This window comes from Cinclus cinclus, chromosome 2, assembly GCF_963662255.1.
Source record: "Cinclus cinclus chromosome 2, bCinCin1.1, whole genome shotgun sequence".
NCBI classification, from domain to species: domain Eukaryota; kingdom Metazoa; phylum Chordata; class Aves; order Passeriformes; family Cinclidae; genus Cinclus; species Cinclus cinclus.
In genome coordinates, this window is record NC_085047.1 from 90,202,126 (window position 1) to 90,346,304 (window position 144,179).

Consider the following 144,179-nt stretch of genomic DNA (forward strand, 5'->3'; position numbering starts at 1 on the left):
CAAACCTTTGCATGCACATAAGAGCTTGAGGGACTGCATTTGGTATTTTTCTTTCTGGATAAAGAAATACCTTCTCCTCCTCCATTTTAATTAAGGTGAAGCCAGGAATGAAACTTCAATTGGTGTAGATTGACTTCATGTGGAGGAAGACAGAGTTCTTCCTCTGGGAAGCTGATGCAAAAGACATGTTTCACCATGCATTTTCTCATGTGAGGAACTTTGCTAGGAAGGTGCAAACGACCTTCTTTATGCTAAACTGTGAGCTAGGGAAAAATTGCTTAGAACATCCAAGGACATGCAAACAAATGGAGGTTTCTGTTAAAAATCAGAGTGAAAACTGAAAAGAATGAGAGATATTTGTTACAGTTCAAAACAGGAGGAACTGTTCGTAAATTATGTACCTGTGTTTTGGTCTTTGTGTGGAAAGAGTTGTTTGGTTTTAACCATTTGTTTTATCTTTATTTTCAGAAAGATACCCATTGTCAGAGGAAAGGAGGGTAGCTGCCACTGGCAGGGCTGTCTATTTACTCTGAAGGAGAAGACCATGCTGAAGCATCTTTTTAAGATACCTTTCATTCTGAGCATCAAAAAAGATCAACTAATATTATCCTAGGTTTAAAGAAGAAAGATGAATTTGAGGTAATTGCTCACTTGGTTCTGCTGCCCTGGAGTTACTGCAGAGCAGACCCCTGGAAAGACACAGTGCAGGAAAATAATCCTATGCTGCAATAGTGTTTCACACCTGCATAACCATCTAAAAGAGATCTCATCTGAGCAAAGATCACAAGGCTCCTGAGATGATTTAATCTGTGATGGAATGACATCTGGGAAACTGCTGGAGTACTACAGCAAAGGGCACCCAGTGTCTCTGTCCTCACTGTTCCATTACAAAGTCCGAAATGAACCACACTTGGATGTATAACCTGAGCTTTGGTGCACCTGCGGATCCTGTTGAGCCAAGGGCTGGACTCTCACGAAGTGGGCACACAGTAGTGGCTGTTTTTCTTGGAATAATCTTGTTTTTTGGTTTCTTGAATAACTTGATTGTCCTCATCCTCTTCTGCAAGTTTAAAACCCTTCGTAACCCAGTCAACATGCTTCTCCTGAACATCAGCATCAGTGACATGTTAGTGTGCATCTCGGGCACTACCCTCAGTTTTGCATCCAACGTCCGCGGCAAATGGATTGGAGGGGACCATGCTTGTAGGTGGTATGGCTTTGTCAATTCCTGCTTTGGTAAGAGTTCAGTGGTGATTCTTAACTATTCTTTGTAACACTGGTGCATAAAGCAACGTGATTAGGGAGCTAAATGCTCTTCTGTGGTGAACAGAAGGATAATTTTATTGCCTTGTTATGGTCAAGCACAAGTGACCTGCATAGTTTAAAACATTTTGAAAAAAAGACTTTAATAAAAAGAGTGGCATAGATCTAATACATATTTCCTAACATATCTCATTCTTCAAAATTACTTATTTCTTAAGAGCTAAAAATGGAATCTAAAAAAAGCAAGCCACTTGAGAGTTTGATTAACTGTATGAACATATATAATACTTCCCTCTTTTTCAGGAAAATATATGCCATTTTGGACTACAGGTCCCTCAGGTCCCTGTGGTTTCTGTCATGAGCAAAGCCTCCTGAAAGTAGTCTATTTACCATTTTTAATTATCTCTCAATCTATAATATGAATTCCTCATATCCCAGATAGTGAGTTCTCATCATTAAATGATTTCTCTTCTGCAAAGCAAAAGCTTTATTTTAGAATTGCATGCTTGCAGCTTCAGTAGAAAATTAACAGCAAGAATAGATTTGTCAGAAGTGACAGGAAAAGTATTCAGTGTTCTTCTCCTGTCCAGACAAAATTCTTTTGCAACTGTCTTCTGCAGTGCTAGATATAAGTGTTGTAACTGGACTTTTTTATTATTATTAAAAGAAGATAAAGGACAATGAACAGAGGGCAGCCTTCATCCCTCCAAGGATGAGGCCTGTTGTATTACCAAGCAGTGACCCTTCCTTCATGTATTCCTACATTCATAAAAAGATCCACCTAAAGCATGAACTGGCCTGTGGGTGCATGTCTAGATGTGATCCTTACCTAACCCAGACCAGGCACAGCTCCCTCTTCTCTACATCCTTGCTTTTGTGCCTCCAGGCCACGAGGACAGGACAAATGCATTCCTGGCTCTCCTACCACCCTGGATTGCAGAACATCTTGTGTAGGCCCTTTGACCCAAGAAGTGCTCCCACAGCATATTTTGATGAAAAATCAGGATATGGATTCAAACACGTGTTCTCTACCTGACTTATAAGCTCTTTGCTATTTCCAGTGGTATGGTACCTGTCCCTTCCTCAAATGTGCGCTCTACTCATGACCATTAACTCATTCTGGCAGCTTCCTCTGGGAAACTTCTGCTTTGCCCAAAGTGAAGGCTCAGGAGTTAACAATGCTGTGCAATATAAGAACACTAACTTTGGCCATCCAAAAATAGACTCTATGGTCAACAATGCCTTGGCTTGTTTTGGTAGTTTTTTTTCAGGTGGGTCTGTACTGAGCAGAATGATGTCTTCTTCCAGGTTTGTTTCCATTTTTTGTGTGTTTTATGAATTCCAGTATTTCTGTAAATAGTTTTCTTAGGCAGAAAGAAGTTAGGACTTTTTTTGTCTCCATACTTTGAGCTTTCTTTTTATTATTTACCAGTGGGAGGGGGGAATAACATTTGAAGGGGGGGGGAGGAAGAGGTGGGTGTTCAAGGGCTTAGAAAAAAAGGTATGTTAAAGGTGTCCTTTTGAGCCTGCTGGCTTCTGTCTGGATACATGTGAGTTATCATCCCACTGACTGGGGAATTAAGCCTGCAAATGGGTAAGTTTCTTCAGGGTGTTCTGTTTGTGGAATAATTCTTCAAAGTCAGATCTATATGAATCGGATGCATGGCAGGAATGCAGATTTCTGTGCTATTGTTATACCTGTTTCCATGTGATAGTTTCTGCTATAATTCTTAAAATTGATTAGATCATCAAAGGACACACAAGCAAACAAAGCAGCAAAACCCAGAGTGCAAAAGGTGACCTCAGCTCCTCCAGGTGATGCTGGTGCTGTCCGTGGGGTGTCCTGGGAAGCTGAGGCAGCCTAAATGCAGGTAGTTATTAAACTGTGCATAGCTCATGTGAAAGTCTTGCAGCACTCACATTTTTTCTTTCATTAGTGTGTATAAAGGACATAATGAAGAAGTTTGCTTGCAGAGTTATAATTAAAAATGTTGATTGGGATATACTGTGAGTAAAAGCAAATAACAATAGCAGGTTGCCTAACACTTATGTGTCTTTACAAACGAATTTTATCTGCTGATAAATATCATTATTTGTCCTTTAGCTATTCCTAAAGAAATCTCATACATTTATTAGCTAAAGAATTAGATTTCCCTCCCTCATGTCTGATTTTGACCCATCAAAGATAAGAGAAAGGGCCCTAATCCTCAAGATCCAGAACAGAGATGTGCAATAGAAAAGGTAATTAAGACAAACTGAAGTTCATCAAGTTTGGTAAGAATAAATGCTTCAATATTCTTATTTGTTTGTTTGTTTTGTTGTTTTGTTTTACTTTTTTTTTAGATGATCCTGCTAGGACAAATAACAGTATAGGAACATACTGCTAATTAATGATATTAAGTGTTTAGGGATATGGTTTTGGGGTAATTATAGTGGTGCTAGTTTGTTGGCTGGACTAGATGATCTTGAAGATCTCTTACTACCTTGATGATTCTACGATGCTCTAAGTTCATTGACCCCACTAGAATTGCACTTTCTCATACTAAATGAAGGTATGTATCTTTTTTTTTTTTTCTAACTGCATTAATTTTCTAAATCAGGAAGAAACTTTAAGTGCAACTAATCTTCATGGCTTGGTGATTATTCCATGATGTGTAAGACACACCTAAGCCAAATACAAACTGTTAAAATATCTATAAATACAGTTCATTCTTACAAATCTTTGGAAAGGACTGTATTTTAAAGTTCATTTTTTTCCCTCTCCTACTTGTTTTATGACATGGTGAAAGTCACTTTTGTGTTTTAAACCAAATGGAGAGTGAAGGTGTTATCCTTCAGGTCTGTAGCTTGGATGAAACCCAAAGGAGTGAAGTAGGAAGCCAAGATTTGTGAGAGATCTCTCTCTATTTTTTTCTTTTTTTTTTTTTTTGTGTTCCTTTTGTTCCTTTTTTTCTTCTTTTTTTTCCCCCCCTTTTTTCCCCCCTCTAAACCATCTTATCTCTTTTTAAATCACATGCCTGGGATGTGATCTGGAAAGCAGATCCCATTCCCCTGCCAGCAGTATTGACAGTGTAATGTATGTTGATGTCACTTAGTGGGAAATTGAGTCAACTATTTACCAGGCAATCCATTGCCTACCCCAGGCACTGAAAAAAATATGACCCAAGAATGAGCACCAGGGGGTTGCCATGGGCACAGTGGAGAAAAGTTATGGATAAAGTATAGTCTTTTGGTTTAATTAGTTGCTGCTATCCCTATATCTGCCTTGTGATTTCAAATCATACATGGAAAGCACAAGGTGTGGAAGCTAATGGGAAGTGGAGATGCTGATCAGTAAGCACGTAATGGGGATTTTAAGGAGAAAATTAACTATTGTGAGATCTGCTATGTAAGTATGAGCTGTTGGGTCTTGATCTGGGGAAGCACCAGGAATGGAGCTGGAGGAGAAACAGCATGGCCTGTTCCCAGAGCAAATGATTTTACGCTGGTGCTCGTCCTTGATTGCAGCTCTGTTAAGTAGGTCACTGCAGTGGAAATCGCACACGTCACTGAGCTGGGAAAATGGATGGATTTTTAAAATTTGCTGCCATTACCAACCACTTCATCATGGTTTGATAGGCTCATGGTTATACATTTAAGCAAACATGGAAAATGACACAGGGATAGGATCTATTTTCACAGCTGAACTCTCAGTAAACTTTTCAGGCAAGGTGAAAAAAAGGATGGTTAAATATATAATAAAACTATTAAGCATTATATTTTAATTTAGGGAAAAAATATTATTTTTAAGGCACTCCCATAGAGACCACATACACAGGAAGTGATATGCCATCCTAGGATTAAGTTTGTTTTACAGTTTTCACCATCTCACATGTAATCTCTGCACAGTGCCTTACTAAACATTTCAAATCTCTGGATAGATGAAAATTTTCAGAAAAAAAAAGTCTTTTCCCAAGATACTTGCATTAATGTAAACTTCCCAAACATGTAGGACAGGCAGAATTTGAGCTCAGATGACTTATGGAGTTCATTCTTAGAATCACTATGCCATGTCATATCAGGATAAAATATTAAATAAATTGATACATATGAGAAAGACAAAGCTGCCTCTGGTTCCAAAAATCCAACACTAGATTCTAATGCTGGAAAAGTTCCAAGGCACATTACCAGCAGGGAAATTTTTGTGCCTGTTGAACTCTTAGCTCTTATTTTCAGGTGTCTGCTGGTTGTTTTCTCTTTCTTAACTTTCATGGTGGTTAAAATACATGGCAGCTTACCTGAGAAGTTGTTTCCAATATTTAATTGTAAAAAATGAATTCTGAGTAGTGTTGTGTAAAAGAACATCACTATTCTAGAAGAGCCAGGGATGCTTATGTCATATGAAAGCTGTGTGACTCGATGTCTGTCTTCCCACACAGCATCCTGTCAGTCCTGGGTGTAGCAGAGAGCTACAGTCCCATTTGAACTGAAGAAAGGCATGTAGATGTGTCCTAAGGTCCATTGATAACTCAAGGTCATACTTAAATGAGGACTTTAAACTTGTTAGAAACCCTGTACTCAACTCTATGGGTAAATAATCTTTACAGTCATATAAAGCAGTTATCAATTTATTCCCTTGTAAACTGCCAGAGAACACAATGAATGAGAAATGGAGCTGCTCGTGATTTTGCTTTAAAGTTCAGCTGCCTCATGACCTTAAACAAATTATTTTCTTCTAAGTATTTTACCTTGATTTTATATGCTGTGTCTTAGACTCACTGCATTAAACTAAGGTACTTACCTTTAGAGTAAAGACTTCCAACATATTGGAAACTCTCTGTTTATGGGATGCAGTTGAGGTCTCAAATGTAATAAATGACTCTTCTTTGGAAAGATATGGGTTTTTTTCCACAGAAAAGACATAATCTCACATGACTTGATCCTGCAAGAACTCATCCAATGTTTTCTGAGCTTCGATGCAGCAAGTACTCATCTCCCAATGCAAAACCACTCTCAGCAGCTCCTCACTGCCACTTAATCACTGACTGCTCCTTTTCCAGTGGGCTTGGGATTAAAGGTGATACTCCTATAAATAAAGCTGGTAGCAAGCACAACTAATCTGTAATGCTTAGGGAAACATAGTTCTACAGCAGACCCTGAAAACATTCTCTGTTCGAAGTGTCTAGACTCTGTTATGCCTGCAGTCACTGTGACCCATGCAAGCTTTCTTCAGTAGTTGGTCAGTATCAGAAATAATCGGATGGTTCAAAGAGGGGGGAAACTAGTTCCTGACTCATGGGAATAAGAAAAAGTTCTTGTATCTAAAAAAAAAAAAAAAAAAAAAAAAAAGGAGAGAGAAATGTGTCATGACCTATAGGGCTTTAGTTACTTTAATACAGTGTAATAATTGACAATTTGTCCTGAATTTTTCTATGTAATTTCCAGCACCTGATATACATTAGAATTTTATAGTAAACAAAAATACAAAAGTAGTTATTAAGAAGTAGTTATTTCTCTTTTGGCATTTTCTCTTTAGAGAAACTGAAATTAGCCTGCTGTATTTTTATTTATATAACTAATCAATGAGGTACTGTATATTATTAAATTCATTTCTCAGGTCCATACTTACATGGAAAAAATGCTCAACCCCTTAGAGACAGATGGGAATTGTCTGACTAAAATCAGACATTTACCAATCCCCAAGGCTTCTTTTATAATCAATAGAAACCAAATCTGTACTGCCAGCATGGAAACTGTTTGACAAATCAGAGACACTCTCTTCTGGGTGATATGTGTCCTAAGGAGCCCAAGCTCAGGGTTCCTTTCATAGATACCTGCTCTGTATCTTTCTGAAGTCACGGCATGGCCTTCACAAATGGGTTGTTTATTACTTCTTTTGTCTTTCTCTGGTTTTCTTTCTTTTGCTTGCAATTTGCTCCCCACAGAAAAGCAGGACCATGTCATTCAGTTTACACATTTATAAGGTGTTACAGACTATAGCTGTTGATGTTAACAGCATTAAGACCCTGTGATATGCACTAGGTGTCTGTATTAGCAGCCATGGTTCTTTCTCCTTTCCCTGGTCTGAGTAGCTCCAGCTGGGCCCTATCTCCACACCAGGGTGCAGTAGGACTCTGGAGTGTACCAGAACCCCCACATTTCCCTCCTCCCCTCTCTCATCTTTCATCACTGCAGAAATTCAAGCAATGGCTCAAACAGGAGCTGGAGAGTGCTCTGAAAAGATCCTCAGGAACCCTCAGTTTGCACCAGCATCCACATGTAGATAGAAACACTTTTTCCATTAACTGTCATCCTGAATGTTTTCTGCCATGTTTTGTTGTATGATCTAGAATCTAGAGTTCATTTTCCTAATGCCTGTACAAAAGAAAACAGCAAAAAACGCGCAGAAGAAATAACAGCGAAGGATGGACAAATGGGTTTCGTGTGTGTGTGTCCCTGAAAAGAGGGACAGAAAAACAAAGGACTTTTGTAAAGAAATCGATCACCCTTTGGCATTTTTGTGTACAGATGTGAGCTGTCAATGCAAAAAAAGTGTTCTGCCTGTGCCCAAGGTATGTTTCTGTGCATGTGCAAGTGACTGCAGATTTCTGCCAATATTTGATCCTTTCCAATTGAGCAGCCATGCTTGCAGCACAGTCACATACTTTTGGTTCTGTGTTATGGCCACACATTGCAGAATGCTGGAGACTATGCAATGAAGTACACAAACAACATCAGTTCACTTGGACATCTTGAACAGGAGTTTAAAGATAAAGACCATGTTGGATCTCTTGCAGAATTATCCTGATGGTGAATTGAGTCTAAAAGGTCTTGTCTATAAGCCCTGCTGGAGATGATGAAACAGCATTTCTGTCAGAGCTCAAGTTTAATCGTTGACATTTCCAGGTCCTTTTCCCTAATCCTGGGTCATGGCATTAACCCAGACAATGCTGTGCCTGATGCTGGCTTTCTTTTAATTTAGGAAAAAGCAGAAGCCAGCTCTGTTGGTAGTCAGGTCACATATGTGTGAAAACGTATGTCATTAAAATGCAGCTGGCTTTTTGGTCCCTCAGTAGATATAATGGAATAAAATAGAGCCTAGTAAATAAGCAATATTCACATTACAGAGCAATGGACTTTGCCTGTGAAGGGCAATTGAATCATATTATTTTTAACTATATGTTTAACAATCTCTAGGAACTGTTAACACCATTCACATCCTGACACAGCTGAACAGAAATTGGTATTTTTTGGGAAACTTTCAAGCTTCCTTTGTAGGCCCTGAAATATGCCAGAGAGAGGATGCTACCTTTGGCTGTTCACATCCAAGTTACCAAGTGACAGTTTCTTAACTCATGACATTCATTTTCTGTGTCCTTTTCTTTTTGGGAAGCATTTAAGCAGTCTTCCAGACAAATAAGCAAATGAAACTTAGAGAATTTTCAGGAATAAAAGGGATACAGAACTATTGGCATAGTTCCAAATAACAACAAAATAATAGGTGATAACTATAAAGTCTTCTTTCCCCTCAGCTGTGGCAAATACTTAAAAGTAATCATTAGAGTTTGTATTCTTTTTCCTTTTGCTTGGGGCTTTTTATGTTAATGTTTCTAATTTTAAAAGTGTATTAAGTGAGAAAATAATTTTGTTAAATTAGTTTGCTGACACTAAAAAAAGAAAAATAAGTTTCTTTGAAAGCTGAAACTGTTCTGCTTACATCTTTGATTTTCTACATATCAACATTAGCTGAGAAACTGCTTCTGAAACTGAAGATTCAGTAATGTCAATGAACTACAGGCTCTACTGATTCACAGACCACTTAATTGCTTCTGTGGATTTCTCAGCTAATGTGATTCACTTCTTAAATAATCCAAATGGCTTCCAATACTGGGAGATTTGTGGATTTGGTTTTGTTATGGATTGTTTTTAAAACTAACTCAGAATCACCTCTGTCCACTATAGACTTTCCTGTGATTGATAGAGGTGGGAGGAACATTTGGTATCTGCAGACAGCAAATGCAAGGGAGCACCACTCCAAGCAGGCATTTCATCCCCATGACATCCCCCCATCCCATTTCTGTGCTTTCCCTCCTGAGCAGCATGGGACCTGCTTGCCCCTCTCTCCCCTCCATGCTGTTCTGGCCCAGCGAGCATCAGGGGATCTGATCAGGGGATCACCACATGCAAGGGTGAAACCTCAGGTTCCTGGGGCTGCTTGGCTCCCAGGCATCTCTCTGTGGTCTGGATGGCAAAGCCTCTTATCAAGGTCACCTGGGTACCATCTTTTCTACCATTGTGACAGACTTCACCTGCTTCAGCTGAAGGTTTCCCGTGCCAGCTATCAGCATTAAGCTCAATTGCTCTGGGCTATTTCAGCCAACAAGTCCTGCCAGCATGTTACAAAATTATGTTAAATTTGCTGTTTGTAGTTCCTTAAGCCTATTTCAGAGACAATGACAATATGATGGAAGTACAGTCATCCTGTGGCCAGATACAAACTTCTGCTGTTCCTTCAGAAAGTATAGTAGCCACAGAGCAGCAGGCTAATGACTCACTGGGCTAAGCTGGCAATCTTTACATCTTTATATTTCACAGTGTTTTATTAGAGGCAGACATTCACTACCTGCTAATTTTCTATTGCTGCTTTTCAGTTATATCTTCTGTTGTTTCTTTCCCCCACTCCTATTTTTTATTTTTTCATTGGTTTCACTGATGCAATTAAGAGCAGAATTGGTGGATAACTATGGCAAGAAGGAATCAAGTTAATAGGCTTCAGATGAATCAAAAGAAGGAAATTTCTTTCTGATGAATTATTTTTGTAGAGATTTATAACAGTAGAAATTTGTTCAGGACCAAATGACTATCAGAAAGTAAGGTACCAAAAAGAAGACTTGATTGTAAAAAATTTTCGTAAGGAATAGATCATCTTAACAAATCAACAGCCATGTAAAACTTTTCTTGGATTAGGACTTTGGCAATTTCTAAAATTCAAAACCATTAGTTAATTCACATATATGGCATTTTATTGCTTAATATCTAAGCGTTGTCTGAGTCTAGGACAGACCTCTGAGTACTGGAATAACACATTAACATCTGGCAAGATTTGCTTCCAGCTAAGAAATGGTATGAATTTTACAAAACCATAGATAATCCTGTTTAACTTGACCTTACGGGGATTTTAGGAAGTGCAGTGGTTAGACTTAATCTGCATGAGCACATTGAAGCACTGTTGTTTGCCAGATTTGCAGTTTGGGGGTTGTGTTCTGCATTTGGGCTGTTTGTGGAGTTACAGGGGATGTCTTTAGACTGATGGTTTAATCACCCTAATGAAATGAGGCAAGCTGTTTGGGTGCTGCACAGCAGGCAGCCCAAGGCAGGGCAGGGCAGGCACTGCTCTCCCCTTCACTTCTGGCAGCAGAGCCAGCACTGCCTGGGAGGCCAATGGCCATCCCTGTGGCTGATCTGTCTGCCTCAGTTCAGCAGGAGCTAATTAGAAACAGTTCTAGGGTAGGAGTTAATATGGTAGTGATGACAAGTTCCAAATTCTGCCTCTCAGCGAAAGACTGGAGTATGTACACTGCATTTGCTTGTATATTATCTATATGTTCTGTATACTAACTATGGTGCACCAAGGAGCTCTTCTCCCTGAAATTCTTTGTAACGAATCAAAGCAGTTTGTCATAATTTATCCAAACTTCAGAATTCTGCTCTGTTTTTAAACTGCTCAATTTTCAGAGAAAAGACATGTGGCAGTGCAAGAGGGCCAAGGTCCAGCAGTGGCTACATGAGTTTGTTTAGGACTGGTTTACTACATGCACTTCTTAAAATTGAAAATGTTTTTCTATTTAATATCCTTGAGAGAGGCAAAGATCACATCACAGGAGTACGATGTAAGGCTGCCAGAAAAATATGCTAGCCAGGATTTAAATAGGCTTTTTCTAATGGGTAGAAAGCAGGTTATGAGGCAAGACAAAGCCTTAGCTTAAAATATTTTGAGATAAGAGCAGTAGACATATCACATTCTGGTTTGCTTCATGGAATATTTTCTCTACTGGTCAGTTTACAAGTTAATGTCTTTTCTAGGGTTGTGGGCACTCAGACCTTTGGAAAAGAAATACTGGTATCAGATACAAGCAGGTATTAGCCTCTTACTGTTCTGCAACTGTTTTTTTCTTATCATTTCAAGAACTAAGTTATGCCTTGCAAAGTGTTCTTCATATAGATATCAAATATATGCTACTCAAAGTATTTTGCCTAGCTATTCTTCTGGAATACTAAGCTGAAAGCTGAGATAATTTTCAGCATCCAGTGATATTTTTCCAATACGTAGTACCACAGCCTGTGATTTGTGCTGTAGGGATACCTATCTCCCCTGAAGCAGTACTTTTGAATCTAATAGGTCTTCCTGCAGTTATCTCCCATTCCACTGGCTCTCAGGAAACCTGCAAAATTTTAGTATGCACAATATATCAAGGAATTCCACTTATTGACTATGTACTATGCAAAGAGAATTACCTTCTCCAGTGTTCTGAGTCTACAACCTGATGATTCAATTTGAAAACCTACTTAGTGTAGGAAACACTAAATAATTTCCCTGTCTACGTTTTCTCTTTCCTTTCTCTGTTTTCCTTTTCTGATGCGTACTGATGTTTGCTTTTCTAAATGCTGCTGAGTGTTGCTGCTTAGGGGCAGTGGTTTGTGTAAAGTTCTCTATCATTACTCTCTTTACAGAGCAGTAAGTCAGAAACAATTATTTTGTATTTAAAGCTAGGCCTGTTTTCCTACATATATGGCAGTTTACATCAGTATTGCACCTCATCTGCTTAATGGCTCTGTTTCATGTGGTTGTGCTGCAGTCAGATTTTGTTGGTTTTGAGTTATTCTGTGTAGTATGATCACAAAACTTGTTACTTTCCCCCCATCTTTTCCAGATCATTTATTAATGTAATGAACAGCCTAGCACAGATCCAGGGGAAATTTCCTGTCCACAGTTTTAGTAAGAAAACAAATTTTTCTCCTATTTTTTATTTCCTACCTCTATTTAATTATTTATTCACATGAAGATTTCTGTTATTGCATGGCAGCATACTATCCTTAAAAGCCTTAGAGTTAGTCAAAGTTGTTTGAAAATCCAAGTAGTTTTTATCCAAGTAGGCATTACCCCTGTATGCATGGTGCTGTCAAGGACCTGTGATGAGTTAAGTCAGGGATGGCTTCCCTCCAGGATAGCCACACTTGCCCCAGTTTATACCAGATACCTCCACCACTATACTTTCTAGTGCAATTTCCACCCATCTATCCAGTGTTGCAGATTAGACATATCGATTGGGTGAAAATGTATTGCAAAGGATTTCTGTTTGCATCAGTTACATTTAATTTTTTAATGGATGTGGCAAAAGATGTCCTCTTTGATGTTCTTTGGAGTGGTTAAGGAATGGGGAATACTGCTTTTCCTTGTCGCACATCCTTCAGCCATCACAGTGATCTTGGACAGAGACAGGAGCAGCCTTCTCTAGTACTTCATCTAAGTCCACACTATGTGAGATTGTGGGGCTGTAAAACTGCTCAGGAAATTCTGGCTCAAAGGCAGTGTAAAGCCTGGTCATCATATTTTGAGACTGCATTCATGGTATCAGATATGACTACTTATTGACCAGTTAATATCTAATTAGAATAAAAACCAATTTGACCTCTAGACATTATGAAAAACTTGACTCAGAAGAGTTAGTATTTGTAGTGTGCTCCAACCCTAGGAATGGAAACTGCCAAAAAAACACCCCAGATTATAGAAAGTCTCTAGAAATATGCTCTTATTATTGAAAAGAAGCAGTTGGGTTCAGTGAAAAAGAGGGGCTCGTTGGAAGGATGCTGGCTGTGTGCTCTGGTGGATGCTTGGCTCATTGGCTGGCAGATGCTAACACCCTCATTTCACCTCTCAGCTTGTCTGGTGCCACGTCCCACATACAGAAACCCTCTGAGACTGCAGGTTATGTATTACAGCTGCGCACATCCTCAGCACGAAGGAAGGTCCTGGGGGTGCCCCCACGTTTCCAAAGGAGCAATTCTAGCAGGAGATGGCGTGGCCATGGGGAGGCAGAGTGAACCTGACTGCCCCGAGAAGGTCACATCCATTTCTGCTTTTCTCACGCACACGAGCCCCTAAGATTTCTCCCGAGTTGTTGCTGTACAGGAGCTCCATCTAGTGCTGACATGTTTTATTCCTATTCCCTAAGGCGGCAGAATGAATGTACTGGTGCGGAGGCAGCCAAGGCAGGAAGCTGAATTTGCCAGGGCCAGGCTGCTTTCCAGATTGCAAAGGGGTCCTGCATAACATAGGGAAAGTGAGACAGAAGTGAACGTTCAGGGATGCTTCTGTACTATGCTGGTATCACTGAGATGCAAAAGGTAATTCTTTGCGCTGTTTATGCCACTAGGAGTTTGTTGTTTGGATGGATAAGCATATTAATAACATTGCAGAAAAATACAATAGTACTCAGTGATGCACATTAAGTCACCAGATACAGCTAGGAACTAAGACCACCTTAAATTACAAAATAAACACCTTCTAAAATTCAGCCAAGGAGGAGGAAAGAAAGAGGAAATGCTGAAATGTTTATTTCTTATTAAAAGTAATACATGCTCTCTGTATTGAAGATACCACCACACACAAAGGAAAGGGTGTGTTGCCCAAAGGATGAAACACAGAAGTAACCATTGAGAAAAGAGCAAGTAAATTTATTGAACAGGACCAGTAATGCTTGTTGTCATATTTCTCCCAGCAGGGTTGGATCCAACAGTGATTACTCAGTGATTTCTTTCAAGTGCAAAGTTAAACTGAGACTCCCATTGGAGTTAAGCAGGAAAATAATTCTTTGGAGAAGAGAAAGATTGCCTGTTCTAATGGACTCATGATTCCAAGTCATCTTAGCAAAAGAGAACAGACAATTACAGGCATTAGATTAATGGCAATTGGTAGATTTATTTCTATTCAAAGTGAGTGATTGATATCTGAGATGGCCTGTATTCAGAAAATGGTTGTAACTGTTAATGTTCAACAAAAGATTGTGGGAAATATTTTCTCAATTTCAAATAAGTAGAATTGCTTTTAATGCATTAAAAATCAAAAGGAAATTGTGCTCTGAACACTAATATGTAGGAGCAACTTGAATAAGAGTCACCAAATTAAAGAATATTTTATTTTTGACTGTTTTTTCTAAGTTTATATTATAAATATTTAATAGGCATATCCAAATAAAGCCAGTAGTGTTTCGGAAGCACACCCCATTCCCAGCCACTTCTGTCAGTTTATGAGGTATCCATCCACTCCTCTGCAGTTCATATCCTTTCTATTAGCCCTGAACTGATCAGTTGTTACATCCATATTGTGGTTTCACTATCTCATGAAAAGTTCTGCTGTGATTTCTGCACTTGCTGAACTTCAGACAAATCAGATTAGTACTGGCTGGTTGTCCACCAAGACCAGGCCTCGCTTTGAGTCCATTCATCTTACTCTGAAATATCCTCTAGGTTCAGCTTTATTTTTAACTCTGGAAAGGTTTGGGTTCTTCTGCCAAAATATGCTGGCAGTCGGATGCAGGCTCAAAAAATTTGTATCTCTTTTTTTTTGGTTTGGGACAGAAAAAGAAAAAGTGGACAAAATTCTGGAGGTTTAGTGAAGAAGGAGCAGTAGCCATATATGTCTGCCAGTCTCCAGATCTGTTTGAATATCTTCTGAATATTAATTTGTATTTCTCATCTCAAAAAAATGAAAAAAAAACCGAAACAAACACCAACCCCCCAAAAAACAAAAATTGAAACTTTTGATAATAATATTTTGTGAAATCCCATATTCACAATCTCTCACATGCTTCTCTCTCAGATTTGCTCATTTTATGGTACCTTCTCACTAGCCCTGCCGGCAATGAAAGTTGCTATCTAATTTAACAGTGTTCTAACAATTTAACTGAATGCATTGCATTCCAGGCTGCCTATCCCAGATTTCACACACCACTCAACATTCTCACTGTCACTTTTCTATGCATAACCTCAGTGGAGACTTGTATATGACATAGATTTTTCCCTAGCAATGGAAATGTCTATTATGAGACTCAGAGCTAGAAGGCAAAATGGAGTTCAAATTTCTATTTAAACAATTGACAGTTTTTGTTCTTTTGTTGTCTGTGATGCTCTGACTTAGGAGTTCTTTATATTTTACTAAAGTGTATATGTGTCCTGGTTTAGGGTAAATTTGGGAGGAAACCTCCTAAGGGGTCCCTCCAGGAAGCAAATTCAAGCTCCCCCCAGCTGGTTCGGGAGACATAAATCTCCTTCAAGAAAAGTGGAAAAGACTGTTTATTTAACAAGCAAAGTATTCACAAACATGAGGAAATGAATAATATTAAACAATGGAACCTCTCGTTGTTCTGAAGAGATGGCAAATTCAGAGAGATTCCTTTTGTAGCTCAGAGTCCTTTCCGTGGGTATGTGCTCAGCTCTCTCCCAGTCTCTCCGGGGCTCAGGTCCAGTGTCCCGACCTCAGTGCAGCTTGGGGGGCCCCCAGACCATAGTCCTGGTGTTCCCGGACTCAACAATGGCTGAACAGTGCCCAAAAAGCCTGGCCTCAGCTAAGGAGAGAAAAAAGAGCAAAAACAGCAAGGGAAAACTCCCTGTCTCTCTGCAGAGCTCCGAGAGCACTGCTTATCTCTATGTTTTGAATACAGCTGCAAAAAAGATTCCACTGCTTTTCCTTCTCTCCCCACTTCACTCTCAGATCTAGTTTTAAAGGTGCAGAACTTATTCCTGAGCTAAAAAGATGAACGGGGATAGAAGTCAGCATCATATAGTCACCCCAGGACAATATGCTATGAGAAAATCAGGTCAACAAATAAGCGAGACAGCTTTTGAAAGTTTCTGCTTTTATCATTACAATATTCTTACCTCCTCACCTACAAAGAAATTTCTGATGGCAGCAAATACTGGAGTGAGTGCCACTGTATTTTTGTGGAAGAAATGTATTGGTTTTAATGGAAGCAGAGCCCGATAGTTTTAGTTATTAACATTAACTTGTATATAAAAAATGGAAACAAAGATGATGATAGAGTGGATTGCTCTTACAAAGTCTCTAATGCTGTGGCAGTTTTTAGGTAAGATACTTTCGCCCAGAGCAGCAAAATTGCTCCTGAAGAATAAGCAACCATTAGAAAAAGACTGCTTTTTTTTTTTTTTTTTTTTTTTTTTTTTTGCCTCTTGCTGCATCTAAACCTCTCTTACAAATACTAGACCTACAAATCATATGTCATGCATAGTTCCTGGCAGATAATACTAAGGTATGTTTTCAGCAAGACTTCTAAGGAGATACAGAAGTACAAATAGATTGGAAATGTCATAACTTTTAAGTTATGTGCTTAAATTGTTTATGTTTCATTGTCACATGTGGAGTGTTTTATTTCTTCAGAGAACTATCAGAAATGCTCTCATTTAGATTCAGGAAAGTTATTTCCCTTGAAAACAGTACTGAATCACTGATGAAACTAGTTTTGTGTAACTCAATAACATATTTATGTGATACCACTCAGTAGAACAACTTGAACTCAAAACTTGAAATTTGAGGTATTAAGAGGCTTAATTTGAAGAGAGCTGTTTCTTACTGCTGTTCCTCTGTGTTTAAGTCCTTGGGCAAGCACAGTAAAAGGTGCTTCATCCAGAAGAAAGAGTTAGAATACCTCAGCATAGGATTCCCCAATATTCCCAACTTGGAGTGTATCTCCATCTTACCTCCTCCATCTTATTATGCCACAGAGCTTTTTAGCATATTCTGCAGGTAAGAGAAAAGCTGATTTAGCAGCCGAAAATTGAAGGACTAGAAAGAAGGGAACACAGATGTGTTAAGACACATAACATTCCTGAGAGACCCTACCTGTTGCTCCTGTTAGGTATTTACCAGCACAACCTTTGTAAGTGGAGACCAGAGCATGCCTCTTCCATCCCTGCTAATGTCCTTCCAGCACGGCACTCCTCCTTGCTCGCTGCCTCTCCAAGTTCACTGTTCACCACTGCATGGTGGCCTGGCTTCAAAAGGAGAGGTGCAACTTTTGGTGGGTCCCAGCCTGCCAGCTGCTGGTTCACGTTCCTTTTGTACTTCCAGCTGCATGATGTCCTTCCCAGGTGTCCTGGCTGTGGAAGGGGGGGCAAAGCTCAGCCTTGTTTGGATGTGCTTGCTATTACATAACGCGCACAACATTGTTTTTGGCGTGGTTTTTGGGGAAAGCCAAAAACTGTCACCTCTGCCTGTCTCCTTCCCAGTTCCTCCAAGACATGGCTTGGAGACATTCTGAAAAACTGGCAGCCTTTGCTCCAAGACATTGGGCTGGAAAGCAGCACTGGTGCAGGAAGCATCTGTGGAGAACAAAGGGGTGGAGAGGAGTCTGGTCCCAGTCAAGCTGAGCTGAAAGAAGCAGAGTGGAACCAGTTGAAGCAGGGTGGAACAGGTCAAAGTGGCCATGCCACATGGAATTGAACCAGTGGAACACAGCGATCTGGAAAAAAACAGGCATTACAGCACAGCCTATCCAGATTTTGGGGGATTTGTCCAACATGATTTTCATCATCTCAGGCTTGGGAACAGGAGCACTGACTGCAGGAAGGGCCCACCATCTTTTCTTCATCTGGAAGAACCAACAGCCACCACTCTTTGTCCTGGTGGCCACACAGAACTAAGCTGAGGTAATGAACAGCTCCTTGTGCATAAAGCACCTTCTCTTCCTGTATACTTTTTGTTATTAATATTGCTGCTATTTCTGTGCTTTTCTTATTCCATTGCTGTTTGCTTTCAGTAAATTATCTTAACCTATAGTCCCTGCCTTTGTCCCTTTCCTGCCAGAAGGGCGGGGGTAAGAGGAGTGGCTTATTTAGAGATTGATTTCTGGCTGGTGTTAAATCACCAGACCAGATATTATGTGAAAGCTGCCCCCCAGGAGCGGGTATTACATGCACACACATATATGAATGGAGTCTTGTGAATGCTTGAAGCATCACTGTTTCTCTTCATTCAGCAACTCATTTAAGCAGCAATGGTGGGAGCTGCTGTTGGTTAACCTCTGCCACTTGCAGGCCCCTCTGGAGTAAATAGAGGGTCCTGTAGATGCCATGTGGGAACTTATTATCCCCCTGATTCCCCCTCTGCATTTTTGTACATTGCTGGCTGATGGGTGCTCAGCTTGCACCATCCTGCCATGGGGCTCAGCAGCAGAACAGCCAGGCACACCCCAGTTCCATGCCTTGCACCAGGCTCCCAGCTGCCTTTTGCCCTGTCTCTGGCTCAGCAGCTGGGTTTGGGCTGGATGTGGGCTGCAGTGGTACTGGGACGTGTGTGGACTTGCTGTGGGGTTACTGAGCTCAGTACAGACGATGCAGGGAGGGAAAGGTGATGTAAAGGCCCGAAGACAGCACAGCAGAAGAGTGTGAATAGCATGTGCAGGTAACAGAGAATTCTGTTTCCAGCAGTAAAACGTATTGACTCAGCCAAGCCTGAAGGATTGTGTGCTGATAATAACAGAGTGTGAGAACTCATGGGTGGAGTATTCTGCATCCACTGATAGGAGCATGACCTCAAGGAAATGCCAACAGGGAGCAGCAGTCTTGCCTCAGACATACAAGGTTTGTACGGGCAGGATTTTGGGCAGGATTTGTAAGCAATGAAGGATTTAATGACAGGGGACTCCTGAAGTGTATAAAAGCTCTATCCAAAACCCAATTTGTTGCCAGGGAGATACATGTAAGTAAGGGGTTTTATGAACTGATAGCTGGAGTCTCTTGTTCTCTCTGTTGCACAAAATAAATTCTAGGCAAGACTTCTTAAGCACAGACCCTGTGGGTATGACAGTGAGTGAGTGAAAACTGTGAGACAGTGCCTGTGAGTAGGTAAAATCAACCTTCATGGAGGGTGTCAGAAATCCATCTTGGGTTTTTGCAAGCCCTTGGATTTTGTTTTTCTTCATTAATTTCTTGTTGAAGAAGGTGCTATTGTATCCCTCCATTCTCAGTCTGCCTAAGGTTACCTGTGTTTTCATTGCCCCTGGTCCTTGATAATTGGAACATAGTGCAGGATATCCCTGTCAACGTGCAATCAAGACTGGTCCAGGAAGCCCCAGGACTCTAATCATGATGTATTGTAATGACCTTCAGATTCAGAAGGATTTGCTCAGATGGAGCAAATCTCAGTTTAAGAGGGCAAATATGTCTAAGTTAGTAGTCAAAATGTTGATCCAGTGTAGGCTGAGTTCCTGGGATTCTCAGTTTTTCATAGCCTCCAGACCATGGGGGAGCTCCATCCCCTTTCCAATTACTACATCAGTGAGCAGCATAAACCATCAAAAACTAATAAGAAAATGTAATGCTTTTAGCTAGAACCCATGGGAACAAAGTGTGATGATTTGCTGTGCCTTTCACAGCATACTCTGTGCTATGCTGCCAGGGAAAAATGTACAGATCCTTAAATAAAAGTAAATAATAGATAATGTCTCAGATGATAGCCCTATAAATAGATGTCTGCCCTGGTTTATGACTTGAAATTTAATTTCTTGCACTGTACTCACTGCACCCAATTGCTGTGTAGCAAGGCTTATGCTCCACACCCAGCTAGTCTCAAAGTCACTTATTTCCATGGTTAACTTTTAAATAATTATCTATTCCTGTAATGCAATTTGCAGTGGAATTTTTGACATTTTTCAATACTGTTCAGTGAGAATCTTTTTATTGTTCCTATATATGCATGAAATGTTGGGGGAGCAAATTACATTTCTCACTGTGATTGACTCCTGTGGAGTTATTTGTCTGGGTACCAGCTTGAGGCTCTAAATATTTGTTGAAAGTAAATTCCATTTAGATTTGCAATTTGTGAACCTAATTTCAGTTCAGTTTTAGAAAAAAATTACTCATTTGAAATGAATATACACAGTCTACACAGTCATAAATGTTGCTACTCAATAAGAATGAAACATTGGCATAAAGAATTATAATTATTTTCTTCTTTTCATAGCTTGCATTAATTTTTTAAATTTGCTTTTTACTTATTTAGGCCATGGAGATTGTGCTCAAGTCTTTTCTTCAGGGACAAACCAAAAGTATTTAATTGCTTTTTGTTTTTAAGCCAAGATTCTCACTAATTCCTCTGACTGCAACAGTCAGTGCATGAAATACAATACCAGATAACAGCAGGATTTCTAACAAAGGTCACAACAGTTAAATGCACCTGGATTTAAGAGAACTCTGCTTGCAAAGCTAGGAGGAATAACGAAAACTGGGAGGCTTTATTGTAGACTCTGATCCTTCCTAGCCCGGCTATCATGGCCAGAGGCTACAGAGAACTCGATGATTTTATGCAGAAAGAAAATCTGACCTGGTTGGTCGGGAACTAAAAAACTTTAATACTAGAAAATACCAAGCAGCAAGCTGAACAGTTTGTACTGAACGAACTGGGAAGGATGGTACAGGGAGGTTAGTTCCATGCACGAGGGCAAATGGCAAAAAGGCAGGTGTTAGGGCATGTCAGGGGTATTTATAAACTTGGAGGAGGGGAGGAATTAGGGTGGAGTTTAGGGAGGGGAACCAATAAAGAAGGGCAATTAGGAATATTAAAATTATTGCAGCAAAAACGAACCAATGATAACAAGGGAAACAGGGAACTTTCTGGCAATCATGAACATACAAGAACTGGAGGATTCTGGGGGTGATTTTTACTCACTATTACTGCAAGGGTTTTCCCCATGGCATTAAGTCATGATCCTCTGCACTTTTATTGGAGCTAACTCCAACACTTTATTCTACTCAAAAACAGTTTGCAAGAAGAGCGTGAGGAAGGGCTGAGGAAACTACAAGCCTGTTATTCTAAAATCAGTACCTGGAAAAATTATGGAGAGGATCACACTAGGTGCTATAGACAGGTATGCAAAGGACAAGGCAATCATCAGTTTTTTACTGGCAGCTCATTCACTGCAAGCTGACAGGTCATGTACACCTGATCCTCTTATTTTATTTCCGGCTGTGTCAAATTAAATGCTGAACACAAAACCCGGTTTTGCTTTTTTTACGAAATTATGTTGTTTCAGTCCAACAAATTATTATCTGTTGTAATTGATGAAAGGATAGTGGTGTATTTCTAGGATTCAGTTATTGAATTAATAAAAGAGTGGGACTAAAAAACCTGTTTGGCTGGGGGGTTTTTGTTAATTAAAATGCTGAGGATATTCTCAGCAATCAGGGACATTGGAGCTGCTCCGTCCCAACACTGGAACAAGGTTACTCTTGGCGTGGTTTGGTTCTGACCAGACTTGGCTTCTGTGTTAAGGTAAAATGCCATCCATCAGCAAGGTTGGATGGAGCTGCAGTGTTGGGGCACATCTTGTGACTTTGTGTACACTGCCCAGTGTCACACAAAGTAGACTAAGAGGGGGTTACAGTGGCTCCTGTATTTCCTGTTTCTTCCTCACCTGAGTAAGAGGTATCTTAATTAATTTCAGCCAATTCAATCAAATGTATCTCATCGTTGGAAAAAGCTACTTGTTAAAATTTTATTTTGATTTTGGCTTTAAATTTATATTTCTGTCTTTCAAAACACCAGTTCTATTTTTTAAAAGTACTGGTTTTTTTCTGAAAAGGTAACGGGACTTACTAAGTTTGAACCATATAAAGAATGTTGAATTCCTGAATCTCTTATAAACTACCTCTTCAATGTACTCCTCATTTCTCCTTGTCTTGAAGGTATTAGAAGTCAATGTATAGTGTTATTAATTGTAGTGCTATTAAAAAGTTCAAACCTTGAAGTTTTACTGTGCCAAACCCAAAAATAATGGCATTTTTTCCTGAGCTTTTGTGGTCTGAGATTCCATAAATTACAACTCTTGTCCTCCAGAGAAAAATGTAGCTTGTTTCATGTCAGTGGAGCTAAATAATAATAAGGTGAGTGAAGATGAATTGGCTCCTGCCAAGACGTGTAATTAAGCGTCATGAATTTTCTTCTGTATAGAGAAGAAAATAATTTTCTATAATTTAAAGGCAACTCTCATGCTTTTGTCTGATTGCTAATATTTGATTTATTCTTGGCTGACATCACCATGATCCTAATTTAGTATCTGAACAATTATTCTATGCTGGTGTAAGACAGAACTTTTCTGTGTCTGTAAAACAAGTAATCCTGCATTTATGGTCAGTTGTGTCTTCAGAGCCACACCGTAAAGCCATCCATCATAAATACCAGTGTGAGAAAAGCTGAGCATCTTCCTTAGGCAATAGGTGAGGAGGAAGTGTAAAGGTATGCCATAAATCATGACAATACAAACCGGAAGAAGCTGCTGGGCAGTAGCACAGCAACAGGGATGAGCAGGCAGAGCTGGCAGCCAGGATGGACCTGAGAGCCCGGCGGTGAAAGCGGCAATTCAGGAAGCAGGGTCCTGAACAAGGGAAATCTGAACAGCCTATCTGGGTTTTCTAGGCAGCCCCACACATGCAGGAATGTAGGAAATCCTCAATAAAAGTACAGCTCACTTGCCATCTCATCAAAGTAGTGAAAATGCAGTCTCAATTGCCATCAGAGGTAGAGCAAGAACAATAGATCCTTGCTGTAGAGCACCCAGCTGGGACAGGAGAGATTTCTTCTTCCTGAGACACTTTTCTGTTAGTCCGTGACTGTCTAATGTAAAGTACAGAAATAGATCTGTAACAGCTGACAGAGGTCTAAGTTTCAAATATAAAATCTGGATTTTTGCCTTAGGTACCTGCATGAACTAAATGTTTTTGATAGAGAGGAGCTCTTTAGTGGAGCAGATAAAAAACGTAGAAAGAGGCAACGCTAAGAAAGTGAAGATAATTAAGTGTGGGCTGGGAGCATGAAGAGAGCAGTAGATTCTTTGCTCTTGAGTCCAAGGGCTTTCAAGAGCAGTGTTATGTAGGAAATTAGATTAGGTGAGGGATGATGAGAAAGTGTCCCCTGTCTCTAAAATAGCCTAGCCTTAAAGCAAGTTTATAAGTCATCTGAATTTAGTGGAGCTATTACAACTGTAAATGTATCTACTCTTTAGGACTGACTTCCCAGTAATGTATGGAAAAAATTTATTAGACTCTTGTAGCAAGGAAGACATTTTCTTCTTCAAAAGTTGCCTTATTCTCACACCTTAACTTTCTTTTCCTCTGAGAAATAAGGTATCCTATTGTAGGAAGCAACGCTTGCATTTCCTACAGGTCCTTTGCTGTACCCAGCTCTGCACAAAGTAACTGCAAATTGTTGTCAGGATGACAGAAATAGCTGTGCCTGCATCCAGTTAACTCAGAAATGAGCTGCTGAATTGTAAGGAAAAGTGGAGCAAAACATTGTGCCTGAGGAGAATATCCCACTGCCCCCTCTGTAGGTTTGTGTGTGGGGTTTTTTGCCCAGGTAAAGGATAGAGTAGTGCTATTCCCAAGGGAAGTCTTTGATTCGCCTCTGTTCTGTGCTGGGGAAGGAGCTACACGAGAAGCTGACAGGTAAATGGGGAAAATGGATTACATCTATGGATTACCCTGAAGAACACCTTTTCTTTTAACCCATTTGCTGGGAGTAGGTACCACTCAAAATCGGAGAATTTTGGCAGGCTATATATTTCAGTGCTACTGTATAGTTGATCTTTGCTAATAGCAAAGATCAAGGAAAAACTTGAGGAAGGATCTGGACTGACATTAATCTATTCAGGTTTTTCATCTTAGAAGAGCAAAAGAAGGGGACTGGAAAACATTGGAAAACACGGTTTTGAAGCTCTTCAGACAAGTTCCTTCTGCCATAAATCCTGGAAGTGGTATCCAGTGTTGAGTCATCAAGAATTACAAGGAAGCTTTAAGAAAAACAAAACTATAGGAAATAACAATACCCTCTCCACTGAGTCGTGACTAAAAACATGCCATAGAAAACTGCAAAGATTTGTAGAGGGGGATGGGGCCCAAACATTGAAAAAGAGAATGGGAATATCCTACAACCCAAATTTTAAAGCCTTCCTCTACAAGATATAATGTGTTTATGACACCTAGGGCTTAACATTAACCTAAATTACATTTAAACCTGATTGTGTAATATATTTGTAAATAAAGTTGCAACTTGCCATATCCCATTCGTGATGTGGTTGTCTGCTTTTTCTGTATGAGTATTCACAACTGAAGGTTCAGCTGACTGAGAGAGCAAAAGAGGTAAAAGCTTCTTTTGCTTTGAAGCTCTCAGTCTTGAATATATGGGGGATTTTTGCTTTTTTTTTTTTTGCTTTTTTTCCTCCTGTAGAAGTCAATGCACAATTTGAAAATGCTTATGGATTTTAAAAATTGAATAGTTCTTATCAGGGGAATCTTTTGCCTTTTTCTTAATTTTATTTTTTATTCAGATAGAAAATTGACTTCCCCCTGAGTAATGCTAAAACAGATAAATTTGAAAGCCTGGCTAGAAGATGAATATCTGTCAAGTATAAAAATCTTCCAATGTAAGATAAATCTGAATTAAGCAAAATTTTACATGATGGAGAGAGTAACCAGGACCAGTGAGGATTAACACATAAAGAATAATGGAAATAGTTTTCACTGTTGCTTCAAATATATAATAACCAAAAAAAAGAAATTTGCTTTCTTGGGATTTGGAATGGATGCATGCAAAATAATGGAAATAAACATTTATATTGCTTGGTTCATTGCAGGCATCGTGTCCCTGATCTCCCTGGCTGTGCTGTCCTACGAGCGCTACAGCACTCTCACCCTGTGCCACAAGCGCAGCGATGATTTCCGCAAGGCTCTGCTGGCAGTTGGTGGCTCTTGGATTTATTCCCTGGTCTGGACCGTGCCACCTCTGCTCGGTTGGAGCAGTTATGGGGTAGAAGGTGCAGGCACAAGCTGTTCAGTACGCTGGTCCTCAGAGTCAGCTGAGTCCACATCCTACATCATCTGTCTCTTCATCTTCTGCTTGGTTGTCCCCGTGATGGTCATGATGTACTGCTACGGGCGCCTGCTCTACGCAGTCAAACAGGTAAGCAGCTGCCTGATCTCACAGTGCACACTGTTCTGAGGCATGTTCTGCATTTCTCTTTTAGCAAATTTGGAAGTACTGGTTGTAGAGAGCAAATCAACAAGCCAAAATGAAATTGAAAAGACTGCAGCAATCCTCAAACAAGCAGCACGAGGCCTTCACCAATCTTTTTAATTCTCCTGAAGTTCCAGTCATAACAAAGAGATAACATCATACAGTTACTGATTTTGTGGTTGGTAATACAGTGGAAAACAGTATATGGGAAACCAGCATATCAGAGTGGAGTTTGCACTTGCAATGAAGTAAAAATACGTGTTTACCTGTTTATGAATTAGACATCCATGCAAATACTTCTTCCTGGGTTTGGAGTATAACATTTAATAATTTCTGCTTCTTAATTGCTGGAATCTTAACTCTACAGTAATGTAATTCTACTGTGATTTATTGAGTTATGCCAAGGATCAGTTTCTCCTTGTAATTCTAGGCCAACCTTAAATTTTCCTTCTAACTACAACCACCATTACCATTACTCCTCCTCCTCCTCCTCCTCCTCCTCCTAACCATTACTACTAGTACTACTACTCCTCCTACTACTACAATGATACTTCTCTCAGTGGTTTAAGGTGCACTGCAGATATTCAGAAATGGAAGAAAAGATCCTGAAAAGCGTATTGTGAAGTTTAAATACTCTTAAGACAGTAAAATTTAATGATTAATAATGAGAGAAGAATTAATGGATAGGTGTTCTCTGAAAAGCAATTATCTAAAATGTTCAGATGAATTAACTAAGGGTGTTAAAAGGGGAAAAAAGGCAATAAATCCCTGGATTGAGGCTCCCCTACAGAATTAAAGTGAATGTAGTTTGCTTTGATTAGTCATTAGGAATTAAGTTTGATTCTTTTACACAATTTGTCAAAACTTTGAGAACACTTAAAGCCCAAATGGGAAATCTCCTCTTTAAGTACTGAGTGGGCCAGTAAAATCCCCTTGATGAATCACACATTAGTGCTCTTCTTAAAAATTGTGCAATATTAATATGGAAAAAAAAAATCCTGTGATTGTAAACATTTGAATGAAGCATCAGTTCAGTCCATATCTGATCTCTGGACAGAAGTTTCTTTTGTCATTACCTGAAAAGAAGAAGCAGGATCTTGGAATAAGTGGTCCTAAAACCATGCAAGAGAACACATGTTTCTTGAAATTTTGGTTTCTTTTTCCTTCAGCTCTCATTGGCCTTGCTGACAACAGTCATCATCCACAATATACAAATATCTGTGTGGATGAAACTTCTGCAGCACATACTTTATCCTCTAGTGCTAGATGTAGACCTGTGTTATTCTGTTGAATTTTTTTTTAAATTCAGTTATATCAAAGGCATTCATAATCTCACTGATCTGTCTGATGGGTCTCAAGAAGTTGTGGCAAACATACTGAGAGAACAAAGTATTGTAGAAATTATATGTGCACTCTGTAGCCATTTTGTATTTGGTAATGAAAACTGGGTAGACTAGGTTGATTGATTTAAACTGTCCAGAGGGGGAAAAAGAAGAGAGAAGGAAGACCATTTTCCACAATCCTCTCTCCTTCATTCTCCTCATGTCTTCCAGAGTGATCTGCAAGCCTGTGGGCTGCTGAGGTTAAAGGATCCTGAGAAATTTTGTACATGGTGGAAGAAAATGGAGCCCTATCTTGTATAGCCTGTTGGAGGGACAGGCCTTAGGGCACTAATACTTGTTAAATGCAAAGGAACTTCAGTGAGGATTAGACCATACCTTTTAAGTTATGACTAGGGCTCCGAAGAGTTGCCTGAGTATCTGTGAAATCTTGAATAACTAAACTCGAAATTTTTACACAAAATGTCTAATGATTTTCTGGTATTTGTAAAAGATTTTCTTGATAAGTTATATTCACCAAAGAGAATCTCAAACAGAAAACTCACCAGTCTTCAGCTTTCTGTGGTGTATCAGGATCTATTTTCACCACCATAATCCTAAAACCTTGCATTTCATAAATTTTTATAACACATATATATATATATATATATATCAAATGAACATACCATGACACAGTCACATATGCAAATGAACATATAGTAGTTCTAATATAAATGCACAAAGAGTAGGTAGGATAATTTAAAAAAAAAGTTAAGAGAGTTACATTCATTGTAATACTGTAACTTTCTGGTGTGGGCAAAAAAGGTAATTATCTTGCTATTTTCTGGACTTGTAGATTAAAGTCCTTCTGTGACTCTCTGTGTATGTATTTGAAATAATATGGGAGGATGGCAAACATAGTAAGTGCATGATCCCAAATTCAGCTCCTTGCTACATCTTCTGACTGCATTTCATAATTTTGCCAGATCTATAAAAGTTTTTTATGTTAGAGCATTTTAGCAATAATGGTACTGCACCGTGAAATCAAGAGTGCAGGAGTTATGCCATTATTAATAGTGCAGTGTAAATTCATTGAGGTGGAAGAAATATCTTAAGATATTTGGGATGGCTAATGCAAGAATTGGCACAGTGCCTTCGTTTTTTCTTTGTGCGGACAGTGATTACAGGTCTGCCTTTCTCTTTTTCTTCTCCAAATTTAGTCAGATGCTGTAGCATTCTATCACTTGAAGCATTAATAGATCCCACAAAGTCATCTGCAATCTGTGTAATGGTAAAAACGATTTCAGTAATGCAGGTTTTATGAAAGACCATAATTTCAAGGAATTAGAAGTCAATAACATCCTTGTATAAATGATGTTAATAGCAAATGCCATTAAACAGCATTAAAACACAACTCCACCCTTATCTCAGAGCTCTTGCCATTTTTCACCTGAGGAATTACATTTTTCTTTAAAGTTATGGAGGTTTTTTTCCAGGCTGACTTTATCTGGATGGTTGAGTCTGATCAAAGGGGCAAAGCTTTCTCCCTCACAAATTTATTCATGTGTATCTTATTCTAGCACATTCTACAGCACAAGGAAATTAAATTGAGAATGGTTTATTTTTCCTTCTACAATCATTATTTTTTTCCAGTTTTTGGCTTATGATGCTTCTCTGTGACTATACTCTTTCATTCCCTCTGGAAAAATGTTCTTTGTGAAGTCAGTGTCAGTTGTTTACACTTTGAAAAGTGAGCTCCCAAATGTGGAATTACAGAGATTAGCATTGTGATCACTGTAGCACAAAAGACACAACGTGATTAAAATCCTCCACTGAGGCCCAGAGAACTCATGTGAACCAGCCTAATGAAAGTCAGCAAAACTTTTTAAAAAAGATCTCTTCAGCCTGCATTATCTCCTACTTATATGCAAAAATGCTTCCCAAGGACAAGATGAGTCCCAGAAGGATGTTCCAAGAAAAGTTTTCAGTTTGGTTTTATAAAAGACTCTCATCTCATTGTCAGTCTTCTTTCATTGAAAGCAAAGCTTAGCAACTTTTTGTGAAACATAGGTAGGACATGGAACACAATAAAAAGGACTGTAAGCAGATCACAAAGACTTGAACATGAAATCTTACTCTGCAAGAGACTGTGTGTTGTAGTGGGCAAAAGGCCAATGTTTTATGGGATTCTGGAGTAGATGGACTTACAATGTGACATCATAGCCCTATAGTGTGATGGTTTTTGTTTGTTTGGGTTTTTTTTTCCTGCCATTATTCCAGTTCTACTGTGAGTTTGTATTTGAAAAACAAATGAGAAAGAAGGCAAAAAATATTTAGGGAAAAATTAAAGATTACATGAGGCAAAAATTGGCTTTGCCAGTATGTATTTTCCTCCATCCTGTGATGCACCTGTTATTGTTTAATTCCTCAAAAACTTCTAGTTTTAACTAGTGACTAAAATGTCAGTCCACGTAGTGGAATTACCCAACTATTTTACTTTAACACTTTTTAAAAAATTTCTTTTGAAAAGTGCCACATGATTTTTGGCTTCCAGATACCATAACCTGGTAACCTTTTTTTATCTCATCTCCTGATTTTATGAGTCTTGTCATCTTGTTGGGGGACTGGGAAAGTCAAAGTTACATAGTAGGGAGCTGTCTATTCCTCTTTCTTACTCCTGTTCCAGATTTCAAAGTATCAAATTTAGTGGAGGAAAAGTGCTTCCATCTCTTGTGTAAGAAGTTATACCGCAGAGGAAAAATATAATTTGTTTATAAACCCAAAGAAACTAATTTTTAAATCTGTATGGTGAGATTTTGGCTCTAGGTTATTTTTTAAAGATTTGAATATAAACACCAGTGGTGGTTTTGAAATCTCCTGTGCCCACACGGGAAGTCTAAGAGATAAAGGAAAGGAGAGAGGTACTTTTTTATAGTTTCTGATTCCTTAATCTTGTTTTATATCTTTACTATTTGGAACAGTTAAACAATATCTGTAAAAGCATTTATTGTATCATTATTCATTAAAACAGTCAGGAAAGGACAACAGAGATTGGAAGGACCATGACTGTGAATGTTTCCAGTTTTCCATCTCTTTTGGAAATGATCATTTGGAGGAAGAGAGCACATTAGGGCAGAATGTTTAGTGATTTAAACTGAGAAAAATCTTCATATAATACAAAGAGTAGAATAGAAGCATAATTATTGTTCCATCATTCTGTCATTTGCTTCTAAGCCTATTTATAGAGAAACTTGATTTTCTGAAACTTAATCTTTGATGGCACTGAAGTTACAATTTATCTCAAGAAAACTGATAAAGCAATTATGCACCATTAAATCTTCTTAAAACCCTAAGCAAAACCAGGTTTGTAGTCACAGAAGCAAAGTTCACAATATTTTCTGGCTGTTTAATTAAAAAATTAAGTCCTAAGAAAGGTAATTCAGGTAGAGATGATGTAGACCTGGTTGTATGGTTCCTGTAGGTCATCCTTTTCAAATGTCATTAAGAGCATTCAGGATTTGACTTAATTTCAAGTATGTTTTACTCTTGCTGGTATCAAAGCCTAAGCCTAAACAGTCAGCTACACTCAATAGACAGCTTTATCTTGTTATTTTTTACCATATATTAATAAATTTTATTTCTCCTTTGGCTCTTCATAAACCCTTTCCCTCCTAGTTTTTGGTGGCTTAGAAGAAAAATGATAAATAGTTTTGCCTTTAATTTTTAAACCTTGCCATAAATATATAATAATTACATCTCATTCAAAGCAAAAAGAGATTTAGCTTGCAAATGAATTGGTGTATGTTTTCTTTCACATCACCACAGAGAAAAGGGAACTTATTAAAATAGAAGTCTCCGGTTGAGAGAAATGTAATAAACTTACAAAATGTAATGAAAAGCATCAGCTGGATTATCAACTGTTATAAAGTAATACAACCTATCATTAAAAAAAAAAAAAGTATTTCCAAATTTTCTGTACAGCATTCAACAAGTACCTAGCAGTAAATATTCAACATCTGCTTACCAGGCAGCATGATCTTTGCCAAATGCTTCATGTGCAAGGCACTCTACAGCCAGAACTCAAAGCTCGCAGCAGACCATTTTTTGGATTCTGTGATAACAGGAATATTTTTGTGATAACAGACACTTTTAAAAAAATTGTTTGATTCTATGGTATTTGTCATAAGAATGGGCTTTAAGAGAGCAATTTACATTCCTGTGTAACACTGTATTTTTTTCAGAATTTCTAGATCATAGCTCCAGTAGAAAATCTGACTGCTTTGTGTTGTTTCAAAGTAGAGGAGCACTGAAAGACAGACTGCATATACTATGTATCTGTGATCAGTTCTTTGAAGTTCTGATTATTTTCAAGATTTCTTGGCTTCTAAACATGATCAAAATTATTTGAATTCTGTAGATGAGGTGATATCTGGGATTAAAAAGCCATGTAATACTTGGGGGGAAAAAAAGACAAAAAGTCTTATCTCGCTCTTTCTTAGTAAGTTATTAAACTCTGTTAAATATGTAATTTATTTAGACTCAAGATTGCAATCTGCAGATGGTAATACATACATAAGAAATCCTTTCATATCAACTCTTTCTGTTTAAAAATTTTCTGATAATTTCTGTAGCCACTCTCATCTTCACAGACTGTGAGTCCCATTGCTTCTTTTCTCGTTACCCTCACCCCATTCTTTACACAGACAGATCTCTTCCTTCCTTCCTGCAGTGATTTCCATACATTTTTTTCCTTTGATGTTTTGAGGATGCTGTAAATATACATGGATTTTCCAAGGCTTTGCAAAGCTGATACTACTATTCCTATTGTACTGAAGGGAAGCTCATGGTTTTGAGAAATTACCTGGGAGAATTCAAGGCATTTTAAGAAGCTATCTAGCCTATCTTTTTTGCTCTATGTTCTCTCTGTACTCAGTAGAGAAAGAAAATCATATCAAGGAGATTATTCTCAAAATCAGCAATTTTTCAAGCTGCTGGTACACAAGATGAATAGCATTAAAAGAACCAAATTATATTACAAAAGAATAAGGAAATAGTTTTTGACCTTGAAAAGAGAATATGGCGTATCAATGATTATAATTTTTTAATGGTACCTGTTTTCAATTATTTAAAAATAAATGCTATAATAGTTAAATTATTATGTCATTATGTCATTGTTTTTTAATGCCCGGTCATAATATAAAGTAAAAGCATAGCATAACTTCTCAAGAAAAATCTATAGCATTCTGACACCAACTTCTGATATTCATGCTTTTATAAACAGCAATTTTAAAATGTCAGTATTTCATGTTTCATATCGTTCTATCCTTACATTTTTGTTCAAGAATATTTCAGTGAGGCAAGTGCTGATGATTCCTGTTAGCTGATTTTTTTTCATTTAATTTTAATGGAAAACCTGTTTGAATAAAAAGTTGCTTTCATTAGCTAGGAGAGAGATTTACTAGCATGCTTTGTTTTTAAAGAGGTTAATCAGTCTTGTACTCTTTCCTAACTATTAGGGTTTTCCCAGGAGTTGAAGTGATTATTAGGTAGCTATCATGAAAGCACTGTAAATATAGTATTGATTTTTGCGGTTTTCTGCTTTCAACTGCAAAAATATTTCAGTTTTGTGCACTACATTTATACCAATTTTTATTAAAGGATTCTGTCTCAAGGGAATAAATACAGTGTTTTCTGTAACAGTGGAGAAAAATGTCAAATACTGAGAAATAAAGGAGAAAGCTCATATTTTTTTCTTCATGTATAGCTGCAATGCTTATAAGTTCACCATCTCAGCTTTTAGGAGAGTAAAGGTATGGTGAATCAATCCCACATAAAATACCTTTCAAAGTCTTTAAGGACATCAACAGCTGTGCTTGCACAGACACATCTAGCTCATGAGTGGCAGCTATACTCACTCAGGGCTGCTCTCAGTATTTCTGATTAAAAAGTGTCGACTGAATGTTAAAGCGTGTCATCAGATTCATCTTTGATGTCTGATCATGCTGGAAGGGAAGCAGACATGAGAAAATATTATGATCTTCATTCCTCTGTGCTTACAGAAGTATAAATCATTAGTTAATTGTCTGCATTTTGCAGGGAAGCAGCGATAAAATTTTAGTGTAAATCAGGCACTGTACAAATTCATTGTAAATCAAATTAATGGCTGGTCAGAAAATAGGAATTCATTGGGTTTGCCACTTTCTATACTTTAGATAAGCTAGGGAGAAAATAAGTCAGTCATAATCTTTAATAACAAGCTAATAGAAATTTAAGACCTGATCCATTAATGTCTGGATGCATTATGTCCATAAAAAATAGCCTGTGGTTTCATGTGGCTTTCAGTTTACAGCAAATGGTGTACATCAATACCAAGCACTCATAACATCTCAGAGTATGAGTTAGTAAAGGTTTTTCCTGTTAAGAAAAAGCGTGAGGTGGTTTGTTTTTTGGGTTGGGCTTTTTTTTTGTGTGTGTGGTTTTTTTTTGTTGTTGTTTTGTTTTTGTTTTTGCTTTGTTTTTGTTTGTTTGGGTTTTTTCACTATTTATCAGACTCAAAAGGTTGAATATACAGAAGGGTGGCTTGCACTGTAAAACACGCAGAGTTTTGTACTTTCATTTCAGCATGCAAGAACTTAGCTACACTTACTCCACTTCAGAGACTAACTTGTGACCTCAGGCAAACCCCCTGGCTGAAGACTTGGAGGAAAATTACTTGTCCAACATGTAGCAGCAATGTGGCACTGTCCCCCAGAGAAACACTTCTGAAGGTCTCTCTGCAAAGGGATGCTGCTGTGCAATGAAAAGGAGAAACGTGCAATGCCCAAAGGCTTCCTCCCCTGGTGATCACCATGCACTTGGTTACACATGAACTGTGCCATTGTGTGAGGCCAGTCCCCAGCCAGTGCTGTCCAGGAGGAAAGTCAACTCAGAGGGCCTTGTAAACCAAAATGTACATAGCAAAGCCTTCAGTCACAATTGTAGAAGCGTTTGGGTTCGAAGAGACACTAAACATCATGTAGTTCCAACACCCTTGCCATGGGCAAGAACATCTTCCACTAGACCAGGTTGCTCAATGCCTCATCCAGTGTGTCCTTGAATGGTTCCAGGACACAGCTTCTCTGGGCAACCTGTTCCAATGTCTCACCATTATCACAGTAAAGAATTTCTTCCCAATATCCAATCTAAACCTGCCCTCTCTCAGTTTGGAGTCATTACCCTTGTTCTATCACTACATCCCACATAAAAAAGTCCCTCTCAAGCTTTCTTGTAGGTAGGCCACCTTTAGTTATTGGAAGATGCTGTAAGATCTCCTGCAAGCCAAAACATACTTCTTTTTTCTAGTGGAGCAAAGTGATGCTTTGCTTTGGCTTTTTCATCCTTATTTCATCTCATTGTTAGTCCTATGTTACTTACAGCTCCAAGGTTTGGCCAGGGACATTTGTAATAGCTATTACTGTTCATTGGTTCTGTGATTTAGCCCCCTTTCCACTACTGAAAATCCTAAAGGTGTCCAACGTAGTATATGTTGGCAGTAACTGAAGGAAATAATTTTACCTGAGAACTTGGTCATATAGTGGAGAACAATGGCGTGAAATAACCACATGCTACAGAGGTACAAAAGGGATGCAAATGATTATGTGCTTACGGAATGAAAATCAAAAGCATATAAAAGAAGAAAGTTAAGTATGTAAAATCTAGAACAAACTTTGTTTCAATGTTTCTAATCCAGTGTCTAGTTAGTTTGTAATCCTACCATTAGGTAGGATTTTTTTATCATCTCAGTTGAATCTTGCACATCTGCATGAGTACCTCTGTATAAATACAGATTGAAGGCTTATGGCCAGAGGAATGCAACTGAGTTGTCAAGCTTGTATTGTCTTAATAATAGAAATGTATTAAATGATACAAATTAATGATAATGGTCTTTCATTATCAATATTTGTGTTCATATGAATAGCTAAGATTTTGGCTTTCTTTCTTGAGTTCAGACACATGTGGATAATATTTTAAATAGACCTAGTTGCAAAATAGACTTTCTGGTTTATTTCCAATTTGAGATTTCTGATGGAAATGATTTTCTTCTTGAATAAGAGGGACATACACAACTCAAATCTTAAGCTCACTACTTTTCACAGATAGCAATGCATCAATATTTTATTTTTTACATAATCCTCCTCTGGTACATTTAGATGCTAAAAATAAAACAATATCCTATTGACCCTGAAACCACTCAAGGCCCAGATTCCCTTGTAGTGCTTAGCCAAAGTGAAATGGAACCAAAGATCCTGGAAATCCTTGGAGCTGATGGCCTAAAATGCCTGTGACATCCAATGTCCTGAATCAAGTAGCTCTGTGAGGTAACAAGGCACTAACAGGCTGGGCATTTTTTCATTTCTGTCAGGCATATTGCCAAGAAGCCCAGGCACACTTGGATACCAGCAGAAATGTCTCAAATTTGCATGTTCCCACAGGATGTTTCCATTTTTGTGAATCAGTTTCCCAGTGCAAAAATGTGCTAGGAATTATTTTGACCTTAACTGATCTGTAAATTGCCAAGGAAACACTTCTGTTGCAGTGCAGCTGTCTTTTAGAATGTTAAGAGGGTTTCTGTGTTTCTAGCTTTTCCCACCTTCTCCATCTTCTCCACCTTGCTCAGTATGCATATGTGGTATGATAACAAATGTGCAGCTCTTGCATGCACATAATAGTTCATTTCCCCCAGGGTTTAACAAGGGTAAAGGTGCAAATACTGCTGTTCAGCTCACTTTGCCTCATCATTACAGCAAAGAAGTGTTGAGAAGTCACACTAATTTTGATGTTCTAAGAATGTGTTCTCTCATGTTAATGTAGTCAACCCAAATCTGTATTATCACAGGTTCCGTTATGGGGTTTTTAGGTCTACACTTGCCTTTTTCCCCCCTCTTTTTTATTAAAATAAGCAGCCAGGATATTTTATAGAATTCTTCCTTTGATTAAATTTTTGCTGCTTTGCAGAGTACTTGTCTCTGTCTTGTGATGAATCAGTGGAAATTAGCTTGTGTTGTCTATAGTAGATTGAAACTGGGGTCATACTTCAATTGACAAGTATCTTTTGTCTTACTATATGTACTATACTTATTCCACTGGGCCTGATAGTAAAGTGAGAGCCACTATCACAAGTGAAAAATTATAGCAGAAGCAGGGCCAATAATATTTTAAGCACAGATTTATATTTCAGGCAGCATTGAATTAATTTGAGTCAATAATAACTGATGACCAATGCTCTAAGTGCCTTTAGTTGCTAGCCTTGGTAGAATAGAAACTTAGAACACAACAACTTGGAGCTGGGTGACTAATAATGTTTGTTTTTGTGTTTGTATGTTTGTTTGTTTGTTTGCATGTTTGTTTGTATGTTTGTTTGTAATGCGTGGCAGGAGAATAAGTGGGAAAATCAGGCTGGAACAGAAGGAAGGGAGCAGTCTGTGGTAAAGGCCATTGCCTTGGCCACAGCAGGGAATTGTTGGGGCCAAGTGGCTGCTCCTGGGCAGGTCTGGAAAAACACACTGCACCCTGATGGAGAACAGCTACCAGTAGAGTGAAACCCATCCTTGTGAATTACGTAGAGCAGAGGCTTCTGAGGACTTTTAAAATTAAGTACTGACATATAACTTTTCAAAACTACTGTTCCTGCTGGAAGAAAAGAGATATTGTTCAGGCACTTTCCACACTGCCTCTGACATTTGATTTATGGCGAGTTTCCTTTGCTGAAGGAGCCCTTGTCCAAACCTTCCCAGGAGAAATTATACCCATCTATGACATCATGTAGACAGTTTTGCATTTCTTCATATTAGGCAGAAGTTGCATTTGTATTTCACTTCATTAGTAATGCAGTTATTAGATGAACTCTTCAGCTTCTTAATTATAAATATATTCATATTAAAAAGCTCAGGAATCCTTATGCAGTAAATCAATATCCCTGTGCTAAGGTAAAGGATAGGAAAGAAAAAGGTAAGGTCATAATTACCCGATGTTTCCTTCAGAGAAATATGCATAAGGTGTTTTACTCTACTTCTCAAGTTATTTTTAATCTGTTGACTGTCCAACTTTTCTACTTCATACAGTTTTCATTGTCCCCTTTGTGGTCTTAATTAACTCTTCCCTTCTTATTTCAAGGCAAAAAACTAAAAAGAGTGAACATTCACTCTTAATTTACAGTGTTTAGGGTCCTGAGACTTCACTTTCCTATTCAGGAAGCATTTTTTTCCCATGGTTCTTCTTTTAAAATGTCTGCACCTTATGAGTCTTAAAACAACAAACAATGGTCTCTGGCTTGAGTGGAGTCACCTGGTCTTACAATGAATGGGTGATTATTTGACTTTTAGTGGTAGGACATCTGCTAAGCAGCTAAATTAATCACAAATGAGTGTGTGCTGGAGTTGCCTTAGGGTATATTCCAGACCTTCTCCTGTACTTGAGAGTGGTAATCTGAATTTAAATGAGAGACCTGTCAACTAAACAACTTCTGAGGTAATAAAAATCTTGTAAGGTGTTTTCTAAGGGGAACTCAGCAGTATTTGTTTTGTTTCTGGTCACTTACATTGCAGAAGAGGCACAGCATTGCAGTTCCAGAAGGCTGTAATGTTAATTTTATTTGGTAATATAACACTTCACTTGAAACTGACTCAAGCATGGCAAGATAGATTTCCATTTAGAGATCTTCTTATATCTGACCTATTAAAGATTAAATATAAACGAAGTTTATATTAAAGATTAAATATAAACAAATTAAACTGACCTGCACAGAAATTAAAAAGGAAGAAATTCATAAATATTTTGAGACTAAATTATAAGCAACCAGACAAGCAAAAATCAGCAAATATTCCCATAAAGAATGGAACTTTCCCAACCTTGAACACATGGAAGTATACACATATTTTATATTCCCATTGGCAGTCCCATTAAGCATAATTAAAAATTTGATTATATGTCTGTAAAACACTGCATACAAGCTACTGCCTTGCACAGAAAATAGAAAAAATATTGGCACAAGTTCCTGATTACATCTATCCCTGTTTAAATAGCAGTACTACTCTGTAGTACTCTGCTCTGATGCCTTCAACATGTATCTCTGGGAAAGTTAATTTAACAAATTCACCTTGAATATTGCTTTCTACTTTCTCTGTTGTTATAGGCTGCAAGAGCTCAATAAATGTCCTTAAAGGCCTTACCTGATACTTTTCTCTTTCTCACTCTCTGAGCAACTTCAGGATATTAGGTCAGTTTAAATGTCAAGTTGAAAGAACTGACTTTCACGTTGCTCCAACCTGGCCTTTCTGCATCAATCTTTAATCTTTCTGAAGAAAATTTGTAACTGTGGTTGGTAGTCTGGCCTTGGCCTTTTGTTAATTGCATGCTACTCCTGGGAGAATTTTCTTTCAGTATGTTTTCTTTCACTATTCAGCAGTGTAAATGCTCTTCTGCCCTGCTTATGCTTCTGTGCTCCAGGACAGTCAAGGCTCAGTAGGTGCTTAGTCATGTCAGCCTGGAACATTTTGGATTTTCTCAATATACAATTAAATGGGTTTGCTTTTGTCTCCATTGCTTGCCAAGTAAGTTCAGGATGTTAATTCAGTCTAAATGTCAAGTTAAAAGAAATACAATTCCAGCCTGCTGAATCGTCTTGTTAACTCATTCTTCTTTTCACTTTGACCTTTCCTTAGGGAGGTACAGGTACTACTCGATTAGTTTCAGCCTTTCCAGAAGAATGGTGGAATTTTATATGGCTACACCATCTCTGAGGTCATTAAATTCACACTGGACATGTTTTATACTGGCTTTAACTATATCTATCCATACTTACTCATTGCACTGTGAAGAATTCTTCTGTCCCAAAACTTGAAATTGTTGCTCACAAGTGGGCTGAACCTGCAATATCTATATTTAATAAACACTGATTTGAAGAGGGTTGGACTTGTTAGTGAACCATTGCTAGAATAGTTTAAATCTGGACCCTAATTATCCCAGATGTATTGACCCTATTGACACTAGAATTAGAAAGAATTCTAGAGAATTATTAAAAATATCTGTGTTGATATTTCCTGGCTATAATTTAAAAAAAAAAAAAGCATATCCAGAACAAAATTAGGTTGTAAAAAAAATTGTTCTAGTGCCAATCCCTAGCAAAATAAAGGCTATATTATGCAATTTGAAGTAATATTAATTTGCAGATTCAGAGAGTGAAACACAGATCTGACTTCTTGCCATGTGCAAAATGTCCATCCTTAGTGTGTGACATCCTTAGTAGTTACAGCTCCCTCTAGCAAACTTAGAGTAAATATCCATGGAGATCATCAACTGGGAAGTGAGTGCAGTTGATTAGGAAAACAAGGCACAATGGCAAACACAAATTGTCTGAAACCAGAAAGCTGAGAACAAGGCATGTGAGTAGCTTTGTCAGCAATGTCTCACATCAAGGGTGAGGTGGGCAACACCAGGTGATAACAGCACCTGAGATGCAGTTATTTGTGCAAAGTAATTCTATCATATATGTACATACATGTATGATAAAGGGATCTTGGTTATCATCCTTCAAAGACATGGCAGAGTTAGTTTGAGTAATTAAATGAAAAAATCAGTTCTCTATTCAGGATAATTAAAATAAATAAAATGTTAGGGATTGCTGGGAAAGTGATTGAAAGAAACATCGTCAATGTTGTTATACCATTGTATAAACTTGAATGTTGCAAAGAATATATTGAATAGAATATAAGAAAAGCAGAAAAGCTGCAAAAAGGGTAACAAGTGCTATCAGAGCTACAGAAGTAGTATTCAAGGAGAGATTAAAAGTGAGAGAAATATCCTCAGAAATCAGCATTCAAATATTACCATCTTTCAAGTATATACTACATTTCAGACACTCAAGGTGAAATGCCAGATTCCAAGATTAATATAATATGATTCATATAGTATGATAATATCTAGAAAGCATTCTGCCCCATACACAGTACCACTGAGAACCCTGTGTTTAGATAGTGTTTCAGAAGCAGAACATGAGCTCTGAATTTCCAAGTATGTCTCCATAAGCAAGAAAAAGTTGACCATATCACACCATTTCCTTCTTTCCCCTTCCTTTACCCTTTTCCTTTCCTTTGCTCCTCCTTCCCACCCGCTCCCCCACTATTTACCTCTCCTCTTCCATCCTCTCCTGTCCTTTTCTCTCTTTCTCATTCCTGTTTGTCTCATTCAACAAGAAGCTTGATAATAACAATCGTTTTCATCTAAATTAAAGCACATATTAAGGTATAGCTACCTGATCATGTTTGCTGACTGAACCATTCTAATGGAACCCCTATTAGATTATTCTTAGGTTGCTCCTGAAAAAAACCTGCAGCTGTATGAACTGATGTCTTCTTGGACACAGTCAGTGGTCTCACTGGCAGAAGATCAGTTTGCCATCTGTTCAGCTGCCACTTGACTCTTCCAGGATTCTAATCACCACCAAAAAAAAAATATATATACCAAAAAATAGCCATCATAACATTCTTCTACTGCACCTCTGTCTGTTCCCTTGGATTATTTGAGAATACATGGCAAGTAGCTCAAATGAGCCATTACAGAGTGATAGTGATTTTTCTGCTTGGATACAACATTTGGAATCTTTATCGATTGTTTTCAGTTGTCATAATTACTGTGTTACTCATTGTGTTCCCCTAAACCCAGAAATCTGTGCTGTATGAAGAAATAACTTATAAGAATGCTGCTACCTTTTGTACAGCAGCAGAGTAACAACAATAGTTTTGCTATACTACTCCCTTTCAACAAATGAGAAACAAATTTCAGGGAAAAACAGTATTATTTAGAAGCAAAGTTCCAAACCTAGGTATCTTGTATCCTAGACATCTTCTTAGAGGTTATTTTGGTATTTTTCTTACTGAAATTGTTTCTTTGCTATAATAATACTGTTTTACAGGCTCAGAGCTGTCAGGATTCAGAAGAATTACTAGTATCAAAACCAATATAACCTGATGGACTCTTGGTGGTTTTCACTGTTTTCTTCCAAAGTATGCCTATAAGGAAGATGTGTTTTACTTTATGCATTACAGTTCACATATAAAAATGAAATGGAGCTTGCCAACTAACCAAGTTTTGCAAAGTTGCACATTTTATTTTTAATGTGTAATCTATTTCTCTTCCCTATCACAGTATAATTCAGCATCAGTATACTTTACAATTGTGTGTCAGCACTATCTTTATTGTGCTCTTTCGGCAGAGAAATGACAAGGATTTATCTAAGTCTGGTGAAGTTAACACAGCTCATCACTTTTACAGATGCCTAGCTTTCTCCTAGAAATGCCAGTCGGATGCCAGCTGTGCTATTAGTGCTATAAAACTGCCACTTCTTCCCTAAGTGATGGTGGTGACTCTATAAAAATCACTGACCTGCCTTTAAGCAAGCTTGGTGACATCATTTCAGTGAAGACCATTGGTAGCCTGTTGCAAAGTCAGCAGAAAATACTGAGTAGATCCCCACTTCACAGAATGCTCTGTGCTATGGGCAATTTTAACACTTACTCAGCATTAATAGGGTTAGTAGTGGCCTACTAATCCTTAGTAGGATTCATAAGAGAAAAACTTTCTTTTCTATCCATCAGTCTGGCCATTTACTACAGAAACATCAGCCAAGGAGTTTTGTTTCCCAATGATCCACTACCAAACAGGAGATAGAAGGTGTTTTATAAAGTTTTTTCTTTCTCTCATTACTCTAAATAGGCTTTTAAGTCTTTGTAGTTTAATATTTTGTATCAGAACTGCTAACACGAGTTGCTCAAAAGTTGACCAAAATCAACTGTACTCACATTTTGACAGGTTACCTGGTCTAGAGGACAAAGGAACAAAGGGAAACTAGTATTGATACAACTTGAGTTCTTTGCACATGACATGCCCTTGGCAACTAGGAAAGTACTGTCCTAGAGGACACCCTTTAAGGTGCCCATTTCACAGAGATCTGTCAAGTGCTTCACATTCATGATATTAATCTATAGTTAAAATTCAGTTAACATCAGGATTGGCCAATGCAAGTGCAGGGTTTTGCACAATGAGAAATCACACAAGATGAATAAACACAGGCTTAGAGTCTAAAGGATCTAATTTTAATAGTGAGTCCCACACAATGTGTGAGTTTGGGAACATGATATCTTTGCAAACAGAATAAATCTTATTGTGGGAGAGGTGAGTAGAGGTGTGGAACACCTGAACTTGGTTGTGCTCTGTTTTGTCTGCTTGGTTTTGTTAAACCGAGATATTTTGAGAACAGATATGTGAACAGTTTTCAAATGTAAAAACACTTCTAGTAAAGAGAAGCAGTTGTGACTCATTGTGCTTGGGTACCCTTACGCTAATGGAAAGACACAAAGAAACGTTTTCTAGAAATAAAGGCCTAGATCAGATGTTACTAAAACGTTTGCAAGGATATAAGTGCTGAAATCATGGAGAAGGTTGTTCAGCAGTATGAAATATCTTTCTATAGACAGCAACTCTCAGGCTGATTGAGGAGTATTTGTCCTGCATTTAGTGCATACGAGGGAAGGGGGAATGAAGACAACACCAAAACCCTTGAGAATCCTTCCAGCCCTCTGGCTGTAAGATTTTAAATGCATTAAAATTCATGGAATTCCTAATATTTATTTGCAAAGATAGAAAAACCACTTCGTCATTGTAACAGGGAATGTACAGTACTGGAGTAGTTTATGACAACATGAAAATAAAATGGTAGGAAAGGAGAGAAATTCAGTCCTTTGTCTCTACCAGCTGCTATTTATTTTAGTGTGCATCTGACAAAATAATATAAACTTTCAGAATGCCAGATTTGAGAATACGTAACAACAGCTATAACCCAAAACTTTGCTGACTCTTTCACATTTGGCATTTGCTTTCACTTAGAAAGTGTTTTATGGCATATTTATTTTACTGAGGGATGCATATATCAGTGTTTTTCTTGCATTAGAAAACAGACTTCCTTTTCTTTTCAAATATTATATCCAACTTCAGAAGATAGACAAACAAAAAAATATTGGTTTAATCTGGAGTTAAATGCTGGTAAAAGTACATTTCAAAGACATTTTACTAAAAAAGCCTCATACATATGTCTGTTTTTTTATACTCTTTTGCTCTATTTTCTAATGATGATGCCGACTCTGCAGGGAAGAAATCTAGATGGCTCCACTTTAGGCCATAATCTAGTGTAAAGCTGAAAAAAACGGGAAAAAATGGCATTTATATCCCTCCCTCAGCCATATGTATCTAGAACTTACAAGTTTTCCTTGCTTCCACAGGTCCACAATCTCCCATCAGAGAGCATACCAGGGTAGAATTTGTAACTGTCTCAACAAGCTCATCCATTTGAGTTGTAAGCATTTGGAAAATTAGAATGTTTTGAGCTATACAAGAAAGCATCTTATTTTTGTTCGTTTTGTTCAAAATTCAAACCAGGACTAGTATTTAAAACACAACTGCCCATCTTTCTGTATTATGTAGGAGTCATAATGTGTTCTTATACGTCATATTGCATATCACAAAGCTGTAGACAGAACATATAAATGCTGGATCTTGCATGTCTCAGAGCTCTGGGCATGGATAAATTCTGGTCAATTCTTTTAGACTGGGCACTTGGGATTTGTTTCTCTAGTCCATTCCTCTCCATGTCATATTGCTGCCCACCAGCTGCCTCATGCTATATCTGACATCATCAAAATCTTTCCCATCATTTACAGTTTTTTCTTCTGCTATTTTGGGCTTGGTGTGCCTTAAATATCCTTTAAAAGGTTTCTAAAGATGGAGTTTATGGATCTCTGCAAATAGATCCATATTGTGTTTCTGAAGGCCTGATGCTTCTGAGTGCTGCAGGCTTGGAGGAGGCACTCCCACACACAGTTTCCTGCATCTTGTTTCCATGTGAAGCATGGAAATCCATATGAATGTCTGTCTGCCCACAGTGAACGTGATGCCCCCCTTCTCTAGAGAACATTTCTGACAGAGTGTGTTTGTTCCAACTGAGAGGTTGAATAAGCCCACTCCCTTTCCCTTCCCTTCCCTTCCCTTCCCTTCCCTTCCCTTCCCTTCCCTTCCCTTCCCTTCCCTTCCCTTCCCTTCCCTTCCCTTCCCTTCCCTTCCCTTCCCTTCCCTTCCCTTCCCTTCCCTTCCCTTCCCTTCCCTTCCCTTCCCTTCCCTTCCCTTCCCTTCCCTTCCCTTCCCTTCCCTTCCCTTCCCTTCCCTTCCCTTCCCTTCCCTTCCCTTCCCTTCCCTTCCCTTCCCTTCCCTTCCCTTCCCTTCCCTTCCCTTCCCTTCCCTTCCCTTCCCTTCCCTTCCCTTCCCTTCCTTTCCCTTCCTTTCCCTTCCCTTCCCTTTGGAGCCTGATGTAAAGAGGAATGCTGCTTTGAGGTGAACCTCAAGGTAGGATTAGAGGGCTACACAGAGTAGATGTTACCAGACTGAAACTGTGATGGTTCTCCCAAAAGGCTGCAAGTGCCAGTGGGAAAGGCAGCATCACAAAAGGCAGAGCCTGTAGCACCAGAGTAGAAAAACCTCTGTGGATAAATCACTAGAAAGGGCCACATATATGCTAGAGAACGGATGTTACTTATTCCATGTCTAATTATTTATTCTTTCCTTACCTATTCCCTGATCTTTTTCATAGAATCTTTTATGCTGTCTTCACTTTGTAATGTCAAATTTTGATCTAATGCTATGAATACCCCAACTCCAATAGAACTTCTTTCAAAATTTGTTTTGTGGGGGCAGGAATGAAACCTTTAATAAGAAAAAGGAATTTTGTTGTTGGGTTGTTTTTGGTTTGTTTTTTATTAACATTATTTATTCTAGGTAGATGTAAAAATCAGCCAAAATACCTCATGCTCTGGTTCTTTCCAGTAGCCACTGATTTTGCATAATTTAGAAAGGACTATCTGTAATCCACAAGCTACAGAAAAGGAACTTATCTTCCTTTTCCGTGTGTGAAGAGAAATAAATATTTATGAACACCAGACTAGGTACAACTCATTAAGCAAACTTCCACTTGCTTACCCTAACTTCTTCAGGTGCAACACAGTTCTGAGTACACCTCTCCCAAGAAAAAAAAAGTGTGTATACCCAAGCTTCAGTCTTATTGGTTAAATTTAATTTGCCTATACTTAGCTGTTTACATTAATTTCCGTGTCAAATTTGTCATTCTGTGTTGAAAAAAAAGGACGATATGTTGTAGGTTGGGATTTAAAATCAGGAGGGTATCAAGGGTCCTGCTGAGAGGGATTAAAGACTGACTGACTTCTCATGGTTGAGTTGGTTTTGTGTTGCTTTTTTATGAATACACATGTGCCATGGCAAGCATATACGAATCTGAGGGAAAGCATCTGGAGAAGAACATTTTCAGGCTATTTTTGTCATAATTCCTATATTTTTAAAGATGCAAATTAAATGAGAGCTCTGAAAACACTTTGTATTTATATTCTTTTTTGGGTCTATAGGATTTAACAAGCAGATCCAAGTACACATATTAGGCTTATTTAAATATAAATCGCTACATGTCAAAGGCATGCCCACAGGTCCTTAAGGATTCCTTGCTTTTTTATGTCAGTAGAAATTTTCAGGAAGCTGGGAGGGGATCCCTCAGTAAAGTGTGGGAAAATCCACCCTCTTCCCAGGAGAAAGGGTAAATGTGGTTAGGTACTGAAAGACTGCTGATTCTTGAGAGATTTTATCATCTGATTTCACTGTAAGGAGTGCAGCTAACAATCCAGAGGAAAGCAAAGCTCCAGTTCTCACCCACAAATGCTAACCTGGTGAAAAGTAGCATTAAATGAAAGTGGAAGCTTTGCATACCTGCAAAAATGGACCTAGGGGAATAGCCAAGCTCCATTTTCATGGAAAACATTACCCTGACACTATTTTTTTTTTTTAATTCATTCCCCAGATTCAGAGAAAGTATTGATATTTGGAGTAGAAAAGGTTGTGGTTAATTTAATTCACGAGGTAAAGAGGGTGGTGAGTGATACTTGCATCATAACTTGCATTTTCCTAACTTTCTTCTCCAAATTTTGATGACTGGTGTAAAAATTTGCACATAATTATGGAAATATGTATGTATATGTGTGTGAGTATAATGTGGGTATATATATTTGTAACACATACAGTGTATGCTGTGTATGACTTTTTGCATAAATGCAAATACATGTATATACATATTTCAAAATGTTTTTTGTCATTGATTGAAAACATTTTTCCTTTAGGTGCAGGAAAGTGTGCAGTCCATTTTCTAAGTAGGTGGAAACATATTGTTGTTTAGCATAAAGCAGTCTAGAAAGAAACCTGAAAAGAAATTTTACACCTGTCAGTTCATCTGTTGTTGAAGAATTCAACTTTATTAGTGATGTTGCATATACACATTCTATATTTTGCTGTCTCTGGAAGAAAGAATACAGAAACCAAGAAGGAATTAAGGTCTGACCTTTTGCCTTCCTGCTTCAGAAATTCTTCAATGCAAAATACATCAAAGTCATCTCTAATTTTTTTTTTCATTTTTCCTTTCCTTTATTGTCAGCTGGATTGTTCAGTTAGCCAAAGCCATCACAAATTTTTTTAAAACAAGAAGAACCATATCACAAACCAGAAGCTGGTTACTAAATTATTGATTAAAAATATAATTTGTTGGCAAACTTTTAAGGAAAAGGAATGTTATACTGAATTACTGCCTTGCCTTGATTTTCTGAAAGCAATCTCAGCACCTTCCACCTTTATAATACCAAGTTGTGTTGAAGAGCAGCAACACATGTAGTAATATTATAACACAGGTTCACATCTTCCTTGTGTTAAGGACTCCAGGGATGGATGCATCACTCCAGGTGGGTTCTCATGAGGGTAGAGTAGAGGAGGAAAATCACCTCCCTCAATCTGCTGCCCAGTTCTTTGATGCAGCCCAGGATGCATTTGGGCTGTCTGGGCTGAGAGTGCACATTGCTGGCTCACCTTCAGCTTTTCATTAGTGAGAACCCTGAATTCCTTTTCTGCACAAATGGTCTCAATGACTTTTCCCAGTCTGCAGTAATTTTTGGGATTTCTCCAACCTTTGTGCAGCACCTGGCACTGGGACTTATTGAATTTCCAAATCTTAGTGTTCGGACAATGCTGTCAGTCACATGGTGCAATTATTGGAGCTGCCCTTTGCAAGGGCAAGAGTTGGACTTTGATGATTCTTGTAAGAGTATCTAATGTACTTCTCTTTCTGAAACAAAACTGTGAATGCAAAACAAATAATAGCAGGAATATACACCTTTAATCTTCTCATGCACACTGATGCTAGAAAATTAGTGAATTAAGTAGGTCAGGATAAAACATGAATTATCAATGATGAGAGTGACACCTTGAGCTCCTTGTTTAATATATATGGGACTGTGCTCACTGTGTTAGTCAAATTGCTGCTAAAAGCCCTTTAGCAGTGAAAAAACAAAACAAAACAAAACAAAAAAAAACCCCAAAAAGCAAAAACAAACAAATAACTAAAAATCTCCTGCATCTAAGAGGATTATAGTGTTCCTTAAGTCCACAATAGAACTTGGCTGATTTTAGCATCAATAGTAGTTATGCTTTAAGGACAATATACAAAGCCATGAATTTTGTATTTAAAGCATCACTTCACCTTGAGGCATTAGGGTAGTTAATTCCTTTTTCAATAACAAAAATTTACAATAAAACCAGTCTTCAGCTGATAAAATATCCTTCCTGTGGACTTAAATTCCTACACCTAACAGTGACATAAAATAATTAGCTATATGGCCCCTTATGTGGTTTTATGGCTTCTGCCTTCTGTATTTGTTTCTATTAACTCGTTATGTGGCCCCAGATGAGCAAAATGCTCATGTGCATGCTTAAATTTCAGTTGTGCTCACTGAATATATGTGTAAATGCTTTGTAAAGTCATAGCCCATTGAATTCTAAGATGACCCAAAACAGATGTTTCTGTTCACTCTCCATTTCCGCAGGACAATACATCTCTTCATTGTTCATTCATTTTGAACTTAGCTATCTAACTGCTAACAAAGGAGGCATTTATTTTTAAACCAGTGAATTCTCTTTTTCCAGGATTGCCTATTTTAAACAACAAAGTATTTAATCCCCCTTATTATTAATCGGTACAGTACTGGTCCTGGGGTAGCTCACACTGAGAAATAGATTACTGGGAGAGTACGTTTCCTACAGCTATTTAGAGCTTTACATGCTTTGGAGGTGTGGTTGGTTTTTTTCTCCTTTTTTCCTTGTTTTGCCCGCAAAGAATCCACAGAGTAATGGGAGAAGACAAAGCTCATCACAATTGACATTTCAGTCACTGCTTTGTTTGACTGCAAGGTTTAGTAGAGGTTTATTCATGCCAATAAATGGAGGCCATATCTGATTTTCTTTCTTTTAGAAATGCAACAGAGAGGACTGTCTCACTTGGCTGGCTCATGATGGAAGAATGATCTTTTTTCAGCTTTTTTTCTCTACTGCAGCTTTTGCATAGAAAGTCTAGATGCCTTCTGTTCATTTCAAGAAGCCATTGTAGACTAAATGTTCAAAGACTGGCAGACTTCCCTCAGATAATTATGAATATTTTACTTGTGTCTGGTTTTGGTAGTGCTGTTGAACACTTGATAATGTCAAAACAAGCACTTATAGCTGATGCTGAAAGATGCTGGTGGCAACAAATACTGCTGCTCATAAATAGCCTTGTCATCACTGTGCAGTTCTGAAGTAGTGAAGTAAACATTGTTATATGAGTGTAAGATACACAAATACAGATCCAGGAATAATGTATCAGCAGTGATGAAAAAAAGCCCTTTGTTTCTATATTGCTTGTTCAAAGCAAGCTAAAGGATGTTTACAGCATCCACTATTTAGGTGCACAGGGTATAGTTAGTGATACTATTTTCCATCTTAATAAATAGCTGGACAAGTTTCTGTAACAAAACTTACAAACCGGACCCCTGATTTCTAAGATGTCATTATGTACATGCCCCTTGTTGATGTGGCTGTGGATGGTGCATAGCCTTTCCATCTAGTGGTTAGATGGATGGGATGCCATATATTCTTCATAACCTTTCAAGATGTTCACAGCTGAAAATGGGAGCAGTTAAAATATGAAGGAATGCTTTATGAGAAAAAGCACATAGCTACATTAAGTAAGGAGGAGAGAGTAGGGTAAATGTGAAAAAGAAAACACAGGGGAATTCAAAACTGTCAGTTTAGCTCCTCATTATTGAAGCTTCCTCTTCTTAATAGCTAACTTTGGCCCAGCTCCCTTCCCTTACATATATAAAAAAAACCATCTTGCCCATGGATGATGGGAATATGATGGACTGACTGCACATGTGCCTCTGGCACTGTAGGCTTCGCAGCTGCCTTACAATCACTATGCACAAACATCCTTCAGGTCTTTCCTGGCACTTCTGCCTTCTTCTGAGTAGATGAAGTGCCACCAGTATTCCTTTGGTCCCATAAGTCATGCCCAGATAAATCCAGAGAGAGCTGAGCAGGGGGTTGCAGTAGGTCAAATTTTTGGCTCTGGAGCACAGGAAGGGGCAGGCTGTCCCTCTGGGCAAGGCAGTACTCAGGGCTCTTCTTCGTATGAAGTTATTTGATGGCTAAACATATATATATATAAAGCAGTGAATCCCTGCCCAGAGGCAGGTAGCTGCTGTCTCCTTTTGTTTGGGCTGGAAAGCTCCAGTGTTTGGCCTGACAAAATCCCATGGACTCAGCTGTGATTGCCATTTGGCTGCTCCCTCCAGAAACAGGCTGACTGAACCAGTTGACTTGGACAGGGATGAGGTCTGGACTGATGACCACAATGCTTAAATTGGGTAACCAGAACCTGTTGCCTTAAAATAATTTCCTATGACCTACAGTCCTATTATTATCTCCCATACCATTGTACAGCAGTGTATATGTGTTTGGAAGATTTACTTCTCTTCTGCAAGGACAGACCCATTCCCTTTTCTCTTTAAGGGAAGGACGGGCTCATTCTCCTTAGAGAAAGTCAAGCTTCCTCTAGGTCATACCTTTTCCTCTGGGTCCTTATTGTGACAGGGCCACACATTTGTCTGCATCCAGTTTAAAGGCTTTTCTCTCTCCATGCAGAGTACCTGTCATAGCAGATATTTTTATTTCTTTTCTTATATCTCCAACCTAACAATCTCCACAGTTACAGCAAAAGCTTTTTGCACCTCTTTTACTAATCCATCCCCTTGTCTTTGATTTACAACCTCTCCAGACTCTCACCAGTGCTGTTGAAATTTTCTATGCTTTGCTCAGAGCTCTCCAGTTCCATCTTTTACAAATCATGGATTAGCAATGCAGCCCATCACTTGGTGAGTGATGTATCTGCTCTCTCATCAGCTGTGGATGCAGCTTTTGAGGTCAACCGATCAATGTGTCACTTGGGCTCCTTCTGAGGACACTCCTACCATGCCAGCCTCCTCACTGAACACCACCCTGGCTTCTCCCACACTCTGTGGCCTGTCACATCTGATGTACGTGCTCAGCATGCTGCCCTAGTGATCTAAGTAGTGGTATTTTTTGTGTCAGATTGACTAGAAAAAAAGTGTTTGGTATATGTGAGTTGCAGCATGGCTGCAGGATGAATCCAGACCAGAGCTAATTGTGCCACTGTTATGCTCAGTGCTGGAGATTAGACAGGCTCTCCTGTCACTGCCTTCAGCTGAGTTCTGAAAAACCAAAACATTTCTGCTGCTTCCCAGGACGAAAGTAGGGGAGAAACACAACTTCCTCATTAAAAACCCCTCAAGAACCAATTCTCCAACTTTCTTTTCTTCAAATATAGTGGTTTCCCAACCTTTATATTGCTAAATTTTGCTGGAGATGATATTTGTCCCAGAGAAAACAACTGAGTTTATAGCAAAGAAGTTTTTTTCTAGCCATCCTACATAAGTACAATCTCATCTCAATGGGCCAGTATTTCTTGTGCTATTTTAAAATGTCATTTAGATCATCTAAGTGTTTTACATTTATACTGTAACCCTGTATGTTCACATTTAGACAGAGTTTTACAAGTTCAGCTATTCTAGAATATTATTTGAATTTATTTTTTCCCATCATTATCTGATGCTCTTCTACCAGCTGGATATCCAGGGAAGCACTTCCATCTGACTACTGAAAATGCAGTGTAGCAACTGCATTAAATTTCCCAGTAGTTTTAAAATATCAAATAGCAAATAACAAAATAATAAAGCTTTTAATGTTAAAATGTCTACTGCTTTTTCACCTGCAGAAGTGTAATCCTTCTACAGGTTACATGAACCTGAGTTATATTCTGCTGGAGGCCTTCCAGTACCTATAAGCAGACAATTTTTAAAGGAAACACCTTCTAAAGGTAGGCTGAAAACTGCAAAAGGCAATGAAACCAAGAATGTGAGGACAAATATGGTACATGATTTCAAAACTTCCCTTCCTATGGAAATGACCAAAAGATGTGAAAGTGGAAGGATACATGCCAAAACTAACATCCATAGCCACTCTACTTTTAGACATCTTTCCTTCCTTTGTTTATGATCTCTGTTTTGTCTGTGCAGATGGTAAATTGTTGCAAACTCTTCAAGACACATATCTAAATACAGAGCAAAAATGTGTTGCCTGATCCTTCTGTGTTTATTGAAGATCTTCAGCTGTGGATGCCATGGCTAACTGGGACTTTGCATTCCTCGCTTAATATTTAATTTGTAGCATAGCTACAGTTTACATGGGATCCTGGATTCATCAGTCAGAGAAATTTCCCATTAGTCACGAAAAATTTAGTTCAAATAAGCAATACAGGATTGGACAATTATGTTTTTTCAATCTAAAGTAAATATAACATAAACAGGTAGCAATCTTAGTAAAAAAGTAGTCCCAAGTCTTCTCAGAAAGGATAGACTTTATTTTGTTATTGCCTTTTTGTAGAAAATCATTAAAAAACAGTCAGGAAAAATACTTATTCTTTTTGGGCAGATGAAGTTAGTGTGTGCTTCATTGACAGGAGCATTTCCACTGAAACTCCAGATAGAACCAAGCACGTTAGAAGCCTAGAGTCAAAATGAACTAAAAAGAAACGGTAACCATATTACTTTGTCTTCATATGTACCTTATACAGTCACTATATATGTATTTAGCTCACAATCTGATCCATAAATGCATACATTATGGAAAAAGATCCACACTACAAAGAGGTAGAAAAAGCTCTGACTATTTCCTTGGCCTGTGCAAGGTATGTGTCAGGCAACAACAAATGGCATTTGACAAGGGTGGTTGGTGACCTCCGCCTTTAACTGTGTTCTATTCATTTACCTGCATCAGTTTAAACCTAGTGATTTAAAATTTTCTTTAAATTGTTTGATTAAGTAAAGTTTGGATGTGTTCCATTACACAGAGCTGGTTTTGCTTATTTATGTTTGTAGTTTTACATGGGATTAATTCCCCCAGGTGCAATTGACTCTCAAGTGCTGCATTTAAGAGGCAAAAAAGACCTTAAAGTGGACATAAATTAGATTTGGCTGAGTACACGGATCAATCAGTATAGTTTATACATTTGAATAGTTGCTGAAGTCCTGCTAGCACATCTGGGTTTGCTAAACACATGCTGGGGTAAGGCTGAGGAATCAACTGTAACTTCAGAAGACCAGTGTGCTGAGTCTCCATCTAGAGTCAGCAGAGAGAGCCTCTCCAAAATTAACGTCCTTGCAGAGTTTGTTTTTGATTTTTAGGAAATGAGCTTGTTCTTCACTGTTACCACCAACGCACTTCTGTAGCTGTCTACAGAAAAATGTATTCACACCAAGGCTTAAAAATAACAGTTAGCTGTTACTTTAATGTTAAAGTTTTATCTTAGAGCTCTAGACTCCCAAAGGGCATGATGCTTCAATCCAGTACAGGTTAAAGGAGAATAAATTTTGAAGCACATTATAAATACTTCCACAGCAGATTTGCCCACGCACTGTAACTACTGGCAAATTCATGGTAGCTAGATAGACTCCTTACCATCACTCTAAAACTGCTCATTTACACCTGCTTTTCCTGTTTAGCCAATTCTACTCTGTTTCCCCAAAAAACCCAATGAACCACAATGAATCAGTGTTCAGCACACTTTTTTAAGAGCACAAAAACCTGTTTCTAACCGTTATCAGGAGTGAAGCCCTTTTATCAAAATGGTTAATATCTGGAGGAAATAATCTAGAAAGAGTGAATCCTACCACTTAAAACTTCATCAAGTGATTCAGCAAGGCTTCTTTGGTGTCCCCCTCCAAGTATGACCATTGCTAACACTATGCCAGGCCAGCTGAGGCTTTATCTAGTGTTGAAAAGATCTAAGGACAGAGATACTAAGCACAGTCCCAGTGTTGCTCTGCTATTTCCACACCCTTAACAGAAAATACTTCTGGTTGTTCGGATGTGCTATGTAAAGCTTCTTCATCTCAAGTAAGTTCTGTGTACCAGCATAATTTGAATGAAAACATAGTACATTTACACAAAATTCCATACCTTAAAAGCAACTGCAGATGACCTAACATCTATTAAGGACTAGATGCTTTGTCACTTTTCTACCTTTGCTCCAACCTCCACTGGGACTCTGGCTCATGCTGGCGTGTAGTGTGGTCTCTGAAGAGCTTCCCCTAGTGCCTAATGGAGATGATGAAAGTCTTTTTACTGCATTCAATCACTTTTGGGTTTGAATTTGTTTTGCTTCTGGAACTACTGTGTTGATTGTTATTGCTGATCCAAGACCACAGTCCCAGGTTGTTCATGCAGTCAATCCAACAGCTCCGTTTCTTAAATTTTATCTCTTTTTAAACCTTTCCCTAGGTTGGAAAAATCCACAAGAATGCTGCCCGCAAAAGAGAATACCACGTCCTGTTCATGGTGATCACTACAGTTATCTGTTATCTGGTGTGCTGGATTCCATATGGGGTTATAGCATTACTGGCAACATTTGGCAAGCCGGGTGTTGTGACTCCAGTTACAAGCATCATACCTTCCATCCTAGCAAAAAGCAGCACTGTTTGCAATCCCATTATCTACATACTTATGAATAAGCAGGTAAGACATACGTTATTTTTAAATTGTATTTTGTTCAGGGTCCATCAGACATTCTTGACCATTGTGACTGCCAGTCTTATAAATGTATCTTTAAGGACAATGAAAGCTTGTCCAAACAATACCACTGGAGTCTTGGGGTGGAAGGGTTTGCAAACAACAGCATACTGCTAGATAAGAATGGAAAAATGTTTGCTTACTGAAATTGCTTGTGTTCTTCTGAGGGCACACTGGGTATTAATTTGTACCCTTCAGAGTTAGTAGCCAAAGGTATTTACAGGAAAAATACTCAAACATTTTATGAGGTTGAGGAGTGAGAGTGGGAAATGGACAAGGAGACAAGGGGATTTCATGACCTTGAAAAGAAAATAAATGAGACCATTTGTAAACATCATTTTAATGATAGACCCCCTTGAAACCAAATATCATCACAGTTACTGGTTTTGTGGCTATCTACATCCTTACTGGTAAATTCACAATTCAGCTACATGCCAAAATAGATAATGAATTTTGTCTCATGAGCACCAAGGCATATTCTAAAAATGACTACATCCTGTTCAGGCATTCCTGTAAATGCCATTTTCAGTACTCAAAAGTGAGCCTCCTAATGTTTCTGTGCTGACAATTCTGACTCTAAAGTTTGATAATGGCAGGTCTGGAGGTTTTAAAAGTATTTTGCACTTTTAAGGAAGCAAATATGAAAAATACGCATGGTCTATGAAAACCTTTTTTTATTAAATTGCATGTTATAGGTTGCTCTCAGTTTTCTTTTTTCACTATGTCCATTACATTATTGCAAAGCAAGGAAACACCCTTAAACTTTTCTTACTTAGTGTATGCTGGAGTCCATCCTTAGTATTTATCAACAGCAGCATTATATTATTATAGAGCTGAGATGAGAGAAAAATAACAGCCAAATATATTCAAGATTTGCCACAGCCTGAGATCATGCTTGGCCTGCTTCATCTAACCTATAATTTCTTAAACAACAAAAGAATCTACTCTTGGAATTTGAGGGAAAAAATCTCAAGCAAGCTGTGCAACTTCCCTGAAATCAGAAGGAAAAAGTTCTACTGCCTTCCCCAAGACCAGGGCTTCATTTCCAAAGTCCAGTTTGAGCTGATATTAAAGTAAATAGAACATTCCATTTGAAAAGTGTTTATGCTGAAGAAAACCAGTAACTTTCCCCCTTACCTTTTATGATTCTTATGAAAACTTCTCAACAGCAGCATCTGTCTTGCTTCTTTATTCTCTGAACACTTTGACTGAGCTCCTTGACTTAGAGATGATCTGATTGTGCTATAATAACTGGACCAGGTTATATAATATTGATATCAGATACATTTTGGCATTGTCTTTACACATGGAGATGTGATGAGCCACCCTGAAAGGGCGGAGCTTGGTCAGATTTGAGATAAATACTTTTTACTAATCAAACCAAAATGATAGCTAATGTGCAGCATTAACCTGCAGCTCTCCTCTGCTGTGCCACTGTGTTTTAGCAGTGAAAATAATTGGTTTTAACTGACACTGAGAAATGTGCGTCACTCAAAAAGGCGAAACCCATCCCTTTGTTCCTCCTCCTTTCAGAACAGGAACAATAGCAACACCCCCATTCAATGTGTCACTGGTGTTCTTGGCACTTCTGTAGTTCTCACACTTTCTTGTAAATTTAACGCCTCAGGGAAAAGAAGTTGTTAATCTTCCTGGCACTCAGCTTTCCTGGTCTTCTTGCCTAGATGAGAATTGTCACGGAAGGCTGGTGCCTCCCAACACAGAAATTATCTGGCCTGCATTTTTCACAGTTCTCTGCAGATGTGAGGTATCACAGTAGGTATTTACTCCTGCACTTTATAAATATACAGAACATACAGCATAATTTTTAGCTCTCTATGTATAAATCTTTTTGCTCAGGGAAATGCCCTGAAGATTGGAAAACTGTGCTGGTTGACTGCAGCTGTGGTGTTAGCTTCCAGCTGTCATAAATCTGTGCAGAGTATTGTGGAACCACCAGCCTCTGAGTCAGCTTTAAAACACATCATACAGAGCACATCCTTAAAATATTTCTCAAGCAGTCCCTGAGTCACTTTCATGGTCCTGGAAATTTAGAGAAAGAGTTTTGTCTTTGGCACTGCTCACTGTACTGACCTGAGGTGGTAAATCACTGAGGAAAATAGTGAATTTCTATTCACTAGAGGAACTATTCGCTGCAGGAACTCCCTCAGATGGGATGGAACGAGGTGTACTGCAGTCCTTCCTCCTGTGCTGTCCTCCAGGAGGAGAGAGATGCACTGTTTAAGCTGGACTGTCACTGGGCTCATTACACGCCAGGCAGACATCAAGATTCACTGACAAAACTCAAGCACTAGCTGCCTGAGACCAAATGATGCTGGGGTGAAGCTGGAGACAGTAGAGATTCCATTTTCCTTGTTCTCACTTTACGGAAGGCTATTTTGGCTCTTGGCAGTATGACTGTGTGTGCCTGGGACAGCTTCCCCAAAGGGCAGGTCCCAAAAAGGCAGCACACAGCCAAGTATCTGGGCAAGGTCAGCGTGCTTACACTTTCAGCCCATCAGTCCTTTAGAATTATACAGTTAATGTTGTTGTGCAGATACTTTTTTTCATCTTCTACCTCTCCCAGTGTCTTTTATTCCCATCACACATCCCTGTCAAGTTCCCATTGTTCAAACTTCCACTCATGCAGCTACCCCAAACAGATTTTTAATGACAGCTCTTACTACCTTCCTTTTACCATGGTGGTGCTGACAGAAACCTGCTCTTTCACATGTTACACGCAAGCAAGAATTTGTTGGAGAATACTTTGTAAGGGTAGTGCAGGAGGCAATCTTTCCCAATGAATTACAGCTGTACTGATTGCCAAGAAGTGGAGACAGCCTTGCCTGCCCAATGAGGATGAGCATTATAAAAGAGTGAGTCAACTAGTGTAGAGTAAGGTGTAGTTGAGATGGAGTTGGAGAGTCTGCTAGCTGTGAGGAGCCAAGGTACAGACAAGGTTAGGTGGCCAGGCAAGGGACAGCTTGGGATTTAGCCAGTCATGCAGAAGGAAGAAGGAAACTTGCAGCTAGGAGAGAAGGAGTCAGTGCTGTGGGGAGCTCTCTGTAAGAAAAGGAGTCAGAGTTCACTGAGAGAAGGCATGAAAAGTTTTTAATAAAGGACTGGTGATGGTGCCAGGCATGTCCATCTTGACATAATTGCAACAAGTATTAAGCATTCACATAGGAGCTGTGGAGTTTCCCTGTAGCCATGAGTCTGCTGCTGAGGAGATGATTGCTGGGAGAATCGTGCTGCTGTGTGTTCCACAGGAACCCCAGCATGGAAGTGCTTTCTGGCTTGTATAACTGTGCATGAGGACATACTCCCCTAAGAAACAGGGATTATTAGCTGGATAGCCTGATGGTGTGGCAGCTTCAGAGGTTAATCTTGTTTTACATACCAGAAATTCACTTTTTATTGATGTAGAAGTCAAGATGCTAATAATGAGTGCTCAAGAAGGTGTGGTTATGGATGAGATCAGAGTAAGATTGAATGACTCTCCACTTGCTATTCCACATAATTCGAAGATGACACTCAGAGAAAATAGACCTTTACTGCATTGCTACTGACAGCAAAATGCAAGTTGAGTTAAAACTGTATCACTTATAGATCTAAAGAACCAATTGTTTGAAAACTACTGATCAGATTACAAGTCACAATCTTTGCTGAAGCAAAATAACCCTGCTTCCCCTGCAGCTCATTCCTTTCACAGTTTTTGTTGTTCAGGTAGTGTACCTAAGTGTCCCTGGATTACTGAAACTCAGGCTAGCACATCTAATACTCTATTACATATTACAATTTGAGAAAAAAGTCCACCTGAATCATGTGATCAGTAATGTACTATATTTCTGGTGTTAGAAAGTGCCTCTGAGCAAAATAAGGCGGGAGAGTGTGAGGAAAGGGCTGCATTAAATGTGGCTATAAGTCCCTGATTAGTGATTTGATTTCTAGTGTCTGTCTTCCTGTATTAAAATCATTGGACTTTTAAAAAATAGGTGACCCTGTCATTTTCCTCAAGGCTCTTGAGAAGTGATGTTTAAAAGAATATACACACTTACTTGGCAGTCATAACTACTGTGACCTTTCCAAGTTTATCATGTAATGGAGTATGATGTGTAAGAGAGAAATTAAGGAGAAAGAATGATGAAATTAAGCCAAGCACAAGGACTCTTTTTTTTTCTTTTTCTTTTTTTTTTTTTTTCCTTAAGAGATTTGACAAATAATGATAATTATGTACTTAGGGAGTGTTCCTCAATGAGACCTGGGCCCAACATCAGACACCTCCCAGGCACCTCTGCTGTGGCTCTGACAGTCCCCAGGAAGCTATTCCACCTCCTCTTACCTAATGAGTGGCTTAGTGCTCAGGCCAGCCCCCTCTTCCAGGGCCTTCATGGAACTTCCCAGCTGCCAGATGAATAACAAAAGAGTCTTTCTTCCCATAATAATAATAACCTATTTGTTTTCTGCATATGCAGTTTTCTAGCAACCTTTTTCTGTCCTTCTTGATCTTGCATTTTGTGCTGAACAGGGAGAAATGTGTCTGAGCTTTGGGAAAGGGAGGTACACATGATCGTGATAAAAAAAATAAATACCTTAACATTCTGCCACTGGCTGTTATAACAGCTATATTTTCAGTCAATTTCCATGGGGTATTTTGCAGTTTTCAGCATCTCCAACAAAAGATAATGGCTTACTTTAAAAGATGGAGGAATTTGTGCAAAAGTTGACAGTGTATTTTATAAATTGCTCATTTACATGTTTGGAAAGCTAAGATATGTTCGCTGTGTGAGAACAAAAAACTACAGAGCCACAAAGACAGGATGCAATTCAGGGATAATTGTGCTAAATCTCATTTTATACATAAATTGGGACACATCTATTAAGTCCTGAAAAGATTAGTTGTTTGCTTAGCTCAAACCTTTGAGAGGTTTGTAGACTTACCATAAGATTGATTATCTTGTTAAAATTTTTCATTAAAATTCACATAGGTTTCAATCCTCATGATCTGCTTTGCTTTTTCCTCTCTTCACTTGTAGCTAAGCTGTGTTTAAGTAATTAATAGTCCAAATAGAATGGCACCCCTGAGCTCTTTAGTTGAAAATAGGTCAAGTCAAAATGATCTCTTACTGCAGAATACTCTACTGTAGTACAGCTCAGAAATGTTTTGACTTTATTTCTTTGCCAACATGTAGTGTTATGACTTTTTAAAACAGAGGGGCAAAGAGAAGAAAGGTCTCAAGGGCACCTTTGCTGCTTCATAAGGTATAATTGCATTTCACACAGAAGTTTAAAATTACTTTAGGAATTTCTCTTGCAGCTCATGTCAAAAATATCTGTTCAAGTAAATAACTCAGGCATTTAACTAGGGTCCCAAGCAACCCCAACAGGACTTCATGCTTCCCCAGGCTATATCCTTTGATACATCTTGTCTGTGTTGACATGTTCTGCCTGTCCTGGACTGGCCTCAGTATCACAGAACCAGGGCAAAACTAGGGAGCAGGAAGCCAGACCACCTCTCATGCAAGCAAAATATTGAATAAAGTTGAAAACTAATGCAGATGAATGAAGAGAAATACAAGACAAGTACATGTTTTAAACTATATAATGATTTTAAATTATATCTAGGGAATGCATTAATGGAAATGAAATCAAATTAAAAGATCCTTCTTCTGGAAGACAGAAAGTGAAGGGCAGCAATATCTCTTTAAATCTTATTTTAAACGGCATTGAATATGCTCACATCTCTTCCTATATTGCTCTTTTCATAGCAACAGAGAAACATGAGGCTTCACAGAAGTGGGAGGAGACCTCCACATTAAACAAGGGAAATAAATGGGCTGGAAACCAAGGGGAAAATGCAGAGAGCAGGGTTTGTAGCAAAGATGATGGGATCCTTTTGTAGTGCATATCCACCCTGCAAAACAAAACAGGCATTTCTGAAAGGAGAAGGGTGAAGCTGAGGTGTTGAATTTGAAGTGACTGGTATGGCAAAAAGAGAGAAGGAGGGCCCAATACTGTTTGGCATCCTCTTTGAGTACATGGGAGGATTGCATGCGCTCTCAGATGGCACCAAAACAAGTGATGCTCTTTATGTGCTTGAGGGAAGAGATGCCATCCATAGAGACCTTTCTTTACAGGCTTGAGGAGTGAGCCTGAGCAAATACTATGAATGAGGTCAAGTGCAAGGTCCTGCACCTGGGTTAGGGCAACCACCAGTATTCATACAGAACGAGGAATAAACAGACTGAGAGCAGCCCTTGTGGAGAAGGACTTGGCAGTACTGGCAAGTAAAAAGCTGGACATGAGCTGTCAATGTGAGCTTACAGCCCAGAAAGCCAGTTGTATCTTGGGCTGCATCCAAAGCAGCATGGCCAGCAGGGCCCCTCTACCCTGCTCTGCTGAGGCTTCACCTCTGGTACTCCATCTAGCTCTGGGCTCCCAGCAAAAGAAAGACATGAAGCTGTTGGAGCAAGTCCAGAAGAGCATCATGATAATGGCCAGAGGGCTGGAAGTCTTCTCCACTGAAGAAAGGCTTGAGATTGTGTTTCTCAGCATAGAATAGAGAAGGTTTGGAGGAAATCTTGTGGTTTTTCAATACTTAGAGGGGGTTTATAAGGAAAATAGGTGGAGACTTTTCACCAGGGTCTGTAGAGACAGGAAAAGAGGCAAAGCTTTTAAACTAAAAGAATGTAATATATACTGGCTATATTTTTTTTTTTTCAATGAGAATAAGGCAGGTTGTCCAGAGAAGTGTGGATACCCTGTGGTTACTCTGAATTGTTCAAGGCCAGGCTGAACAGGGCTTTGAGAAACACAATCTTGTGAAAAATGTCCCTGCCCATGGCAGGGTGGCTGGAACTAGATGATCTTTATAGGTCCCTTCCAACCCAACCTACGATAAGTCTATGATACAGGAAGAAATCTTTTCATATAGCATATGTAATGGTCTCCTCTTCCACTTATTCTCTAAACTTGGATGGACTATTTCTTCAAAGGTTTAAGTGATCAGTGTAACCTAGAATAAGCCCCTAAGCATGATGCAGGTTAGCATTTTGTTATATTTGGACCAGCCAAATTTCAAAACAAAATAGCTGTCTCTCAGTTTAAGAGCTCATGTCCACTCTAGTGCATCTTCACTGTGATTAGCTTAGAGAAGTGGAAACATTGCCTCAACTGCTTCCTGACAACCTTGTAGGCCATGCTGGTTGACAAAAGTGGTCAGAGTCACACTTACCCTAGTGGAGACAGGGAGATAAATTAGCATAAACTGCAGTGATTGAATGACAGGAGATTTATGTTGCTGCCTGTTTGAGGGCTAGCAAGGAAAGAGCTGTAGGGGAAAACTCGACTTGTACAATCATTGTCACTACCCAAAAGGCAATAAAATAACAAACTGCTTAAGGATTCAGATAAACTGTTGGGCTGCACATCTCAAATTTTCTCCAGTATGGGGAAAATAGCTTCAGTCAGATAGTTTGCCCTTGCCTATCATGATCAGCCTACAGTTCTGGCAATTTCACAATTTCATTTACAATCAGCTGTTTTTCACAGGCTTCCACCCATGACATTAAACCTGCAGGATAGATTGATAGATAAATGGAAATTTTTAGTTTTCAGAGCTTACTGTAGACCAAGAAATGTGGTATGTTCACAGCTAAAAAAAAAGTGTTAGGTTTTTTATAAACAAGGTCCCTTGGTAGTCTTGTTGCTCTTGCAAGTAGACATCATAGGAAGCTCAGCCAAAGTGGTGCTTCTTTGCTGGCTTCACAGGTACATCTGTCCTCAAGGGAGGGTCAGGATGGACAAGAACCCAGCAAGTCCTTAGAGAAACTCAGGGGGGAAAAGGTTGAAATATTAGCAATTGTGCTGTTTCTCACTTTCCATTACTTCAGTGTGATCTAGAAGCTGGGTGAAAGCACTTGGCAGTTAAGTTTTGGGATTTTTTCTGAACTGATTTCCAAGTTTGGTGTGGACAGTTAAAGTCCTGCAAAGGCATGTGTGAGCCACAAGTAGTCTAAACTTGAGTTACTCTTCAAATGGCACTGTCAAGCCACACTGAATGGATGTCACAGGATCTTCTGTTGCAGTGGTCTAAACTGCAATGGCAGGTCAGGGATCAGACTCTGTTTTAGCCCACACCTTACTTTGGTTAAGGTCAAGGATTTATTTAATTTTCAATTTTAATTTCAGTGTTTGTTTTTCTGTAATACATCCAAGTTTTATACGTAGGACTCCACTTAAACATTTGGTACTACTTACCATTCCAAAGCTGAATACAAGCATAGGTCAGCTAAGAAAACAGAATGTACAGTTCTGTAATGCAATGCAATACAATATATTAGATAAACAAAGAATTTAGTTGCTTTATGAGGACAATCAAATTCAACAGAAGAAAGTATTGAAAAAGTAAGTGTAACCCTGACAGTGACAGAGCTTCCAATTTTCCTCTCTTGTTCAATAGCTGAGTAATCTTTTGTCATATGGTAGTGGCATAAACTAAAATTTTATTCAGAGCAGGAAATTTTTTCTACATATTGTATCAGCTGAGATTACTTCTCAGAGTTCTATGGTGTGTACCAAGCATATCTTTGCAGTCATGTATTTTACTATGAATTGAAGCATCAATTGTTTCAGATTAGATGGATGGAGAAAAAACAAAATTATTTTTCCTAGACAGTGAATATTTTTCAGTATTTTTGTAACCTCCACTGAATAAATATTTTTAATTGAGTTAATCCTTGGTATCCTTGTAAAGCATACGATTGTCATCCTACTCTTACAGCCGGAGAAATTTGAGGATTAAAGGTTAGATTAGTGTTCAAACCCTCACGGACAGGCTTGGCAATTCTAATTAAAATCTGCATAACTTCATTTTTGGATTTCATCCTGATGCTCTTCTTCCTCCAGGGCAAAAAATCTGCTCTACTCAAAGAAATAATCATTGCCATAGTATGGAAAAATACAATATAAAACTGTACTGGGCCTGTAATTCATTAGAATAATCCTCTTTTCATTATAAACTGCATCATTGAATGCAATTCAAAAATCTGACTGTGTCCAAATGAAAATGAATTTGAGGTTCATTGTCTTTTGAAGTATAAGCTATTACAGAGCTTTCTTCCCCTGATGTTTAGGATAATAACTGCTCCCAAACTAAATTTACTTGTAGCCAGTTTATTCCTCAAAAAACCCTTCTTCTTTGGTAGTTTTTTCCTTATATTGGGACATCATAAACACATCACTTTTTACCCCCACATTGCTAGTGTGAGCTAATTTAATTATTTTCATAATCTCATGTTCAAAACAAATATTCAAATTATAATTTTGATACTCATGATTGGATTGGGTATTTCATTTGGGAAACTTTTTTGGTATTCACTGGAAGTTAGTAGAGAACCAACACCTCAATGCAGTAGGAGTTATTTCTTGTTTCTGTCTTGTTTGCAATATCTAACACTCTTGATTGTTATTAGGTTCAGAATCTGAACTGAAAACAAGAACATTGGCTCTACAGTGACTTCTTAAATCCCTTTATCTAAATTATAATCAGGTTTTCAGAAATGGGTGTATAGAAACATACACCAGGGGTTCATTCATAAGGAACAACTGTTGAATGCTGAGTACTTTATGGATGACCTTGCTTCAGATGTCATGTTCAAACCCTTCAGGGAAAACACTAACTCAAGACCTTACAGTTCACCCAAGACTTTACAGGACTTCTGTGTTTGCTGCCTTTAGGCCAACAGGAATTCACTACAAGTAGGATTCAAAGGTCAAACAAAAACTTATCACTCGTCTTCCTTTTCATCTTCACCACTCTTCACCTCTCTTGCAGCAAGCACCAGTTTCAAAATCAAGGAATTCCTGTGCAAGGTAGAAGATGAAAACCAGCCACTTTTGTTAGTCAATTTCCCAGTAAAGCATTTTCTCAGTGTGAAATGAGGCTTTTTCAATATTAGAGAAGCTGTTAATTTTGCCAATTTTATTTTCAGCAGGGGAAAAAAAAGGACATTTCAGCCCATATCTCCATGCTTAAGTTTCTATACCTTGGTCCTTGTCAATAGTGTCTTCAATGAAAAACACTGTCCTTCACCCAGCAGATCAAGCTCTTTTACCTGATTCCATCCCCCATGTCCAGGAACAGCAGTGGCTCAGTGAGGGGGAGAAAACGCAGTGAAATGTAGCCCAGCCCAGTAATTTAACTTATAGGGGAACAGTCAAATGAAGTAGAACTACAGATCCATAAAGACATCTACCTGTAACTGGATATTTTGACAGTCTGGGGTCTTGTCTGGAATTTTTTGATAATTTGCTTTAGTTTTGTTCAATATGAGAAAGAAATTATAGAAGAATTAAAAATTCTGTCAGAACAAAAATTCTGATTTCTCAGGCCAATGGGTTGTTATTGCATTTCTTACACATAAAACCAAATGACTGCTACTAAAAGGCAGTCACAAATCAACCTCCTCTTGGTAACTGCTAATTCTGCCTTGGGTAAATTCAATACATAATTGCCTGCAAAGAAAGATAGAAGTAAAAGCCAGGGAAGACTTAGTCTTCTTCCTTTATACCCACCGCTTACTATATTGTGGCTCTCATTTCTTGAAAAAGTAACAAGAGCCCTCATCCAGCAGTAGAATGCTTACCTGGCAATTAAAAGATTCTTTCAACATTCTCATATCAGAGAACTTCCTGTATTTCATTCACAGGAATTGATGGAAATAAAATTTTGGGCAACAGAATCAACAGGGCAGGTGGTCAGGAAATCTGGGGAAGAGGATGCTTGTAAGAACCTATGTTTTAACCAGAGGTAGAATTAGTTAGTGCCAAGGAAGAAGAATCAATAGGTAAGATGTCCAAGAGCTGCTGAAATTTCTCTGTGTGTGTGTGGCTTAGCAGAATGCAAAAGTGACTAACCCTAAGGCAAAAAGACCCTGAGAAATTCACAAGGGAAGACAGACATTGGTATTTTACTACAAAAACAACTTAATGGAAAGAACACTTTGGATTTCCTTGGGCAGTGTTCTAGGTCTCAGTGTTAATGAAACTCTGTAAGGAACATCTGGAAGATCTGTTTTCCCTAAATGTTTTACATACATAGCCAAAGACAGGCAGTTCATAACTTACCCTCCCCCCAAAAAAAACCCAAAAACAATAAACCACCCAATCGCAAACAAAACCATCCCCAACACAATAAGATCACACTTCTACAAATATTTAATAATGTACTATATTCATAGTGAGATTGGGGCAGGAGTATACCATCATAAACCCATCACAGTCAGCTGGAGTCTTTATTGTATTTCATTTGGGCTGATGAAGAGCCCATGGCTGAAGAACTGAAAAGACAAGAAAAAACTGGGTCAGCAGAACAGCATACTGACTGTAAGTAAATAAACACATAGATTTTTTTAGGTATCAAAATATTTCCCATTGTTATGCTCTGAACTGACAGCAAAATACAAGTTATTTTAAAATGATCTGGATCATTCATCCCATATTATGGTGGTAATAGACCCTTCATTTTTCCTCATGAAGTAGAATGCTACTGTAGGGACTGGTAAATTAGCTGCTGCCTCTGTTAGTCAGAATCCATCAATCACACTGCAAAAACCTAAACACTTCTAACTTATGAAATGGGAACAGGAAACAGGAATAATCCATTTTGTTGCCATTCACTGAAGTTCCTCATGTTGCTTTAAGAAACTCCTAAGTTTCTTTTAGGTAGGAGGAATTAACTTAAAATGCTGCTTGTATTGTATACTGTATGGGGTTTAGTAGCTCTGTTTAAGGCCAGGGAAGAGCATTTATGAAATAAATATGACAACTGGTCTGTTTTTCCTGCAGTGATAAACCCATTGAAAGCAACCATGTGCTGTCTTAAACCAGTGTGCATTAAAGACATGGTAGCACTGTTAATATTTGGTTTCATGTACACAGTCAAGCCCTTTGAAGTTCAGCAGCCATCCTGATTACACTGAAGTGTGGGCAAAGAAAAGTTTCTCCCTGCTTCCTCTGACAAAATAACTATCCCCACTTTATGATCCTTTCAGCTTTGATCTCTCACTTTGTTAACTTCATATGAGAGCACATGTTTCATGGGGACTCATCTAAAAGGAGTATTTTAAAATTATGTAATTAGCATATTATAACCATGAAAATAAGGCAATATTTCTCAGTCATGGTATATGCTCTGTTGTTTCTGCCTTTCTTTCTCTTCTATCAAGGAACAACTTTGTTAATACTATTTTGGTAACAGCTTAAATGTTTTCTTCTTATCTCTACTTCTTGGGATGATTCAACTGCTCATTAAAATGCCTAATGTCCTGACAGCTACATTCAGCCCCATGCATTTGTAAAGTCTAAATTAAGTCCATCAGATAACTTAAAATTTCATTTGTATAGACAAAAACAAGCACTGGAAATAACTGAAAAACATCACAATATTCACAAAGAGGAATACTGCTAGGGGAGAAAAGCTGGAAGCATCAGCTAAGACTCCTATCCCTTTTACTGAAAAAGTAGTCCAGAACCAAACCTTCCCCACTTTTCCTTTCTGGCCCTGTCTTCTTCATGCTCAGGATACAGCACTTTATATAACCCTCCTGGCTCATGTGCCTCAGGGACAGTAAGGTTGGGCCTAGGGATAGACCTGTGGCACTTCTAGCTTGCCCAAGACACATGTTGCATATTTCTTGCATTAATTTGTCAAAAAGTTTTCATGCTATTCCTGTCTTAGTCCAAAGTGTAGATACTTTAAATCAAGAATGCTGCCTAGTTTACAAAGCATCAGACAACTCACAAGTCATGAGCTCTTAACTTCTTGAGACACGTTCACATTATGTTTCCTAAAACTTCACTTACTAAACAATGCTTAAAAAATAAAAAAAAAAAGCCTTCTAGATTTATGCAAAGCAAAACAATCCAGAATCACCCAAACCTCTTCCATTAGCAACACTCCCACCCCCCATCCCGAGGGCATCACCTGCACAGGAGAACATCCCAGCTGCACATGGCAGCAGCAGTGCAGGATGCAGCCAGCACTGCCTCTGCATCACTGCTCCAGGACTCAGGGTGGAAAACAACTACTGCTTAGTAAGAGGGGCAGTAAAACATTTTAATCAGGCAGCTCAGTTGCAGTCTGACAACTCTCTGGGAGCAAGGTAATTAACAGCAGCTGACACAGTCTGAAAGTCAGCACTGGCAGTAGTTTTCCCCTCTGGCTGCTTCCATAAAATCAGGGCACCTGTGATGACTATTGCCTGTCCTCTGTAAGCCTCAGGGTTTCTGGAGTCCTCTCACAAGTGTATAAGGAATTGTTGCTACAGTAATTATCCCCTACCTTGTCAGCATCTTGGAACCAAGAGCAAATTTGATTTGTGTTTGTCTATATGCAGAAACAGGTCACCAGATGAAACTGGTTGTCTTATTTCAGTTATCATACAGGTGACTATAAGCACAGCAGGAGGTTGTTCAGAGTGGCAGTGTAACCCCGTTAGTCTTTTCTCAGTTAAATTTGTGGGATTCATTTGTTTACAAAGAAGCTGAACTCCAGCAGAAGTCTGTTCTTAGCTCTACTATAGTTCTCCATGTTAAGATCACATCCCAGCACACTAAACGTGACTGCAGCAATACGAGCACCAACAGATGAGGTTGGGTTTCTTTCAAATGTGTGGAAAAAATCATTAGGAAAACAAAATGCCAAACCCAAGTGACTATTAGGAAAAAGCAACAGTCCTGCCCATCTGTTATGGTACAACTTCTAACTGTTTCTTTCTGTTTTCTTGGTATCTTTCATAATTCCTTGTCTCTCCCCCTTCCTTTCACTGGACCTTGTTCTTTATTTTTATAATCTCTAAGAATCCAGCAGTCATACCAGCAATGATTACTCCTGTGATCTATGACAACCTACTTGTGCTTCCAGTCTTATGATGGCTATTCTGCCTCCAGTTTAAAAAAACCCCACTATATTACTGCACTATAGTTACATCTCAGTTAGCTTAATATAATCAGTTAATATTTCCATCAAACTAAATAAGCATTTACTTAGCTTACTTTTAGGAAAAAAAAAAAAAACAGGGCATGCTGTCATAGAAGAAGGGCAACTTCTTACTTGCCTTGGTTATCAAGGCATGAAGCTTTGGGGTCAGACTATATTTCCATAACAGTACTGCCATTTCTTTGCAGTGCATTCTCTGGAGTAACTTACTGCATAAGAAAGTAGAATCTAAAAAAACAAGGAAGGCTACCTAAGTGGAGTAGACATTGGCAAGTTTTGGGGTGCAGCAGATAAATCCATGCTATGCTGATGAAGCAATCAAATTTGTCAGCCTGGAAAGAATAAGATACAAGGAAAGCTGGTACAGAAGACCAAACAAACCACAAGTGTTAGTTCACACTAACTGATACAATCCCACAGTAAGATCCTGTTTCATCACTGCTGTAGATGCAGTTACCTGCATAAGATGGTGGATGTGATTATAGTAAAAGACTGACTCCTCTGTTGCTTGTCTAGCTGTTCTTACCATAGTATCACAGAACAGTTTGGGCTGGAAGGTTCACTTTTGAACCTCATCACCTCCCTGCAATGAACCGGACTTTCTTCAACTCAGCCAGTTTGTTCAAAGTCCCATCCAATCTGTCCTTGAATATTTCCAGGGATGGGGCACCCACCACCTCTCTGGATAACCTGTTCCAGTGTTCCACCATGTTCATCATAAAAAATTCCTTTCTTACATCTTGTCAAAATCAACACCATTTTAGATTAAAACCATGATTCCTTGTCCTATTGCTACAGGCCCTACTAAAAAGCCGGTCCCTTCTCTCTTGTAAGTCCACTTTAAATACTGAAAGGCCACCTAGAGCCTTCTCCAGGCTGAACAATCCTGTCTCAGCCTTTCCTCATAAGAGAGATCCTTAAGCCCTCTGACCTTTGTGGGCATCCTCTGGATTTGCTCCAAGTCCATGTTCTTCTTATGCTGGAGTTCCAGGTCTGGATGCAGTTGATTTAAGTAGTCCTCTGTTATCCCACAAAATACAGTTCATGGACTTACACCTCCTTCTGAGGTACAGTCTGAATGCAGTGAGACAAGAATGTCTTCTCTGATCTCACAGAGAGCGAAGTTGACAGAGTACTTAGCAGATGGAACGATCATATTTTCTTGCTAGTTCTTTTTAAAAAAAACAAAGTTGCTGGATTTATAAATCATCAATTAGTTGTTTCCTTCATAGGACCCAACAATGAGTTTATCCTCTAGAGTATCTCACTGATATGAGCTTTCTGAGAGGTATTACTTACATATCATGATGGTAACTAGCCCCTCAACACCGCCTGTCAGGAGGTGGTGTAACACACAGGATGAGCTGTGTGATTACTGTCTGTCAGGAGTGTACATGATGGCAATCCAACTGTTGTCATTCCACTAATGTGTAACCAACTTTCTTGTTGGCATGGACTCAAGACGAGTCCCTGGGATGAAAGCACTGATTAACACCTCCACTGGCCCAAGTCAGGCCCCTGTGTAGCTCAGGAACTACAAAAAGCAGCAGTATGCCCCACATTTAATGGATGGAGGCAGGTTTGTTGTGGTTGAATTATACAGTACTTCATCATGGACTGAATGACAATTTACATTATCCCTTTAGTAAGTTGTTTTCATTTTACTTAGTAATTTATTTAAAAGCCTGTTCTCCCTTAAACACAACACTGGATTCCTTGAATGGGTAGCACAGCCATGTAGCTGAAGTCTATCAGCATTTCAAGTACATCACCAAGTCATCAGAGCATGACCTCCATACCTGACAATCGATGAACTCCTTGCTTGGCAATCACAAGAAATTTATGGTGAATATAGTCTCCCAAGGAATACTAGCACATCTGCTTGGGTCCACATGTTCACTTTAGAATAAAACTGGCTTTACAATATTTGCCTCTTTTCTGTAGTTTACTGTGATACCTCCTTGTCAGATTAGCTGTCCATTTCTATTCGAGATTTTACTGAAATTGTGGGCAGAACTGACAGGCACCTTCCTTCTTTTGTTCCACCTGCAGTTCAGTGTCATTCATTTAAGGCAATATGAAAAGACCAGCACTCCTAAACAAATGGAAACAAATGTTTTATTTACAGGAAAAAGTCTGTACACTGTGTATACATAAAAATATACAAAATCATAATAGAAAATATAAAAAGTGTTAAAATGTATACAAACACTGCTTAAAAATGTGACTCCTGCAAAATCTTAAGGTTTGTTATTAGAGTACACATTCATTTAAAAAAATCATCATACAAAATAATTCTCAAAGCTATTAAAAAAGTACACAGTCTATATTTGAATAGTTCAATGACTACATATTTTAAGAGCGATGAGATGATATGAAAAAAGTAAGGCTTTTACACACAACTCTTATTTCAAGAACAAAATTCTGAATCAGATTGCTAAGCCAGAGAGAAGACATCTGCACTGTCAAAATTCATTAAGTGATTCACCTACCCTCGACATGGGCCACTTTAAATTTCAAACAGTTAAATCAGGTATCCTCCTTGTGTGTGAGAGAATGGATGCTGGAAAAGATTCAATCATTTTAGCATCAGGCTTCTGAATTACCTACTTCAAAGCAGGATTTCATTGAGAAAGCATGAAGGGAAAAATAGTAACCATTTATTGTTGCAGTCAATGCATTTAATACTCCTTTCATAGCACATCTGTGTCACTGTCCAAATGGCATTTTCCATCCTTAAAAACTTCTGAAGAAAAAAGAAGTTTAAAACCCCACTAGGGATTGCTCCACATGTGTTTTGAACTCCTGTTTAATTCAGTCTCTAATATGACTGTGCTCAGTCTGGGCAACCAGTGAGTGTAGATACTTCATTTAAAAAAGCAAAACAAAACAAACAACTCTTTTGGTTTTTATGACTTTGGCAAGAGATCTACAGCAACAAGTTCAGAATTCAGATGTCTTCACCAAAGAAAGTGTCTTGACCAAAGACAACCAAAGCTTAAATTAAATTTGTACAGTGAGAGTGTACTTTAGAGTATTTATATCACCCCTCTCTTTCTCCAAAGGTACATCATGGTAATTTCACTGAATTCACCAGAGTTTCTACAGCATAGAACTGCACAACAAGGTAAAAAAAGATGCAGTAGTTTATTCCAAGGAAGGACTGAGCTGTGAGTTTATGCTGAGGTGACCTTTAGAACTATAGAGGAATGGAACAAAATAATGTGTTTTTTCTAGTAAAAAAGACTTGGGTTCAAAATGAGGCAAAATATTTTGTAATTTTTTTTTTTTTGATTGAACCAAAGAATACCTTGATTTAACCATCCAAAACTAAATGCATAAAATGATAGAGCACCTCAAGTCAGAAAAGTTACAGAATTCACAGTGGGGAAAGAAGAGCATAATTAAATTCAGCATAAACTCAGCATATTTCCTTAAGTTGCTGCTGTGTTTCTGGTTTGTTTCAGCTAACTTTAACTGTTGTCCACAGCACCAGGGCACAGAAATGAGGCTTGATAATGTTTGAAGGTAACCTGTCCCTACTTGTCAGTAAAATTCCAAAAATTTAAAGCCTACAAGTGCAAAGGGAGCTCAGGGTCCCAAGAGCAGAGGAAATTGCTTGGCTGATGATGCACCTCGACATGCACCAGGTTTGTGCAAACCTCTCTTATCTAGGTGCTGTCCCACTCTGTTAGTGTGTGACAGCCACATGGGAGAGCTATGCAGCCATGCCTGTATCTCTTCCCCAAAAAGTCCTATCATCTTGGTGAAAAAATACACTTCCTTTCACGTTGCTGCATTTAACATGCATCTAAAACCTGCACTCTCATCCATTATTTTTAGAAGAGCTGTGGTTTGGTGTTATTACACATTGACTGTATTAAATTTACTGAATGTGGTTCTTTGCAAACATTTCTCTGCCCTCACAAGGGATGGGGAAATGCCCATTATTTCAAAAGCATTTGGAGGGCTTTTATAAAAGCCAGCAATGCAAATGCCACAGAAAGTAAGAAGTAGTGAGAGGAGCACCTCTACAGGCCTTTATGTTTCCCCGTTATTTCTGCTCCTTCCCTTTGCAGTAAGTGGAGGGGAGCCCTCAATTAGCAGATCAAACACACTTGCACTTGTGCCAAAAGCTGAAGGAGGACAAGACAAGGTAGGATAGAAAATGCTCTTTAAGCAAGCACAATGTGATTGAGCAGGCAGACCAGTAAAACATCACAGTGAAAACCAGTTTTAGAAAGCCATTCCAGGCTCGTTTTTTAAAGGTGGCATCACAGGTTGGTCTTCCTCCTGTGTGAGCAAACATTTGCAGCACAGCTCTGCAGCATCATCTGAGGTGATGGTGCTACAGCAATTGCATTTGCACTTGTGGAAGGAGGACTGACTGCCATATAAAGAAGGATATGGCAAAGAAAAAATTTTGGCTTCAAGAGCTTGAGTGGGCAGTCCAGTAAATTAAAAATATACAGTTCATTATATAATATATCAGACATAGTTCTGCATTGGTATATAAATGATGTACTAAGTAGGTATGCTTAGCACTTGTTACATGAAACTTTATAGATTTTCCTTGATCTGTATAATCAACAGCTATGTTGATTATTGTGACAAATTATTGAGAGAATAAATAATACTACGCAATCCTGCTGTGGGTGGTTGAACAATGCAATTATTTTTCTTCTTTGTGAAAATCAAAGTTAAAAGTTAGTGGTTGCAGGCCAAAGTGATTTTTTTTTTCTTTTTGGAACTCTAGAAGCTCCTTCTTATTGAAAAGTAGCATATTCACTAGTCATAGAAAGCTAAACTCTCTTCCTTTACAGTCATGTTGTAGCTAACCAAGGGTACAGCAGAGAGAGACATATTTAATTGCACTGTTCAGACTGCTTATGTTTTGCAAACAGAGTACCAAACATATGGAAAAATAGATTAGGTTCTGTCTTGGCTATCTATCCTCCATGCATTTAAATAACAATGTTATTAACTTCAAGAATAAAAGTTGCCACCACTCATAACATTAAAAATAAATTGGTATGTACTATATCCAGAGTCCAAGGCTAGTATAAGTAAAACCTATTGATTTTGATATGTACCAAAATGCCTTATGGACATAACCACCCATACAATACAGAAGTACAGTATATGATCATCTACACATAATTTCTGTCAACAAGAAGAAACTTAAGATTATCATAAAGCCCAAAAAGAAGGCTAAGTCCTATGTAAGACTTATATTCTTCATTTTGAGGAAGGGAAATAATCCTTCCAAAAGATCCTTCCAACTGCTTCCCAAAGAGCTTAGTGAGAGAAAAAGGATTTTGTGATTATACTTACATTATGACTGAAGGTGAAATAGTTATCAATGTTGGGGTTTTTTTTGTCAGGGGTTTTTGTTTTGTTTTTTTTTTTTTGGGTTCTTTCTCTTTGCTTTCTGGCAAAAAGCTTTTTGCTTAAGTCAAAACACAAAAAATACTTTCCACCACAACCAGTCAGCCATTTTTTTTCAGTGTCTCTTTGAGCTATCTGATTTTTTACTGGTTGGACGTGAGTAGCTGTGCTATTGTATACACAGATTCCTGCCAAACTTACTCTAAAAAAAAGGTACAGTCAGGTGGGAAAAAGCCAAACCAAAACAAAAAACTGAGAAAACCACTCCAGACTATTAACTTTCAGAATTGCCTTAAAGAATATTGTCCTTATTTGTTATGAATGAAAATATCAAACTATCTCCATATGCAATCCATAGACAGGTTTTTTTGCAGGCATTACAGCTTTTCTGGGTTCTTTCAAGCATTAAGTAAAAAAGGCTGATAACATCTTTTGTCAGAAAACTTCTCCTTTCTGAACAGCAAGAACTTGTGAACGAGTGAATTTGATTCAGATACCAATGAAATACCTAACAAATAATGTCTGTATTCCTGAATGCTATCTTTGTTAACAAGAGGTGAGTCTCTGGGCTTGCTTTCAGTGTGATGGGTGAATGCTGCACAGAAGGACAGCCTCCCTTGGCTGTCTCTGGATCTTTTGTATCTGTACAGACTGGGGGAAAGCAGCATTTCCATTTTTCTTCCTAATTGTGTTAAAAATATGTTCTTTTTTTCTCTCAAGAAATGAGGCATTTCTCTCTTCCCTCTTCTGTCAGTGTGAGCATGGGAGACTGGCATCCAAAAATACAACCAGTAGTTTAACTGGTTTAGCTGTGTACAGCCATCTCCAACCACACGCACTCAGGGCCACCTTAAGCCCCTGTTCAGTTGAAGGGCTGGAACTGAGCCTGCCTAGGAACAGGAATTAAAGCCTGCTCTAGTGAATGACTGCACAGCTTGGAGTAGCAATTATTTCATTCTGGGAGACTGTGAAAACCCCATGGAGCCATGGGAAATTCTGCATTGTTCAATTGGGCACTCTGTACATACATGAACAATAAAGGCTGTTTCACAATGCCAGGTTTGACAATTAAATAAATTCATTTTAAAAGAAATTACATTCTAGCATATGTGGCATGAGACCACTGACAAATTCAGACAGTCACACCAACAATAATACATTATATTTCTTCCTAAGTATGTCCTTTGCACCTTCATGGGCTAAGCCTTTGCTTTTTTTCTGTAACTATTTGCAAAGCAGTAATAAATACTCAGGCTCAGAAAAGAAGTATTTCTCATGCCTGCTACTTAATTACAATTTATAGACTCAAGACTAGATTGGTCTAAGATATAATTTTTCAAGTATTCTCTTCTTGTTTATAGTACGACAGTAGTACCTTATTGCACATTGTGTCTGAAAGACTTACTTCTACAAGTGTGAGAAATTATTTCGTTTGGGGCACTTGACAGCTTTGAACCCTGGCAAAATGACTTTCCCCTTGCGATACAGATCATCCTGCAAACCTTTGTTCATCCTCTGCACCAGGAGCTTCTCGTAGAGCAGTGGATGGTAGGCCCCCAAGGTGCAAGCTGCGTCGTAGTAGAGCTCATGGTAGTGACACAGGTCTGTCTGTCGCACTGAAGGGATGTACTCGTACACGTGCACTTCATTACACATGGACATCATGATGAGGATACCTGCAACAAGAAGTGAAAGCAAAAGTGAACACCAGCTTTCACTTTTCTCGCAGAAATTTCCCTGCAGTCATCCAATCTCTTTTTTCTTTCCTTCTTTTCTTTGCTGTCGCACACTTTAAGTATTCGGTAAAATCATTAAGTGAAGTAATCATTCCTTTTATTTGAGCAGCTTTCACTTGTTCCTGATACATAAAGATTGTGAACCCTGTAGAATCAACAGGGTAGGATAACATTCATAAAGAAAGAGTGAAAAGCCTGTAAAGAACTTGCATATCACCATCAGCCTCCTAAGTGAGAAGACTGCTCTTTTCATACCTCCCCCCATTTACTCTACGGACTGTCCACAAAACATTCCCCACAAGAATCCTTGAGACATCTCCACTTTATTGCAATGTTGGTCTTTCTTGGTCTGAAACTGAACCAATTCCACTTTTTCCACCCACTTGCTACTCTCTAAGCAGCATGACTTGGCCAAGCACATGCAGAAGGGCATATAAAGAAACATCACCCATGTAGCAGTGGCACAGAAACACACAGCTTCAGTCAATTCAGTGAAGAGTCTCATGGAGACACACCAGAGACTAATTCCTATTTAAAGCAGTGTTGTCATAAGGAAAAACCCCTCACCACTTCCTTGCTCAGCAAAGAGAAATCCAGAAATTGCCAGCCCCTTTTTTCCTGCCATGTGCCAATGGCACACTGTCATCAGCATCATCAATTGTGGTCTTTATAGCCTTGAAACAAGAGAAATATTGCTGTTGCAGCTGCATATTTTCAGATGGACTAATACCAGATAATGATCAACAAATTGCCTAAACCACAACACTTTCACATCAATCACAGCTCCCGGAAACCTTTTCTGTTTCACAAAGCCATGCAAAAGGAAAGTGACATAAAAAAAAATTGTCCAAAACTTACTTTAAGATTTCACTGAAAAAAATAAATTTGTGTTAAAAATCTATTGAGGCATTTGTAGCACTACTGGTATCCCTATCTGTTGAATAGGACTGGCAGCCCTCAGAAGAGGTATCTGTATAACTCTGCTCACTTGGCACTTAGAGATGAGAACTGATGTAACTGTTATTTGGGTTTTTTTTTTTTTCTGCACAACAGCTTTGGCATCATCAGCGGTGTTTTGGGTAGATCTCAGAAGTAAAATGAATTAACATAAAAAATTATTTTGGTTTCTTAATTAAGCAAAGCCATTTTCTAGGTTTAGTTTACAGTTGAGGAATGCAGGGATTTCAGTGGCTTGCTAATGAAAAGAACCCTATGTTCTCCCTGCTGTGTATCATTAGATTATCAAAATGACTTTTCCCTGCCTGATGTATGAAGTAACTGAAAACCAATTATTTCTGTGATTAAATATTTTATCATAAATTAAAGGTTCTGAAAATATTTTACAATTGTTCTACAGCTTTACACTCCACAGAATCTGTAGTGTTAGAAAAGCGCTCTCAAATTTGAATGAACGCCAGTTTAAGCAGCAAGAAACACATATTCATGGTGAAAATATATTTAATCCCTGTTTGAACACAAAGTACAATCTTAATAAACCAAGTTACCTTGCCTTGAAGATATTGCAGAGATGCTCTGAATTATAACCTGCCGACCAACTATATATAGAATTGTTTGGGTTTTTTTTGTTGTTGTTTTAGTTTTACAAATGCTTTCGTCAGCTTTTCCACTGCCAATCTCCTTCCTCCACCGATGGAGAGCCCACCTACCATTCCAAGGTAACTGTTATCCAGCTGGATCAAAGGGCAGATGGTGGAAACTTGTGCATTAATGAACTACATCGAGAAACAGACAGTAAAATAACTTCTCTCCTGCACCCAGAGACAATTTCAAAAGCTATACCACCAACATCTTAGGAAAACTGTCTCCGATGGAAAGTACAAGCCTTAACCAAAGTGTGTTTTATTTCACTGCCACATTGCCAAGAGAACTCTAAAAGTAGTAAAGGAAGCTGCCATTTCTGGAATTGGAAAACTGTCAAGAACAAAAACTGTGACCCCTTAATAACAGAAAAATAGCCACTTAACTCCAGGTATGGTTCAACCATGACAAAATTTTAAGCAGTATCATTGACTTTCCTGTAAATTAGTTAATGGAGGACTTAGAAGTGGTAGAGCTTTATCTTCTAGACATCAGTGGTTCAGTATCCTCCAGAACCAATCTAAAAGGCACACTGGGTTATCCAGTTTCGCTCCTTACCTTTCCTGCCTGGTTCCATACAAACCATGTCTTGGGATTTCAGTCTAGGTTGCTCATAAATAACCTAACTTCTACATATATCTTTGCTCATGCTGGACAGTGATGTTTGGCTGGAGGAAAGACATAGCAGAAGTGACTTGGCAGACTATTTTAAGAGTGGTAACAGCTAAGTTATAGCTCATTCTTCTGTTGAAGTCTGAAAGATGACTACAACAACAAGTAGAAATTACCACATACGGAACTGTCCCTGTGCTAGAGGCTTATCTGTCCTGGTGGAATCAGGATCACTCCTGATACTTCCAGGCCTTGTGTACATGTCAAATGCTCAAACCCCAGTCTGGGCAAAAAATGCTGATTAGTGCCAGGCTACTCCTCCTTTAGCACCTCTGACACTACAGACCTCCAGCCTGTAGGATCTACAGTGTTGTATAATCAGGACTTCCATCCAAACCACCTGTGGGTGAGATGCAGGATTACACATGAACCTGAGGAGGTAGGTCCCTCCACTTAGCTGGCACAGCTCCCAGATTCTCCCCCCAAATTATCTGCTCCTGCCATTCTGCATTGGATTAAAAAACAAAACAAAACAAAACAAGAAAACAAAGGGATGGAAAAGGAATTTTTTTTTTTAAAAAAAGGTTCTTTTTGGAAAGGAAGACATCTTTTTTTGTACAAATACAGTCTCTCTAAAATAGACAATAAATGGTTTCATTTCTGTCTCACGCCTTGGAGGATGTGAAACCCCTCCACAGGGGACAGCCCTAGTGTTGGTGAGCCATTACTGCAAACTCAGTTTACAAAAAATGTTAACTGAACATCTCTAAAAGAATAGCAGCAGTTTAGACCACTAGGACATTTACACCAGTCCATGTACTAGGACATATTCAGGTTTTATTCTATTTTTTTCTAACGCCATGTGTCCAGGTTGTTTTTCCTAAATCCCTAAAACAGAGCTACCACCAGACTCCCTGGACAACAGGTCTCACATTCCATGCTGTGTTTTTTCATACCATTCTTTAACTCAGTTCCTCTCTTTGCTTGGTTTTAACAACACTGGGGGGAGTTACGGACATCTGTATCCAGCAAATAGAAGTGTGCCAAGCTCTCTCTATTTACATCTACCTTCCCACCTTCCCTTCACTCCTCGATTTAGCTTCTGTCATATTATAAATATTTTAAATCACCAATTGGTTTTTGCCACTGACATGATCCCCAAAATATTTTTTTACATTATTTTGAACTTTTTTGTTTTGGATGCAGTCTCAAAGCTAAAGAAGAGGAATGTGCCTGACTGCTTTCAGACTTAATCTTGGTTCCATTAACTCATTTTGCTTGCCTGTTTATTGTGAGAAGTGCCATGTTGCTTCCCATTTATCTTTACATAGTTCTTTCTATGTTATTGCTTCCTAAGTTTCTATTCTGTGGCTGAATTTCTTGGCATTTTCTCCCACACCTGTAATGTCCCAGTGTGCTTTGTGTATTTTCTATCCCTGTACTGCCCTCAGAATATGTCTGTATACTTATTTCTTTCATCTGTGTATTTTTCACATCACCATGCAATTCAACATCATCTGCATTGACTTTGTTCCGTATCTCAACACTCCTACAGGATTATCAGTATGAATGAAAACCTCATTGGTTGATAGCCTGTAGGGTGAAGAATTTCCATACTGTACACTTCAATATTTGTCTTTGCTAACAGTCTTTACAACAATTTTCAGTCAATGCACAATTATTAGCTATAAAACAGCACATACTGTCTTACACATGACCAAAGGAGCTATTAATAAACAGGATGTCATTGTCCCAACACAACACAGAGTCTGGACAGAATTAATCTTACTGAGATGTCCATGCCCTTCTCTGACCCTGCTGGTTTAAAGCATTCTTTACAGAGAAGGCAGGAGACAGGTATTTCTAGGGCAAAACTCATCTGACTTATTTTATTTAGGATGTGTTGAATTGTTCACTTACAGAGAACTTTCCTGTAAGTGTTGCTCCTCTCCACTGACTAGACAGAAAACAAAACTAAAGAGTCTGAAACTTGGCTAACAAGAACCTTCTCTTCTACTCCTGTAAGTAGCTTTCGGAGCTACGTGAAAAAAAATATAACTGGCTTTTCCAGAAGCACAGTGAGAAGAAACAAAAACAAGGCATGATCAAACGTGCCCCACAAGTGGAGTTACTCACACCTGAGATAGGTATCACAGGCTCCTTTGCTGTCAGCAGAAGAAAGTAGGCAGTTTTAGGAAGCAGTGCACATCTAAGGATTAAAATTGAAGGGAGATGCTTTTTGGTTTTGTTTCCCAGCATTCATAAACATTAAGGCACAGGAATGGGAGTAAAAGCAGAGAATTACAAGGTATTTAGGGAAGGCCAGTAGACAACTTGAGAAAACATAAAACCTGAAAGGGAAAACCTATAAGCTGTCTACAGCATCTAAATATCAAAAAGCTTTTTAGATCTTAAATATCCAACCCATATTTCACATTAAGGAAAAGATCTGGTTATCCAGCCTGATTTTAGCTTTGACAAACATAACCAGTGCCACCATACATTCAAAATCACAACTGAAGATAATTCTGCATAGGCCCCTCTAATTTAATTCTAATACCCTTGTTGAATTTTTAAAAGTCCATTTGGATTACAACTGTAAAATGGAGTAATGCAAAATAATTCTACCTGTAATTATGGTAGAACATTCAAAGGTGTGCTTTATGAACATTACCATTCAACTATAAAACATTCACAAACACTCAACTGGACACTTTAAAAACAATTATGAGCCTGGAGTACTATAAAATATATTATTCCAAAGAAATGATGTGGTTGTCAAAAAAAACAGTCAAATGCAACTTTGTTATCACAGTACAACTGTAGATGATAAAGAAGTGTTACATATTTTGAAATATATATCAGGATTTAAAAATGCTTAGAAAAGTGTGTCTTCTCTTCTTGGCACTTTGGCCAGCATCACTTTTATTTTTTCCTATTTGGGAGATATCTGTGGTGTTAGGGAATGTTTGGTGTAGTTTAAACTCAGTCCAACTGGCACAAATAAACCTAGCTTTTACAATCTGCACTGAGAACATTTAAACCAGAATTATATGAAGATTAAATTCCTTGCATGGATAGTTTTTACAAATGAACATGTACTATGGATTCTAATCAAAAGGAGAAAATGTTTTTTCGATTTGTTCTTGGCAATTTGAATAACTCCAAAGGTTTTGATTTTACAACATGAATATCGTATGGTACGATTAAGCTTTGTGGTTAGCACTCTAATTTAAAAAAGAAAGTTCTCTAGTTTACAAATAAATAAAATATAGTTTAATATATCTGAACCAACAGATGCTGTATGAAAGCATCTAGAATTATAAGTGTAACTCAAATATTCATCAAGAACACAGAATCATTATAACATAATGTAAGAGTCAGATTTTACTCATAATGTCTCATTTTACACAATCATAAATTCAGTTACAGAAAATAATTTAGCTAGATATACTAGTAAGTTTGTGTTTGATAATCTGTGTATTTGAAAGCATTACAAATAAGCATAAAGCATTTAGAATGAAGTTTTCTATAGGATAGTCTACTACTATAGTGTCTCTTGACTGGATTGCAGATACCACAGGAAACTCCTTGAAACTGGGCCAAATGTGCCCAGTTATTCTTTGGTACAAAAGTAGCTGTGGCTTTTTAAAGCACTTAGTTTCTAAAAAAGTGTTCTTTTATTTCTGTTTAAATCATGAATTATGTGAATAATATTAACCACAAGAAAATCAAATTATTTATCAAAGAATTGTCACCAAATGGCCCTGTGCCTAAGCTTAATAATTTGTGCAATACTTGTCATCTTTGATGTATAGATACTAGCATTACATAGTAGACTTAGAAAATTACATATTTATAACTTGGTGAATGCAAAAAGTTCTACATTAATCATAATAATACATTCTGTAATATGAGCATAGACTGGAAAACACTGGCCAATAATATAATGTAATTCTAAATGTATTATTTAATTTTGGGTGATACACTAGAATAATAAATTTTTTTAACGTGATTTAAGAGAAGAATTTGCTCTTTTATGTCTCCATTTTGGGAAGTGGGAGATACTCAAATTTCAGTGTGCTTTTTATTAGAGAAGAATAATTTTAAGTTTATGTGCTGGAGGTATTATTTATTTGGGTGCTGATACTTGAACAACATTGAGCTGGAAGGAGTGAGTGCTGTTCTGTTCCTGCTCCAATTGCTGTTAGAACAACTGAATAACAGCAACAAAGGCAACTCTTAATGTGTCTAACTTTTTCTTTCAGTTCATGAAAGTGCATTTTTTTCTAAGCAGAGCTGGAGATCAGCTGTATACTTCTATGGAACTTGCTCTCCGAAGCCATTTTAAATTTAAGTTCTTAGTCATACAATGACCTGCTAATGTTGCAGTGTAATGATAGCCTTGCTTGTACCATTGTCTTGATGCATGCAAATGAAGATTAAAATAATGTTATCAACTGTTAACGATGCATAACTGTTACAATTGTAATGTCAGCTGTACAGCCTCAAACAACATTTCCTTTCTCCCAACAATAAAGTGATCTGCGCTTAGTTATTTTCTGTTCAGTGGATTGCATGTTATGCTAAAATTTCTAGCACATAGCAAAACTACCACCTACACAGACAACCTAAAATGTAAGAATCTACACAGGTCATGTTTTGGTTGAAAACAAAACAAACTGCTGCAGTCACAGCTCTTACCTAGCTTTTAAAAAGATTTAAAAAAGCTCAATAATAGTATATAAATGCATATAATTTACCTCTGAAGAGGTAAATCAGCAAAGTGTACCGATGGACTATGGTAAGTAGGAATTCATACAAAATCCACTAAGTAAACAGTGGACAGTAGCAAAATCTCCACAGAAAAGCCTTTATATAATTGTGACATTATTAAAAAGCTCTCAAACTTTCTGAATGCTAATGTACCATCCCACTGGATGAACACAGAATGATGCTCCTGAGAAACTCTACAGTTTTTCTCTTAGTCTTCAGATGACAAAAATTTAAGGTCAGAATAGGCTGTTTACATTGGCTACCAAAGAGGGTTCAGGAACAGTCAGTTCTAACAGCAGAATGGTAACAGTACAGACTGACACTTTATAAACTATGAGATTCAATTAAAAACTGAACTTTGGTATGTACAGAAAGACAGGAGGAAGACTTGAGTTCACATTTCACAGTGAAAGACTGACTAACAGGAAGTTAGAGGTGACTTCTGTTGCCAAAAGGTAAGGCAAATCCTTCCCTAGTAAAAGTGCTAATTTAGGATTTGCCAGTGGAATCCAAATCTGAGGTTTGGTGGTTCAATGCTTGTACGACTTCTGAGAAAAATGGCATAGATCCAAGTCCAAGACAAGCTGTAAACATCAATACTCATTCAACAAACTTATTTTCAGCCAAATGTGAACCAACAACTTTAAGTGCGAAATGCCACCATGGCACCGGCCTAATGCTAATTCAAGATGATGAGAATATGGTGCAGAAATTTGTTTAGAAGCATGAAGGCAGTACCTGAAAAAGTGATGCAAAAATATGAAGGAATGGCTTCTCAAAACTCTTATAAGGACTAGACTAGAAAGACAAAGAGTCAATGATTTATAATGAGGAGGGACATTAGCTAAGCTGACACAACACAAAGCAAAGTTACAAACCAGCTAAAGTCCATGCTGGTGTCTCAGGAAACAAACCAGAAGAGACTCCCAGATTAAAACCAAAAGGTTGGTTTACCCTGTTGGACCTTTACCCACAAACCATCCTCCCCTCAACCAATCCTGCTCCCTCTCCCTGTCCCTCTCCCAGCTGGGACAAGCACTGTGCTTCCCCCACCCCAGCCAGCAGCTGCCAAATGTTACTGCCTCTCCTCAGCAACACTGAGCTGCTGCAGAGCTGATGTAGCAGGGTTTGAAGGAGGCAGGGGGTCCCGGCAGAATTTTTGCAGATATAGGGCAGCCCATACTCCAAAGGAAGTTCAAAAACAATTATCTTCCCTAGATCCCATGCAGTGAGAAAAACAGGGGAGAAGTTCTACCTCTTTTCTCTCTCTCTTTCATTCCTCTAAAGACAAAGAATGTCTTTACCTCTACCTCTTCCCCACTGGCCCCCTTTCTGAGATATTTAATAATGTTGTGACTTAAGTACTGTAATACAGTTATTAACGATGTTAAAAGATTCTCCTGACATCAGTCACTGTGGAAGGATACTGACTCATTGCTGCAGAAGAACACCTTGAGGACACATTCCACCAACATCCTCCCTTTGGAAAGATTCAGTTTCTTATAAATAGTGCTAAGCAGCAGGAATAGATACAATTGTCAGGAGAAAAATGTGATTACTGAAGAAACAGTTTAAGACCATGCTAAAAGATTCTTGATATTTGTGAAAAGAAATATTCGGGTGTTTCCATGTTTTAATTTATACATTTGTCCAATTTTGCAAATTGGGCCTACTGGAGGCTAAAAAGCTTGAAACAAAAGCGTTTAACTTGACTCAGAACCATTTTTGTAACCTTTTCTATATGGTTAGAATCATCATGGTCTGTGCTAGAAATTGCTTGGATTCAGGAATGTGTAACTCTGTAAAAATTCATACCCTCTATTTAACAACAGCCTATTTTCTTTCATATAGCTGTTTTAAGCACAGTGGTATTTAGTAGTGTGGTCATTTAATAAACTATTTTCTCTTCTTGAAATTAGGACACTCGTATTTTCCATCACTTACTCAATCTTTCTACTAAATCTGTAGGAAATTATTTTATAGATTTGATAAGAATCAGGTAGAAGCTCAATATTCAGGATACCCTTTTTGTACAGGTACACTAGTTGTGTCTGCCAGCTACAACAGGATTATTTGCTGCTTGAGTGATTGAGAGATACCTGACCTGAGGACCAACATGACTTTTCAGCTTTCTGCCAAGCTGCATTATATTTTTTGTGCTTTATCTTGCCCTTTATGTCCCTGACAACATAATTTGCTGTTTCTGTGCTACCGCTGTATTTAAATTGTTACATGTGCAATGCATAGATATTAAATCAATAGGGTTACCTATTCCTAAAACAGGAAGACTCTCCCCAACAAAATGTTTTAAATACATCTATCAGAACAGTAGTTAGTTATGAAATGGGGTGGATATGACATTTAATAAGTTCATCTCACTACCTTGTTTTTTTAAAGTTAGTAACAGCCTAATAAAAAGCACTGCTCCTTGGAAAAGAACAATATAAATAAAATTCCCACTAGAGAAGAAGGCAAATTTGCATCTGTACACAGAGTCTATTTATCTGTACAGCTTTTGTGGTTAAAATTTTGCTTGTTTAATGGTTTATATTTTCAAAGCTTTCTCTGCTTCAAGGATATTTTTTGTCACTAACATTTAGATTTGGGATTGAAGATTGCTGTTCTATTCTCACAGTGAAATTAATTCCATTTCTTCAAAGAAGTGTTCCATTTCTTCTTTTGAAGAGTTTTTTATCTATGGTGGAAGTACAGATTGACAACACAATGATCCTCTTCACTATTCTTACAATCAGCAGCTGTTAACCTATTTTTATCAACAAATTCATTGCTACAAGAAACACTTTTGCAAAATATGAATGCAGCTGGTGAGAACATTCCACATGAGCTGTCGTCTCCCTGTGAATTTTTACAAGCAGGTTCCAAAAAAACCTAACTTCAGGAAGTAACCAACGACCAAGCCCCCCTCTGACAACATACCAGGCCTCCCTTACTTTCCACTCATGTTCCAGGTATGTACAACCCACTCAAGGCATAGATGGACATCCCCCAGACACCTTTATCTCATCCTTCTGGGAGCTTCTGCACCCTCTCTAAGGCCTTTGGTGTGCTCCAAGGTATCCTAGGATGTTTCTACTGCATACAGAATCCAAGATAAATGCTCAAAACTGGTTCTCCCATATCAGATGCCATCTCAGGTGTCTTTGCTTTCAGATTCTCATACCAAGAAAAAAGCCAAACCATTTTCTGACTGCAGCAAATACCACAATAATCAATATTACGTCAGTGAGGAAAGGATGGAGTTTCCAAAGTGGAAGATGGTATCTGAAGCTCTACTGCCCTCTGAGTCTAGAAACATAGGCAAGGATGACCCTGACTCTGACTACTTGCATCCTTTAGACCTGTCCACAGTCAGGACCTCTTGTGCATCAGATAAGTTGTTCTGCTGTAGGAATGTAGGCACAGTGCCAAATTATCCCCCTAGAAACACTAAGGAAGGACCAAAAAATAAAGCAAACACTATTGCTTCCAGTGAAGAAGTGCTCAAACTGAGCACTAGAAGCCCTTGACTTATGTAGGGAATATAGCTCAGCCTGCCATTGATTTCATCCTGTTTATATGATCTCCCATCTGCTTTCATTTGTTGTCTGAGTGTTCTCTGCTCTGTGATCCCAAGCAGGAACTTCAGAATTGTGGAACTGTGTAGGTCCTCAACAGATAAATTAAAATAGAATAATATAAATTTCTCATTGATATATGCATGTTTTATAGATATGGTAGACATACTATGGATGTGAAGGGAGAGAAAGCAGAACATCAAGTTCACTCAACTATTTTCTAGTTCTCATACTGTGTGGTTTTGCTAGTCATTGTTTCTGTATAGAGGACCAAGAATAAATAGTACACAAGTATGGGCTCGATCATGTAATGTATACATTTATTTTTTTTTTTTAATCTAACATGTCTACTGGGACCATCTTTGATACACCTACCAATAAACCCTGAAGAAGGAGGGTTGGGCTGTATCTTCTCTTTAGTGTTCTCCTGAATGATGTCCCAGAGCTGCCATATAAACTTTGGATGCAGGATGTAGAATGGCTGGGTTGGATTCTTCCTGCGATGCTGTACGTAGGGAGTGAACAGATTGTAGTCTGGTTTCTTATACCACTGGGAGGAAAAAAGTCAGATGGTTTTTAACAATATTGAACACTACATGTACAACAGCATAAACTGGCTTCATTTAGGTTCTGCAGAACAAAAACAAAAGGTAGCAAAGCAGCCTGCACTGGTGGATGCTTCTGCTAGAAAGGCATTCCTCACTCTGGGCTATTCTGTTTCCTTTCTTCATACATAGACTCCTAATAATTACTTGACTGCTGTGGGATGAGCCAAGACCATTTTCCCCCCACAGATCCACATTAAAGAAGAGGTTCAAAGAGCTTTGACATGATATCTGGGCCTGGGGGTGAATCTTCCTCTGAAAGCATCCCTGTCCCTGTCCCTGATGGAGGCAGCAGCAGCGCATGACGCAGGCTGATGGGAGCCTGTGTGGGAAGCAGGCAGCCTCTGGCATCTGTTGCTAAGGGAGTTCAGCAGATGAAGGCTTACTTTCTACTTTGCAGCCTGCTCATCTCCGAGCTCCCTGTGCCAAAAGCCATCAGATCAACTTGTCTACTGGAGCTGCAGCAACAGCCAAAGTAGAGACTCCCCTAGTGACAAGCAGATGGACATCTGCTGCTCTCAGTGAGGGGGTGGACTGCAGGGCACAGATGGCTGTGGGACAGTGGACATAAAGGGAAGACTGGTGGGGAGGAGGTCTGAGAAATGGGGAAGGCACACAGGAGAGATTTTCACTAGGATGTCACATTTTGTTTGGGAAGGCAGAAGGGAAGGTGGGGAAAAATGGATGCAATTTTTCACCTTTTCTGATAATACCTACTTGTGAAATCTAGCAATGTTCCCTTCTTGGCAAACACATAGAAAACTTGCTGTTATATGAAAATAGCAATGTTTTAGCAAACAAATGCCACCATTCATCTATCCTAGCATCTCAGAACAGTCCCTTCCAGTATAATTGCAGGCTACTAAAATGTTTTTGACTAATAAACCAATTCTGACCAATTCCTCTGGACACAGCATTCTCCACTCAAATGAAGACAGAACCTGGGGCTCATGGTGAAAAGGGAGAGACAGAAGACTAAAGTAGTAAATTAATTTTCTCCAGTACTTTCAAATAATTAGGAAGAAAGGTCCAAGTGGATATCTTACCACATTTAGATTTGCAGAGTAGGGAGCAGGATCCCAGGCTACTAAAATAACATCTTTATACAAGGAGCTGTCGACAAAGTGATGGTTTGGATTGGTGAGAATCTGCAAATACAGATGCAAAGAATTGCACATTAAAAGCAAGTGGCATCCAGAAAAATGGCAAAATCCTTCTATCAAGTGAACAGTCCTACCCACGCTTGCTGTTTGTTATGCTTCAGTTCTGGTTGATTTTAAGCATCTTGTTTTGTTAAAAAATATATACAAAAAATAGCTTATCCAGGAACAGCAATGGTTACAGTTTGAAGTAGCAATATGCTGAATTACTCTCCATCTGTGGGAGATGTGATGGGAGCCCTTGAGAAGCTGCGTTACTGTGTATCAACATTACCAGGTACCTGGAACTTGAAAACCAAAGCTACTGAAGTATTTCAGATCCCCTGCGGAACCCTCTTGGACACAGAGCAGCTTTCTTTGAAGTGCTACAGCCCCAAAGGGTAATATCTTTCTCTGCCACCCATCCCCAACCACCTTTTCCATGGCTTTCTCATTTAAACAGCAAGTCAGTGTCATTTCAATTTTAAAAAATGCAAATTAGACCAAAACTGTAAAAATTGGAATACCTAGAAAAACAATTCCAACAACAGGCAAGTTACAGGGCTACTTTTGAAAGAACTGTCACTTTGCTCTAATCTACTGCTCTCATACAACTCCTTCCTTCTCCCAGTACTTTGCCTGATCAGCCCACCACACTGGAAGTCTACTCTTGACTCCTGCTGATTCACCCCTTTCAGGATCCTCCATGCCTAACTAGATCTCTTTAATTCCTGGTGCATCCAATGCCATGCAGTTCAACATTGCTCAAAACAACATGAATTTTGTTCCAGCTGTTAAAATAATCAACATTCCAGACAAATAAATTCATAATAATTTTAATTTCCCTTTAGGATCCAATGAGCCATATTTAATTATGCATATTTTTCTTCAGAAAAATAATATTGTTGCCATAGCAATATTCGTCTTACCATAAACTTTGTGTTTAATGATTTCCATCAGCCTTCTACAGTAAGAACAGAATTAGTCATGCTGCTATCAGAATCCCCAACTTAATTTCTCAGAACAATTTTCACTTCAGAATGTAAACTAATTTTTTGAGTATACAGAGCAAATTGACCAAAAGGCCAAGATTTTTAAAGCTTGGTTCCACATTTACCACACAAAGGACCTCTTATTTGCCTTTCAGTAAGCAAGAGTCCTCTGGAAGTGTTGTCCACACACATTTTGCTTTCAGTGAGTCTGCGTTCATATGCATGAGGTTTTTTTTTTCTGCAATAACAGTATCTATTGCCACTGCACAGGCTTCCTTCATGTCTTTTGGGCTTTCACAGAGGAGAATATGAAGGAAGAAGGGGCCACAGCAGCATTTTCATTAAGTGAATGCAGGAATTTCCAACAGCGAGGAGGGGAGGAGGGTCAGCAAACCTGTATAGGTAACCCAGCTACAGTACAGGTAGGGAAAGCAAGTGGCCTGTGCAGGTTTCACTCTTGGAGAGGGCAAGGCTCACTTCTCAGCAGGTGGACAGACTGTCATGGATGGCTTCTGACCTCTCTGAAGGAGCACAAAGCTGGTGGGAACACAACCACTTGTGAGGAAGCCATGAGAGCTGACCTGGCCAGAACTTTGCCATGCCCTCTGTTTTCTTGAGAGCTCTTATGGGGAGCAAACCTTATACAGTGCAGAAAAGAAGACCACGGCACCCTCCATTACCATCCCAGTGGGAATGTACTGCAGCAGCTCTGGGAGGCAGAAGACCCCAGTCTGCCCTGCATGGAGAGCAGCTAACAGCCATTTAATCTCTCTGCATTTGCTGGGGAGCTAAAAAAGCTCAGATCACTCCCTGAGAACATTTCTCTCTTCTACAGGGAGCATACTGAATCTAGTAAACTACAAAGGGTTTCTAAAGCTTTCTCCTTGCCCAGCTCAGGAGTTAAGGCATGATCAATGTCAGGACATTCTGACTAACAGTAAGATGGAGAATCATCAAAGAAAAGGAAAAAAAACCCAACAAAACCAAAAAAAGTAAAATAAAAGACATGAAAATCCATGTTCCCTGATACACTGATTACAGCACTTAAGGCAGAATAAGATATTTCTGCCTTCCTCTTGCGAACAAAAGAAAGGGGGCACATTTAACCCAAATCACTACAAAGATCTAGTCTGTTCTACAGCCTCACAAAGACCTACAAGATGAGTGTGAAGAGAATGACAGCGAACAGTCTTCTTTTTGATGGCAAAGAACTTGGAGCTTATACACATAAAAAATACACCCACCAAGAATAGACTTAATACGGACAGTCATTCAAAGAAGAAGCAAAAATGAACTCATTAAAATTATAGTAACTGAAAATGTTGCTCTCCTTCAACCAGAATCAATACGTCCAGAGCATGCTACAGGGCCAACCATACACCTGGTGTTAACTAAGTAAACTCAATGTCATAAAATTTCACAAAAATGCTGTTCCTGACATTTTTGTCTACATTTCATAAAGAAGAAAGAGGTTGGGTTTGCCCAAGACATGAACAGCATTTTTGAGATTGAAAAACTAATCTCAACCATAAGGTGTCACTGCAGCTCAAGTCACAATTATTTACTTACACCCATACCCAGAAAAATCCCATTTTCTCTTGTTTCCATTCAGATGAACAAACTCACCTGGTGTGTAATACCCAGTACACACTAAAGTTTTTTACTAGTTCTTTCCAATTTTATAAAAAATGATGACTTGCCTAGTATTACAAAACTCAGTTCCCACTTCTTTTGCCTTCCAGCAAGGAAATAATTGGGGAACTGGAAAATATGAAAAAAAAACAGCTTTGGAATCACCATAGCCTGACTTTCGTGAAAATCCTAAAGGCAATGATCTCTCCAGGAGGTCAAGGTCTTCTGAACTGGCAACCTGCAGAGCCTGACTGTACTTCTGTACTCTGGCATCCTGCAGAACCTTTACAGATTAGTTCACACAAGAAACTTTACAAACCAGTTCTCTGAAACAAGGCTATCAAGTCACTCTACACTGACAGCAGTACAGACATCGCTGTAAGGGAAAACTTTCACCTTCTCTGCATCACAGCTGTTGAATCCAGTCACCTGCTTCCCATAACACCCAGCACTTTTTCAGAGGTTATTAACTTGCTGTCATATTGTACAGAACAGACATTGACTTGAACTCTGAAAAGGAAGATCTTACCTGAGAATTAATGATCCGCATGGTTGTTTTATTTCCAACATCTTTTTCATAGCCACGTGTTGGAGCAGAATTAAATCTTAAAACAGCATCATGAGAATCTAGGAGCATAAATAAGGGGGTAACTCTTTTTTCTTAGTATCCAGAACAGTAAAATAAAATCAGTTATCTAAACTAATACAAAACTTACACATTTGTCCTAATCTGGATATTCTGATGAATGTTCTGCTACACACAAATAAAAATCCTCTTGCATCTGCCATATGTTATTAATACAAAAGCCCACTGGGAAAAGAGTTCAGAATCTTCTATTAATTTAGCATGCAATACTTAAATGCTTCTCTTAATTGGATAGATTTAGTGTGGGAAGACTATCAGTACACCCAAGTACACACAATTGCTCACTACTTCTATCACAAAATTTCCAAAGAATTACTCCATGCAAAAGCATGTAAACTGCAAGGATATCTAATTGCACATTTGAATGAACAACAATGCTTAACTATAAGCTTGTGTTTCACAGAATTTTATAATATCCGAAAATCTTAGGCTTCCCCAAATCTATTAATCATACTGCGTACTTATTCTCAAACTCAGTACAAATCTAAAGAGCCTCTGTAGGGAAGCCAGCCCACACATCTGCTTGTACAAAGAAACCTCAGGAACCCTTGGTAGCAAAGCTCTAACAGAGCTGAACTGTCAAAGTTACTCTACAAGCTGTTGACCTTGGAAAAGAGAGAGCAGCTCTAGGTCAAGTATGGGTCAAGGCTAGACACCTTGTGCAAGCTTCCATTGGATAAGAGATAATCACCCTCCCAGTGCTTCTTTTAAGGGGATCTCAAAGCCCAAAAGGTGCAAAGGAGAGCAAGACATTTTATCCACTGTCCAGAAACACATAGCCCCTGTTAGTAGCCTTGTATTTGGTCTGTTTTTATCCATTCTAGCAATGAAAGCTGGGAATATGATTTAGGCCAAAATGGGAATGAAATACCTGAACCCACAGGTAGTTTGTACAGCTGTTCCTCTCTAGCCACTTTGCCTCGAAAATTGGAGGCAAAAGTCTCTGAAGGTAACCAACATGCCTCAATGGAGTCTTGGCTTGATCCTATCAAACTGGGATCTTCCATCTTTTCCCTCCTTTACTCTGCACTTCTTGTACTCCATACAGGGAAACACTGTGTGCCAGCAGCCAACAGTCTGATCTCAGACATACACATTATCATATGTCATGTCTGAAAAAAGGGATTTTGCCAGACACCCACCAAACCCAACTCCTCAGAACCTAAGCAGTGGAATTTTTTCTGTATCCCCATACAGGGACAACCCTAGCTTCAACACCTAGACTTCAACTACCAAGCATCTTGATTCTGGAGGAACTAGAGGAAATGAACAGAAGCTGCAGGTACTTCACATATTTGGAGAAGGAAAAGATAAACACAAGTTTGTTGTAATGAATTTAAGGACATAAATTTGGTCCCGTGACTGACAACTTTTAGACAATCTGTTGACGGAGAACTGGATTATGAGATGGGAATTGTATGGTTTGCAGCTTGAGAGACAGTGTGATGCATTTCCAACATCACTCATGCTGTTTCTTCGTATACAGATGAAAAACTTCTCCTTTGCCAAAAATGTATGACCAGAACACATCTTAACACTGATAATAGCTGGTTTTAAATAAACCGATTTTAATCTTAGTATGTGTTTGTAGATAAGCATTTTAAAGATCAAAAAAGTTTGGGGTTTGATCACAGATCCCCACTACTTCCTGTGATGCCAAAATAATTGATTCTCCCAATTAATAGCACGATCACGATGGAAGTGTTTGCTATACTCGCACAGTAGTTCCATGCCTACTTTCATTTAGAAGCAGTCAGATGGGTGGGGGAGAGGAGGCCAAAAGGCAGAACACAAATTAACAATTTTCTTTGTGTTTCTAATAGGAATGCAGAAGGGGGAGCTAGAGGCCTATGAAGGGAAATGTCCTTTGCTACTTCTTTCATAGCTGTTTTTTCTTTTCCTCTTGGAAGAATAAACCATAGAATCACAAAATGGTTTGGGTGGGGAGGGACCTTAAAGACCATCTAGTTCCAACCATCCTGCCATAGGCAGGAACACTTCCACTAGACCAGGTTGTTCAAAGCTCCATCCAGCCTGGCTTTGAACATTTTCAGGGATGGGGCATCCACAATTTCCCTGAACAATCTGTTCCAGTGCCTCACCACCCTCACTCTAAAGATTTTTTTTCCTAACATCTAACCTAAGTCTTCTCTCTTCTAACTTAAAATGGCTCTCCCTTGTTTGCCATTGCTGTAAGCAGTCACTTGGCCCCCCACAGTCTGGGCCAAATCCTCTCCTCAGCCACAAGTATCTGCCCACAGCCTGAGAGACTCTTAGAAAAAACCTTCTGTGATTCCTGGCGCCCCAACACTTCCTTGCATGACATGTATGAGATCTGAAAATTCTGTGTAGGCTTTTTCAAACCCAATCTTCCTCCCTTCAGGCAGCATAAGATGACAATTTCCCATTTAAACCCAAAGCTCTTCTGCAGAACACAAGCTTCTATGACCAAAAGCTTCCTAAGAAAATGGATACACACAGGAGCAAGCAGGCCCCAGGTACCAGGTCAAGCACCCAAGTCCATACCTAGGCTGCACCTGAGTGTGCAAATATGACCTGAAGCATGCTGTAATATGTAATTATGGAAATACATCACAATGTGCTACAGATTCTACAGTACAGCACTAATCTGCACTGGTGTAAACTTGCTGTACAGGGGAACACTGGCAGAAGATTCTGTTTCAGTCAAAGATAATGCACTGGAAAATGAAGGAACTGCTATGATTTCTTCACCCCAAAGACTTCTAAATCAGTGAGGCTTTGGTATTGGAGAATTGGGGGTTACCCTGGTGTGATTTTAGCTGCAGGCTAGCTGGGCACCTCTGCTGTGCTGGAAGCCTATTACAGTAGTTTGATAATCCTAGAAGCTCCAACATATTCCAGAGATTTAAAGAAAACCTATCTGTGTCAAAGAGATGTTACAGAGTGATGAAGCAAGTATTGGGATGTGACGTCCTGGTAGATGGGGAGGATTAATGAGTGAACATCAAAAGGTTTTTCACAGAGAGCTGAAGGAGACAACTCTTCTTGCTTCAGAAACAAGTTTGAGACAAACCTTTCGTCCTTTCAACACTTAGGATACTGCACTAAAATTTACTACTAAAATAAAGAACTACTGAGACATTAACAGAAGCAGTAGCAATTTTTGAAAAGAAAAAATAAAAGTGAGCTGGATTTGTTTTATGGTCCCATCATCCTTTTCTGAATAGCTACTAAAAACTCCCACCTTGAGGTGGGGCATTCTCAGTGAACACTGACATTTCACCACACCTGCAACCTCACTGACTCAGTGTAGCAAGGGGAAAACAATGGGTGAACATACTTGAACTCATTTAAATTTGGTCTCAGAAAAGAGATCAGGGGACTTGATCTCAGGGCACAAAGCTACTCAAGGGTCTGAATTCCTTATGTCTGTGAACTCTAAACCACCAAGAGATGAAGAGGACACTCTACTGCTTCTTGACATGGAGACAAATGCCTGAGACAGCCATACAACAGCAGTGTCTCATAAGCTACTTCAAAACAAACATCAGTTATAACCCAGCTTTGCAGAATAAAACCTGAACATCGCTCTAAGCTGCTGAAGAAATAAATGCACGTTGCACACAAATGTTGAATATGGCAGATCTGATGAAACCAGTGCCATCTCCCTACTACAAGCTGTAACATGATAAGAAGGCGTCATTGTTTTCTGTAAATTAGATTGCAATTTCAGGCTTGATTTTCCTTTCAGTTATATTGTCTTGAAAGGGAGCAGCCTCACAGAAGTCCATTAGTTTACATACATGCAACTCTAGTGAGAGAGAACAACCAGACTTTACAGATGTGTGCTTGAGAAGCATGAACCTTTTGGAATTTAAACATGAACACAAACATATACACATATACACACCTATTTCGTCCCCTAGAGAGGAGTTCAGTATTGCACCAGCAGACATAACTACTGCACAGCTCCCAAAGCCATGTGCATATAATTTGCCCAGTGGAATTTGGGGAACGTGCTTTTCCCATCCAAGAGTGGAGAAGGGTGCCTCCTTGCCATCTATTGTTTTCACATTCACTCTTTCTTTTAGCTCACAGAATAGCTGGTCTCCTGTCAACTTGGAGTTTCGTTTCCCCTTGAACCGCACCCCATGCTTATTGGTACTCAAATAATCTTTCATCGCCTTCTGCAGTCGAGGGTTTAGCATCTTGGAAGAGACATCCCCTTTCCAAAGCTTGTAAAGAAAGGATTTCGACATTGTGGAATACAGCCCATCCCAGTCATCAGATTCATCAAGCATCTGGCCTCTCCTATGCTTTGTGCTCCTTCTCCTCATTCGTCTCTGATGGCTCCAGTTGTTCTGTAAAATATTTCCTTTTGGATTATTCATGTCAGCTGAAATGAATTTTTCTATCTCTTGAAGGTGGTTGTGTGACGGCTGACCAGCAGCAAATAAATAATCATCATTGACTTGGTAGAAAGCACTTTTTGATTTTCTTCCTAACTGGGGTGGAAAAAACTCATCCTCGTTTCTAAAGGCTTCTTCCAATACAGTCCATTTCTTAGAATTTCCAGTCCCCGATTTAAAAGTACCTAGGAGATCTTCATTAAGAAGTACCTCATTCCCATCCATGGTTTCAGAGAAGGATGGGTCATGAATGGCTCCCATTATGACTCTCTGCTTGCCCTGAAGGGGCAGAAGTCTCTTAGTTTCAATGTAAGAAAAGGAACTGGGAACTGGTTCAGCAGTGTTGCTATCTGTGAAATAGATGAATATCACCAAGAAAAGGAGGCCCCATGCAAAGATACCAAAGAGCATGAGTTGTTTCCATTGCTTCAAGTTTGGTTTCATGGCAATGCCTTTACCAGCTCCTTTGTGCCTTGAAGTATTGGTGAAGGAAAATGAAACCTGTAAAGAACACCAAATGCCATTAAAAATTGTTCTAAAAATACATACAACTCAGAAATATCTTAACACATATTGATAGATGGTGCAGAATGAATCTTCGAGCAGTAGTACAAAGGATTCAGTAGCAGAAACAGAACTCCAGAGCCCGCAGACACTGTAGGAGTGACACACTTTGGCTGTAATCACACCGTGACAGCTGCTAGCTACACAAGAAGCTGGTGGCCAGTTTCTACAGTAACACTGGATCCTGCCTTCAGGGAGATCATGTGCCTGCCTGCTTCTGCTATACTGAGAAAAAAAAAAAAAAAAAAAGAGAGAGCAAAAGCAAAACCCATGCCTGCATGTGTGCACAGTGGGTACAATATAAGCTGTCCTCTCTTTACCACTGCAAGTCCTTACACAGGGGAGCTGTGAGCAAGCCTGTCTCCAAAGGGACCAGGCAGGGAGCACAAGCTCTAAGCTGCAGCCCTCCTCTGCCCACAGCCTGGAAAGAATGGTGCTCCGTGCATATCACCAGGGGTGAAGGGGAGAGCATCACACAAATGGGTCAGAGGGGAACCTCTTCCTCAGCTTATATGAACTAGCACTGCCCCAGTGGCTACATCATTTGTTGCCTAGTACCAGACCCAAGTAAGAACAACTTCTGCACCTCTGCTATGGGTACTGCATGCACACTGAAGCGGCATGAAGGAGCTGTGCACATCAAGGTGCCAGGGGTTTTGTATTTTCCAGAAAAGAGAATGGGTGGCACAGCTATCTAATTACATTCCTTTAGGATAAGATAGAGATTTACATAAAGGGAGTGGGCAGAGAATGTCAGACCTAGTCCTGGAAATATGTGCTCTATTAATACCTGGGGGGTTTGGACAGCTTGTGCATTAGTGGAGGGATGCATGGTCCAAATGAAACAAAGTTTGAGTGAGGGGGCTGTGTTCCAAGGAAAATACATAACACATTGCTAGACCATCGAGCACACTATGCCCTTACACGAACTCACTTGCTTAATCAAGTGCTGTGACTCTCAGTTACAAGTCTGACTGAAGCAAATCTCCAACAGAAGCCTTACCATTCACCTCTCTGCACCACACTCATCATCATCAGCCTCAGTTGCTACACCGCAGTGTAACTCAGTGTACTGATTAGTGACAGATCACTCATCTGATCTGAATTAAAAATAAGCCAAGCCCTTTCTTCTGGAGTTTTCTTTCTAAACCCTGTTGTTTCAATGACCACTTAATGGCCACAAAGGGGAATGGGAGCAGGGGCAAGCTTAGATTTCATTACCAGCCTATGCCTCAGGAGCTACCACCTCATCACATCACATCCGAAGAGCACACACAGCTTACATGCCTGTGATAACACATTGCCTGCTCACACTGGCCATCAGGACGGACCAAAACCAGTCACCACACGGTATCACCTTTCTGCAAGCTGCTAGAATACATCAAAGGTGAGTGCAAAGTTTAAACTGAAGCTGTAACTAAGATAGTGTTTTCATGTGAAAAAGAACCCAGCAGTAACACCAGCGTAAGACGTTCCCTTCTCTGTCCTTCATTCCTGCACTGTGCCTCTCCTGCTGCCAACACCGCTGTGCATGCAACTGATACAGCAGGGGAAATCCATGTTAGAGGGTTGGTGGGATTTTTTTTTTTTTCTTTAAAGCTGGGTCAGCCCCTTTACCCACTTCAGTGTGGTCACACATCCAGTTGTTTCAGCACAAATGGGTAATTGCCTACCACAATGCAGAGGCGAGAACAAACCGCAGGTGGTATTAGCAGAGATACCTCAGGCTGCATTTCTGCTGACCTCCTGAGAATGTGAGACCACACTATTACATTGCCAAACACAATCTCTTTTAGTGATCTAGACAAAGCCTAGAACATTAGACAAAGACAGCTGACTTTGGTGCTCAAGGCAGTGTCCAAACAGAGGGAAGATTCAAAAAGTTACGCTTGGATGACCAAATTTCATTGCAATTTCTATTACACAGAAAAAAAAATAAATCATTACTGTGATAACCCAGTGCTCCACATACATTTGGCTTGGCTCACACAAACCACACGGAAGAAAACGATTACTCCAACTGACCCACTTCCTACTTGCACTCTGCTACTGCAAGATTGCTCTCTGCAGTACCTCGACACTCCCACACCTTCCAATTTTAAATCACTGCAGGTGATGTCCTGTGGGAGTTGCCTTACAGTATATGGCTGTTGTGCAAGTTAGGTCTGCCCTGAAGTTATTGCAACCTGCCCACTCATCAGTGTTCAGATGGTTCGCATTTGAAAATCAGCATTCTTCACCCATCTGAACTGCTTTCATCTCTTTTTATCATTTTCCCTGATGTGTTTCCCCAGCACTTTTCAACATGTGGCTTCCAAACCACTGTGTAAGTTAGTCTTTGCTCAGTCAGATGTTTCTCCTGCTGAATATACATTTCTTACAGGATCTGCAATGGAAGCATGTCGCATGATCTTTTTAACAGATAAGCTTGCAGGAAGTCAAAGTCATAAAGGAAGAGGTCACTAATATTTTCCACTGAGTCACGTAGGAAGTCCAGACACAATTTAATCTATAACACAACTTTACAATTTGCTCATTCCAACCCCCCTCCAAGTTTTGTTGTATCTTATAACCAGAAGTTGCTAAGAAATATAAAGGTTTAGCCTTAATTCAGGCATGAGACTACAAATTTCTAATTGTCTGTGATCATTTGTGTTTGGCACAGCAGACAGCTTCAGCATAAAAGTCAAGACTCAGTATTCAAGTTACAATCTGAAAAAGGACCGAGATGCATTATTAATTATTTTTAAATTAAAGCAAACAAAAATCTGCCCCCTCAAGCCCTCCACAACACTTAGGTCATGAAAGCACACTCATCTTGGTCAGCATGCACATATAAGCATGCTTATGATTAGCTTCTTTGTGCAGCAAAAAAATAACCATGTAAAACAAAAAAACAGCATCCAACAGTATATTTGTCAACACTACAAGCAAAAGGAGAGGCACCAGTGAGAATAAATAAAAAACTTTACACATTAACTACTGCAGAAGCTTATCTGCAATTCCTTGTTGCAAGAGGGGCCTTGGAAAGGACACCCAAATCTCTTGAAGACTGGAGCTATGCAGGCAAATCTCTGTGCTGCTTTAATGTTTTTTGCGCACAAGAAATGCCTTGTCCTCCAGCAGTACAGCTGAGCTGGAAGCAAATTCAAGGTCATTACTGCATTAGTAATGCAAGAGGACCTCTACAACCTCACAGGATCCTGAAGGCTGTGTGTCGAAAGCTGCACTAAGTTCAGAAAAATATCAGTTTATCTTATCTCCCTCTACACTAAACATCCAGTCCTCTCCCCCTCAGCCCTTGCAACTTCTCACACCTCACAGTCCCTGGATTTGAAAATGTTTGGGAGGAGAGGGCAGCTCCCCACCACCCTCCTGCTGGCAGCAGACTCCTCCACTGCTCAAGGGGGTATCTTCCTCAGCACCATCTGGGGATGCACTTGGATTCCTGCCCTTTGCTGCCTTCAGCAGCACATCTCCATTGCAAAGAGAAAAGCATTTGTGTAGGGAACCAGAAATGATGATTACAACGAATTACACTGGCTAAATAAATAAAAATAAGTGGTTTCATGGGTGCAATTACTGAAGTCCACTGGATGCTTCAGGAATAACTTCCATCTCTTTTATCTATGCTCAACATACAGCTTTTAAACTGTTAAAGCAATTCTACACAAGTTTTAAAATTATCATTAGCATTTCCTATTGTCTCCAACTTCACCCCCCTACTGTAATAATCCTTCCTACTTACAGACTGCTGGAATCAAAGCTGCTGCAGAGGAGGAGCAGAGGAATAAGTCTACCCCGGGGGAAACAACTGAGACTTAACCCAACCCAGCTTCCTCTTCAGCAGAAGTGATAAGCCTGTTTTGCCCCAGAGGCTGAAGATCTCATTTTCCTACATATCTCCCTTCTGATGGGCTCCTTCAATCATTAACTGATTTAAGTTCCAACTACCATATGGAGAATGGCTTTTCTCCTTTCTCAGTCTCAGTCTTTCAAAAAAGACCTGAGAAAACATGAGGCAAGGTACAAACCAGTGAAAAGTAGGCAGAAAGGGAAGACTTACTCATTTGCTTAAAAGAAGTATTAGCAGCAGCTATGAAAAAGGCAAATCCCAATGGTATCTTTGAGGCATCCCAGGAAATAAAGGCAATTCCCCAGTGGAAATGAAAGACTGATTTTCCAGAAGCAGCATCCACTCGTGGGAAATTTCATCTTACCATGCTAAGATGCAAGAAACCAAAGAGTTCCCCCTCCCTTTATAAATCCCATTGTTTTGCAACAAGGAGCACTTTTCATTTTTCTAAAGTAGGCCTCCTGACTATTTCTTAAATGAGAAGAGATGGATAAGGGAGACTTTTTTAATTCCTTTGAAACATTCCTTCCTTTCAACACTGTCTATTGTTAAAATTAATTTGTACAGACCCTGGCAGCTCAGAGGTCAGGATGGTTCAAGTTGATGTGCTAAGATGTGCACTGTTATGTTAAACAGGGTTTTTCTTGGCTGCAGCTTTGCATCTAAGGTCACCATAGGGTTATTTGGGGTAGCAAATGTTAGCTGTGGGCAACCATTCCCAAAGGGCTGAGAATCAGACCAAGGTTTATTTGATGGGAAGCTTAGGCAGCCTGAACAGATAGCAAATGTTCTGTTAGTTTGCTTCATCTCTCAGTCAGCTAATTCCAGAGTATTAAGAAACCTCTGGCACAGGGCAAGACAGCTGGAGGCTGCATTTCCAGGGTGGGGAATACACTCGTCCTCTCATGTGGAAAGTGCCAAATTGGTTTTAGCTTTATCACATCATTTCTGCGGTGGAAGCCATACAGTAGGCAGCAACAGACAGGCAAGCCTGTGGGGAGTGGTGACTGCCAAAAGATGTATATTAGTCTGTGGAAGGCCAGCACATTTGTCTTATTGGCTCTGATTAGGCCTCCTAATTAATGAATCTCTTTTGGACAACTTCCTTGTTAGTCCCGATAAATCTGACTCTTTATTTCAGAGGAGTCAAGCTGCATTCAGTATTTTTTGTGGCAACTTCTGAAACAAAGAAAAAACATCCCAAGAAATCTGAAGTAGGATTATTTTTTTCCCAATATTGCCTTTTAAAACTATATTTAATTATCTACTTAGAGAAAATTCCTTGGGAGCTATTCAAATAATGGTATTGCTAACCTGAATCACCTACTAAATGTTAGCCAAGTGTCCCAAGTCAGAGCATTTGGAAAGAGCAGTCTCAGATTCTTGCTTCTGAGGATGCAGGCAGGCAGTGTGCCTGTTCTTAGGTCCTCTGAGAAAACCTAGGATTTCAAGTTAAAGGGGGTGGGAGTGAAGCAACTTTTAAAAAAATTATTTATTTTTACTAATGACCCATTTCCAGGAGCTTAGGCTGTAAGCAAATTGCCAAATATAGTGAAACTTGCAGCAAAACTCACTCAAGCTGGCAACCCAGCAGCTGGAGAAATGCTCGGTGGGGTTTCTGCCAAGGAACGTGTCCTAGATTATTACGTAGGAGCACACAGGCTTAGATGCATCAATCTCTGGGGCTTAGTGGAAGGTCAAAGTTATCTTCTATGCATCTGATATCTAGTCTCTATGCTCCATCATCAAGTTCAAGCTTCCTGGCATTGAAGCCAGATATCACTTTCCCACAGACCACATACAGGTTGTCCAAGTGTGGGCTGACAGGAGGGAAGTAAAAATAGCTGTACAAGATCTGATCCTTCTCATGAAGACTTTTCCACCACTAGTGGAAATGTTTAACACAGCAACAATGGTCAGGGAGAAGCTGGCTTCCCAGTGACTAACTGCACCTTGCAGGTCCAAACTCCACCTGCCCAACCTGCAGCAGCTTTTCTCGGAGCCATGAGAGCAGTTCTCACTCTGACATGGCCTGAGATTCACCACTCTGGCCAGGATTTCCTCACAAATTTCAGGTCAGGGAGACAACTGAACCTCTCTGGCTTTTCAAGACTGATTATAAGCTGACCACAGTCTTGTTATTCTAACTGAGGGTTTCTATAGAAATGTACTACATACCACTCGTGAAATTCAGTACTTCAGTGTAAATCACTTCCAGACTCTTCAATCAAAACTACAAAGGGGCAGAAGTGTCACACAGTCATTTTAAGACAAGCAGTTTTCACAACATAACTCAAATCAGCCCCCCAGCCTCTCAACGAGTGCCTCACAGAGCCATGTACTACCTGCACTCAGTTTTATCTGCTTCTGACCCCATTTTCTGCCATTTGCTCTCACCACACCTTTGCTGTGTCCTGGCTCTGTTCACAGCAAGATGCAAAGGTTCAAGGCTGCTTCAAGTTCCTGTGAATGCCAGCAGAGCCTGGCTCCACCACAGGACACGGGTACAGGAACCACCACTTTGGCACAGTCCCTAGCATGCCCTCACACACACAAAGAAGCAGATGAAGTATCTTCACTGCCCTTACAGATCTACCAGCAGGATGTTTTGGATAGGTTTTGGTCACATTTCAGCTACCACAGCACTGTCTCTTGATCCAAACAGCAGTGGGAAAAAAAAAATCCACTCGTATTTGCAACAATATAAAACCACTGCAGATATCCAAATACAGTGAAAGTCACTTTTCCAAAGTGAAATTCAGTATACCACTGCAGAGTCAAGGGGAGATCTAGGTTTGTACAAACACCATCCCAGCAGGCTCACTCTTACACCTCAGGAGTTCCTCTGCAGAAGAAACCACAGAGCTGCATGTGGTTTTTCTGTGCTACTTTGTGCAGCTCTCCTCCCTCTCACAAACTGCAGGTTGCAGATGAGCTGCAGTTATTCCCAGGGGATCTGATCACCATGAAGGTCCTAGGAAGCTGAATGCTGTGCAGACCGAAGCATCAAGCTGGCTGGGAGATAAAAGCGTGGAAACAAGGTGACCAGACTGATGGCCATCACTTACTTGTGCCTCCTCCACTCATACATAACCACTTTATTAAGGTATTTAATTTTATTGCTGCAACGAGGTCAACGAGGAAATGAGTTGTACACCAACACAGGGAGGAATAAGCAGGGGCTGGAGAAGGCTGCGGCACCGGGCCAGGAGAGAAGGAAGCCTGGCTGCAGGGCAGCACAGAGGGCAGGAAGGCAGAGAGACTGAAAATAAACTACACTCATAGTGCTAGTGGAGGAGCAAAACAACACCTGCCAGAGAGGCAGCGACACCTCAGCACCACAGGAATGAGAACTGGAAGCAAAAACTTCCTCCCACCAGAATGATCACATCCTTCCCTTCAGGGAAGCACCATGGGAGCCTTGCTCCTGCTGAGGGAAGGTTCTGGATTTGAGCATCCTACCCAATTCCTCCCAAAAATGGGAAAGAGGCTGCCACATTCCTTCAGCAGATGGGAAGCCTGGGTGAGTGGCAGGACCCATGTTGTGTCTTTCCCCCAGGTCAATGTGCTGCTTCCTGCCATCCCTGTGACTGGGACAGGGGACCCTGGATCACTGGCCCTGGTCCTTGCAGGTGGAGCACAGCCTGTGCACCAGGGCACTTTCAGACTGAGCTTTGCAATGGATCAGCACCCTAAAGAGTTGCACATATTTTCCCCTGTGAATGTTACTTTACACCCCATGCAGGAATGCTCCAACATACAGGCATGGATGGGTGCCTAAGGACACACAATGCAAGCAGGAGTTTATGCCCATCCTGGCTTTCTGTGGGACTTATTCCCCACTCACAGAATAAGGTTTTAATCCCATTGCTCCCTGCAAAAACAGAGTTCAGGAGCAGCCTGTGCTTATGCTTTGTTTTCACATGTAACTGAGCAGGATGGCAGGAACCTCTTAATGCACCAAAACAAGACAGAGAGGCACAGAGAAATGGATAATACTACTCAGTGTCTAATAAAACAGGAGAAAAAAAAAAATCCAGCCAACATACATAACTGTATTGGGTTCCCTCCCTCTTTTTAAGGGACAGCTTTTGATACCGTACTTGCAAAAACACATAATTCAAAAAAGGAAGGAAGTGCTTTGAGGGTTTTTATTTAAAGCTTGACAGGATAAACGAATCACAGTCTCATTAAATCACACAAATCTCAGGCTGCACACAAGACTAAACCACGAGAAATAGGACGTTACAAATCCTCACGCAGTTCTACACTTCCAGCACAACAGCTCATTTTATTTCTGCTCTTGGCAAGGTTAGAATAAAAGGCTTCTTTTCTTTTCTCCATACATGTTTTTAGATGCTATATTACTTGAACTTAACACAGCAGTAATTGCCCTGAAAAAGGGCAATCTGAATTGCTTCCTTAAAGAAGGAAACATTTATACTAACACACACATGAACAGAGTACAGCTACAAAAGACTTGTTTCAATCCCATCACAAAAAAACTTGACCAAATTCACTAACTCTTCCAGGCAGAAGCGATTGGAGAATTTTGATCTCCCACTCTAAAGCAACACTTCTGAGATATACTGATTATCCACATCTCTATGTAGCAGCATATTTTACATCTGCCAAGTATATTTTTACTGTATGTTTCTAACACTGTAGGCACTATTTTGCTTTCCTTTTAATTACTTATTTATTAGATTGTAGTTTGTCTTTTTACATTTTTTCCAGAAAGCAACCAATTAAGCCCTTGTTTAAAAACTCTAATATAGAACAATGTTAAACAAACTGTTCCCTGTATCTCAGCTCTCAGTGCCAGTTCCCATTTGTTTATGTTTGCAAAGTAATTGTAGGAGGATATTTAGAAAATTATCATTGTTAACATATCATTTCTGTATATTCATATATACACATACAAACAACATGCCTTCTATGTGCTTATTTGCTTTAGTCTAAAAGCTTGAATTAAAAATTTCACCCTGGAAGAAGTCTTGCCAAACTGAAGGATGAAGTCAGTTTAGCCCTTTGTTATATTACGATCTAAAAAAGAAATCTCCTGGACTGAAACAGTTTTCCCCTCTTTTTTTTGTATATTTTAATACTTAACATGACTATGGTGATAATAAGCCAACCTACACTAGCTTCAATATTTTGGTTGGCTTCCTAAAACAAAATGAAGTGGTATTAGCATTTTTCCCCCCTCCTTCTTTCTTTCTCTCTCCATTTTGGCACTGTTTTATGCATGGCTGTGGGCAAAATTAGTTTAAACTATGACTAGATCAACAGAAATCTCTTCTGTGGGGGATACAGCTGTTTCTAACCTGACATGAACCACTGGAACCTGAATCCTCTGTGTCTGGAAATTTTACAGACAAACAGGATCTCCATCAACTACCAGCATGAAGGTAGCATGAGCAATAGTGACAAGCCAAGGTTGTTGGCTGGATGCTTCATCCCTTCCCCCTTTGTCAATCACTGATGCCATGTGCAGCACACAAGAAGTCTTTTCCCCCAGCACTTGCCATTCACTCCCTACAAATAAAACTGACTTTTATAAGATGGAAGGTAGCACAATTAACATTAGGTTCTCTGAAAGCTCTGCCACCATTAAAACAATGAGAAACTGAGGTGAGAAGCAGGACAGAGCTGGCTAGCTCCCAAGATTATTTACATTAGTTGTTTTTGTTATTAAAAAAAGATGGGATAAGATTGAGATCATCCTCACTGGACATAACTGTAGAATTACCATTTGATGGTAATTTTCACCATCCTAAGAGACAACAAACCCTAAACCCTTGTATTTTGAGATCTACAGGCTACTACAGATGAATTTGTGAAAAAGTAAATACTTTACTCTCCAATATACTTGGTAGAGTGTTTTTTGGTGCCTTTATCTCTAGAGTAAAGTCTCAATTGAAATTGACTTTAAAACCTGAAGCTAATCAATATATATGCAATATACTCCCTTCAATTGTTCAACACATGGGATAATCAAAATTTTCATTAAAATATTTCTTAGTATTTCAAATGCTGGCTATGCATTTATTGGTTTTCAGCCAACAGGAAGACCTTTGAAATACCACTGATTTCATTAAAAAGCCTTCCTTCTAAGACTCCCTTTAAGTAGCTAAGACATGCAAACCCCTGTCCATCTTTCACACCCTCTGTTTAGAAGAGGTAGATGCATCTGCTGAGAAGGTGCTGATGAAGTGCATCCTCTTGCCCAGCACAGAGCGTAGCCATCCTCTCAACAATGTGTCAGAAATATCTGAAACTCTCCTCTCCTCTCCTCTCCTCTCCTCTCCTCTCCTCTCCTCTCCTCTCCTCTCCTCTCCTCTCCTCTCCTCTCCTCTCCTCTCCTCTCCTCTCCTCTCCTCTCCTCTCCTCTCCTCTCCTCTCCTCTCCTCTCCTCTCCTCTCCTCAGCATCCCCAGGAACAACCCCCTCACACCAGTAGGAAAGAGTAAGTGGGGTGTGCCCACCCTGCCCTAGCAAACCCACCGGCTTGCTTTCCCAGGGAGCCTCTTCTGAGACAGGGCTTGCTTCTCTTCTGGTTCATGCCCTTCCCAGGAAACAGGAGTTTTTCCTCACCATGGCACCATCTGCCATTTAGGAAACCTACTGGCAACACTCAAACCAACCACTGGGAGAATTAGGGAAAAAGTTTGCAAGGGTGGAGACAAAACATTTATGTGATTTTGACCCTTGCCTAGGATAATACAACCCCAACCCTTGCCTGCAGCTTTCAAGTGCTAAAAGCATGAGACAAGTAATAAAGCAAATTCACTGCCCTAAATCAATCAGAAGGTTTTCTCTACCAACACGAAAAGAGATTGATCTGAAAAAGAAATCCTTGTTTTAACATAAGTTGACTCGTCACAACACCCAATCCTGTCAAATGTATTCTGCTGATAGGGTTCAGTCTTCCTTCAATCCCATTCAGACAGTAAATAAATGGAGAAAAATGTTAAAAGTCTGATCTAAAAACTAATGCTTAATGTTTCTAAAATTTTCAGGACTTTTGCTTTTATTTCCTGATTTACATCTATACTTCTATACTTACATCTACACTAGTGTGTTAGTAGAGATGTTTTACTAACAGTTAAAACTTCTGTTGCAGATATAGCCTATACTACACAGGATGACTGCAAACAAAGCAAAATTTTCCTACTTTCAACAGGCTGGGTTGTTAGATTTTTTTTAAATGTTGGAGAAAAATGCATTGACGTTCATACTAAAGACAAGTATAAAAATGCAAATAGATATATTAGTAGCAATCAGAAAAGATGTCGAGCAATGACAAGACTCTTGTTCTGCTTTTCAGCTGCGTTTGGTCTGCTCCAAACTCTTTCAAAATTTGCAGTATCTATGCAAAACAGTCTGTTGTTCTTGCTCTGCTCTAGGAAAGGAGTAAAATTCTTACAAATCAATATTTGGACGTGAGGCAGTACAGCAAGGTGCTGGCAATCAGGTAGGACACCTACCATTAGTAGTAAACCTATCAATCACCAAACGTGGTTTGGTGAATTGGTTAACCCAAATTTACCATTCCAATAAAGCAAAAGGAAATCTATATGGGGACAGTATATATGTTTTAATCCATTTTAATGCACTGTATAATTTCATAGTACTTCCAATAAATGTAGTGACTTTTATTAGATAAACCCTCCAAATGTGAAACCTGCTATTAGATCTAACAGACCCTGTCAGAGGGTCATGAGGGTCATGACAGACACCAGATTATTCCCAGGGAGTAATGCAGAACTCTGTGTGCTCCCATTACCCCACCAGTGCTTTGATGCAAAGCTACAGCAGAATTCTGTAGCACCTCACAATTCTGAAGTGACATTTAGGTAGAGGTATATAAAGATTTTATGATGAACTTATGAGTTGCTGTTGGCCAGTCTACTTACAAATGACATTTATTCAAACATATCTTGTGCCTCAAATTCTGCTTTTCCACTTAAAGAGCCCAAAGCTGTGAACAGTAACAGCCACATCATATCATCTGGGTTTTTTGACTTCAGCATAAGAAAATGAATACCACTGAGCTTTTCTTAACCAAGAAGGCAGACAATATGTTATGCCCTACAAGAACCAACAGAAATATTGTTTGAAGCTAGGTGGGAGGAGTGAGTACTCACACCCACAGATATGAGGTTCAGCTCAGGACCCAGAACCAGAACCCCCCTTACAGCATTTGCACACAAGCAAGACCTCACTGCGAGTCAGAATCTGGATACTGTCGAAATTTAGTCTAAAGATGCTGTGCTATCATAGATTTTCTTATTTTTAACTACTTTTTCAGATTCCTAAACCTCCTCAGATTCTCTAAAAGCAGCAGAAACTATTAACAGTGAATTAATTTATGATGAAATAGACTTATCATACTAACTAGAGATAATTTTTAAAACTTTAATTGTTCAGATTTGATACAGCTCTTTAGGAATTCTATTCAATGTGCTTTCACAAATCTCAATGGATGGTATTTATCTGACTTATTTACTAATTACTTCCAAATTACAAGTGTCCCTCAGGTCTGAATGATTTCTGATGAAAGAATGAGCAGACTTATACCATGAGGCAAGAGAAATTAAAGGAGAAGAATTTGTATGGTTCAGATCAGGCTAATGGCAAGTTTGATTTCTTTAAAGTGTTTTCTAACTTTATCACCACATGCAGTTAACAATTTGTATTTGCTAAGTCTTCTATGCAATTGCCTTGCCTAGATCTCCTAGGGGTTTTTTTAGTAAAAAGAGATGATCATTAAAAGCTATGGCAAAAGCAGTATTCCAGACTGCAAATACTGTAAATGTCATAGACACCATAAACAAACTGAGCATGGACAAGCACATGAGGAATAATCACGTATTTTTCAAGACACTTAAACAGAACATGCCCAAGGACACACTGTAGAGGAGCCCATCTTTCCATCAGTGGGTAACATATACAGTCTCCTTTCCAGGAGCTGAAGAATCCAAGTTTATGTGAATTCTAATACATCACTTTTCTGCCAAGCACTCTGTTGTACAAAACAGGCACACTTCAGTTTAAAATCAATTCACTTGGCTTGGGCATCAGAGAATCACGGGGAAAATAGACTTTTAGTATATGTTAGCTCTCTAAAAGCACTGTCTTTCTTGGAAAAATAATATTGTTAATACAATAAATGCTTTATTATACTCTATGTACTTTCTCTACTGTTACTATTTCTCCAGCATTTCAGCCAGTGACTGATGTCTCCAGGTTACAGTGGTGTGTCTCTTCTGGCATCACCATATCACTATAATCGCCCCTTGATTTCCAAAATTCAGAAGCAGTACCTTTATTCTGAACTCCAAGACCTATGACCCAGTCACACTATCAGAAGTCTTGACCCAATTTCTCTTTCTCTTGATGACATTTTTATTTAGCATGCCTGTTTCCAAGTCACTCGACATTTTCCCTAAGTACTTTGCACACATGGGACTTGCAACTGTCTTCTTCTGTAACCTCACCTCTGATCGGTAGAAAATAAATTAGGGGAATCTTTTACTTAAAAAGATATTACATTTCAAGGAATAGAAACGTAACTTTTTTGTTTAGGAACTCTGAATGAAAAAAAAATAGGTTTCAGTTTATATTCCTAAAGCATAGTGGAACTGATGTGGCATTGCATTTTACTTTCTGAGAAACTTGGGCAGCAGGGTAATGAGGAACTCTCTTGTTGCTCTGTTGTTACTGACCACACTTCTGCCTTATAACAAATTCCAAATGATTGAGGGGAAATACCACATATAAAAAGGCTGACTTTAATTAAGTGGTAAGGTAAGGAAGACTTCACACTCTAAAACACATACTTGCAGGGTAGATTCAGCACTCATAATAATGGTTTTGAATCACAAATTCCCACTAGTGTCCATCTAACACCTTTCTTGCCCTTGCACAGTTGTATTATTGTCTGGCTGTTAGCATTCCTGCCTCATTTACTTAGAACATTAAAAGCCAGTAAATAAGGAACTAATATCAGAGATTTAAGAGGATATTTTAATTAAAGCATCATACTTTAAAATCTATTCTTTAGAAAACAAGTGAGAAAATTCAGAAACAGAGTTAAAGCATCACAGTCAAAAAGCAAACTGCTGTGGGAAGATGCCTTTACTTTCTTGAGCTGGATCAGATGTCTATCTTAGCCATGCTGAATTTCTCAGCAGTCAAGGCTATGAATTACTATTGGCTGCTTGACTGATTAACCATGGCGCTGGTATGCCTGAGACCTTCCAAACACAGCAGGGTTATTGCAGCAGTAGACAATACTATAATATTGCAGTATTACAGGCTTTGCCGTTTTCTATTCCTTCTCTCAGCTTGTGCAATGGGTTTATGACACCCCTTGGAAACTCTCATCTGGGAGCACGGGATGGAGCAGCACCAGTGGTAACTCAAAGCTTTGCAGCTCTGCAGCCTGAAGTGCGCAGACATACTATTTCTAGAAATACCAAGAAGATAAAAATTCTTTGAGGTGACCTCCTCCTTCAAGGCCCTGCTTACTGAAGAAATCATGCAGAGAGTCACTGTGCAGGCACTCCAATTCCATGCAGCAATATATATCTGAGCTAATTCAGGAATCAAAATATACATCCTCATACCTACATATTTTGCTTTGCATTTCTGCTTTGATGGCTCTGGTTTTGGCGCTACCATCACCTGAAGAATTCTCAGGGCACTTTCAACTGCAACTAGTTATTGTTTTACAAAAATAAAGAGCCTAATGTCACACAGGACAGAAGCAAAGTTCCACATATACAGTGTGCTCTACCTAGTGTTGCCATTTATCTCATAATGATCTTGCAAGAACAGCATATATTTCAGAGACTGCAAGACTTAATTATTTAAATTCTGTAGTCCAGGAGTTTTCCATAGGGCTTCTCTCCTGTTTGAAGCTTTTGCAGAGTGTAGTGGTGTGTCTGATCAGTGGCTTAAGTAGCTGTGATCACATTACCTGCACCCTTCTCAGTGGCTGCTTATATAGAGGCACACTGATTTCTAGCTGATTCTTGGTGCTTTCAGGGCTCCTAATAATAAAAGGCCTGAGCAAATAGAAAAGCTACTGATCAGTATTTAACGCATGTACCCTTTTACAGGAATTAACCCATAGTAAACTACTGTAAGAATTGTATTTTTGGTGTGGGGTGTGTTGTGCAGGAAGCAGGAATGCCCCTCTGCTACAGCTGCTAGCCAGTAGCAGTACAGATGGCAAACAGGACAAAAAACTGGCCTTGCACAGAAACATAAAGCACCTCTTGGCTTCATCCACTGCAGAAGTCGGCAGGTGCTCGGTGATCTGCCTAAAAGACAGCCCTACCAAAGAGTGATGCACAGCACCCTGTCTCTTCAGGAGCAGCACCTCCTTACTTCTGCCAAGCCTCTCCTGGAGCTTTATAACTGAAGGCCCAGAAAGAAAAATACAGATAAGCAGTGACTTCAAACACTCTCAGACTGTGCCTCAGGGTGAGGGCTCATTCCAGCCCTCACATCTGTTCCAGCCCTGCTTGCTCTATCTATACAGTGGCCCAGTCAAACTAATTAAATGTCTTGAAATACAGCATATTTAGAGGCCTTTGCTCATTTGGCTCCATCAAACAAAAGCAACTATCTGCAATGGCATGCTGTGGTCTTCACATCATTCAGGAAACAGCAGTCAGAGCAGAGGAAAGGGCTGGTGCACATCCTAGTCCCACCCCTGTACAGAAGTCACTCCTAATGTGCCTCTAACTTGAAAACTAAAAGGCACTTGCAGGGCCACAAACATTTTCTCTCTGTTTTCTAATGCCTATCTGAAATCTTGCAATTTTGAAAGCTAGATATTTCAGCCTACAGGTTTTTAGACACAATGAAGAGCAGCTCAAAACCGCACGTGGAGAAAATACTGATCCCCATCTTAGGCCACTGCCACCCTCACAGCTTTCCACAGCAGGAGTTGACACTAGGGAAACCCTAAATGCCAAGCTGGCTATCAATCAGAAACATTTTTTTTTGCCTTGAGGTGAGAGCATAACTAGGCCAACAAAGATATTCTCTTCTACCAAGCAGAGAGGGAAAAGCTATACTAAAAAAAAAGTGATCTCTCAAACCAGAAAAGCTCTCAGTGGCATTACGGTGGGAATAGGACTCCAAGTGCAAATCCTCCTCCAGCAGTTACAGGACTAATGCTTCTGCCTTACCACATGTGCCTATAGTCAGCTATGCACACTTTGGCTCCAACCTACACTGCTCTGAATTTATCCTTAAAAAAGAAAATAAAAAAAAAAACAACCTGAAATAAATAGCAAAAATACAATCCGTTTGAACAAGCAATGAACAATGACAACGGAATGAGTATTAACTACGCACAAATATTTCTAATGGAGAGATTAGCTTGCTTTAACAAACTCTGGTTTTAACCTTCATAACTTCAACAAAGTAAGACCCAGTCACATGACATTTCAGAGTCGTGGTCTCACGCCAAGGAAAGCTCCTCTGGAAAGTTTGAGGTAGATCAGCCAAGGCATCTTGAAGATATGAGAGTTCCTGAAAAGTGAGGTGTTCTCCATTTCTTGGACTGTTCCCTAATTTTTTTTGGCTCACCATAACTTAAAAATGGTTGGCTTAGACATTCCAAATTTGCTTGGCTACTACTGGTGCCTTTGACTAGTTGCAGGCTATTTTATTACTAAATGTGGGTTTGTGCAAGTTCTGAGCACTGCAGTTGTTAACACCACATGTTGGCTTGTGCATGCTGCAGGCAAGCCAGCCTGGCCCACTGCAGGCTACTCCATCACCTCATCAACTGTGCTTAGGAGGCAGCCCAGAAGCCCAGGACCCTTCCCTCAGGTCCATCTGGGTGTAAGAACTTGGCTGGACTTTACAGATTCCATGGGGAGACATTCTGTCAGGCTGGAGAGAAATGGTCCTGGGGTGCTTCCCATCCTTTCCAATATCAAAGTGCCTCTCCTGGAAAAGTGAGCGAACACCAGACACAGAGGGTTTCCTCATCTGACTTCGTGTTGTCCTCCTCTTACTCCTTCAATCCACACTTAGCCTTACTCTCTGATGAGCCCAGGAAATTTTCTCAGCAAACATCTATGCAGTTCCCAACCCTTTCCTCCATGGATTACTGATCCAATCTATTTCCTATTTTCACACTGATTGCGGAATCTGTGCTGGGATCTGGGTGCTTCTACTGCAGCAGATTCCCCCTCTCTGCTCCACTCTCTTGGTCTCCCAGGCCCTCTTCTAGACTAGGAGCTTTGTACACATAGACACAACGTAGAGCATTAAACTCCTGGACAGGAATACCCAGGGGGAAGATTTTAGCCCTCTAGAAGCAAAGTTGCTCCCCTGAGCAAACTTTTAATTTGTCTGATGAACCCAGGAGAGACCGTGGCTAAGAAATTCACTCCTGATGGGGACTGTTCTGTTCACAATCTTGATTTTGATAACAGATGCTATGGCAACCACATGTATCACTTGACACAGCTTTCAGCACGGTCAACTGCTTTAAACAATTCTCCTTAGTCTTAGATATTTCCTTTGACAAGGACTATCACCTGCCACCTTGCCAGGAAAACAAGCAGTGCACAGATGACTAGTGGTGGGAAACATTAGGCAATTAAAAAACTTCCCGGTGAAGTATGCTTCTACACGGACACAGTGTTACAAAGAGACCTATTCTTTTTGAGATCATGCACACATGCATGGCTCCCATTCACAGGAGCTACGCGAGTGAATCCAAAGTAAATTAGGCTCGAAAGTGTCAACATTTACCAAACATTGATCCCACACAGAACATATCCTTTGACCTTTTGCATCTTACTTTTGCTCTTCAAAAACAAAAGACTTTGCAATGACCAAGATCCCTACATTTAAGAAACAAAACTGGTACTACAATCACCAAAAAAACCCATAAAGTAAAAATTATCTACCTAATAGAGAATAAGAACAGAAGTTTTTTTCCACATTTCTCATACAATTGGAGATTCATCAGAGATCTTCTATTTGTACCAACTTCAAATAAACATCTGTTCTGTCATCTTTAAAATACAGACACTCTAATTCAGAGGTGTCTCTTCTCAAGAGAGACCACTCAACGCTCAGTCAAGTTTCACAAAACACACAGAGCCCTGTGCTGGGCCAGCACAAACCTGCGGAGCACCAAGGAAAAGCGACAGGAAGAGAACTTCTCCCAGTCTCTCACAGAGCTGCAGCCTCCCCTGCCCTTTGGGAAGGGTGCTCCCAGCTCCAGCCCTCCTGCCGCCCTGTCAGCTAATGAAAAGAGCATGAGAAGGATCCGCAGGCACTTTCCTCCCCCTCTCAAGCCACAAAGGGCGAGTCACAGTCTGACCCTAACTTAACACTCAGGCTGTAAACTTACTTAGCACTTGTAGAAGAATTTATATTTTTTCTAACATACTGATGGCAGCATATGGCCCATCGACAGGTTTATTATTATAAGACACTTTTTCCACCAGGTTATAGTCTTTTTTATAAACATATGTTTCAGCACATAATAAAACCCCTAAGAACTGTTTCTGAAATGTGCAGGCACAGAAACTGCCTTTCAAGGTTTGTCAAGACAATGAAAGTAACAATGCTTAAAGAGACTTCCATTTTTTTCCAAAGATCTTTCTCTAAATGCCTTTTAAATCCAAGGGTGCTTGATAGTTACGCATGTTTAAAAAAACAAAAGAAAGAAAAAGAAAAATGAGTTCTCTTTGTTAATGCCACATTCTTCTCTATTTTGTCAAAGCAACCATTTTTATACTTGGTGAAACTTCTTCCACTAAATAGACCTTTAAACTATGCTTTATATCAGAACATATGGTTTATGGGTGAAAGGTAAGATTCCAAAAATTAGGTGGCATATTATAAAGAAAATATCAACACCACACTGCTACACTTGGGCAAATTCACAGGCGCAAAGCCACCCTTGATACTCTGCCCTTCAGGTGTGCTAATAAAGATCTACCTGTGGAGTCAAGGTGGTTTGATCACAAGCTTCCATCCATCTGCAAGACTGTATCCAAGTTAAATGTCTAAGAACAAGTCACTGCTTGATTCTCCTATAGACCTCATTTGTGTTCTCAAGAAAGAAGTCTTCTCCACTGCCCAACTATAATGCAATTTCTGTGCTAGCACTACAATCTTTAGTGGGGGGAAAAAAAGGGCACATAAGCGTACATGGCTTTATTAAAAAAAAAAAAAAAAAATCCTACACTCTTCTTATTCTTAACGCTTTCTCCCTAACATCTCACAATATATTTAGCCCAAGCAGGCTTGATTTTAAAAGCAGCTTCCTCAATACATCAAAATATGACCCAGCTCAGGTATGTTTCCCAGCAGCTTTGTTTCCTACCACCCAAGTTCAGGGTCTCCTATTCAAATGAGCCTGCAGCTAGAACACAAACCAGGATCCACTGGGGTCTAGACCCTGAGCCCACTTAAAGGCAGTACAAAACCTTTCACTAGTTTTATGGGACTGGATATTAGACCTGTGGTTCACTGAAAACACCAGTGGCCTTACAGAATGTATGATACTATCTATTAAATACTCCTTAGCACTAAAAAGGAATTTTTCAATCACTTTGAATGTTTCATTGGTATTTAGAGTATTTTGGGAAAGAAAGAGCACTTCTTTTCTATGCCCATTTGTCCCCTTCCCCTGATGATACAAAAGATAGATGTTTTAAGACACTGGAAAAAATAATCATGTACAAGCAGACTTGAAGCTTAAAGAATAAAAATCTCTAATTTTATCATAGGCATACTGCTATAATTGTCATGCGTGAGCTTGCATTCAAAGAAAACTCATTTGTTAAAATTAATTACTGACTTCTCAGCCAATTTGTCAGTTAACTACTACCACGTCTGGACATGATTAGTTAGCTTCACTGGGAGATACAGGCTGCCCTCTATAATGCTTAGACAGGATGAAATCCTAAACCCAGCGCAGCCTTTGAACATTTTGCAAGCAACTTACTCACATGGAGCCAGGACCTCATGGATGCTGCTGTAGGGTCTACTTTTTTCTGCTTGCACAGATCAAGCCTTTCTAGGAGAGAAAGGCCAACAGCTTCGACAATAAACATGCTCCTTCTCCACCAGCAGAGCAATCACGGGTCCCTGGGCTGTGTTTGGAAACACTTAACTGGCGGGATTGGTTTGAGGCTAAGATGAGGCATGATGTACAGGCTTCTGACAAGGGGGCTGGTTCTGCTCATCTAATTGCGGTTGCTGCTCCTATGATGTGGAAACCTGTCTATTAGAAACCACATTTCACAGGTGACTGAACAGCCATCAGATGGTAACAGCTTTCATTTGTTACTGACCTCCATTCCCTAACGCAGCGTTAGGGTGAATGGCCCGATATTCCATTGTCAGTCCAGAGCCAAACACCTCCTGCTTTGTATACTGAATTATAAAATATCTGCATTTTTCAGATTGTGTTGAAACAGCACTCATAACTAGCATTTTCTCATCTAGGTATCAGCCTCATAAGAGAAAGGCAAATTCTCCACTACTCAATTATGCAAAGTTTGAGGGCATTTTGGACTATGATTGTAGAGTACATCACTACATTTTTATACATGAAAGGTATTTACTCAGAACATCGTGGGCAGACAGAGCTTGGCATTTCACAGAGACAGGATCAAAACTTTTGCTGAGAAACTGATATAACAGTGACTAGACCTAAAGTAGTCCTTCCAGTGATGGACAGAAAGACAATTCCGCTACCAAAATTAAATACAGAACTTAGCACAGTTGCTTTAGACTGAGGAACCTACAGAGAGACTTCATCAAATTTTACACCCTCCAAACCTCTGGCTCAATCAATGACATAAAGGAATCAGAAAGTAACAGAACTAATCTCCCCATCTTGCTATGCCCTCTGTATCTGGTTGGCCACGTATCTTCCAGCCAGACCAACTTATATCACATGTGAAGAAGAAACTTTCCTTTCCAAAGTTAACAACCATTTGGATGTTACAAAGACTTTGTGTTCATACCTCAGAGCACTCACAGTAATTTCACAACCCAGCTATGTAACACCCTACTCTGGGATAGCATTCGTACAATTTGATACAGTAAACAGTGGACTGTACGAAACCTGCAGCTCTGATGACAACCACAGAGATATGCAATGAATAACATTTACTTTTAATTTACATTTAGATTTCTTAAGCACACCTTCCAGAATGTACAGTGCGCTAACGCACACACAGAGCCAGCTGCACAGCTGCATCTCCCATGAAACGTAACAGCAATCCAGGCCACCACACCTCACTGCTAAGCTCTGTTCCACCTCCCCAGCTTCTCCAAGCCTCTGGCCATCTTCAGCAGCATGCAAGAACTGGTCTCTCCAAAGTGACTGGTGCCAAAGAGGGCTTTGAAGGTCTCTGGACCAATAAGGTCAGCCAGTGCATCTGTCCCATGCAAGCTCCCAAGGTTGAGGATGCTCATCAAGAACACTGGGAACAGCTCCCTGATATTTAACTCTTCAAGTGTTTATCCTTCTGCAAAGAAACAATCTCTGAAAAATGCATACAGCAAACAGAATTATGTTGGCATACTTTGCCCTTAAGGCAAACTATTGAAGCACTGATTCTAGTCTATGTAAAATTTTCAGACCAGATAAAAAGAAATCTGAATTTCTTTACAAGATTACTTTTTTTAAGAAGTGTTACAGATCAAGAAAATCAGTTTTCTATGGTTGCACCTTATAAAAAACTGGATCTAAAATAAAAAATGTTCACAAACCCATTAACAAGTATCAGGGGATTTTACAGGTATAATGTGGTAGCTGTACTCAGCTTTTCACATGATTTTGCATTCTAAATATGTCACCATGAGTTCTATTAGAGGAAGATGACATTTATTGTGAAATTCATATATGTAATTAAGCACATGAAGAAGAGTTTTCTGAACCCTTTATTATAAATTATTTGTGGTGCCGATTTCATCTCATGCCACTCCTTTCACACTTTTAACATAACTTTTCAATACATACAAGGTTACTGGAAGAAATACTATTAACTTCAGTAACCACTTAAAATTTTTTGAAAAAAATAATAAATTAATACAACTTTCCATTTGTGTCATGGGTTGATTGATACCTAAATATGAAATAGAGAATTTTTAGGAAGCTCAAAATACATTAGCATATGAATGGCATGCAGAGCAATTGCTCTGAATTACTACCAGCAAAATCAAAACACAACTGCTTTTAGTTACGCAAATTGAAAATGTAGTGTCAGGATTGCAGAGAGCCTAAGGAGTGCAAAGTTCAGGGAAAAGCCATGTATGCAGCTGCTCCAAAAATAACCATAGTCAGATAAAAGTCTGAAAGCAATTATTTGGGGTGAATATTGTACACAGACCACTGCACTAAGCTTCTATAATTAAACAAGGCAAAAGTTCAGATGGCGCCTAATAAGCCATTTACCACATTAATTATATCCAAGTGTGGCAGTCTAATGCTTGGTAATAACTAACAACAAGGGAAATAACTTAAGGAAAGTATCTGATGTTGTAAATTTCTCTCTTTTTCATTCATTGGTACCAGTGATGCCAGCCAGACTTTCTAACACACTTCAAACACATGAAAGGGATACTGCTTAGTGTCAGGAAGAGCTATTTAAGGGCTGTAAACCTTTAGGCTGAGGAAGCCAACTGCCTTACTCAACAAAAATGATCCCTTCCCTACAAAAGTAGCAGTAAAGTCAGATTTTCCATTCCTTGAAGCAAGTCCCTATGTCTTTGTTCCAAAGTTACAATGCCACAGGAGCAACCAATTTTTTTTATAGCAATAACAGCATCTTACAAAGTTTTGCAGATCAACAGATTTCCCACTGACCCTATTCCCTAGATTTGCCTTCACACAGCCTTTGTACACATCTGTGATTTTAATAGTGTTTTCAGCAAATTCTTAACAAGATAATTAATAAAAGAGAGGTATTTAATGTATTTTGGCTTATTTTTATGCCATTAGTAGCTAAATACATGGAAAATGAGCCTACACCATATGCCCAAGTACTTCTCTGCAGACTGCTAGCCAATTCCCTAGCAAGTACAGAGAAGTTTCCAAATCACAGTCTGAAAATTACTGCAGAGAGATTTGCATACTATTTCTGATGGGCCAGTAGCATTCCAATAACTCATGTAAAAGTCAACATGCCCCAATAGTTTATGCAGCATCAATTCACAACATAATTGTTAGGATGCTACCACCAGGATGCTGTTCTACCTTATTTAACTAATCTGCAATTTAAAAATCCAAACAAATTCTGTAATATTACAGTTATTTTTAAATTTTGCTTTCTTCATTTTAAATCAGAAAACAAAATCACCATATTTTACTTATGCACAAGTCTACGCTTAACCTAAGAGGGCATACAACAATCATTTTCTGCTTCCAAAGAACAAGAGATCAGATGAACATGCAACTTCATCCACGACCTCTTTCCACTATGATGTTTACATATATAACCCTAGCATCTCTTTCAGCTCCCTTTAAAAAGTTTTTGTAACACTTTCCCTATTGTTTGGCCTTTCTTTTCATGACCTTGGTAGAAAACACATAACAAACCATAGATGCAGAAGTCTGTAACCTTGCAACAAACCTCTAACATTTTATATACATCCTCCAACTCTGAATGTGCAGTGTGGACAATGCTGGGAAATCCTGTCCTCTGCCCAAATGAAGTGTAGAACAGAAAAGAGTTCTCTGAGTAGCACAACAGGAGTTTTAGGCATCCTAAACTCAATCAAAGAAGACTTCTGCCTACAAATAGTTTGAAGTCTAAACTTACAAGATCTAAAATCCAGCAGTTCCACAGCAAATAGCAAGAGGAGCCTGCCTCCTACAGCAGAGGTGTCCACAAAGTTGTCAGCTGCACATATCAGTGTTGAGTGTCCTTGGGTTTGAGCACACGGATAGGACCTCACCTCCAGACCCTTTATCACAGCTTCTCATTCAATAAATAATGCACATATTTTCCCAATAGTGCAGCAGTTGGTCTCAGCAAGATACACGTAAAATTAGTAGGTATCCATGGAAGGATTTCCATTCAAACAGTATTTTAATCAGAAACTGCCCATGAAAGAATAGTACCTCTAAACCATACTTCAGATTTACAAAAATAATAAAACCCCCTTAAAAAAAAACCACAAAAAACTTCAAGAGCTCCATCTTTAAATGGAAAAAATGTGGTAATTCTTTCCCCATATCCAACAGCCCCACACTATCCAAACCAGCTGAATTATTTTCACCTAAGTTTTCCAAACAAAAAATATACATACATACATATATGTATTATGATTACCTGGATGCAGACACCACGGCTGGAAAGTTTCATTGCAAAAGGGTTAAAGTTCAGAAAGTTTGCAAGACTGAAAAAGGAAAATCAAATTTAAAAATGTGCAAAAACCTAAACCTTGAGATTTGCCTCTGCCTCCTGCCTTTCTCTTAGCATTTCCCTCCACATCTGAAATGAGATGACTAAACGTTCTTCCAAGTTATCAACTAAATTACTTGAATGAGTAACCCAACCAATTTTTTTCTACTACCAAAAGAAACACATTGCCGTAACAAAATAAACTAGAAATGGTAGTTAAGCATTAGAGATTATAACAGCCCCGACAAATTGTAAAAAGAGACCACAGAAGCGATCCACACCGCTAAGCAGAGGTGAATTCGCCGAGACCCTTTTTTTCTTCGAGAACATCGATTTTTATATGCTACCACAGCTGCCTAACTATCGATAAGAGCAATCTGCAAAAGCAAATATAGAACTAACAGAACAGCCTTGAAAAGGAACCACAAAAAGGGTCTCATTTAAATTCCTGGAAAGCGCTGCTTCTCTAAACGTATCTATTCAAGCCCTCTTGAGCAGTCGAGCCCTCCTAGAACACACCCGGCACACTCCCCTCCCGAAAACTGTTAAGCCAAGAAGCCACTTAGCCATGACACTGAGAACCCATACGGCTTCACCTACAGGGCTTTCCTTCCAGCAAACGCTGCACAGTAGAAATCCTCCCCTTCACCATCACCACCCACCTCCCAGAGGGAAAAAAAAAATTAAAAATAAAATAAAAAAAATAACAAGACAGAGAAGTGTTCTCCGCCCGGGGTCGCCCGTACGTACCGCCGGGCGCTCAGGGCTCTCTGGGGGCCCTGCCCCACGAGGTGCAGCAGCCGGGGCGGCGCGGGCGCTCCGCCTGGCCGCGTCCCACGCGGAGCCTCTCCCCCCGCATGCTGCTGGCCGCCGCACGCACAAAGCGCAGGGCGCGGGCAGCGGCCGGGGGCGGGCGGCACCGCGGCTCGGCTCGGCACGGCACGGCACGGCAAGGCACGGCACGGCTCGGCTCGGCTCGGCTCGGCACGGCTCGGCACGGCACGGCAAGGCAAGGCACGGCACGGCTCGGCTCGGCTCGGCACGGCTCGGCTCGGCACGGCACCGCCCCCGGAGCCGCCCCCCGCACGCGGCCGAGCGCCCCCCGCGCCGCCGCCCGGCCCCTCCCGGGATGGGGGTGCCCCCGCCCCCGGTACCTCGCGGGCGGAGCCGGGCTCTACGGCGGCGGGGCGGGAGGCTGCGCTCGCTGGCGGGCGGAGGGGGCCGGGCGGACATGCCGGGGCTGCCCCGGGGCCGTGCCGCGCCGTCCCGGCTCATTGTTCGGAAGGGCAGCGGCGGGAGGGGCGGGAGCTGCGCCGGGAGGCGGTCACCCCGGCGGCGGGGGCAGTGCCGCGCTTTCCTCCGCACGGGCAGGGGCTGGGGACGGGGACAGCGTTGTATCTTCCCCGCGTGGGGGGAGTGCGTGGGGCCGGCGGCAGCGGGGCATCTTCCCCCGCGCGGGCGGGGACGGGGGATGCGCGGGGATGGGGCGCCGGTGCCGCGCCTTCCCCCGGCGTGGCGTGGCGGGGCCGCGCTGCACCTTCGGGGTTCTGTGCTGGAGAAGTTCAAAGCGTCGGGGAAGGGTGGGAGGGGCGCGGGCGGAGGGCCGGCAGCCTTCTCGCCTTGTCTCGGTGCCGCCGAGCGCGCAGAGCGCCGGAGCGTTCCGGTACCGACACCCCGGGGCCCGGCCGGGGACGCGGGGACTCTCCGTGAGCGGTCCGGCAAGTTGAAAGCATGGTCCTTTCCTCAGCCCTCCCCCGTGAGCCGAGCGGTGGGATTCCCGCACTCACGCGGTGGGGAAGCGCCGCAGCCGGCTTTGGCTCTTTAAGATTAGGCTCCGTTAATTAAAGAAATATTTTAAGCTTAAAGGTCTCCTGAGAAGAAACACATTAACTCGCTAATAAAGCGGGCAGAAAACCAATGCCATATAGGGCTGTTGGATCAGCGATCACAAAGGAAAGAAGAGATCAAAAGAGATGCTACCGAAGAGCGGTAAATGCGCCCTCCCGCCGCCGGACCCACACGGCACTGATCGCTCCGGTGGGACTTGCAGCGGCGCAGGAAACGGGAAATGTTCTTCGTGCACTCGTTGCTGTGCTTTCTCAGCTTGCTGAAAGGCTAGAAATACCTTAAAGGATATTTTACTTTTGGTTCAAATTTAATAGTAGTTTACTTTTCGAATACTCTAAGTCGTCACTTGGAAATAATTAGGATAATGACAGATAACCTTTTTTTGGTGCTGAGTCTATGCTCCAAGATAAGCATCTGTGTAAATGCATCTGAGACTGAAGCTTCTTTGTGCCCGTATTTGTAAGGTGTAAGCTGATCGGAGCAGCCTGCCTGCAAAAGGCACGCCTTCTAAGCTGTGAAACAAGTGTCGAAATAAAAGCCATTAGAACTAAAGGAAAAAAGGTGCCATTTCCTAAATTAAGAGGTAGCGTCACAAGGATCTGAAAGACAAAGCACAATCAAGAGTAGGTTATCAGGTTAAAAACTGTGTTTGAAATGATAACACAATGCCAAAAGCAAATAATATTTCCAAATTCTATATAAGTTAATGCACTTACTTATTCCATCTTGAGGAATTTCATGAATTGCAAAGCAATTAATGAATGAAAAGAACATATTTTTCCCCAGTTTAGGACATTTTGAAAACAAAATTTCAAACCTAGAGCTAATTTCTTCAAAAAAATGAAAATCCTTGCTTATCAGTGTAGTAGGAGAGGTTGTCTTACATACTTAAAGACAACAAAAATTTTATTCAGGGGCACTGTAATGTAGATGTATCCACAAACTGTTTTTCTGGGGGGAACAGTGTGGCTTGAAGAATAGTCCTGTATAGCATTAATACAAAAGTATAAAATTATAAGGAGTTTTAGCAGTTAAGGGATGGATATTTACCCAGTAATACATACTTTTAATCCAGACTTGCTGCATCTGTCTACAAAACAGTATTATATTGCATGCTGGCTCATACAATAAACTGTAAGCACGTGTTTTAGGAAACAATGTGCTAGGTGGATACTGCTTAGTCAATTTTTTAAAATTATATAATTAAAGTAGGAATCTAAATCTGTACAACTCTACAGACATATCCTGTTACTATTTTTAAGTGCACCCTTCTTTAATATGCTCATTTTAATATGCTAGTGAAATAGAACTTCAATTTGGAATAGAATGTAAATGAGTAACATAAATTAGGTGAGTATTTCAGGGAAACTGGTAAAGCTAAGAGATTCTATGTGGGAATCTAAGATAGTTTAAACACAGTATAAGGAATGCTTGTTGCCTGAAAATTCCCCCTTTTTCCAGCAGAGCTCTTACAGAATGGGCAGTTGGATTGGTGACAAATAACGCTGGATGAGCATAATTTTTATTGACTGCAGTGGGTGTCTCCCCTATGCATCTAAATGTAAAATTTATCTGCAGAAGGCAGGAGGAGTTATTCTGCAATCCAATAAGGTTTGCTTCAGCCTTTGACATTCTGGCTTTGGCTTAGACTCTGAACTCCAAAATGGAAGAACTCTGCATCCTGTGTATTTCCGATCATTGGCCTGATTCTGCCTCCAATTTCAGCAGATTAATAAAGACCAGCTTCTCTGGAAGCCAGAAGGGTGAATTGGGATAAGGTCTGTGAGATCAACATCAGGTCTCCGTGATGTGGGAGCTGCCTGAGGAAGGATTTTAGATCAGAGGACAAAGTAATAGCTGGCAAGTCCAGAACGGTAAAGAATTTACTTTCACATGCTTGCAGCTTGAAGAATTTGTCTTTTATATAAATTGATAGCAATAGGGTAAAGTTACACACAGTTGCTCTTGCTTTGTTATTGAGTTTGACGACTGATATAGATGCATCTATCACTTTGGTTTGTTACTGTGTTGGAGCAGTGCATATAAATAAAGGGGATAAATAACCTAATTTACTATGAGCAAGAGTCACAGTATATTAAAAACAGTGGCGCAGAGAAAGCTTTTGCCTCTCTTGGAAATAGTTTTATAACAGATCTTTGTAGTCATCATTTAAACTGGCAGGTATAGTACACAAAGCTCCTTAAAGCCCAGGCACAAGCTTATTTAACCTTCTCAGAATATCTTATTGGCTAATATGACTCCACTGATGGAAAAGGGAATTTTTCTATTGACTCTACCAAAACTGAGTTTCACCAGAGTAATTGCAATTTTTATTTCAGAACTATTTTGGTTTTGAACAAATAACTGCTATTGCATGAATGAGTAAGATCTGGGTGTCCATAGATTGTGCATCTCCCACTTCTCATGGTTCCCTGAGGTATTTTTCTGCTATTATGTCCAAAGTGGACTTGTTAAGTGGGTTCCCACTGTCTTTCTGCAAACCCTCAAACAGCTTGGGGAAGTGTGCTTTCCCTCCTTGGGGTGGGAAGGAAGGAACATGCTTCAGACTGGTCCCTTTAGCTCCTCATGAGATGCTGAATCTCCAGCAGTGCTACCTCTGGGTAAGGCTCTTTTGGCCTGACATTCATATCCTGCTGCACCTGGAGAGACCTACAGTTATCACACGCTATGATTTTTGTTTCTAGTCATCAAGCAGATTTTTAATAAAAATAAGATGCTGTTGTTGGCTTCTGCACACATTAGAGGCATTTCAGCACTGCAGTTGTTCAGTTACCTTTGTGGATTTAGAATTGGAACCTACAGCCCTCAATTAACAGCTCTCCCTTAGGAGAGAGAGTGGCCTGGTTTCTTTTTCTCATATCATCTCATGGCAGATGATTGGCAGAATTGCCTCCTCTCCCAAGCAAGCTGTTTCTCTGCCCTTCAGAAACATCGTGACAAAATTCTCCCTGACTCAGTGGCGAGGTGGTTTAGTTTCAGATGTGTATGTGCATTTGGCTGCACTCACAAGGCTTGTCACATCCTTGCTGATGGGTGTCTGCACAAAGTTCCATCCTTGCTGTGTGTGTGCATGAAGTTTTTCCAAAGACTCCTTTTGCTTGCGCGGAGCTGGCAGGGGAAAAAAGAAGGGAAGAAAGAGTATTTGCCAGCATGGCATAGATAGTGTCAGGAAGAATTCTGTGTCTATCCTGTTGCATGTGTGCTTGAAGAGCCAACCCAGTTGCTGGCTACTGTTCATTGTGTCTGGGCAAGGTGCAGTAGGAAACAGAATGGATTATAAATCCACCAAGTGAGAGCCACACTATCTCTGAAGCAGCCTAGGGACTCAAAGATATATAATGGACACAATTTCTTCTAGTTTTTCCTGGTCTTGAAGGAAAGTGCTAACTTACTGCTGACCTGACCTGTATTAATAAATAATTGTTATCCTTCAATACTGGCTCAGATGTGGAAGCCAATAAGCAGAGTCAGAGCCTATTCTTTGCTTTCCTCTCCCTCATATTTGCCTTAGGAAGGAAACAGGGAATTCCAAGTCTGTAGCATGAATTTTTATCAACACCAGGGTTCATCTGTCCATTTATGCCCTTGTACACAAGTCACCTCTCTTACTTCTCCTCATCCAGAATTAAGTTTCATAAGAAACAGTAAAGAGCTGAAATGAAAAGACAAAGGTACCAGAGCTACCTTCAGCTTGGTTTTTCTTTTCTGCTAGTTGTCACATTATGGCAGAAGTCATCCCCAAGCTCTGAAAAAGTGTGGACTTCAGCTGCATTTGTAAAAAAATTGAGTTACAGGGTGGGACTTCAAAGTGAGCAGGGCTGGGAGCTGCCTGCTCTTTCCTCTGGTGTTCTGTACCACTCACCTCAGCAGTCATCCTCCAACCAATGTTTTCATGGCACTACACAAGCATTGTAGGCAGAGTCAAAAATGTCATAAATCTCAGTTCATCATGTTAACAAGATCACAAATCCTACACAACCAAAACACTAGCAGCATCCTAAAGACATGGGCAGTAAAATGTTCCTAAAACCTGACTGCTGTGATGAACTTGAACAATGTTCTCATCCGATTTTCTGCTGAAGCACTGGAACTCTTTGTCCATTTTTCCCTCTGTTATTTATTACTACTGGCAGCACTCATTGGGTACTATGTGCCTTGACTCCTTGTCAACTTCTGACAGTTGAAGATGCTAAAATAATTTGTAGTGTTTGGAGAATTTTATTAAAAGTCAGACAGTGCTGGGATTCAAACCCTGGATATTCTGTATAGGTAAATAAATATATAGAGACAGATGAGGTTTGGAGCAAATTTTATACACAAAATTACATTGAATTAATCTCTGCCTGCACTCTGAGTGGTTGTGGTATGTGGAGGCATTACTGATGAGCTGCAGTGAGCTGGCTCTTTGGGTGAAAAGGTTAACTGAAATAAACTTGGGTTTATGTAGCAGTTTTTAGAAGAAAAAATAATGTGCCTTATCTGCTGAATCATCAAGATGGGAGAATGGAGAAATAAAAAGTGTGTTTGGAAGCAGAGTTTTCTCAATATACAGTGGAATACTTCCTTCCAAAGAAGGAATATTATTTGCCTGGCTGGTATTATCAGCAGGGAGACAGATAGATATTCACTGAGACCTTTGCTGGCAGAGAGGCTGCTCTGCCCAGCCTGCCCAGGGCAGCACGCACTGGCTCAGGGGCAGCCCAGCCTATGCAGAGCAAGGCAGGGCAGCATGCAAGGCCAGGAGTGATCCCTTCAGTCCAGGCAGCACAGGGCAGCACAGCAAAGCATGCACCTGCATGGAGGAGAAGGCCTCCACTGTTCTGCCATGTCTTCCCCTTCTCTGATCTCCTGCTGACCACTGTGGAGGTCTTGTTTAGGGCATTTGAACCTGAAGGTATCTAGAAGATCCTTCCATCTGTCCTGATCACTACGACCAGCCTTCATCTCCTTAATTTAAAGGCTTATCAGACATAACCAAAAAGTCAAAAAAGAGTACCCTAATACCACTTGATTGGAAAGCAGACAAGAATTCATCCTTAGTGCCTGCTCCCACTGCAAGTGTCCTTCCTAGTGTTGTCTGGCCAACAGCATTTGCAGTTCCAGGGCAACATGCAGTGTTCCTGCCGATGGGATTCATAGACTCAACTGGGATTGCAGCTTTGCAGAAGTCCCATAAAATGGTTTTGCTGGTTAGGAACTGCTGAAGAAAGTTAGTTTTCTTGCCTGAATGATTTTGTGCTTTGAAAATGGGTCATCATTTTCTTCTTGATTTAAAATGCAAGGGCGCTTTCCCAGGAGTAACTTGGTTGCTGGTTATTCATTGCTCCAGAGCTGGTTATTGCTAGAACACTGTTTCATGTAACTTTTCATCTGGCCTGGGAAATGTTGCCTTGCTTTCTGCTGTACACAGCCTAAAAAAACTCCCTGGCATCATCTCTGCTTCAAGGGAGTGCAGATAGATCAGTGTAGCAAAGCTGCTCTCATCGTACATACTTTCCAAATGCTTTCAGACAACTAAAGAAATATGAAGTGCTGTGGTTTAATGGTGGTTTGCATGCATGCAGGCTATGTATCATACTTTAAATATGCAGATACATTTTTTAAGACAGTTAAAACCACAATTTAAGTACAGGGAGGTTTAGCCAATTAGTGTCACAAAGTGAGTCAGCAACTTTTAGCCTCCACTGTTAATAGGACGTGTTGGTAAAACCTGTTCCTACCTTGCTTTGGTATTTTCAGTTCAGAACTTTACAGTGCAAACATTATCTGGTTTGTTTAAATAACAAAGGCAGGAGTTCTGACGTCAATATGGGAAAACAATTCTTAGGCTGATTGATCTTGTGTTCCCCACCTTTTTGGATACACCAAAAATACCATAGAATTTTATCCTATTTACAGGGCTCTTGAATGTGTTGCAGTTTTGTTTGCAAAGATGTTAAGTATGTTGCTGAAATTGGTTAAATAGAAGCTATTGTATGAAAAATGAGAAAGCAAATAAAGGCATATGAGGAAAGCTGTGTTTTGAAATGGTGTCACTTTTCTTCAAGGAAAAGGCATTGAAAAGTCAACTTTATTTAACGTCTTTATTTTCCAGCATATTTCACAGTTTAAAGATAGTAAACAGTAAGTACTATTTCCCATTTGGTGATAAAATTTAGTCTTCCTCTGAAAAAAAAAAATATTATACCCATGTTGTGCAGGGAACCTTCTCCTCCTGTAGATAGCACTGGGTATAAAAGGGGAGGATTGTCCTGTTGTCAGAAGCTGGGTGGCATTTGGGCACCTGTCACCATGGCTGTAAGATCATGTCCCTTTTCCTGATTTTCTTACCCACCTGACATTGCTTCAGTCCCTGTCTCACCTGGGTCTTTCTGCACAGAATTGAAATTTAATGTTTATGTCTTCTATGCCCATGTTGAAGAAGATGGAAGCCTTACTATCTCTCTCTCCATCCTTCCCTCCAAACCTACCCCTTTTATGTTTTAAATTTTTTTGCAGATTTTTGCTGGGCATATACCCTTCTCAAATTTGCAGTTTGCTCCAAGACAGAAATATCTCTGTTCCAAAACCAAGACCATTTATAGCAAGAGATGGGTCGAGTTGCCAAAATCTTACTGAAAAAGTTGGAGACCAATGTTTGAGAAGCATTGTTTTATTTTTCCAGTTGTTTATAAGGAAATGGCTCAGATAGAGGCACTTACAATTCCAGTGGATGGGCCCTCTTCCATCTCCCAAACGTTTATTTTAGCCACACAGAAAAGGTGGCAGAGATTTGGAAAAGGGAATCTAATGTTACCCTTTGCTGGAAAATAGAATTTTGATTTGAAAAAAGAGAAGAAAATCAAAGGAAAATGTCAGGACTTTGTTCTTAATTGAAGTGAAACAGAAGATTTTTTAATAGGTTCGAGGGAACACATGCTCCCAGAAAAGCCAGTCATCACTGTACTTTTCTGAGCTGTGGAAGATTTCAGGTGTATATTCTTACTCTTCCGCGCAAGGAGCAACACTTGAAACCCATATCCCTTCCACTTGGACAATTTGTGGCTTCTGGCTTGCTCCCAGTAAATTCTTCTCTTTCCCTCTGGATTTCAAACAAGAATCTTGAACTGCAAATGGAAAATTCATTGAAACTGATGTGTTTGTATTTTCATTAAATTGTAATTTCCCGGCAAAAATATCAGTTTGGAAAATTCTGGCAAAATTGACTGACAGAACACATACAGCTCTCAAAACAGAGGGAATGCTGAAGGCAATTATTTTAGGTCTAAACTCTGTAATTGGCTTCAGAGGCAAAGTATGGGTGCAGCTGAGGGCACACACCCTTTGATTTGCCAGGGAAGTAAAGCATTTCTCTGAACAAGTGAATTGAATATTGTGTCCCTTTTAGTGCACTGATGATTACACAACTCTGTTTATTCTCTGGGTGTTTTTCAGCTCGTCCATCATTCCCAGCTCAGATTTCTACAGTGATTTCACCAAGCTGGTTTGCTGTACGATGCAAAATGGAAGTCAAGTTAATTTCGCGCTCTACCCACCTCAGTCTGATTAACTCAAATTAAATTTTGTGCTAATAAGTCTTAGTGTGTGACCATAATTGGAAAGCCTTGAGCTCCTCTGACTTCAGGGAAAGTGTTGTTTTCCCCTGCATCATGAAAACATTTGAATCATAACATCTGGGAAATTTGCAACAAACAATAGTATCAATTTGAGGCCTCCATACAAAGTTTTTTCTGTTTCTCATCAGGGACCATGAATACATATCTGTATCACATTGCAACTCTTGGAACATTTGGCTCATTTAGTTTTAAGAAAACTAAAGGAGCAGGGACATTCATCTATTAAGAGGAAACTGCAGAACATCTGTGTTTCTCCATTGCATGGAAATCCTCTTGGACTAATAAGTGGCTGCTATGTCTTTAATGACTGGACAATTACTTACATCTCTTACAAAAGTCTGGACCAGTCAAGTTGGTGGGAAGTCTAGCTAAGGTTGCAATCATTCACTAGCAATTTGGAGAAAAAGGGAAAAACACAGAAATGAGAGCTGAAAGAGGGAAGGCAAGGCAAGGCTTTGATCTAAGGATAAAGAAAGCTTTAGCGCGGTAAGGAAATATGGTGAATGTGAGTTTGAGTTTATAGTCCTATAAAATCTATATCCTTCTTGTATTTGCTAAAGCAAAGAGCTACAGTTTTTCTTAACTACCTTATTTACCTTAAGAAAGACCTCTTGCTCCAAGTATCACCTGCTCCCAGAAGAATAAAATCATAAACCCAAATTAAAACTACAGCAGGTAAAGTTTGGGAAAAGGTAACTCTGTGTTCCGAGAAGTTCTGGTATCTTTGAAGAAGACCAAGAAAATGTGCCCAATTACTTGGTGCCAGAGATGATGCAGGAATACACTGAGATTTCAATAATGTAGAAGCATGTAAATCTGGTTGGATTACAAACAGAGAAGCCGAGTCAATGTCAAACAGGACGGAAGTAGTTGTAAATATACCTCCATTATAATGGAATGTCTGCGCCTCCTGATGGGAATTCATGGGCTATCTCCCATAGCAGCAGGAAGATCATGATTGCACAGCAAGTTTATTAAGTATGAAACAAGCCAGCAAACCCTAATGAAGGGTTTGAGAGTCAGAAATGTCAGCACTCACCAGAGAGCTGTTCAGCGGATGTTTTGAAGTCAAGCCCTGCTCTCTAACCTTGGGATCAATGGGGATTTGCTATTATTTTCCACAGAGGTAGGATCAAAAACAGAGGCATGATGAAACACCTAACTGGAAGGATTGTGGCACCACTTTTGTGTCTCTATCATATCTGAATTTAATTTTAGCAATACGGAACTGGCCTCTCCTATTTGTCCTCCGTCTCTTCAACAAATAGCCTTATAAACAAAACATTCTCAAAGCAGAAAGAACAGATCGCATATGGCTCTAACAACAACTTTTTGGTCTGACTGCCCCATAATATAGGAAAATCAGAATACAAAATAACTGCAAATAAGACAAGCTAGCCTACTTGTACATCTTTTCAATTGCAAAATGAAGCAATGAGATCTGGACTTGTGTAGCAAATAACCCTATTTTTTTTCCCTCCCTACTGCCATGGGAGTTTATTTAACCAGGGAGTATTGTCTATATGTGACATCATCTTGAAACAACAGCTTTAAAAGTGGAGACAGGTAATATTATCCATTAATTATATTCCACATCTGTAAGGCATATACAGTGTGCTGTGGATAAATAATGCAACCTTTGGCAGAGAATTTCCTGACTCTCTGTAGCCAGATTTCTCATTTACAGTTTTCTCATGGTTATGTACAATGGGAGCAGATTGGTCTCTAGCAGTCGATCGGGAAGGGTAGGATTTTAGTGATGTAGGAGCATAAAGCAAATGAAGGGGACTCCCATCTCCCAGTACTGTGCACTGCCACCTACAATAGTGGAAGTCAGCTGTAAAATCTGGTGCATGAAAACATAACATACACCCAGTGTGCCAACACTTGTGATGGTATATATTTTTCTTTTTCTTTTTCTTTTTCTTTTTCTTTTTCTTTTTCTTTTTCTTTTTCTTTTTCTTTTTCTTTTTCTTTTTCTTTTTCTTTTTCTTTTTCTTTTTCTTTTTCTTTTTCTTTTTCTTTTTCTTTTTCTTTTTCTTTTTCTTTCTTTTTCTTTTTCTTTCTTTTTCTTTCCCTTTTTCTTTTCCTTTTTCTTTTTCTTTTTCTTTTTCTTTTTCTTTTTCTTTTTCTTTTTCTTTTTCTTTTTCTTTTTCTTTTCCTTTTCCTTTTCCTTTTTTCTTTTTTTTACACTACGTATGGGGAATACTTTTATTTTTGCAAATAAAAAGCAGGAATTCAGGTTCCCAAGGATGGAGTTGCTACACCAGTATTTGTGGATTGACATGTATATGGTCAATCATGGTTTGATTTAGATGTCTGCTGAGCCCTTGCTTAAAGTCTTACATTTGGCTGCAACAGGACAGTCACAGAGAAATCTCTTCAAGAGCTAAAGATCTTACCTGAACCATGGGAGACCCTCAAAGCACAGAGATTTCCTTCTGACACACATGAGAAAACAGGACCCCAAGCACAGTGCAATGTTCTCCTATAGATCTGAGTAGTTGCTGTTATTAAGGAGCCTGCTTCAAGCTGGTGGTGCTGTCTCAGAGCCTGCCAGGCTGTGCCAAGTGTGGGCTCTCTCCCACATACAGACTGGCTAGAGAGAAGGTTCCAAGCCACGCTGCTCTGCTCTTTTCCAAGTGTTCCCACTCTCTTATTCCTCTTTTTCGTGCCAGAGGATGAGGCAAGGATAGACTTCAACCCACTTAGGCTGTGGTATGCTATTGAGTGGTTTGTTTGGCCTCAATAGATAAGTCACAAATTTTCTTGTCATCGTGACTGGCTTTTGCTATATTATCAGCTTGAATGTTGCTGAGGGGTTTTTGACAGGGGATGTGACTGGGCTTTTAACAGTCTGTGGCATATGGGAATATACATCAAGCCGTTGAGAATATTTCATCACAAAGGAGCTTTGGAAAGAGCACGTCATATACACCTGCCAAGAGGCATCTCAAATAATTGAGCTGATGATAGTGGAACGAGTAAACTGTTTATGAGAGAGTGACACTGCATCCAGCACACAGAGGACTGGCATTATAATTAATTAATGCTCATAGATGTTTCCTCAGCACAGATGCTATGGTTTTCTGTACTTCATCTTTGACAAGGGAATGCAGAAGTGAAAATGCTCTGTCATTTTTGTCATGTCTTCCCTCTCGTTAATGCCTCACACAATTCGTAGTTTCAAGGTCACTTTATTTACTGATGATTCTCTGTCACCAGCAATACCAATGTTGTGCTAAAATAAATCAAAATATGTTTATTGTAACACCCTCTAGACCTCTTAATTTATCTCCATTCCTAACAGTGGGAAAATAGCAATAAGGTAAGCTCAATTAATATAAAAATAAAATTTGCTTAGAGTATGTATTTTACAGCCCTGGTATTTAGTGACAAGCCACATTATTCAAATAGGAATAAAAATATTTATAGACTGTGTTTTTCAGATGGGCTTGCAATAGAGCCAGCATGAGTAACATATGATGAGATTCCACAATCACATTTCTCCCACACACATATTGATGGAAACCCTCCCAGCCAAACACAATTGCATACATCTCTTTTTTCAATCTGTGCATACGTTATTACTGTGGAGGTGGAAGAGCTGCATACATAAACCACTCACTGCCCTACCTGTAGTAACAGAGCCATAAGTCATCTCTTGGATGCATCCATCTGCATTTTTATTATTTACATCATTTGATGAAGGTGGATTCCTGCCAGCATCCCATTGAAATGCAATCATTAACAGATCTGAGTGTTACCAAGACTTCTGAAAAATAAGGTAAAAACTTGGAAAGATTACTTGCAACCTCTAATGTCTTTTAAAGTCAAATACTCAACAACAGTAGCACATCTTTCTACCAATTTTTTAGGGTTATCCTAAGCTGAAAGAACAGGCTGAAAATATTTTACTCTCATGATGGACTTGTTCCTTTCTTAGGTGTCTGGAACATGATGCAGATTTGTGTCATGATGTATCCTGGCAGACTGAAGTTCTCAGGGTTTTAGTACAGGAATGGCAGTTTTACACAACCTGAATGTTAGATCCACATGTGCTTGAGTATGCAGTGTGCTTGTGGACACACTTAACATGATGATTAGCAGCTCTGTCCTTTATAAAAAAATCTCTGGCTGACAATTGTGTGAAGTTTGAGAGCTGTGACTGTTTATGGATTTTACAAGCATTATTTTGACTGGGGTACTGAAATTTTGGTTGGGCTTTGCAGTGACATTTATGTTAGGAATAATCTCTATCAGTGATACCCAGTCTCTTACTGGCAAGGTGGCACTAGTTCTGATGTGGTCTTTACTTTCCTTAACTTTCTTCTTCATTAAGGCAGCATCTTTGGTTTATTTGCTACCCATGTATTCATTGCTCCCATTTTGAAGGGTGATTTTTCCTTTTCTCTGGCAGCATAATTTCTTGTGACAGCCACCCACTGTGTTTGTGGGCTCTCATTCATTTGCCACAGACTTTTCCTTCATTTGCAGGTGCATAACCTCCACATAAGATGCAAACACTGACAGCTATGTTTTGATTGGAAATGGATCTTATCAGCACTTTCATCATCCCTATAGTTTTAGCAGTACTTTTTGCTTAGCTTCAGTCAACCTGAATTAATTCTGACTGAATTTTTCTCATATATTACTTACTTTTGGATCAATTTCATCCCTATAAATAAACACAGAATCCTTCATTACCAAACCTGTCATAAACCACTCTGTGGGTTCACTTTCGATGTTGTTCCAAGCCATTAAATTCATGGCTTGCCAATACTGGATTAGCTTTTTGGAGAGAACAGTTTAGATATTCAGCTAAAACCTAGCCAAGCTCTATCCATGTTGCTATCTCTTCTTCCTACTCAGGTTAAACAGAAAATGTGTAGCTCCTTCTTTATTGTGACCTGCAGTGAAATGCAAGCCAAGCTTTCTCTGTTTCTTGTAGTCCTACTGCTTATCAGAAGAGCTGCCTTTCTGTTCTTTGGCTACACTAGGCATGGATTACAGGATATTTTGTCCTTTCAAGGAGGGTCCTGTCCTTTACCTTGTGTTAAACCCTATCATATATTTCACTGTGCTGAGATTTGGAAATTAGGACTCTGTACAATGGGAATTATGGCAGTGCACTGTGCTCCAGAATGTGTTGGAGAGTGTGTATATGAGACTGGTGTTAGAATTATTTTCCTATTTGCTTTGCCATATATAGTTATAGTAAATAAAGGCAGTGAAGTCAAAACAGAGCAGTAACAATTACAGTATAACAAGAGAATGTCTAAAACCTTCTTTTTCATTCTTGTGACAAAGTACAGTCTCAGCATAATTAATGAATTGTGCTTCTGGGGATATCTTGTAGGCATCAACTGTGCCTTTAAAAAAAGATCCAGTGAGAAGAACAGCACCTTTTCCTGCTGATCTGATCAGCTTCCCAGCATATCAAATGGAAATAAGCATATTAGAAAGAACTGAGCAGACCTCATGAAATGATTTAGTGTAGTGTCACAGGGTAACTCTCAATAAATTGAGTACACGGTAATTGTTCACATCTGACTGTAAGCTTTCAGATGTAAACTAAAAAGAAAGAAACAAACAAAAGTGTGGTATTCTACTGGCCAATAATTATAAGTTCAGCAGAACATTAGCATATTAATTGCATGGTAATCTTGTAAAAACAACACAATCATAATGTGTTGCTAGCTGCTATCTTTGGGTAGCATTTTGATAGCAGCATTCATGCTTTAGGAGACAATGCCAAGATAATGTGGGTGCCTATATCTCACTGAAGGTTACTTAAGAAATTTTGAGAATGCTGCTGAGAATGCTTGCCTTGTTGATCCTGATGTTATACTTTAATTTGCTGTTACAAATCTTGTAGTTTAAAGCTATTTTATTAGTTGGTTTCTCATGAGTTTTAAATGGTTCTGGGAGTCTCCCGCATATTGCAAAGCCCTACAGAAGTCCCCAGGAGTGGCACTGTCCTGTGGCATGGCCCTTCCAACTGCATGTCCCCTGGGAGGCTCAGGTTGTCTGACGTCTAAGCCATGGGGTACAGTTTCACCACTAGATGGGAGCATCGGTTATTTAACCTTTACTTTGAAATTATGCTCTCCCAACCTCCGAAAGTCATATTCACTCTTGGGTTTTGTTTCAAACTTGCAGGAGACCTGAACCTCCTCTGATCGCTGTAGAGTGCATTCCAGGGATGCTGGCTAACACTGATCCCTGGAGAACATCCCTCTCAGCTGATGCCTTACATGACCAGCGTTCAAAGTGGTCCCTACTGTTTAGTATGGAAGCACACAGTTACTGCCCAAGTCTTGAGGGACATGCTGAGAATTGCAAGAATGGTCTAGTAAAGTCGTTTTATGGCTTATTGTTTCATTGGGAAATGGAACATCAGTAGTTTGCCAATTGTCTGAAGATCATCCTGATCACCAGAGAAAATGAAGGAAAAAGAAAGACAGACTTGACTTCCATGGTTCAAAAAACAGTGGTGGAGTTAGTGCATTTCTAGAAAGAGGCACAGAAAGAAAATGAAACTTTATAGTCTAACCCAGCTGCAGGACATCCTCTCCAACTCCTGCAACTGCTGGGATGCTTGCACAACTCTTTAAGGTGAGATCCAATATTTAAACGGGTCTGTGGTTCAGTGAATGTCCCTCACCAAAAGGATCTCCATCTAGGGGTGTCTCTGATTCTTAGGGGCTCTGTTCAGTTAAAATATTCCCTTCTTCACCCAAGCCATGTTTGTAATGCTTGAACTGGATACAGATATCCTTTAGCATTTTTTCCACACAACCATTGCCTGTCCTTGGCTTGCTGCTTCTTGAATAGGAAGAAGGCACACAGAAAACCAAGCTAAGGGATGTCCCTGGGCTCCGTTTAATTATAAACAAGCTATTCATCCATTATGAGGGAAATGCTGCCTACAGAAGTAGGATGGAGTACAGACCTCGATGCACAACCTCTTTTTTGAGTTGAGAACTGCATTGTCTTCACATGTGCATGACTGACAGCCACACTTAAGAAACAACCAAGAGAAATAATACGTGTGGACCATTACTAACTCAGGACTGAAACTTGGCATGAGGGAAGCCCAAAATCTGCTGGGCGGTAAAGGGTTCATTGTGTGCCTCCAGCCATGGGCTGTGAGAGTTATGAAAAGCAGGATCTGCAGCAGTCAGTCAGCTTTCACCCAAGCAGCCATTCTTTCCTGAGGAAAAAACAAGAGAAAGGACATGTGGCCAAGATCTTTCTAGGAAAGGTAAGGATTCAGTTCAGCACTTATATGCAAGACAGCCTAGAGATTTCAGGAACTGGAAAGAGGTCACAAATCAAGAAGGCACAAGGGTGAAGAATCAGGCTCTGTCTGCCAGCCAAGTGAGAATGAGCTGTGGAGGAGATGCAACAAGTGGCTGTGGTGTGAACATGGACAACTGAAATCTGCAAATCAGAGGGGAGAGTGGGGGAGGTCACTGGGATAATGAAGCATCCCAGGGTAGCCACTGACTGTCAGCACTGAGTTTTGGCAGGAGAGATGTGCCAGCCAGGAAATAGCTGGTGTCATGGGGCTGCTGGAACATGAGGCATGGGCTGCACTTAGGAGGCATGACACGTGGCTTTATCAAGGGAGTTTTACTTTTCTCCAAGCACCTCTCACTTCCAGCTTCACAAAAATGAGATTTAGCCTCTGCAGCTAGGAAGAACCTCTTGAAAAGAGAAAGTTGCTATGCATTCAAGACCCTGAAAACTGAAGGCAAATAGAAAACACAAAACTTGGGGGAAAATGTACTTTTAACACAGTCATGATTTTCTCTGAACATGACATTTTAGATAGCAGATGAGAGGCTGGGCATGAGCTGACAGTTCAAGCTCACAGCTCAGAAGAGCAATCACATCCCTGGCTGCATCCAAAGCAGAGTGGCCAGCAGGGTCAGGGAGGTGATTCTGCCCCTCTGCTCTGCTCTGCTCTGCTCTTTTCTGGTAAGACCCCACATGGAACACTGCATCCACCTCTGGAATCCCAGTATAGGAAGGACATCAGCCTGTTGGAGCAAGTTCAGAGCAGGAAATGAAGATGATGAGAGGGATGGAGCACCACTCCCATGAGGAAAGGCTAAGAAAACTGGGATTTTTCCATCTGGAAAGGAGAAGGCTTTGGGGTGTCCTAACTATAGCCTTCCAATACCTGAAGAGAACCTAACAGAACGATGGAGAGAGATTATTTGCAAGGACATTTAGTGACAAGGGGGGTTGACTTTAAATTGAAAGGTTTAGACTAGATACTGGGAAGAAATTCTTGGCTTTGAGGATGGTGAGGCACTGGAACAGAGGCTCACTACAAGGCTCAGAGCACTTGTAGTTGCCCCATCTCTGAAAGCATTCAAGGCCAGTTTGGATGGGACCCTATACATCCTGGTCTAGTGCAAGGTATCCCTGCCCATGGCAGGGGAACTGAAACAGGGTGATGTTTATGGTCCCTCCCAACCCAAGCCAACATATTTTATGATTTGTTCATGTCTAAAGTTGATGTCACCGTAAGTACCCTTCTTCTGTGCCAGAGGCTCTAGCTTGAAGTGTCTCATTATCTTTGAGTGAAGTGACTTGAGCCTCCCGGCTGTGTCCTGACAGCCTGCTTTTCCAAGGCATGATGCAGAACCATGTTCCTCACCGGCTGCCAGCAGAGGAAGACACACTCTGAAGTCTGGGATGTGTGAGGAATTGTATTTCTTCCTCATTAGCACTCACAGGGCTTTGGTGTGCACACAGCACAGACTTGCCAGTCCTGCAGGAGCACACAGCCCTGTCTGGGAACACAAGTACACACCACACAAAGCAGTAAAATGGCATCGCTGTTTATTGCTGGACAGAGCCTACCTGGTTGAAGTATGACAAACTGTTGAGCCCCAAAGCACAGATTTGCTGTAAAACACAAATAATATGTTGAAAACAAATAGTTTTTCACTTAATCATTCAATTTATCTGCAACCTCAAAAGAGATTGTTGTTTATTGACCAAGTGAGTAGTGAAGTGGCTGAGTATCACATTCCATCAAAATTATGTAGGTTCAGCTAGGAGTAAAAGCTGTCCTCAGCTTGGTTTCATGCAAGACTGTGATGTGACTTACATTGAGATCAGATTTCATTGGCAAATCAAGTAAGAACCAAAGTGAGGTGCAGAGAACTCATTTAGAATCACAGCTGAAATAATACGAAACATGCAAGTGAAAAAATTACTGACAAAATTAAATGCTTTTCTTCCCTATTAAAATAGTTTCAAGTTTGTTCCTGTGTGAAAGTCACTTGCAAAGACTCTAGGGCATTAAAATTAAGCTTGCTTCTTTTGATTTAGTCAAGGAATTAGCTGCATTAGAAACTCATGCAGGGACACCAGCTAGAAGAAAATCAGAACCATCAAAGATATGAGATCTGGCAAAGCTCTCAAAGGCAGTACATTGACAATTAAGTTTCTCACTAATCCCCATGATACATGTGTGCTTATAAGCCTGTGGAAATTGTGTTTAATTCTTTTTCCCTGCTAAATAAGTAAATTATTCCCATTTTTTCATTAGACCTTTCCTTTCCTTTCCTTTCCTTCCTTTCCTTTCCTTTCCTTTCCTTTCCTTTCCTTTCCTTTCCTTTCCTTTCCTTTCCTTTCCTTTCCTTTCCTTTCCTTCCTTTCCTTCCTTTCCTTTCCTTTCCTTTCCTTTCCTTTCCTTTCCTTTCCTTTCCTTTCCTTTTCCTTTCCTTTCCTTTCCTTTCCTTTCCTTTCTTCTTTCCTTTCCTTTCCTTTCCTTTCCTTTTCCTCTTTCCTTTCCTTTCCTTTCCTTTCCTTTCCTCTCCTTCCTCCTTCTCTCTTCCTCTCCTCTCCTCTCCTCTCCTCTCCTCTCCTCTCCTCTCCTCTCCTCTCTCCTCTCCTCTCCTCTCCTCTCCTCTCCTCTCCTCCTCTCCTCTCCTCTCCTCTCCTCTCTCCTCTCCTCTCCTCTCCTCTCCTCTCCTCTCCTCTCCTCTCCTCTCCTCTCCTCTCCTCTCCTCTCCTCTCCTTTTTCCATTTAAATAAAGTTGATTTGCTTTCAGCACCTAGATTGACCTTTGTGACCATGACAAGATCAGAATTTTAAAAGTTGCACCAAATTTCACCTTATGTTATATGTGAATCCACTTTAATTAATAAGGTTGCATAGTTAATATAGCTAATTCTTTATAAGTAAGGCCCATTCTGGATCCTGTTTATTCAGTAACTCACTAAAACACAATGGTTTGTTTTAAACCAATCTAATCTCTAACTACTTAAAATGCAGCTCATGGGATTGATAAATATGCTTGGCTCAGGAGGAAAAATACCACATTTGCAAAGATGCATATCAGCATTAAGTATGGAATTGAAAAGCCCATAGAAATGTTGGCTTGACAGAGGAAGATGGAGCATCCACTCTCTTCCTCTGAGGCTAGGTAACTTTATTAGTGTCCAGCTTATAGTGGGTACTTTGCCTCTTTCACCACTCACACTTCCATTCTTTCCAAAGGGCAGAGTCATCCTTTATAAGCAAAGGCTCACATCTTGGATGCAGTGCTCCTGGCCAACAACGGCTCCACAGGAGCATTTAAAGAAATAACTCTTATATTTTCCTTACAAATACTGAACTTCTGTGGATTACTCTGCTCAGTACCCAAAGTTCAGTGCCTTGGAAATATTCCAGAAGAGCAGCTTGGTCCAACATTGAGAAATAGTGTTGTCTGGTGCTTGCAAAGTTCGCAGAAGAGGGTCAGCTTTGCCAGACCTTCTGATTCACATCAAAGTAGCTGAAATAATTCATAGAAATTTGTTGCTTCAAAATAAAGTTTTCCTATCTTATGAAGAAAGGTGAAGACATGCATGAAAAAGATGCAATGAAGGCAAAATGTGAAAACTGAAACCAAACATTATTGTACATTAACATACAAGTAACTATTAGCTGAAAGCATTTTAGATAGTTTTCTTGGGCTATTTTTTTAATGGTTGTAGTAACATTTTTGAAGTAGCTGATTTGGGATAAAAATGTGTCCTTTATATCAAAATCTCTTTTAGGGCAAAATGCATATGGAGCACATCTGAGCAAATAAATTTGCCACAGTGAACTCAAAGGATTGTCACTTGATATCATGCTGGAGAGCTATTCTTTTGGATCTTAGAAAGAAAACCTCACCTGCCATGTGGAAAGGAACAAATGAACTAAGGTATTTTCTCAGGTAACCTTATAATGATAGCTAATCAAGAAACGGCATAGAAAGAAATGCAAGGATATGTTTGTCTTTTCCAATGGAAGTGAGCAAGAATCATCTCTATGACAGAAGTTTTCTATGTCTGTCGTGTAACCCGAGTGAGCTTGGCAAGTCTCATCTGGAAAGGACCTCTGTGTTGAATGTTTGCCATAGGGGAGATTCTACCACTTCAGGACAGCCTCAGCCAGTGTTTTAATTGTTTCCCAATGGAAATTTTTTTCTTATATCCAGACAGAATTTCTCTTGGTGAAACTCTGTGCATCATTGTAAGGACATCCACCAATTCTGTAGCTGTATTTCAGGTATTGAAAGACTGTGACTACATCCCCCTGGAGCATTTCATTCTCTGGAACAAGAAAACCCAATTTCTTCAAGATTTCTTCATGCCATATTCTTCAGTCCTCTTATCATCTTCATGACCCCTCTCTGTGTCGTCGCCAGTTTTTCAATGCTTCTCTCAAACGAGGGCACAATGTTCTATGTGTGCCCTAAAAAGTGCCAGGTACTATGAGATAATCATTTTCCTTGATCTGCTGGCTGTACTCTTGCTGATACAGGCTCAGGTATGACTTGTGGCAAGGACAGACTCCTGGCTCTTGTTTGGTCTTCTTCTCACTAGAATCCCCATCTCCTTTCCAGCAGAGCTGAACCTCCCCAGCCTGTATCCTCAAATGATGACTCAAGTTCTATTTATTGCAGCTTGGACTCCTTCACCACAACAAAGGGTACTTTTCATTTTTGCATCTTTCTGCACTAGATCTGTTCAGTACAGTCCTCCTGCTGATCAGGGTTACCACATGAGTTAAAAAAAGAAAGGGTCCGAGTGGATGGTAGACAGGATGTGATTCTTCCTCCTACATAGTTCCTGTCTGAAATGTGAACCACTGGGACTTGCACTAAGTCCAGCACCAAAATCTGCTTGGGTAAAGGAGCTTATTGGTATATAACAATACAAGTCTGAATGTTTTTGTCTCATGGCCACACATATGCAGACCAACCAGAGGGCAGTGAGCTCCTCCTCCTTTGAAGACATGCCAAAGGGAGTTCTATTGGGTGGCAAAAGAAGGAAAGATGACACATCAAGGCAGATGCTGATGCCTCAGGAGGAGAAGTATAAAGAGGGAAGCACATTATCTGAGTCAAACTCCTTAGCTCCTGGTGCCATACACTGAGAGAGCCACTGAAGTCTCCTTTGCACCTCTGCTGAACAGGGGCACCTTCTTCTTAGTGGTATGTTCCTATCTCTTAAAATAAAGTACATATTTTCCCATATTATGTTATTTATCTTTTTCATTCCCAATTAGTACTGCTGACTGTGTCCAGTGTGTTTTTCAAATTATCAGAGAGAGAACTTCAGTTGGTTTCACAAATGCAGTGATCCATCTCTTGGTTACAACAATGTTACAAAAAGCTTCCAGGAGCTTTGTCTACATTTCCTTTAATCAATGCCACTCTTCTGTTACTAGCTATTCCTTAAATCATTTTAAATAAGGTTTCTCTATCTCTTTGCACCTGCAGAGGCTTTTATGGAGTTATCCTATTCCGTCTTAGTTAGTGATACTGAGCTAAACTTTTATTTCTTTAATCTTCTCTGGAAATGAATCCCCCAAGTCCTTTAAACATTTTTTGTTGCCCTTTTCTGAATTTCCTGCAGTTTTTTGGAGCCTGTCTGGCAGAGATGTGCTTAGACTGGGGAGTAATATTCTACCTGCAGCTTCCTTGTTTGCTCATCTCTGCACCTTGTCTCTGGGTTGTCAACCCTCCAGCTGGGAAATCAGTGGTACAGCCCTCAGCAGCCCTTGAAAAACATAGCAGTAGCCAGAAATCAGCTTCAGCAGCGCTAATAGTGTTGGAACTGAGCCCTCTGTGTGGTGTTTGGCAGAGGCAGAGGAATACAGATGCTGCCAGTCCTGAGAAAGCTGCAGCTCTCCTGAGATATGTTCCCGAAGCTTTGCATTTTTACATAAGATATAAATCGGAGTGCTCTGTAACTGAAAGCACATGCATGTGTAGTAGGCAGATGGAGGCAGTGATCACATGCCAAAATGTAGTTTTGTGGGGAAAAAAAAAATTAAGAAATTAAAGAAAACAGCATCATGTAGTACATATTATCAGCCAAAGTGGAATCTCTCTTAATACAGGAGAACAGGCTGGGAGTTAGGGGACATAGAGATTGCTTTGCAGTTTTCACTTCCTGAGAAAGAGTATATAGAAATTCAAATCCCAGCACGAGTTTTAACACACAGCTTCCAACAGCTGTTGGGTATCACATAAGGAATTGGCAAGTCTATGGCAGCAGCTGCGACTTGCCACATCCTTGGCAGTACCAAGAGCTGTAAGAGATGGAGGTGATGCAGGTACTTTTGTGAGGCATTTCCCACTTGGGTTTTATTGAAACAGAGCAGCTGTGGTGACAGAAGACATTCAAGACCTCCCATGTTACTTTCTCCAGTAGAGTCAAAAGATCTTTCTTTTATTTTTGGTCTACAAAATGTGTTTATCAATTTATGATACTATATACACTGTCAAAATATGAGGGCTTGATCTTCATAGGAGAAAATATGTTTTGAAGTCAGAAGTATCTTATTTCATGCATGGTCACATGATTTTTGAGGCAGAATTATGAATTACACTTGAAGTGTAATCATTTAAGGTGCTTTATTTGCATTTGTCCCCAAAACAAGATGAACGCATTAATCTGAAGAAAGGATGCCCATTCTGACATCTCTGAAAACTCAGAGGTTTTTTTCCCATCCCTGTTGGTGGGGAAAGAATGCAGCCACAATGCATCAGTCCTCTAGGTGGATCTTTATTCAAAGCTGGATCAAAGAATAGGAGTTAACTATATCTGTTCCATGACCTTAATTTCTGTCATACTTCAGGGCATTTGAGCATTACTATTCCTTTGTAATAGACAAGCAGCACACAGTAGACCAGGAAGTAATATCTAGGCAGAAAATCAGCAGGGTCCTTATACAAGAGAATTTAATCACTTGCAAACATCTTACCCTACCCCCTAGAACAGCTGGTGGGTTTTTTTTCCTGTCTCTACCAAAAGGAACAACAAAGAGACAGTCTGTGTATATGTTGTGTTTTTCACAACAGAAGCTAGGCTTGCTTTTATAAACAGTGAAATATCTGAAGGGGCTAAGCCTGGATATGGGCCATGTACAGGTTTCTGTGCTTAAGGGTCAGGTCAAAGAAAGGAATTAATTTTTCCCCTGCTTCTGGAGCACAAACTACTGAATGGCAAGATTAAATATCAGATAGTAGGTATTTCTATGGAACTAGTCTGTACTTGCAGCAAAATTCAGTGGCACCACATATGTTCCATTGGGAACACATACATATTCCATATGGAATAGGATTTCAGGGAGTGTTGTGTGCAGTTAGCTGGGAGTGAGTTCTCTCTATTCACTTCATCTACTGTTTCTGATTACTTTCAGAGTCCTCAGAGATACAATCCCCCTCCATATAAAAATGTCTCTGGATATAACTCCTAATGTATTCAAAAGAGCTGGACCAGAAAATTAGTATATATATGTACAAATGTATTTTCATACAGGAGCTGAGTAACCATTATAATGGAACAAAACTTGTAGTAATGAATGAAATTAAGAAAAGCAAGGCAAATCACTTCCTTTCACTCTGGAGAAGCTATCCTGAGACTTCAGGGATGTCTTGCAGAGTACTTCAGATTTGGACTTGATCTCCAAATAT

General features: G+C 39.7%; 2 protein-coding genes across 2 annotated transcripts; one reads left to right on the forward strand and one right to left on the reverse strand.

The window, feature by feature from the left end:
* The first annotated feature begins 890 nt into the window (after positions 1-890).
* On the forward strand, positions 891-76,721 carry LOC134058008 (pinopsin-like). Its single transcript, XM_062515065.1, has 4 exons — positions 891-1,236; positions 24,945-25,270; positions 53,500-53,733; positions 76,506-76,721. The coding sequence occupies exons 1-4, from the start codon at positions 900-902 to the stop codon at positions 76,719-76,721; spliced, it is 1,113 nt and encodes a 370-aa protein (XP_062371049.1). The 5' UTR covers positions 891-899.
* ST6GAL2 (ST6 beta-galactoside alpha-2,6-sialyltransferase 2) lies at positions 74,579-95,375 on the reverse strand. Its single transcript, XM_062515064.1, has 5 exons — positions 94,376-95,375; positions 90,367-90,464; positions 87,121-87,222; positions 85,845-86,019; positions 74,579-74,847 (listed from the first exon to the last, which is right to left on the reverse strand). Exons 1-5 carry the CDS (start codon positions 95,316-95,318, stop codon positions 74,579-74,581), a joined length of 1,587 nt encoding a protein of 528 aa, XP_062371048.1. The 5' UTR covers positions 95,319-95,375.
* Between the last annotated feature and the right edge of the window lie 48,804 nt (positions 95,376-144,179).

Excerpts from the sequence above, each read along its gene's own strand:
- LOC134058008 (XM_062515065.1), top strand. The coding sequence starts at position 900 with ATGAACCACACTTGGATGTATAACCTGAGCTTTGGTGCACCTGCGGAT. Across the intron at positions 25,271-53,499 it reads TGCTCTACGCAGTCAAACAG|GTTGGAAAAATCCACAAGAA; the intron begins GTAAGCAGCTGC and ends ACCTTTCCCTAG. Across the intron at positions 53,734-76,505 it reads ACATACTTATGAATAAGCAG|TTTTACAAATGCTTTCGTCA; the intron begins GTAAGACATACG and ends TTGTTGTTTTAG.
- ST6GAL2 (XM_062515064.1), bottom strand. The coding sequence starts at position 95,318 with ATGAAACCAAACTTGAAGCAATGGAAACAACTCATGCTCTTTGGTATC. Across the intron at positions 90,465-94,375 it reads CTCTCTAGGGGACGAAATAG|ATTCTCATGATGCTGTTTTA; the intron begins GTGTGTATATGT and ends TTATGCTCCTAG. Across the intron at positions 86,020-87,120 it reads ACTCTGCAAATCTAAATGTG|TGGTATAAGAAACCAGACTA; the intron begins GTAAGATATCCA and ends TTTTCCTCCCAG.